The 144,179-nt window shown below is 43.3% G+C and overlaps 1 protein-coding gene across 1 annotated transcript; it reads right to left on the bottom strand.

Annotated features, from left to right (window-relative positions):
• Window positions 1–74,071: 74,071 nt before the first annotated feature.
• STAC3 (SH3 and cysteine rich domain 3) lies at window positions 74,072–143,329 on the bottom strand. The gene is made up of 11 exons (XM_075265752.1): window positions 143,178–143,329; window positions 110,343–110,613; window positions 107,529–107,626; window positions 103,571–103,652; window positions 96,758–96,855; window positions 86,531–86,594; window positions 86,073–86,122; window positions 82,340–82,431; window positions 80,347–80,398; window positions 77,833–77,973; window positions 74,072–76,218 (listed from the first exon to the last, which is right to left on the bottom strand). Exons 2-11 carry the CDS (start codon window positions 110,593–110,595, stop codon window positions 76,120–76,122), a joined length of 1,029 nt encoding a protein of 342 aa, XP_075121853.1. The 5' UTR covers window positions 110,596–110,613; window positions 143,178–143,329; the 3' UTR covers window positions 74,072–76,119.
• Window positions 143,330–144,179: the final 850 nt, after the last annotated feature.

Genomic DNA, 144,179 nt, shown 5'->3' with positions numbered 1-144,179 from the left:
TCTTCTCAGAGCCCCTAATCAATTTCGAGAGGCAAATTGTGCAGACAACACTATATCTGTCCTCGGCGCATTCCTTGAAAAAACTCCACACCTTCGAGAAACGTGCCCTCGAGGTGGGAGTTTTTCGGGGCTGGGTACGAACTGGAACATCTTGGGAGATTCCGGGTGTGGCCTGGCTTCGCCTAAGCTGCTGACCTCTGCCTCTGCCTCTAGCTACCCTTTTTGGTGCTGCACCTGCCTCAACATCCACACTACTTTCCCCGCTTGACATCCCCCCTGTCCAGGTCGGGTCAGTGTCCTCATCATCCACCACTTCCTCTTCCAACTCCTGTCTCATCTCCTCCTCCCGCACAATGCGCCGGTCAACTGGATGCCCTGACGGCAACTGCGTCACATCATCGTCGATGAGGGTGGGTTGCTGGTCATCCACCACCAAATCGAACGGAGATGGAGGAGACTCTAGTGTTTGAGCATCTGGACACAGATGCTCCTCTGTTAGGTTCGTGGAATCGTGACGTGGAGAGGCAGGTTGAGGGACAATGAAAGGAGCGGAGAACAGCTCTGGGGAGCAGGGACAGTTTGGGTTATTGTTCTGTAAAGCTTCGGAATTTTGGGAGGAAGGAAGACAAGACTGTTGGGTAATAGGAGGAGAGGAGGCAGAGTCTGACTGGCTGCTGGACAATGTGCTGTAAGCGTACTCTGACAGCCATTGCAAGACCTGTTCCTGGTTCTCGGGCCTACTAAGGTTTGTACCCTGCAGTTTAGTTAATGTGGCAAGCAACCCTGGCACTGTGGAGTGGCGCAATGCTTGCTGCCCCACAGGAGTAGGCACGGGACGCCCTGTGGCTTCACTGCTACCTTGCTCCCCAGAACCATTCCCCCGACCTCGCCCACGGCCTCGTCCACGTCCCTTTCCGGGAGCCTTGCGCATTTTGAATTCCTAGTTAGAAATTGGCACTGTATACCAGTAGTAAAAATTGTGGGTGCACGTAACCCCAATATATTCTTTGAATTACCAGTCAGAAACTGGCACTATATGGCAGTAGCAAGAAATGAGGGTATTTATAACCCCAATATATTCTTTGAATTCCCAGTCAGACAATGGCACTGTATACCAGTAGTAAAAATTGTGGGTGCACGTAACCCCAATATATTCTTTGAATTCCCAGTCAGACACTGGCACTATATGGCAGTAGCAAGAAATGAGGGTATTTGTATTCCCAATATATTCTTTGAATTCCCAGTCAGACAATGGCACTGTATACCAGTAGTAAAAATTGTGGGTGCACGTAACCCCAATATATTCTTTGAATTCCCAGTCAGACACTGGCACTATATGGCAGTAGCAAGAAATGAGGGTATTTGTATTCCCAATATATTCTTTGAATTCCCAGTCAGACAATGGCACTGTATACCAGTAGTAAAAATTGTGGGTGCACGTAACCCCAATATATTCTTTGAATTACCAGTCAGAAACTGGCACTATATGGCAGTAGCAAGAAATGAGGGTATTTATAACCCCAATATATTCTTTGAATTCCCAGTCAGACAATGGCACTGTATACCAGTAGTAAAAATTGTGGGTGCACGTAACCCCAATATATTCTTTGAATTCCCAGTCAGACACTGGCACTATATGGCAGTAGCAAGAAATGAGGGTATTTGTATTCCCAATATATTCTTTGAATTCCCAGTCAGACAATGGCACTGTATACCAGTAGTAAAAATTGTGGGTGCACGTAACCCCAATATATTCTTTGAATTCCCAGTCAGACACTGGCACTATATGGCAGTAGCAAGAAATGAGGGTATTTGTATTCCCAATATATTCTTTGAATTCCCAGTCAGACAATGGCACTGTATACCAGTAGTAAAAATTGTGGGTGCACGTAACCCCAATATATTCTTTGAATTCCCAGTCAGACACTGGCACTATATGGCAGTAGCAAGAAATGAGGGTATTTGTATTCCCAATATATTCTTTGAATTCCCAGTCAGACAATGGCACTGTATACCAGTAGTAAAAATTGTGGGTGCACGTAACCCCAATATATTCTTTGAATTACCAGTCAGAAACTGGCACTATATGGCAGTAGCAAGAAATGAGGGTATTTATAACCCCAATATATTCTTTGAATTCCCAGTCAGACAATGGCACTGTATACCAGTAGTAAAAATTGTGGGTGCACGTAACCCCAATATATTCTTTGAATTCCCAGTCAGACACTGGCACTATATGGCAGTAGCAAGAAATGAGGGTATTTGTATTCCCAATATATTCTTTGAATTCCCAGTCAGACAATGGCACTGTATACCAGTAGTAAAAATTGTGGGTGCACGTAACCCCAATATATTCTTTGAATTCCCAGTCAGACACTGGCACTATATGGCAGTAGCAAGAAATGAGGGTATTTGTATTCCCAATATATTCTTTGAATTCCCAGTCAGACAATGGCACTGTATACCAGTAGTAAAAATTGTGGGTGCACGTAACCCCAATATATTCTTTGATTTCCCAGTCAGACACTGGCACTATATGGCAGTAGCAAGAAATGAGGGTATTTGTATTCCCAATATATTCTTTGAATTCCCAGTCAGACAATGGCACTGTATACCAGTAGTAAAAATTGTGGGTGCACGTAACCCCAATATATTCTTTGAATTCCCAGTCAGACACTGGCACTATATGGCAGTAGCAAGAAATGAGGATATTTGTATTCCCAATATATTCTTTGAATTCCCAGTCAGACAATGGCACTGTATACCAGTAGTAAAAATTGTGGGTGCACGTAACCCCAATATATTCTTTGAATTACCAGTCAGAAACTGGCACTATATGGCAGTAGCAAGAAATGAGGGTATTTATAACCCCAATATATTCTTTGAATTCCCAGTCAGACAATGGCACTGTATACCAGTAGTAAAAATTGTGGGTGCACGTAACCCCAATATATTCTTTGAATTACCAGTCAGAAACTGGCACTATATGGCAGTAGCAAGAAATGAGGGTATTTATAACCCCAATATATTCTTTGAATTCCCAGTCAGACAATGGCACTGTATACCAGTAGTAAAAATTGTGGGTGCACGTAACCCCAATATATTCTTTGAATTCCCAGTCAGACACTGGCACTATATGGCAGTAGCAAGAAATGAGGGTATTTGTATTCCCAATATATTCTTTGAATTCCCAGTCAGACAATGGCACTGTATACCAGTAGTAAAAATTGTGGGTGCACGTAACCCCAATATATTCTTTGAATTCCCAGTCAGACACTGGCACTATATGGCAGTAGCAAGAAATGAGGGTATTTGTATTCCCAATATATTCTTTGAATTCCCAGTCAGACAATGGCACTGTATACCAGTAGTAAAAATTGTGGGTGCACGTAACCCCAATATATTCTTTGAATTACCAGTCAGACACTGGCACTATATGGCAGTAGCAAGAAATGAGGGTATTTGTATTCCCAATATATTCTTTGAATTCCCAGTCAGACAATGGCACTGTATACCAGTAGTAAAAATTGTGGGTGCACGTAACCCCAATATATTCTTTGAATTCCCAGTCAGACACTGGCACTATATGGCAGTAGCAAGAAATGAGGGTATTTGTATTCCCAATATATTCTTTGAATTCCCAGTCAGACAATGGCACTGTATACCAGTAGTAAAAATTGTGGGTGCACGTAACCCCAATATATTCTTTGAATTCCCAGTCAGACACTGGCACTATATGGCAGTAGCAAGAAATGAGGGTATTTGTATTCCCAATATATTCTTTGAATTCCCAGTCAGACAATGGCACTGTATACCAGTAGTAAAAATTGTGGGTGCACGTAACCCCAATATATTCTTTGAATTACCAGTCAGAAACTGGCACTATATGGCAGTAGCAAGAAATGAGGGTATTTATAACCCCAATATATTCTTTGAATTCCCAGTCAGACAATGGCACTGTATACCAGTAGTAAAAATTGTGGGTGCACGTAACCCCAATATATTCTTTGAATTCCCAGTCAGACACTGGCACTATATGGTAGTAGCAAGAAATGAGGGTATTTGTATTCCCAATATACTCTTTGAATTCCCAGTCAGACAATGGCACTGTATACCAGTAGTAAAAATTGTGGGTGTATATAGCCCCAATTCTATTGCTAGGGGACTTGCAGGGTATTTCTGGGGTGAAGGTGGGGGGGCACACCGTTGGAACGGGTATCGGGGTATATATCGGGTATACGGGAATACACTGACAGTGTATTCCATTCAGGATCCTGGGAAAGCTGGGTTGCGGCGATTGAGCCCGTCAGTGCCACGTTACACTGACAAGCTTCTCCCTGGAATTTAGCTCTTACAAGAGCTGTTGGTTGTCTTCTCCTTCCTATCCTAGCCTGTCCCTGCCTACCCAGAATCTAAGCCCTAGCTAGCTGGACGGAAACCTCCGTCCTCGGTGAATTGCAAGCTCAGAATGACGCGAACCTGGGCGGCGCTGTTCTTTTAAATTAGAGGTCACATGTTTTCGGCAGCCAATGGGTTTTGCCTACTTTTCTCAACGTCACCGGTGTCGTAGTTCCTGTCCCACCTACCCTGCGCTGTTATTGGAGCAAAAAAGGCGCCAGGGAAGGTGGGAGGGGAATCGAGTAATGGCGCACTTTACCACGTGGTGTTCGATTCGATTCGAACATGCCGAACAGCCTAATATCCGATCGAACATGAGTTCGATAGAACACTGTTCGCTCATCTCTATTTACTACTTCTATTAAGAGTTGCATGTTGCAGTTATGTGATGATTTATCACTTTGTCTTCACATTCACTCAGGCATTTGTTGTTCACTCTTTTTTTATATATATGTGGGGTTTTATATTTACTGCTTTGGTATGTTTGGCACCCCAGCCTGATTCAGTACATTCTTATATGCCACATTCCTACCTGCTCATTTTTTGTGGACACCTCAGCTCCTCCATTAATTGTTATTTATGTCTATATGTTTGTATTTTTAGATTAATAAAATTTATATATTTTTGATAATTACGTCTGGTCTGGGTTTTTTGTTTTTTATCCTAGTTTGCCCTGGCTGTTTTGTTACTTAGTGTTTGATTATCTTTTTATTATACTTTATTAAAGAAAATGCTTCTTTTTCCATGTTTATTTCCCTACTCCCCTTTCCCCTGCCCCTGCACTGATCACTGTTTCTGAATACTCAGTTCAAATCTTTGTTTTTCCAACAAAATTATAGTGTCTTATTGATGTGATATTACAGGGTTATTGTCTTACTGATCAGTCTATATGTAATTCTTGTACATCTATAGGAGGTTCACTCTGTAGCTTTGTCTGTATTTCTGTATACTATGCTGGTCAATCTATATTGATTAGTAGATAAGAATTTCTTCAAATTCCTGTACCATAAATGATCATGTTGAATACGTCAGCCCCTCACACTCCCCAAAGGTAGTATAAAAACTGTAAGGGGCTATTGTTTGGTAGTCTCGGCATTGCATTGCATTGCATCTACTTAAGGGCCCTTTCACGCTATTGATACGCTGCCTGATTCTGAACGTTAAAACACGGTCAGAATAAGCACGTATAAAGCAGATCCCATTCATTTCAATGGGGAGCCGGCATACGAGCGCTCCCCATTGAAATGAATGGGCTGCTTTTTACTCTACGAGCGCTCCCATTGAAGTGAATGGGAAGGGGCCCGGCGCTCGGCTCAGTCCGAGCCGTACACGTGAGCACTTCCCATTCACTTCAATGGGAGCGCTCGTAGAGTAAAAAGCAGCCCATTCATTTCAATGGGGAACGCTCGAATGCTGGCTCCCATTGAAATGAATGGGATCTGCTTTATACGCGCTGATTCTGAACGTGTTTTAATGTTCAGAATCAGGCAGCGTATCAGTAGTGTGAAGGAGCCCTTAAGTAGATGCAATGCACCTCTAGAAGTCATAGAATGATGGGTATATATCAGTGCATTATATAATTGCCTACAATCTTTACTCTTCCAGCTGTAGTCCACTGAACTTTTTGAGAAGGGAAAGGGGAAGATGAGCTGACAGAGAGATAAATATATGTAGCAATAACCTCTGGTGAGTGTTTTATTCCATCAGAGAGCTTGATAATGTTTTAACTGATCATTCCGTATTATGGTGAAGTAAAACTTTCACTAGAAGCTGCAGTCACATCTCATTATTGGTAAGCTCATCCGCCCCTCCCCTGTCTATAGACTTCAGTGTGCTCCAGCTGTAAGTTGTGCATGGAGTACTGATTTCAATAGTGATGATAATAATAATAATAATAATAATTCAGAAACAGTGATCAGTGGGAAGGAAAGGGGGAAAGGGGGAAAGGATGTGGGGGGGGGGGAAACCATTTTTCTTTAATAAAATATCTCAAAAGCTTCTATTTTCAACTTCACTATTGATTTACAACAACATAGAATTACAATCCAGCACAACTCTTTTGAAACATGGAAGAATTTATCAAGACCTGCACTTCAGAACTCTGATGCCAAGAGGTCACAAAAACCAATTTGTATATATAGCAGAAGAATTGTCACAATCTCACTCCAGTAGAAAGTAAAGTATCATCTCAGAACACAAGTGTTAGACTTAAAGATGTGCCAGATTTCTTGAAGTCAGTCTGTTACCAAAAAACAGCAAACCAACTGAGCCCCACAGGTAGGTTAGGGTCACCTGAATGAAATAGTGTTTTCCCTTTGTGAATCGGCATCTCCATTGCTGAGAAATTGCGTTTTTTGTACAATCAGATTGGTCACAGCTGTTTATTACATCACACAAGTTGGGCGTGGTTTGGCCTTTATATATGCGGGCGGGAAAAGCCAATGGCGCCATTGCCATATTATTTTCAGCCCGTGAGGCTGCTGCTTTTTTGTTTTACTCCATTTCCCCTGAAGAATCAGCAATATCATGCTGGGGAAACATGTAGGGAGAAGAATAGCAGTATGATAGGAGATAGCCTACACAATTTACCGAGACACTACCAATCTAGTAGCACAGAATGGGGATATTAGTGGTCAGGGACTGAGTGTGTAAGAGCGCATGTTGTAGTGTTTGCTGCAATATCTAAGTGGGGGTAATTCTTATAGGGATAAGCGGCATCAGTACTTAGGGATACTAAGGAGAGCTACCCTATACTTTATTTATAGGGATGGGCTAAGCTAATCTTTAGCACCTAAGTCTTCTGCTAGTTGTTATCTCAAACCCACTATATCTATAGGAGAGGATCTGCTCTGTCTGATCTGTCTCTGTATAAGGGCAGCTTCAATATGAGACACATAGGAGAGCTACCCTACAATTCATTTATAGGGATGGACTAAGACAATCTTTAGCACCTAGGTCTTTTTTTTAGGTGCTATTTTAAATCCTCTATATCCATAAGGGAGAATCTAGAGATTCTGTATAAGGGCAACTTTAATATGAGACACTTTCAGTCCTTGTCAATGGGGGTTATTTGAGACTGATAGATGAATTTATTTTCTTTTTTCTATCATTCACCTGTAATTACCCTTAGGGGTTGGCTGTAAACACAACCTGTTTCAAAATTAGTGAGTAGAATAACATGGTCTAAGCGGCATCTCATATGTGTATTTTTGCTTTTGTCTGTTATTTGGTTTTTATATTTTGTTGTTGTTTTTTTTTTTTGTTTTGTTTTTATGTAGATTGTGAGCCCTATATAGGGATCACAATGTACATTTTTTATTTTTTTCATTTTTTTTTTTAAGTATGTCTTTGTAGAATGGGAAGAAATCCATGCAAACACAGGGAGAACATACAAACTCCTTGCAGATGTTGTTCCTGGCGGGATTTGAAGCCAGGACTCCAGTGCTGCAAGGCTGCAGTGCTATCCACTGAGCCACTATGTTGCCCCTGTGTGGTTTTTATATTTTAGTGAATAAAAGTTATATTTTAGTTTCATCTATTTGAGACTTATCTAATAAGTAAAATTTATATGAGACTAGCCTCTGCCCGCGACTTTCGTCTGCGGGTTGTTGGCGTCGATAATCGCAGATCAGATAATATGCAAATGTGTATACAAACTGAGTGTGTGTTTACACAGAGAGATAACAGCCCTGGCTTTCTCAGAAGCTGAGATAAGAGCAGTCTAATATAGTATGTGAACTTAAATTCATAAGTCATGAAGCCATGTCATTTACCGAAATAAAAAGTAGCCTATATTTTAATCGAGGTTACAAACTATCTGTGTGCCAAATTTCATTCAAATCCGTTGAGCCGCTTTTGCGTGATTCAGGAACAAACATCCAAACACACAAATATAATATTAGTAGTATAGGATATTGTAAGGATTGGAGTCAGGGTCAGGCAGTGCAAAGTGACACAGCTGGAAAGCAACACTGTGCAGCTAATGACAAAAGGGGTCATAGGCCCTGCGGCTATGGCTATGCTGTAGTGTCTGAGATGAGGCAGACCAATGCACTTCCTAATTGAAGTGCGCCTACCACGACTCCTACGCTTCTATCCCGGCGGCTAGGATAAGGGAAGAGGAGGCCCTGAAAGTGCTAGGGACTGGAGTCACGGGGTCACACCTAAACAGAAAGCACAGTGTAAATGCAATGCAAAACAAAAGACTAAACAGCATGGAACCAGGGAGGACCACAAGTCCCAGCAAGACACAGAAGAGAAGGCGAGGTCAGATGAGCAAGAGGTCGAGCCAGGAGATATAATAAAGGTACCAAATCAAAAGACAAGGGATAGTCAAAATACAAGCCAGGTATAAAAACCAAGAAACAGATTGAATACAAACAGACAGGGAATCAGACTGAGCAGGGGAACCAGGAAACACAAAGTGAATGGCTGGCAAGGATCCATGCCTGGGTGGGGTTTAAATAGCAGCAGAGAACACACCTGATGGCTAATGGCATGGAGACTGAGAGCAAGGAAAAGATGAACCCTTAATGACCTAAGCACACCCAATAGAACTTCTAACACGTCTCCCAGGGAGACGCCACGCAGCAAGGAGTCCACGGCGAATCCTGACAGTACCCCCCCTTTAAGGAGGGGCCTCCGGACCCTCAAGAGGACCCCCTGGCTTAGTAGGGCAGGAACGGAAAAACTTCTCCACCAATCTAGGAGCGTCAAGGTCTCTGGTTGCCACCCAAATGCGCTCCTATGGTCCATACCCCTTCCAATGTATGAGGAACTGAAGGGAATTCTGCACTCTGCGTGAATCAATGACCCGCTCCACCTCATACTCTAGTTCCCCCTGAACGATCACAGGTTCGGGTGGGGAACGAGTGACCATTGCCGGAACATACTTTTTGAGTAGAGACTTATGAAAAACTGGGTGAATATGGAGGGACCTAGGAAGTGATAATTTGAATGACACAGGGTTGATTATTTCAGAAATGGGATATGGACCAATAAAACGCGGGGAAAACTTAGAAGATGGAACACGAAGTTGGAGATTTTTTGTGGATAACCAGACCTTGTCACCCACCACAAAGTCAGGTCCAGGGCGGTGCTTTCTGTTGGCAAGATTGACTTGATTAGTCTGGGCTTTTCTCAGCGATGCCAGGCTTTCAACACATACAGTACAGAGAGATTTAGCAACGTCCTCTACTGAGGAAAAGGCGAATTCATTGCCTGTTCCTGAGGAGAATCTGGGGTGAAAACCGTAGTTAATGTGGAAAGGAGACGACCGAGTCGAGGAGTTGACATGATTATTTAGTGCAAATTCAGCCATGGGCAAATATTCACTCCATTTATCTTGGCAATCAGACACAAAGCACCTCAAATACTGTTCCAAAGATTGATTCAATCTCTCTGTTTGACCGTTAGTCTCTGGGTGAAAGGCTGAGGAAAAAGAAAGAGAGACTCTCAACCTGTTACAAAAGGCTTTCCAAAACCTGGACACTAACTGTACGCCCCTGTCCGACACCACATTTGAAGGAATACCATGCAGACGTAAAATGTGACGGTTAAACAACCAGGCCAACAATTTAGCTGAAGGCAATTTTTTCAAGGCAATAAAGTGGGACATCTTAGAAAAAACGATCTACTACAACCCAAATTACCGATTTCCCTTTAGAGGAAGGGAGATCGGTAATAAAATCCATGGAGATGTGTGACCAGGGTCTATTGGGTAGCGGGAGCGGATGTAAAAGACCCGCTGGAAGTTGATGGGGCACCATAGATCTGGCACAGGTCTCGCAAGAATGAACAAAATTTTTTACATCCTGTTGCCAAGATGGCCACCAATACGTACGTGATAACAGATTCCCAGTACCAGTAATGCCTGGATGACCTGCCAGAACAGAGGAGTGGATCTCCTCTAAGAGCTCCAAGTGGAGGTGACTAGGGACAAACAATTTACCTGGTGGTAGCGCACTAGGGGCAGCATCCTGAGTGTTGAGAATACGGGTTTCAAGATCCGAGATCAAAACTGCCACTACCACCCCAGGAGCAAGTATATTTTCAGGTTCCCCATCAGAACTACCACTAAGACCAAAACTTCTAGACAAGGCATCTGCCTTAGTATTCTTTGAGCCGGGACGGTAGGTAATTACAAAGTGGAACCTAGTGAAAAATAGAGCCCACCTGGCTTGACGGGGATTTAATCTTTTCGCCTTGTCTAAATATAATAAGTTTTTGTGGTCAGTTAGTACAGTAATTTTATGTCTGGCCCCCTACAGGAAGTGTCTCCACTCTTCAAAGGCCCACTTAATCGCCAGAAGCTCTCTATTGCCAATATCATAATTGGCTTCGGTAGTGGAGAACCTCCTGGAAAAATAGGCGATAGGTTGGAGGTTGGTAAATGGGTCAGTGCCCTGAGACAGGACCGCTCCTACACCTACTTCTGAAGCATCAACCTCTACAATAAAGGGCATTTCAGGATCAGGATGGACCAGGACTGGGGCAGAAGTAAAAAGTTGTTTTAAGGTGGCGAACGCTACCTCCGTCTCTGGTGTCCAGGAGGCAGGATCCGCCCCCTTTTTGGTCAAATCGGTGAGAGGTTTAACAATAGAAGAAAAATCTCTGATAAATTTTCAGTAATAGTTGGCGAAACCTAGAAACCTTTGAACTTCTTTTAAGGCAGTAGGTTTCTCCCATTCAAGTACTGCAGATACCTTTCTGGGATCCATACCAATGGTACCAGGAGTAAGGATGTATCCCAAAAAACCTATCTCCTGGACTCCAAATTTACACTTGGATAACTTAGCACAGAGGTGGTTTTGACGTAGCCTAAGAAGAACCTCTTTTACATGTTGCTGATGTGACTCCCAGTCCGTTGAGAATATGAGGATGTCATCTAAATAAATTACTAGATATCTACCTAACAGATCCCTAAAAATGTCATTCACAAAAGGTTGAAATACCGCCAGAGCATTGCTCAAACCAAAAGGCATAACTAGGTATTCAAAATGACCTTCAGGGGTATTAAATGTGGTTTTCCACTCATCCCCGTCTCTTATCCGAATCAAGTTGTAAGCTCCGCGGAGGTCAATTTTAGAAAACCATCGAGCCCCCACCACCTGGTTAAAAAGATCCGGGATGAGTGGCAGAGGATGTTGGTCTTTGACCGTAATCTTATTTAATTCCCTGTAGTCAATACAAGGTCGGAGGCCACCATCTTTTTTTTCAACGAAGAAAAACCCCGCCCCCACAGGAGAAACTGAAGGTCGGATATGTCCTTTAGATAGGCTCTCTTTAATGTACTGGCGCATAGACTCGCGCTCTGGAGCTGAAAGGTTAAAACTGCGACCTTTGGGTAGTTTAGCTCCAGGAACCAAATCAATTGCGCAGTCATAAGGTCGATGTGGAGGCAAGGCCTCCGCACTGAGCTCGTCAAAGACGTCTTTGAAGTCAGTAATAAATTCCGGAATTTTGATATCGTTTTTGAAAGTACAAACAGTATTAATATGAGAAGTACAGGAATCTCCCCATCTAACCAACTCCGAAGTTCCCCAATCAAACACTGGATTATGTACACGCAACCAGGGTAAACCAAGAATAACGTCTGCAGCCAGTTTTTTCATAACAAAAAATGACACTTTTTCAACATGTAAACTGCCGACAAAATACTGCACCTCAGCAGTACAGCTAAGATTTTCCAAAGGGGTTAGATCTGCTCCAGATACCTGAAATGGGTATTTCAAGGGAATTAATTCAATTCCTAGAGCTTGCGCCACAACTTCATGGATGAAGTTCATGGCGGCACCTGAATCCACCATGGCCTGACATGCAAAAGTTTTGTTACCATTAACAAGAATAGCAGGGAGTAAACATTTCTCAATATTATTAGGAGGTACCTGTGTGCCTGAGTGACCCTCCCGGAAATCACTCAAGCATTGGCATTGGCATTGGTGGTGGTTTAGGTCTGGTTGGACAGTTTCTCAGGATACAGTCCTATGAAAAAGTTTGGGCACCCCTATTAATCTTAATCATTTTTAGTTCTAAATATTTTGGTGTTTGCAACAGCCATTTCAGTTTGATATATCTAATAACTGATGGACACAGTAATATTTCAGGATTGAAATGAGGTTTATTGTACTAACAGAAAATGCGCAATATGCATTAAACCAAAATTTGACCGGTGCAAAAATATGGGCACCTCAACAGAAAAGTGACATTAATATTTAGTACATCCTCCTTTTGCAAAGATAACAGCCTCTAGTCGCTTCCTGTAGCTTTTAACCCCTTCCCGCCGATGGCACTTTTTGACTTCCTGACCAAGCTCGATTTTTCAAAACTGACATGTGTCACTTTATGTGGCAATAACTTTGGAACGCTTTAACTTACCAAAGTGATTTTAAGATTGTTTTTTCGTAACACATTGTACTTCATGTTAGTGGTAAATTTTGGTTGATATGTTTTGTGTTTAATTATAAAAAAATTGGAAATTTGGTGGAAATTTTGAAAAATATGCATTTTATAAAGTTTGAAATGATGTACATTACATACAGATAGTCAGACCGCCAAAATTATATCATAAATCTCATGTCCCAGATCTCTGCTTTATGTCGGCATCAAACTTTAGTCACCCTTTTAATTTTTACGGACATTATAAGATTTACAAGTGAAACAACAATATTCAAAATTTTCAAGAAATTTCCAAAACCCATTTTTTAAAGGGCCTAATCCAGTTATGAAGGGGTTTTGAAAGACCCTTGTATTAAAGCCCCCCATAAATCACCCCATTTTCAAAACTGCACCCCTTAAATAAGCCAAAACAACATATACCTAGTAATTTAACCCTATAAGTGCTTAACAGGAATTAATACAAAATGGAGGTGAAATTTTCAAATTTGAATTTATTTTACTAATATTTTCGTTTAGCCCTAGAATTTGCACATTCACAAGGGGTTAAAGGAGAAACCGCATCCCACAATTTGTTAGGCAAGTTCTCCCGACTACCATAGTACCCCACTTGTGGGTGTAAACTAATATATGGACGCACAGCGAGCCGCAGGAGGGAAGGCGCGCCAAGGAGCTTTTAGAGGGCAGATCTGGCTGGGATCAGTTTCAGGCACCATGTCGCATTTACAAAGCCCTTGAGGAGTCAAAACAGTGGAAACCTCTAGAAAGTGACCCCATTTTGAAAACCGCACCCCTCAAAGTATTTATCAAGTGATGTAGTGAGCATTAGTAACCCCGAAGTGAATGTGTAAGCTGTGCGGAGTAAATTGGGTACACCAAATCCCATTCTATTTTCCCACCAGCTCCTATGACGCGGATGGGGAAGAGGGGCATTCTGGGGGGTCAGCGCTGGTGTATGCTCTCTCATAAGCTCTAAATATGGGGTGTCCCCTGAAAACGCTCGCACCGCTTACACATTTCCTTCTAGTCGCAGCCACTTATGTCCTAATGATTTGGCGACTTTTGGGGTTTTTGTCTTCACATTGTACAAGGTAGATTTTTATTTTTATTTTCTGGCAATGTGGCCATATGAGGGCTTGGTGTTTGCGGTATTAGATGTACTTTTCAATGTCACCATTTTGGGGCGTGTAACTTATTGACTACATTTTATTAACTCTTTCTGGGTGGGATGTAAAAGGAAACATCAATTCTGGCATTGCTTTTTAGCATTTTTTTTTTTCCCGTGCAGCGTACAGCATAAGTAACATGTTACCTTTATTCTGCGGGTCGGTACGGTTACGGCGATACCTCATTTATATGATTTTTTAATGCGTTGCTATTTGTGCAGAATAGAATTCAATTCAGGGGAAAAAATCTATTGTTTTTGCATCGCCATCTTCTGAAAGGCATAACGTTTTTATTTTTCGCTAGACAGAGCTGGTTGAGGGCTTATTTTTTGCGGGAAGACCTCTTCTTTTTATTGGTACCATTTTGGTTTTCATCTGATCATTTGATTACTTTTTATTGAACATTTTGTAAGGGAAAGGTGGTGAATAATCATTATTTTGTGCGATTGTCTACGTTTTTTTTTTACGACATTCGCCGTTCGGGTTAAATAATGTTTTAATTTTATTGTTCAGGTTATTACGGACGCGGCGATACCAAATATGTAATGTTTTTTTCTATTTTTCTTTATTTTACATAATAAAACATTTTATATGGGGATAAAGGGATTTTTGGGGCTTTATTTATTTATAATTTATTTTAAACTTATTTAAACTTTTTTATTTTGACTTTTTTTTCACTTTTTTTTTCTGTCCCCATGGGGGATTGAAGCAGTGATCGGCTGATCACTGCTTCAATAGATATACGCTGCAATACACGTGTTACACGTGTATTGCAGAGTATAGGAAGCTGTCAGCCTGTGTAGACGCACAGGCTGACGGCTTCATTTACGGCAGGATCGGCCAGGCGCGAGGACGGGGTAAGTGAAGGGGCAGACCCGGGGTCACTGATCAGACCCCGGGCTGCCCCCTACGAACACCGGCACCCCCCGAAACCGGCGCGGGGGGTGCCGATCGGCACCATATGACGTTGTAACCCAGGAGGTGCCGGTGGTCATGTTGATCACCGGCATCTCAGGGGTTAACACCCGCGATCGGACCCGGTTCCGACCGCGGGTGTTACGGGGCATTGTCAGCCGTGTATTACGGCTGACACCCGCTGTGCATGGTGCGCACACAGTTTCTGTGTGCGCACCATGCATCCGCAGTAATAGTACGGCGGTTTGCGGGAAGCCCTTCCCTGCAGCGCCGTACTATTACGGCGAATGTCGGGAAGGGGTTAATCAGTTCCTGGATCCTGGATGAAGGTATTTTGGACCATTTCTTTCTACAAAACAATTCAAGTTCAGTTAAGTTAGATGGTCGCCGAACATGGACAGCCCGCTCTCAAATGATCTGAAAACAAAGATTGTTCAACATAGTTGTTCAGGGGAAGGATACAAAACGTTGTCTCAGAGATTTAACCTGTCAGTTTCCACTGTGAGGAACATAGTAAGGAAATGGAAGACCACAGGGACAGTTCTTGTTAAGCCCAGAAGTGGCAGGCCAAGAAAAATATCAGAAAGGCAGAGAAGAAGAATGGTGAGAACTAGAGATGAGCGAACACTAAAATGTTCGAGGTTCGAAATTCGATTCGAACAGCCGCTCAATGTTCGTGTGTTCGAACGGGTTTCGAACCCCATTATAGTCTATGGGGAACAGATACTCGTTAAGGGGGAAACCCAAATCCGTGTCTGGAGGGTCACCAAGTCCACTATGACACCCCAGGAAATGATGCCAACACCTCTGGAATGACACTGGGACAGCAGGGGAAGCATGTCTGGGGGCATCTAACACACCAAAGACCCTCTATTACCCCAACATCACAGCCTAACAACTACACACTTTACACACTCAATACCACCTCTCTGACAGTAGGAAAACACCTTGAAACATGTGTATTTGGCACTTGCAGTGAGGAGAGCTTGTCACCAGCAGTGAATTTGGCCCTTGTAGTAAGTTGAGGTTGGCACCAACATTTGTTTTGAAAATCAGGGTGGATTGAGCCTCTAACCAGCAGAGTTTGGGCAAATTCATGGTGGAGGGAGCCTCTAAAAACCCCAGTTTGGACCAATTCATGGTGGAGGGAGCCTCTAACCAGCCCAGTTTGGGCAAATTCATGGTGGAGGGAGCCTCTAAAAAACCCAGTTTGGACCAATTCATGGTGGAGGGAGCCTCTAACCAGCCCAGTTTGGGCAAATTCATGGTGGAGGGAGCCTCTAACCAGCCCAGTTTGGACCAATTAATGGTGGAGGGAGCCTCTAACCAGCCCAGTTTGGACCAATTAATGGTGGAGGGAGCCTCTAACCACCCCAGTTTGGACCAATTCATGGTGGAGGGAGCCTCTAACCAGCCCAGTTTGGACCAATTCATGGTGGAGGGAGCCTCTAAAAAACCCAGTTTGGACCAATTCATGGTGGAGGGAGCCTCTAAACAGCCCAGTTTGGGCAAATTCATGGTGGAGGGAGCCTCTAAAAAACCCAGTTTGGACCAATTCATGGTGGAGGGAGCCTCTAACCAGCCCAGTTTGGACCAATTAATGGTGGAGGGAGCCTCTAAACAGCCAAGTTTGGACCAATTCATGGTGGAGGGAGCCTCTAAAAAACCCAGTTTGGACCAATTCATGGTGGAGGGAGCCTCTAAACAGCCCAGTTTGGGCAAATTCATGGTGGAGGGAGCCTCTAAAAAACCCAGTTTGGACCAATTCATGGTGGAGGGAGCCTCTAACCAGCCCAGTTTGGACCAATTAATGGTGGAGGGAGCCTCTAAACAGCCAAGTTTGGACCAATTCATGGTGGAGGGAGCCTCTAAAAACCCCAGTTTGGACCAATTCATGGTGGAGGGAGCCTCTAACCAGCCCAGTTTGGACCAATTAATGGTGGAGGGAGCCTCTAACCACCCCAGTTTGGACCAATTCATGGTGGAGGGAGCCTCTAAAAACCCCAGTTTGGACCAATTCATGGTGGAGGGAGCCTCTAACCAGCCCAGTTTGGGCAAATTCATGGTGGAGGGAGCCTCTAAACAGCCCAGTTTGGGCAAATTCATGGTGGAGGGAGCCTCTAACCAGCCCAGTTTGGACCAATTAATGGTGGAGGGAGCCTCTAACCAGCCCAGTTTGGACCAATTAATGGTGGAGGGAGCCTCTAACCACCCCAGTTTGGACCAATTCATGGTGGAGGGAGCCTCTAAAAACCCCAGTTTGGACCAATTCATGGTGGAGGGAGCCTCTAAAAACCCCAGTTTGGACCAATTCATGGTGGAGGGAGCCTCTAACCAGCCCAGTTTGGGCAAATTCATGGTGGAGGGAGCCTCTAAACAGCCCAGTTTGGACCAATTAATGGTGGAGGGAGCCTCTAACCAGCCCAGTTTGGACCAATTAATGGTGGAGGGAGCCTCTAACCACCCCAGTTTGGACCAATTCATGGTGGAGGGAGCCTCTAACCAGCCCAGTTTGGGCAAATTCATGGTGGAGGGAGCCTCTAACCAGCCCAGTTTGGACCAATTAATGGTGGAGGGAGCCTCTAACCAGCCCAGTTTGGACCAATTAATGGTGGAGGGAGCCTCTAACCACCCCAGTTTGGACCAATTCATGGTGGAGGGAGCCTCTAACCAGCCCAGTTTGGACCAATTCATGGTGGAGGGAGCCTCTAAAAAACCCAGTTTGGACCAATTCATGGTGGAGGGAGCCTCTAAACAGCCCAGTTTGGGCAAATTCATGGTGGAGGGAGCCTCTAAAAAACCCAGTTTGGACCAATTCATGGTGGAGGGAGCCTCTAACCAGCCCAGTTTGGACCAATTAATGGTGGAGGGAGCCTCTAAACAGCCAAGTTTGGACCAATTCATGGTGGAGGGAGCCTCTAAAAACCCCAGTTTGGACCAATTCATGGTGGAGGGAGCCTCTAACCAGCCCAGTTTGGACCAATTAATGGTGGAGGGAGCCTCTAACCAGCCCAGTTTGGACCAATTAATGTTGGAGGGAGCCTCTAACCACCCCAGTTTGGACCAATTCATGGTGGAGGGAGCCTCTAAACAGCCAAGTTTGGACCAATTCATGGTGAAGGGAGCCTCTAAAAACCCGTTTGGACCAATTCATGGTGGAGGGAGCCTCTAACCAGCCCAGTTTGGGCAAATTCATGGTGGAGGGAGCCTCTAAACAGCCCAGTTTGGGCAAATTCATGGTGGAGGGAGCCTCTAACCAGCCCAGTTTGGACCAATTAATGGTGGAGGGAGCCTCTAACCAGCCCAGTTTGGACCAATTCATGGTGGAGGGAGCCTCTAAACAGCCAAGTTTTGGGAAATTCATAGAGGAGGGAGCCTCTAACCAGCCCAGTTTGGACCAATTCATGGTGGAGGGAGCCTCTAAAAAACCCAGTTTGGACCAATTCATGGTGGAGGGAGCCTCTAAACAGCCCAGTTTGGGCAAATTCATGGTGGAGGGAGCCTCTAACCAGCCCAGTTTGGGCAAATTCATGGTGGAGGGAGCCTCTAACCAGCCCAGTTTGGACCAATTAATGGTGGAGGGAGCCTCTAACCAGCCCAGTTTGGACCAATTAATGGTGGAGGGAGCCTCTAACCAGCCCAGTTTGGACCAATTAATGGTGGAGGGAGCCTCTAACCACCCCAGTTTGGACCAATTCATGGTGGAGGGAGCCTCTAACCAGCCCAGTTTGGGCAAATTCATGGTGGAGGGAGCCTCTAACCAGCCCAGTTTGGACCAATTAATGGTGGAGGGAGCCTCTAACCAGCCCAGTTTGGACCAATTAATGGTGGAGGGAGCCTCTAACCACCCCAATGTGGACCAATTCATGGTGGAGGGAGCCTCTAAACAGCCAAGTTTGGACCAATTCATGGTGAAGGGAGCCTCTAAAAACCCGTTTGGACCAATTCATGGTGGAGGGAGCCTCTAACCAGCCCAGTTTGGGCAAATTCATGGTGGAGGGAGCCTCTAAACAGCCCAGTTTGGGCAAATTCATGGTGGAGGGAGCCTCTAACCAGGCCAGTTTGGACCAATTAATGGTGGAGGGAGCCTCTAACCAGCCCAGTTTGGACCAATTCATGGTGGAGGGAGCCTCTAACCAGCCTAGTTTGGACCAATTAATGGTGGAGGGAGCCTCTAAACAGCCAAGTTTTGGGAAATTCATGGTGGAGGGAGCCTCTAACCAACCCAGTTTGGACCAATTAATGGTGGAGGGAGCCTCTAACCAGCCCAGTTTGGACCAATTCATGGTGGAGGGAGCCTCTAAACAGCCCAGTTTGGGCAAATTCATGGTGGAAGGAGCCTCTAACCAGCAGAGTTGTGGGAAAGCAGGGTGGAGGGAGCCTCTAACCAGCAGAGTTGGTGGAAATCAGGGTGGAGGGAGCCTCTAACCAGCAGAGTTGGGGGAAATCATGTTGGAGGGAGCCTAGTATTAGCAGAATTGTGCAACGCTTATGGTGGATGAGTATGAGGATGCGGAGGAATTGGAGAGGTTGAGTACAGACATGGAGTTTCATGTTGGGGTGCTTTACACAGGTGGGCACAAAAATGACGGCTCTACCCAGTGGTGGTTCATTTTTATCAAAGTGAGCCGGTCGGCACTCTCAGCTGACAGACGGGTGCGCTTGTCAGTGATGATGCCACCGGCTGCACTGAACACCCTCTCAGATAGGACGCTGGCGGCAGGACAGGACAGCACCTCCAAGGCATATAGGGCAAGTTCAAGCCACAGGTCCAACTTCGACACCCAATACGTGTAGGGCGCAGAGGGGTCGGAGAGGACAGGGCTGTGGTCGGAAAGGTATTCCCGCAACATGCGCCTATACTTCTCACGCCTGGTGACACTAGGACCCTCCGTGGCGGCACTTTGGCGAGGGGGTGCCATCAAGGTGTCCCAGACCTTAGACAGTGTGCCCTTCGTTTGTGTGGACCGGTGAGAACTTGGTTGCCTACTGGAGGAACTGCCCTCCCTGCCGCCACTGTCACATGCTGGAAACATCTCCATCATATTCTGCACCAATTGCCTGTGGCAAGCATTGATGCGATTGGCCCTCCCCTCTACCGGAATAAAAGACGAGATGTTGTTTTTATACCGGGGGTCAAGGATAGCAAAGATCCAGTACTGGTTGTCCTCCATGATTTTGACAATACGCTTGTCGGTTGTAAAGCACCCTAACATGAACTCAGCCATGTCTGCCACAGTGTTAGTTGGCATGACTCCTCTGGCCCCACCGGAAAGTTCAATCTCCATTTCCTCCTCATCCTCCATGTCTACCCAACCGCGCTGCAACAATGGGACGATTCGAAGTTGCCCGGAAGCCTCCTGTATCACCATCACATCATCGGACAACTCTTCTTCCTCCTCCTCCTCCTCCTCCTCCTCCTCCTCCATTAAACGCAGTGAAGCGGACAGATGTGTGGACCTACTCTCCAGCTGTGACGGATCGGATGCTATCCCTAACTCCTCTGTGTGATCTGAGTTATCCCTGATGTCAATCAGGGATTCTCTCAGAACACACAAGAGCGGGATTGTAAGGCTCACCATCGCATCCTCAGAGCTCACCCTCCTTGTGGACTCCTCAAAGACCCGTAGGATGTCACAAAGGTCTCTCATCCATGGCCACTCATGGATGTGAAACTGAGGCAGCTGACTTTGTGGCACCCTAGGGTTTTGTAGCTGGTATTCCATCAAAGGTCTCTGCTGCTCAACCACTCTATTCAACATCTGAAACGTTGAGTTCCAGCGTGTGGGGACGTCGCACAAAAGCCGGTGTTGTGGCACATGCAGGCGTTGCTGGAGAGATTTTAAGCTAGCAGCGGCTACTGTCGACTTGCGAAAGTGGGCGCACATGCGCCGCACTTTCACCAGTAGCTCTGGAACATTGGGGTAGCTCTTTAGGAAACGTTGCACCACTAGGTTGAAGACGTGGGCCAGGCATGGAACATGTTGGAGTCCGGCAAGCTCCAGAGCTGCTACCAGGTTCCGGCCGTTATCACAAACGACCATGCCTGGGCCCAGGTGCAGCGGCTCAAACCATATTGCCGTCTCATCGAGGAGGGCATCCCTCACCTCGGAGGCAGTGTGCTGTCTGTCCCCCAAGCTGATCAGCTTCAGCACAGCCTGCTGACGTCTACCAACGCCAGTGCTGCAACGTTTCCAACTCGTAGCTGGGGTCAATCTAACAGCGGAGGAGGAGGCGGTGGCGGAGGAGGAGGCGGTGGCGGAGGAGGAGGCGGTAGAGGAGGAGGAGGAGGGGGGTGTTCTTCTCGTGTCCCTGCCAGGAATGTTAGGCGGGGAGACGAGGTACACCGGGCCAGTTTGGGAAGCAGTCCCAGCCTCAACTACATTCACCCAGTGTGCCGTCAGTGAAATGTAGCGTCCCTGTCCGCATGCACTTGTCCACGCGTCGGTGGTCAAGTGGACCTTTGTGCAAAGCGCGGAACTAAGGGCCCGCCTGATGTTGAGTGACACGTGCTGGTGCAAGGCGGGGACGGCACACCGGGAGAAGTAGTGACGGCTAGGGACGGCATAGCGAGGTGCCGCAGTTGCCATCAGGTCCAGGAAGGCGGGAGTTTCAACAAGCCGGAACGCCAACATCTCCTGGGCCAGCAGTTTAGCGATGTTGGCGTTCAAGGCTTGCGCGTGTGGGTGGTTAGCAGTGTATTTCTGCCGCCGCTCCAATGTCTGAGAGATGGTGGGTTGTTGTAAAGAAACGCCTGATGGTGCCTTTGATGGTGCAGGAGAAGGAGATAAGACAGGACCAGGGGAGGATGAGGTAGAAGTCAACAAAGTGGCGGAGGCAGATGAAGTGGTGTCCTGGCTCGTCCTCTGGAGTGCATCGCCAGCACAGTCAGCAGTGGCAGTGGCAGAGGCAGAGGCAGAGGCAGTGGCAGTGGCGTGAACAGCAGGCGGCCTTTGTCCTGCCGTTGCTGCCTGCCACTGATTCCAGTGCTTGGATTCCAAATGACGGCGCATTGAAGTGGTGGACAGGTTGCTCTTCTCAGAGCCCCTAATCAATTTCGAGAGGCAAATTGTGCAGACAACACTATATCTGTCCTCGGCGCATTCCTTGAAAAAACTCCACACCTTCGAGAAACGTGCCCTCGAGGTGGGAGTTTTTCGGGGCTGGGTACGAACTGGAACATCTTGGGAGATTCCGGGTGTGGCCTGGCTTCGCCTAAGCTGCTGACCTCTGCCTCTGCCTCTAGCTACCCTTTTTGGTGCTGCACCTGCCTCAACATCCACACTACTTTCCCCGCTTGACATCCCCCCTGTCCAGGTCGGGTCAGTGTCCTCATCATCCACCACTTCCTCTTCCAACTCCTGTCTCATCTCCTCCTCCCGCACAATGCGCCAGTCAACTGGATGCCCTGACGGCAACTGCGTCACATCATCGTCGATGAGGGTGGGTTGCTGGTCATCCACCACCAAATCGAACGGAGATGGAGGAGACTCTAGTGTTTGAGCATCTGGACACAGATGCTCCTCTGTTAGGTTCGTGGAATCGTGACGTGGAGAGGCAGGTTGAGGGACAATGAAAGGAGCGGAGAACAGCTCTGGGGAGCAGGGACAGTTTGGGTTATTGTTCTGTAAAGCTTCGGAATTTTGGGAGGAAGGAAGACAAGACTGTTGGGTAATAGGAGGAGAGGAGGCAGAGTCTGACTGGCTGCTGGACAATGTGCTGTAAGCGTTCTCTGACAGCCATTGCAAGACCTGTTCCTGGTTCTCGGGCCTACTAAGGTTTGTACCCTGCAGTTTAGTTAATGTGGCAAGCAACCCTGGCACTGTGGAGTGGCGCAATGCTTGCTGCCCCACAGGAGTAGGCACGGGACGCCCTGTGGCTTCACTGCTACCTTGCTCCCCAGAACCATTCCCCCGACCTCGCCCACGGCCTCGTCCACGTCCCTTTCCGGGAGCCTTGCGCATTTTGAATTCCTAGTTAGAAATTGGCACTGTATACCAGTAGTAAAAATTGTGGGTGCACGTAACCCCAATATATTCTTTGAATTCCCAGTCAGACACTGGCACTATATGGCAGTAGCAAGAAATGAGGGTATTTGTATTCCCAATATACTCTTTGAATTCCCAGTCAGACAATGGCACTGTATACCAGTATTAAAAATTGTGGGTGCACGTAACCCCAATATATTCTTTGAATTCCCAGTCAGACACTGGCACTATATGGCAGTAGCAAGAAATGAGGGTATTTGTATTCCCAATATATTCTTTGAATTCCCAGTCAGACAATGGCACTGTATACCAGTAGTAAAAATTGTGGGTGCACGTAACCCCAATATATTCTTTGAATTCCCAGTCAGACACTGGCACTATATGGCAGTAGCAAGAAATGAGGGTATTTGTATTCCCAATATATTCTTTGAATTCCCAGTCAGACAATGGCACTGTATACCAGTAGTAAAAATTGTGGGTGCACGTAACCCCAATATATTCTTTGAATTCCCAGTCAGACACTGGCACTATATGGCAGTAGCAAGAAATGAGGGTATTTGTATTCCCAATATATTCTTTGAATTCCCAGTCAGACAATGGCACTGTATACCAGTAGTAAAAATTGTGGGTGCACGTAACCCCAATATATTCTTTGAATTCCCAGTCAGACACTGGCACTATATGGCAGTAGCAAGAAATGAGGGTATTTGTATTCCCAATATATTCTTTGAATTCCCAGTCAGACAATGGCACTGTATACCAGTAGTAAAAATTGTGGGTGCACGTAACCCCAATATATTCTTTGAATTCCCAGTCAGACACTGGCACTATATGGCAGTAGCAAGAAATGAGGGTATTTGTATTCCCAATATATTCTTTGAATTCCCAGTCAGACAATGGCACTGTATACCAGTAGTAAAAATTGTGGGTGCACGTAACCCCAATATATTCTTTGAATTCCCAGTCAGACACTGGCACTATATGGCAGTAGCAAGAAATGAGGGTATTTGTATTCCCAATATATTCTTTGAATTCCCAGTCAGACAATGGCACTGTATACCAGTAGTAAAAATTGTGGGTGCACGTAACCCCAATATATTCTTTGAATTCCCAGTCAGACACTGGCACTATATGGCAGTAGCAAGAAATGAGGGTATTTGTATTCCCAATATATTCTTTGAATTCCCAGTCAGACAATGGCACTGTATACCAGTAGTAAAAATTGTGGGTGCACGTAACCCCAATATATTCTTTGAATTCCCAGTCAGACACTGGCACTATATGGCAGTAGCAAGAAATGAGGGTATTTGTATTCCCAATATATTCTTTGAATTCCCAGTCAGACAATGGCACTGTATACCAGTAGTAAAAATTGTGGGTGCACGTAACCCCAATATATTCTTTGAATTACCAGTCAGACACTGGCACTATATGGCAGTAGCAAGAAATGAGGGTATTTGTATTCCCAATATATTCTTTGAATTCCCAGTCAGACAATGGCACTGTATACCAGTAGTAAAAATTGTGGGTGCACGTAACCCCAATATATTCTTTGAATTCCCAGTCAGACACTGGCACTATATGGCAGTAGCAAGAAATGAGGGTATTTGTATTCCCAATATATTCTTTGAATTCCCAGTCAGACAATGGCACTGTATACCAGTAGTAAAAATTGTGGGTGCACGTAACCCCAATATATTCTTTGAATTCCCAGTCAGACACTGGCACTATATGGCAGTAGCAAGAAATGAGGGTATTTGTATTCCCAATATATTCTTTGAATTCCCAGTCAGACAATGGCACTGTATACCAGTAGTAAAAATTGTGGGTGCACGTAACCCCAATATATTCTTTGAATTCCCAGTCAGACACTGGCACTATATGGCAGTAGCAAGAAATGAGGGTATTTGTATTCCCAATATATTCTTTGAATTCCCAGTCAGACAATGGCACTGTATACCAGTAGTAAAAATTGTGGGTGCACGTAACCCCAATATATTCTTTGAATTACCAGTCAGACACTGGCACTATATGGCAGTAGCAAGAAATGAGGGTATTTGTATTCCCAATATATTCTTTGAATTCCCAGTCAGACAATGGCACTGTATACCAGTAGTAAAAATTGTGGGTGCACGTAACCCCAATATATTCTTTGAATTCCCAGTCAGACACTGGCACTATATGGCAGTAGCAAGAAATGAGGGTATTTGTATTCCCAATATATTCTTTGAATTCCCAGTCAGACAATGGCACTGTATACCAGTAGTAAAAATTGTGGGTGCACGTAACCCCAATATATTCTTTGAATTCCCAGTCAGACACTGGCACTATATGGCAGTAGCAAGAAATGAGGGTATTTGTATTCCCAATATATTCTTTGAATTCCCAGTCAGACAATGGCACTGTATACCAGTAGTAAAAATTGTGGGTGCACGTAACCCCAATATATTCTTTGAATTACCAGTCAGAAACTGGCACTATATGGCAGTAGCAAGAAATGAGGGTATTTGTATTCCCAATATATTCTTTGAATTCCCAGTCAGACAATGGCACTGTATACCAGTAGTAAAAATTGTGGGTGTATATAGCCCCAATTCTATTGCTAGGGGACTTGCAGGGTATTTCTGGGGTGAAGGTGGGGGGGCACACCGTTGGAACGGGTATCGGGGTATATATCGGGTATACGGGAATACACTGACAGTGTATTCCATTCAGGATCCTGGGAAAGCTGGGTTGCGGCGATTGAGCCCGTCAGTGCCACGTTACACTGACAAGCTTCTCCCTGGAATTTAGCTCTTACAAGAGCTGTTGGTTGTCTTCTCCTTCCTATCCTAGCCTGTCCCTGCCTACCCAGAATCTAAGCCCTAGCTAGCTGGACGGAAACCTCCGTCCTCGGTGAATTGCAAGCTCAGAATGACGCGAAGCTGGGCGTCGCTGTTCTTTTAAATTAGAGGTCACATGTTTTCGGCAGCCAATGGGTTTTGCCTACTTTTTTCAACGTCACCGGTGTCGTAGTTCCTGTCCCACCTACCCTGCGCTGTTATTGGAGCAAAAAAGGCGCCAGGGAAGGTGGGAGGGGAATCGAGTAATGGCGCACTTTACCACGCGGTGTTCGATTCGATTCGAACATGCCGAACAGCCTAATATCCGATCGAACATGAGTTCGATAGAACACTGTTCGCTCATCTCTAGTGAGAACAGTCAAGGACAATCCACAGACCACCTCCAAAGAGCTGCAGCATCATCTTGCTGCAGATGGTGTCACTGTGCATCGGTCAACTATACAGCGCACTTTGCACAAATAGAAGCTGTATGGGAGAGTGATGAGAAAGAAGCCGTTTCTGCACGTACGCCACAAATAGAGTTGCCTGAGGTATGAAAAAGCACATTTGGACAAGGCAGCTTCATTTTGGAAACAAAAATTGAGTTGTTTGGTTATAAAAAAAGGCGTTGTGCATGGCGTCCAAAAAGAAACAGCATTCCAAGAAAAACACATGCTACCCACTGTAAAATTTGGTGGAGGTTCCATCATGCTTTGGGGCTGTGTGGCCAATGCCGGCATCGGGAATCTTGTTAAAGTTGAGGGTCGCATGGATTCCACTCAGTATCAGCAGATTCTTGAGAATAATGTTCAAGAATCAGTGACGAAGTTGAAGTTACGCCGGGGATGGATATTTCAGCAAGACAATGATCCAAAACACTGCTCCAAATCAACTCAGGCATTCATGCAGAGGAACAATTACAATGTTCTGGAATGGCCATTCCAGTCCCCAGATCTGAATATCATTGAACATCTGTGGGATGATTTGAAGCGGGCTGTCCATGCTCGGCGACCATCAAACTTAACTGAACTTGAATTGTTTGTCCAAAATACCTTTATCCAGGATCCAGGAACTGATTAAAAGCTACAGGAAGCGACTAGAGGCTGTTATCTTTGCAAAAGGAGGATGTACTAATTATTAATGTCACTTTTCTGTTGAGGTGCCCATACTTTTGCACCGGTCAAATTTTGGTTTAATGCATATTGCGCATTTTCTGTTAGTACAATAAACCTCATTTCAATCCTGAAATATTACTGTGTCCATCAGTTATTAGATATATCAAACTGAAATGGCTGTTGCAAATACCAAAATATTTAGAACTAAAAATGATTAAGATTAATAGGGGTGCCCAAACTTTTTCATAGGACTGTATGTCCAGGTTTGCCGCAATACAGACACAGAGCGTTTTCTAGGCGATACTTTCTCCTGGAGGCAGTTGTGGACCCCAATATCATTGGTTCTTCTTCAGGTATAGAACTAGAGGTAGGAACAGCAGAAGGAGGTACAGGTTCCGAAAGGACAGACCAGGATTTAGCTGAGGACCCAGGTTTGCTTAATTTCTCTCTACGCCTTTCCCTAAGCCTCCTATCAATAGAAATAGCCAAGGACATAAAGTCTCCTAGATTTTCAGGGACTGGATGACTTACTAGAGCATCTTTTACAGAATCAGATAAGCCTTGTCTAAAAAGGGTTAACAAAGGTCTGTCTGTCCACCCTGACTGAGAGCTCCACTGACGAAACTCCGTACAATAATCTTCGGCAGTTCTAACTCCCTGCTGAATAGACAACAGATGGGACTCGGCCAAGGCAACTCTATTAGGGTCATCATAAATCTGATCTAATGTTTGAAAAAACTTATTTAACGAATTCCATTCAGGAGCTCCAGCAGGTAGAGCCAAGGCCCAGTCTTGTGGTGACCCTCGTAGAAGGGACACCACCAGCGCCACCTGCTCTGCTTCAGAAGAAAGGAAATTAAAACGAAAAAATAAATGGCAAGATTCCCAAAATGTTCGGAATCTGTCTGGTTTACCGTCAAAACGGTCAGGCAAGAGCATTTTAGGATCCTGACGGGTATTCAATATGGGAAAAACTGGCGTTTGAATAGAAGAACCTGCGAGACTTGGTTAATTAACCCAGCCATGCCCTGCACCTGCCTTGACAGTTCGTCCAAGCGGTCAGTTACGGAGTGTTCGGCATCCATACTAAACCGCCGGGCGGCCTGTCTAGGGAAAGGGCCAGCCATTATGTAAGCATTGGAGTCAGGGTCAGGCAGTGCAAAGTGACACAGCTGGAAAGCAACACTGTGCAGCTAATGACAAAAGGGGTCGTAGGCCCTGCGGCTATGACTATGCTGTAGTGTCTGAGATGAGGCAGACCAATGCACTTCCTAATTGAAGTGCGCCTACCACGACTCCTACGCTTCTATCCCGGCGGCTAGGATAAGGGAAGAGGAGGCCTTGAAAGTGCTAGGGACTGGAGTCACGGGGTCACACCTAAACAGAAAGCACAGTGTAAATGCAATGCAAAACAAAAGACTAAACAGCATGGAACCAGGGAGGACCACAAGTCCCAGCAAGACACAGAAGAGAAGGCGAGGTCAGATGAGCAAGAGGTCGAGCCAGGAGATATAATAAAGGTACCAACTCAAAAGACAAGGGATAGTCAAAATACAAGCCGGGTATAAAAACCAAGAAACAGATTGAATACAAACAGACAGGGAATCAGACTGAGCAGGGGGACCAGGAAACACAAGTGAATGGCTGGCAAGGATCCATGCCTGGGTGGGGTTTAAATAGCAGCAGAGAACACACCTGATGGCTAATGGCATGGAGACTGAAAGCAAAGAAAAGATGAACCCTTAATGACCTAAGCACACCCAATAGAACTCCTAACACGTCTCCCAGGGAGACGCCACGCAGCAAGGAGACCACGGCGACTCCGTATCCTGACAGATATTAGTAGGATAAGCTATTTTGGTAGACAGAAATTTAAATGATTAAATGGTGAGAGTATTGTTTATTATTCTTAAAGTTATCAGGTGGCAAAGACCCCAGAGCAGCTGAACAAGTTGACACTTATACATTGGTTCTGTACTATAGTGCCTTTTTTCACATCAGTGCATCATGGACTAAACTCTGTTTTAAACTTCTCTACAACTTTAACTCTGAACTGTCTGGTGAGTTCCTTGGTCTTCATGAAGCTGCTTGTTCAGTACTGTGCTCTAACAAACCATTGAGGCCTTCACAGAACAGGTGCATTTATACTGAGACTAAATTACACATAGCTGAACTCTATTAACTAATTAAGTGACATCTGAAGGCAATTGTAGCAGGGTTCACATCTCCAGTGTAGCAGTGCTGCTACACTGGGGCATAGGAACGCATTGACCAGCGTTGATTTGCTGAATGCCATACAGAGTACAGCATTCAGCCAATCAACACTGGTTCTTCCGGAGGAGACAGAGTCTAAGATCGGTCCACAGCAGTCTCCATTCTGGTCCGATCTTAGACTCCGCCTCCTCACAGACGAGCCTCCTGCAGAACCAGCGTTAATTGGCCGAATGCTGTACTCTGTATGGCATTCGGCCAATCAATGCTGGTCAATGCATTCCTATGGGAAAAAGTCAGCTCGCGCATATCTCAAGCTGACAGGGATCCCGACCAGATAGAGACCCAAAGAGCTGTGTGAGTAACATTCCCCCCTAAATAAAGGTAATCCCTAGCTAACCCTGCCTGTACATCTATCCCTGTCTCACAGTCACATAGTTCACAGTCTCATATGAACCGGATATTAAATCCACTATTCGTATAAAGTGGAGGTCACCTGATTTCGGCAGCCAATTACTTTTTCTGATTTTTTTTTCAATGCCTCCGTTGTCGTAGTTCCTGTCCCACCTCCCCTGCGCAGTTATTGGTGCAAAAAAAGTGCCAGGGAAGGCGGGAGGGGAATCGAATTTTTAGTGAGTTTGCCACAAGGTGTTCAACTCGAATCGAACATCTCGAACAGCCTGATATCCCATCGAACATGTACTTGATCGAACGCTGTTCGCTCATCTCTAATAGTTTTGCAAACCACTGTGTGATGTTTGTGAACCAGTCCTACTGACACTCCTGCAGCATCCCATCATGGCAGAACGTATACATATGAATTATTTTGTCATATTTATCTCACATTTATTATTTACTCTGTATCTGTACATTTACCATACAGTGCTAAACCCTATTCTTTGTTGTGATATGATGGCTTGAAGTTCTAGGCCCAAAGCCTGAGATGAATAATTGACAGATTCTGATATCAATGTTGTCATAGAAACTTGTGTGGATCCAGATTAATAAATATATTTATGCCCCCCACATAAACAGGAAGGAAATAGATTTCCTTGTATTTGGTGACTTTTATCCACACAAAGCCTCTGTGAGCAGCCCCATACCTGACAGAATTCAGAAGGGAACGTTATCTTATTCCCTCAGTAGTGCAGCTCAGACTCTGGGCCTGCATATTCAAGGGTTGATATCTCAGCCTAGAAGAAAGGCAAAATAAAAGTTTTTTTTAGCATTTAAGATAAGATAAGATAAGATATTCCTTTAATAGTCCCACAATGGGGAAATTTCAGTGATACAGTTTCATAGATGGTACAGTAGTATATAACAAGAGAGAAAACACATACAGCTCATGGCAGATAGAGAAAATCCTAGGAATCATAGCAACTAAAAAGGAAAGAAACACAGACACACTGCAGGATCATTTAGTTCTCTGTGCAGATTGATGTTAATAATAACAATAATAATAATAATAATACAGCCGACTGTGGTTGTAGGACACGAGGAGGGGTCACAGCATGTGTATATAACAAGCAAAAATTTTTGCAGAGGTGGGGGACATAGTCAGCTATCATGATAACATGTGGTAGTTCTTGGAAGGTAGTGAGATCTCCTGCTCACAGCTGATAGTTCGGTATCTTGCATCAGCACTATTGTCCTTTTAACCACAAAAAAATGCCCCAAATGTCCTTCATCACAAGCCCTCCTCCTCCTTTCTTCTTACCACTGTGTTCTACTTCCCCAAAGAAGTCTGAAGCCATCCAGGTATACATGGTGCTGTTCTCTTGCCATGCTTCCATAACTCCTGGGGTAGGTGGGTGATGGTAGGTTCCCAGGCTGTAGCAGAGTCCCACGTGTCCATAGTAGAAGAAAGAAATACCAGTCAGCTGTAGCATCTTCACGCATCAGCAATAGATGCCAAAAATCATCTCCTTGAAGAAGTAGTCCACACTTCCATGTAGGTTTTCCTCAAGCCGCATGGTGTCCATGGGGGGATGGTAACAGCCACATGTGCACACACAGGAAACCAGCTGAACCAGGTCTTGTCATTGTCCATGCTTTACAATGGAAACAAAAGGAACAAAATACTCCACAGGCTCTTCCATTCGATTTATAGTTGCTAATTCATAGTGCTAGATTGCTTGGTTACCGGATTCTTGAAGATACAGAGAAAAAAGAGTGAAAAAGGAAAGAAAGTTTGCTCCCAGCTTGGAGCACTGCATCAAGGCAGCCAGCCTCTCAGGGGGCGGTGCCAGAACATATAATATGTACATTAATATGTACATTAATGTACATTACAGAGTTTTTTGTTCTGGTGTTTCCTATAAAGCCCCCATAGCAGAAGTTCCTGGGCCCCAACCAAGTGTGTGCCATTTAGAATAGAGAATATACCAAAGCTTACAAGTGTAAGGCCATATTGCGTTGAACCATTATGGGTCATACAATTTTAATCCTTTACATACCATAAGTGACAGACACGATGGCAACCTACAAAGAATCAACTATGGACATATAAAATATCCAAAAATATATATATACCAATTTCATTAAATATCGGAAAAATACATATACAGCAATTCATATTAAAAAGGGATGAGTACAGCAATGCAAAAGAGCAATGTCTGTTACCAGGAAAACATATAATGCCCAGCGAGTTGTAAACTACATGTATGGTACCCGTATATTTTAATCGAGGTTACAAACTATCTGTGTGCCGAATTTCATTCAAATCCGTTCAGCCACTTTTGCGTGATTGAGGAACAAACATCCAAACACACAAACATAGATATTAGTAGGATATCATGCAGACATGAAAGTAGATTGTGAACTACGTTTCTGTCCGCATTATCCCTGCGGAGATCTGGCAGCAAGCACACGGACCCCATTATAGTCTATGGGGTCCGTGTGCTTTCACTGCACACCGCTTGCCGTTGCATTTGGTATTCCGTTTGGAGGGGGGGGAGTCCTCATGGGACTCCCCGGACGGAATACCAATGCAGATGTGAACGAGGCCTTCTAATGGCAACATACACACCTTCATTCACAGAGACGTACCCTATTTTGGTTAAGGTTACCAACTACGATGCTTTTTTAAGGAGTGTGAATAGCACAGACAGCACATGGATGCCATTGGCATGAGGTCCGTTTTTTGAAAGAGCACAGACATTGTGAGGTATAGAGAATAAAAAAAAAAAGTTGATCCATTATTCACAGACATAAATAATATATCAACCACAGGCAGCACACCGTCAGCAAATGAGAAGGGCGGGGTGCTTTCCGTGATTATCACAGCACTCTCATGTCTGCAAAATACGGATGTGTGAATAAGGCCTTAGAGTTAATGTTTAAGCCACCCATTAAATAGCAGCAGGTCTGATCTCTGGATGAACATTTCACGCATGTATATGTCCGCATTTATCAAAACTTGTTCTATTATTCAAAATATATATATATTATCCAATTTTAGACATATCAACCATGTACATTGTACGACCCAAAAATAAGCCAGGTCATGTGACCTCTGTGCTCTATACAGACATCACACGTTCTGCGAAATGCAGACATGTGAATAAATCCATATACCGCAAGACATAGTAAAGTGTTAAGTGACTGTTTGTAGCTCTCAGAAAACTATTAATACGTCCAGTCCTTCCGAGTTGCAGCACTCATTGTGTTAAAGTGAAGATGATACAAAGTGAGAGAGCAGGTTTGAGAGAGCAGATGAAAATGCAGCTTCTGACAGAAAATTGCCTTGGAGACTGGAAGAATGAAAAGAAAAACACGGATTCTATTCCTGCTCATTATACCGCAGAGTGCGGTCACTTTCTTGGGCCTATTTATTAGTTGATGGAAAACATGTTTAGGCACAGTCGCTAAAGGAGGGGAAGAAACGAGGGATGTCAGGCTGGCTCCTTATTGCAATTTCTTCCTGAGCTTACTTCCCTTTCATGTCAATGAATAATGACGTATAACCAGATAGGACCACTGCAGTTCCAAATAAATTCATGGAAAGACAAATGTTTGGGGAAATCAAGCAAGAGGTTGAGAGATGTAGAAGAAAGGGTTAGGCAATCTTAACTCTTTCAGGATCAGAGAGGAAGGTTTGGACTTCAATACTTAGCATTTTGCATCCATCAATTACAAACCATTTTGATGTGTTTTTTCTATCCTTTGGGGTTATAAGGCTGATGAACTATCTGACCTATTAGGTACAGACTCAATTTTACACATCATTTACTTTCAGGAAGGTAGCCAGTTCACAATCTAGTCATTAGCCCCCTAGTCCATAGATACATGTGGCATGTTCCATTAATGTCACTACTTCAAGTGGATAAAGAGGTAAATTTACATTTATTTTACTGTAAAGAACATTTGGCCACAAAAAAAAGATTTATAAGATATTTCTTTATGTTCATTTTCTACTATATTTATCTGTTGTCTTTGAGGAAACTTAGCAAAACACAAGGAGGGCATGCAATTGACAAAGTGTGAAAAAGTTACGGGTGGGGTGCAAAAATTACTACAAAGTAAAATGTTTTTTTAAAAAAAAATAAATAAAAATGGTTAATTTTTGTCAGTTAGCAAAATTTCAATAGGTTCATACTAGCACTGTGGTCGCTGTTGCACGGGTCTGCCAGGGGGGCCCAAACAACAGAGAGCCAGACAACTGAAACATTGGTAATAGGGCCACACGGTGGCTCAGTGGTTAGCACTGCAGCCTTGCAGCGCTGGAGTCCTGGTGTTCAAATCCCGCCAAGGGCAAAAAACCATCTGCAAGGAGTTTGTATGTTCTCCCCGTGTTTGCATGAATTTCCATCCCATATTCCAAAAAAAGACATACTGATAGGGAAAAATGTACATTGTGAGCTCTATGTGGGGCTCACAATCTACATTAAAAAAAAAAAAAAAAACCATTGGTAATACACAGACATCGGAGCACCCCTTTGACTATAATGGGGTCTGCCAGGTTCCAAAATTGAAAGCAGTGGAAGAAATGTCCACCATGCAGGACTCTTCTCTTCACCAATTATCAGTAGTTTCTGTGGAGTCTCCAATGGAGGGGTGAGTGGAGGTCTTAGCTGTCACCTCCAACAGAAGAGACATTTCGGACTTGAGCTGGGTAAGCTTGATTCTAACTTTTAGGAACTTTACATTTTCTAGGACTTATTACAAAGGGGATTGGAAAAGGTCATCACTTGTATGACTGCTATTACAGTACATCTCCCTAGGTCACTCGTCTCACCTCTCATTCACCCAAACAGTTTCCAGGCCTAAGATATCCGCAGGAAAGGTTATTACACAGTTCATCCTTTTCTCATGTCTAACCAAACTCATCCCCAGATATCTTATGATTTGTATCCACACAGTGATCTCCTCACTTTTTCATCAGAAGATGATGACGGGTAAACACAATTCCTGCCCTTCCATCCATATGAACAGAACTATGTGACCTTGACACGACTTTGAGCACGGAGCGTGCGGCACGCAGATGGATGGCAGATTGCTTTGTTTAAGTACAATTGCTTTTCTTTTCAGGAGGAGGCTGCTGGCTAAAAGAAAAAAAAAAAAAGAATAAAGAAAATCAAATGGCTAATACAGTGCTGCGTACAGCGAGCCTGAGCCTGGGGGTTGGAAGATACAATTACCAATGTGACAAAGACACGATACAGAGAAGATGGAGAAGCTCTTAGTACTTTAAAGACCTTCCAAAATAGGCCACTTCATAATTGTCCCATGAAAGCATGGATTTGTGGCCAATCCTGTGTTTATCACTGATTTCCTTTTCAGACTAGTAGGTAAACGTGGGCCATGGAGATGCAAAGGCGAAGATACACAGGACAAAGAGGGCTATAGAGCTAAACAATGGATCGAGGCAAAAGGAGCAAAACAAAATAAACACCTAATATGAAGGTAGGGATTATTCACGGTGACATGAAACATTGGAGGCAATGAGTACAATGGCACAAGCCAGAAAGGGCATGCGGAAGAGGAAGACAAGATCTAAAATAGCAAAGCGTATAAAGACTATGATATTAGCCTTAGTGTGAATTGTACAGTTGTAGCTATGTATTCTAAATGGGAGCATTACATTTATTATACATGTATCAGATGAAAGAGAGGGGGTTTTGTTATTTGGGACATCGTTCACTATGTGATTTTACATGCAGGGAAACCTACTCCGTTAACCTAAAGCATACGAGACAAAGAAGTAAAGTTTAGAAATTATATATATTCGACAGTAAGTGTATGAAGTCTACTCTGCACAGTTCTGCTGTTTTCCTCCAGACCTGTCAATTTCTTCAATCCTGGTGTATTAAACTTCGTATCTCATTGGCCTGTGTTTTGACATTTTGGTGTATTTCTAAAATTATACATTGTATGATTGCATCAGAATATTCCCTGGCTCTCTTCCCATCTTACTCATAACTATGTCAGTCATTGTATAAGTGCCCTTCCATTGTCATATCACTTCTGCCTCCTACTGGGTACAGTCAGACATAGAACAGTTGCCATACGGGAAAGTGCCCATAGCCAAGGACTGTATGGAAATGTCATAAAAGGAGATGTCCCACAAAGAGTACTGGTAATAGTCAGTGGTGTAACTAAAGTCTTGTGGGCCCAAGTGCAATAATTTGTCCGGGCCCCCTACCTCATCCCTACAGAGAATTCTTGATAGTGATGGTTACAGGTGCTAAGGAGTTTAATCCACCTTGCTGTGGTTAGGGTCATCTGGGGGTCTCCTTGGTTTATGGAACAGATGGAAGCTGCAATCTTAATACTGATGCCAGTGCTTATGGGCCCCCTAAAGCTCCTGGTCTCCAGTACACCCTCTGCACCCCTCAAGTTACGCCCCTGGTAATAGTTATATTCAGTACATAATTATTAACAGTTTTTACACTTACAACTGAACCATACTTCTATCCCCAGATAGTTCAGGAATATTGTTAGAATAGCACCCCCTACTGTTTATGTGAATATCTGTTACTGAGTCCACCTTAGGTGGACACACAGCTCCCTCTTGCGCTGCTCTGCTTCATTGAGTATACAGAGACATCCCTGGTGCAAGGTGTTGACAGCTCTTGAAGCTGCAGCGTCTTCTCTACTTGTTAGAGGTGATACTGAGTATCTGCAGTTGTAGTGTAATCTCTCTGTTACCACTTGCTCGGTATCTCCACTGGCAACCATAGAAGGCTCTGGAACTCTGTAGACTTTCTGCTTCCATTATCACCATACAGACAACGCCAGCATTTCCATAGATATAATTAACATGCTGCGATATGCAACATGCAACTGTTTTTGAAATTACAGCATTTCCGTTGCAGATATTTTTCTGCAATGTGTAGATGGAAGTATCCAGAATCCCAACTACTTTGCAAGTCCCTTAAAATGCTACAGTTCTTGGTGCAGCCAAATCGCGGCATTTATGCTACATGGGTCCCCGGCCTAACAGAGAAATTTAATATGTAATTGTGAGACAATGGTTAATTGTTATATACAGTCCTATGAAAAAGTTTGGGCACCCCTATTAATCTTAATCATTTTTTGTTCTAAATATTTTGGTGTTGCAACAGCCATTTCAGTTTGATATATCTAATAACTGATGGACACAGTAATATTTCAGGATTGAAATGAGGTTTATTGTACTAACAGAAAATGTGCAATATGCATTAAACCAAAATTTGACCGATGCAAAAGTATGGACACCCTTATCATTTTATTGATTTGAATTCCCCTAACTACTTTTTACTGACTTACTGAAGCACAAAATTGGTTTTGTAACCTCAGTGAGCTTTGAACTTCATAGTCAGATGTATCCAATCATAAGAAAAGGTATTTAAGGTGGCCAATTGCAAGTTGATCTCCTATTTGAATCTCCTCTGAAGAGTGGCATCATGGGCTACTCAAAACAACTCTCAAATGATCTGAAAACAAAGATTGTTCAACATAGTTGTTCAGCGGAAGGATACAAAAAGTTGTCTCAGAGATTTAACCTGTCAGTTTCCACTGTGAGGAACATAGTAAGGAAATGGAAGACCACAGGGACAGTTCTTGTTAAGCCCAGAAGTGGCAGGCCAAGAAAAATATCAGAAAGGCAGAGAAGAAGAATGGTGAGAACAGTCAAGGACAATCCACAGACCACCTCCAAAGAACTGCAGCATCATCTTGCTGCAGATGGTGTCACTGTGCATCGGTCAACTATACAGCGCACTTTGCACAAATAGAAGCTGTATGGGAGAGTGATGAGAAAGAAGCCGTTTCTGCACGTACGCCACAAATAGAGTTGCCTGAGGTATGAAAAAGCACATTTGGACAAGGCAGCTTCATTTTGGAAACAAAAATTGAGTTGTTTGGTTATAAAAAAAGGCGTTATGCATGGCGTCCAAAAAGAAACAGCATTCCAAGAAAAACACATGCTACCCACTGTAAAATTTGGTGGAGGTTCCATCATGCTTTGGGGCTGTGTGGCCAATGCCGGCATCGGGAATCTTGTTAAAGTTGAGAGTCGCATGGATTCCACTCAGTATCAGCAGATTCTTGAGAATAATGTTCAAGAATCAGTGACGAAGTTGAAGTTACGCCGGGGATGGATATTTCAGCAAGACAATGATCCAAAACACCGCTCCAAATCCTCAGGCATTCATGCAGAGGAACAATTACAATGTTCTGGAATGGCCATCCCAGTCCCCAGACCTGAATATCATTGAACATCTGTGGGATGATTTGAAGCGGGCTGTCCATGCTCAGCAACCATCTAACTTAACTGAACTTGAATTGTTTGTCCAAAATACCTTTATCCAGGATCCAGGAACTGATTAAAAGCTACAGGAAGCGACTAGAGGCTGTTATCTTTGCAAAAGGAGGATCTACTAAATATTAATGTCACTTTTCTGTTGAGGTGCCCATACTTTTGCACCGGTCAAATTTTGGTTTAATGCATATTGCACATTTTCTGTTAGTACAATAAACCTCATTTCAATCCTGAAATATTACTGTGTCCATCAGTTATTAGATATATCAAACTGAAATGGCTGTTATAAACACCAAAATATTTAGAACTAAAAATGATTAAGATTAATAGGGGTGCCCAAACTTTTTCATAGGACTGTATTCACAATGTATTTCTGGAGTTAAATACCAATTACAGATTTGATATATCTACAGCATAAAAACAAATTCCATTGCAGTAGGTATTGCTAGTCACTAAAAATATTCACTATATAGCAACAGATCTAGCTTGCAAATGTAAATCACTTATTAACTAAATACTCTTATGTAAATTCGGTGCTTGACTGAGATCCTGTATCAGTCATATAGTCACCTTAGGGTAAGTTCACACAGGGTCTTTCGGTCCGGAACCTGAGGCGGAGGCCGCCTCAGGTTAAGGACCATAATACGGGTAGCCGCAACTGGATGCCGGTGCAATGCAAAATAAATGGGCCTAGTTGGGAGGAAGTGTCTTCAGTCGGATGTCGCAAGGTGGATCTGCCTAAAAGAATGAGCATATCACTTCTTTTGCCAAGAGCCGGTACAAATGGCTCCTGGAAAAAAGAACTGTGCGGCTCCCATTGATTTCAATAGGAGTTGTCTTTTTGGTCAGAATTTTGAGGCCGTATCCGCCGTGTGAACTTACCCTTACTGTCACAGCACTTGTAGAACTTCTCCTCCTTTCTCTGGCGACTTGTTACAGGTTCCCGTCTTACATCTTGCATTCAGAGGAGTTAGTAAACCAAGCCCATTTGCTTTACTTTTTCATATTCTATTGCTGTATATTTTTTAGTAGCTAGAAAACCCATTTAAGACTGTAAGTAATGCAGAACAGTAAAATGGCCATATCGTTGCTCTGCAGTTCTTGCGCATAATAATATAATCTACAGTAAATTAGCGCATTATTATTATTAATCTATCATAACAACCCAGATAACATTACAATGCTGAACATGGCAGATTACAGTGAGGAGGTTATAGAGAAACATTATCCACATTTGAAGAAAATAGGTAGAAAATTTGCAAGATTAGAGGGGTGCTAAAAGATCAGCCACAGTAATAATACTGGATAGGCAGAAAATAGCATCTGATAGGGAGCAGGAAATTACAAAAACCTGTTTCTGATGACAGTATTAAGAACAGATATAGATGGTTAGAAAAGAACAAAGAGCAAAATAGTTATTATGTATTAGATACAGTATACAATAATGTGCACATTTCATTGCTTGCAAGTGGCCCTTGTGGTAAACTCAGCTGCCACAAGTTACCTCCATCAATAAAATGAACTGTGAATTGCAAAATATGGATATCAAAATATGGATATCATATATGGTTCTTATCTGTGTTGGAGACTCCGCTGCAGATTCTGCCTCCTATCCTGCAAGGAGGACTTTTCTCTCTGCAGGTTTCATTATACAACCGGCAGAAACTAAATAAAGTTTAAGGCTAAGGCCCCATGGGATGATCCGCAGTGCTAGAGCGTTGTGGGAAAAAACCGCAGCAGCAACGCATCGCGTTTCTTCCCACAACGCTTTAAACAGAAAGTTTGCCTGCGTTTCCATAGATATAATTGACATGCTGTGACTTCCAAAACTGCCGGTTTCCGTATTGAAGTTTTTACCGCAAAGTGGGTATGGGATTTGTTAGAAACTCATCCACTTTGTAGTTACAGTAAAACGCTGCGATACTGTTACTGTAAATCGTGGCATCTCCGACCCATGGGGCCCTGGCCTTAGGGTCCATTCACACAGAGTATTTTGGCAAGGAAAAAATCCGCTTCAGGAATTAGGAAATCTTTTTTTGAAGCTGTATTTGGAGTGTTATTTGAGGCTTTTTTAGTTTTTGAGTTTTTTTTCCTCCAGCACAGTGTATGGACCTTGAAAAAAGAAAAAGCTAGCGGTTTTTCCACATGGTTTTTGCCAATTTCACACCCAATTCAGCGCCAAAATTCGCAACATGGATTTTCCGCCTCCCATTGACTGCATTGGTTTTTGCAGGCGGAATCCGTCTGAAGGAAGCTTTTTTTCCGCTAGCGGAAAAATTCTGCGAGTGGAGAAATAAAGAGAGCGGAACTCATACTGTAGAACTCTATGGGGAGGTATTTTCCACGTGGATTCTGACACGGATTCAGCGTCAAAATCAGCGCCCAAAAACTCTGTGTGAATGGACTCTTATACTTCATTCTGTTTAGTCTATGATGCATAAGGACGCAAGCCCCGGCCCATGTGACATTGGAGATTTCACCAAGTAGGCCTGGAAGCCTGTTGGAGAGAGGAGCATTAGGTAACTGGATTTTTTAGGTTCACTTGGTGACAATTTTTATACCGGAATGCTGACAGTTATTTTGTCATTATGCCAGAACTGAGTTAACCACTGCCTACAGGGAAACTGCTGGCGTCTCTATAAGTATAATTGACATGCTGAAATTTCATATTTTTCCGTTATGTGTGGATGGGATTTACTAAAATCCCATCCACCATGCAGTGAATGTAAAACCACGGCATTTACTCCACGTGGTGCCCTGACCTTAAGGGCGTTCATATGCTCTTTAACTCTTTTGTGGCATAAAAGATTTCGGAACCCTCAGGTGCAACTTCTACTTGTTCTACCTGAGCACCCCTATATGTACACCCCTGGTGGCAAATTAATGGTTGTGTTAGCTGTAAGGAATATATTATAGTACCATCTATAACTCATATATGCTCCAGTCTCATCCATTGTGCTAATACTAGCCATACAGCTCACATAATAGTCAGAATGCCAATACTAAACCAAAATACAGGAGATACATTTTACCTGAAATATTGCCCAAATACCAAACATACTTTACTAATTTATTTCTATATTGTCAGCATAGTACATATAAACAAATCAGTTTAGCTCATTTTTATATGCATACACACATTTTATATCCATACACATTGTATACTGGTATTGAACCAGTGCCTATTAGAGATGAGTGAACACTGTTCGGATCAGCCGATCCGAACAGCACGCTCCCATAGAAATGAATGGAAGCACCTTTGCCGGCGGCCGGCCGCTTAACTCCCCGCGTGCCGGCCGCTTCCATTCATTTCTATGGCAGCGTGCTAGGAGCGTGCTGTTCCGAACAGTACTCGCTCATCTCTAGTGCCTATTATTTTATTTGAATTTTTCAATATATAGGTTAAATGTTTTTCCCTGATGAAGGCTACTATTCAGCATGGATTTTTTTTTAGTAAATTTCTTTGTCATTTCTGAGTGTGTTTTTTCTATGATTTAAGGATCAGGAGGGAAAAAAGTTCAAAATGATTGAACTGTAAGAAATCTGGGGAATGGAATAAGAGCAGAGCATAGCTTGAATGTCGCTGAGACTCTGTGTACAGATATTCACTCATGATAAGGGACACAGGTCTGTGATAAATATTTTAGCAGATGGGTGAGGAGGTGACAAGCCCGCTTTCGCCTGCCGCTTTGTCAGCCTTTGATCAAACGTAGACTGCTCAGATCAATTCCTCTAGAAGAAGAAAAGTTAAAAGCAAGGCAGCCCATATAGAGAATAATATCAGGATAACAATGGCTACTATTCTTAAGCATTATTAAAAACTAGACCAAAAGCAGACAAAAATGTGGTTGCTATGGGATTTGCATATATTACAGTATTCCAGTGAGCACACGTGGAATTATTTTAATTGGAAAATTAGAATTTTGGTACTGACAGTACACTCATTTTACTGGGAAACTTCCCAAATAGGGGCCCCCTAGGGGTGTAGAAGAAGCCCTTCTGCCTGAAGTCTAAGGGCCGCAATGCCACATAAGAAGACACAATTTATAAGTGGTATATAGGGGTCCACAAGCCTGAGGCTACCCCTCTGTACAGCTGGTGCAACAGCACTTCTTCAGTTACACAATATATCACAATATATGTCAGGAAATAATAAATTATTGCACACTTTCTTTTTTAAAAAAATGTAGACTGAGCTCCACAATCTATATTTTTCCCTATCAGTATGTGGGAGGAAATCTACGCAAACACAGGGAGAACATAAAAACTCCTTGCAGATGCTGTCCTTGGCAGGATTCAAACCCAGGTCCCCGATGCTGCAGGGCTATAGCCCTAACCACTGAGCCACCATGTTGCCCCTAATTATTGCACATTTTCAATTAGTTCCTTAGTGAGAATGAATAAATGAAATGCATCTAAAACTATGTCCCAACCAAATTCCATATGAACACACATAACATGTTAGTTAGGGCTTATTCACACCTCCGCATTTTGCAGACATACGTATGATGTTTGTGATAATCTCAGACAGTAAATGATCCTGTTAATTTTAGGGTGTTTGTTATCTGTGATTTATCGGTTTTTCACATCCGTTCACTTTAAAAAAAAAATTCCTAAACTTTTTTATGTCTCTAGGTTCATAAAAATGGACAGCACACCGGTGGCCTCCATGTGGTATTCACAGACCCATAGACTTCAAGGGAGCTCAATGGTCCACGAAATGGACGAAAATAGAAAATGTCTCAATGGAAAATAAAGAGACATCTTAATGTGCCCATCAAAATCACTGGATGCATGTACACAATGCGAACAAGCCATTAGAAATTAGTGACTGGGATTCCTAAAAATCTTTTGGCTATGGCCACACATAGTGAAAATGCTGCTAAATGTCCACCGAAAATGGATGACTTTTGCTGTGGCTGTCATGAAGATTGCAACTGTCAAACTTAGAAAATCTGCAGCAATATTTGGCAAAACCTGCAGCACAAGTTCACATGGAGTTTTTTGGTCAGGATTTTGAGGCTGTATTCCCTCAAAACCCTGACCAAAAAGACGGCTCCCATTGAAATCAATGGGAGCTGCTCAGGAGGAGTTTTTTTCGGGAGCTGTTTCTTACAGCTCCTGGAAAAAAGAAGCGAGATGCTCATTCTTCAGGCCGAGTCTCCTCACGATTCAGCCTAAAGACATTCGCTTTTCTGGACTAGGCCCATTCATTGGGCCTAATCCGGAGCAGAGTGCGCGGCTGGATGTCAGTGCAGTGCACCGGCTTTCAGTCACGGCTACCTAGTTTTTGGATCGAAACCTGAGGCGGCCTCCGCCTCAGGTTGCGATCCAGAAAACCCTGTGTGAAATTAAACTTACACAGCACGTGGATGGAATTTACATCCCATCATCCACTGTGCTAAAAATGTAAATCGCTGTGGTTTAGTGACCATCATATTCACAGCACAGAAATTACACTACATGTCCACAGCCTAAGGCTGCCAATACACATCAAACTTTAGACTGCTATAGTGGCAAATTTTGAGTATCCCGCATATCATTGTTCATACATAAACTTATGAATGTTCATCCCATAAAGTCGACCATTGACTAAAATTAGTCACAACCAAAACAGGTTGTATTGGACTTTTTGGGCCATCTTTTGGCTGTAAACATTTAGATATGGGCTTTACTGACAGTCCTGTGGCCAATTTGTATATTTTGGCCATCTATTTTTAGCAATATGGGCTGGTCTAATGTGAATGACCAGCTTAAAGGGGTTGTCCAGGATTTGGACAAACCATAGAGGGGCAAAAATCATATGTGAGCGATGTCACCAGTGCTTCTCCAGCAATCGTTACCACTGATTGCTCTCTCTCTAACTTTCTTCCCTCAGAGGCTACAATGGTCTCTCAGTATATGGTCCTATCTGTTCCACTGTCACAACTAGAACTAACACCTCACTGACCTCTGGAGACCTCTGATTTCCACCCCTAGCTCATGGTCAGTGATTGGCTCAGACTTATCAATGTCCTTTTAAATGAAAGGGGTGCCAGACCACAGTAGAAGACTATAGAAAAGGGGGAACACAACAATGGGGAAGCTGAAAAAAACAAAACAAAAACACATGAAAACACGTAAAGCTATTTATACAAGCACATTGCCACAGAAATAATATAAAACATAATAAAACTTTCAGCCTGCTCCTGGTTTTGGCTTACAATTACTGCAAAGCACTGACATGTGAATAAGGCCTAGAGTATATTCACATGCAGATTTGTTGCAGATATTTCTTCAACGGTAAATCTATTCCGCACATTATGGATGAGGTTGTTTAGTAGCAGGCACATGGATTTCTGCACATATTATGGGAGAGTCTCAAAAATGTTTACAATTAGAGATGGGCGAACCTCACAAAAATGTGTTCAATGAATATTCGTGAGGTTCAGAACACTAGTTCGTTTGGGCCAAACCTGTTCGGCATGAACCAGAAGTGCAGTTATTATACTCTGGGGTCTGAAGAGTAGAGGCCCAGTGAAGTGATTAAAGGGGTTGTCCCATCACAAGGATCCTATCTATACTGCTTGTTAATGTGGATGTAAGACTTTTCCTAAATACATTGCTTCAGCAAAACTGCTTTGTTTGTCCACTATCTTACTTTAATTTAATTTTTTGTGGCCACAGCCCTGACCTAGCTGCTCCTGAGTCAAGTGATGTATCTGCTGCTCTCAGGGGGGAGGGAGGAGGGGCTAAGTGCAGGGAGCCAGCCTGTGTATCTAGCTAATCCTGTGTCTACACCATGTGACCTAGGTCCCTGCTATCAGATAGGGGAGAGGAGCTGCTTTCATTTCTTCTGTTCTCCCAGTTATCAGGCTAGCTAATTCAATTGTGTTCATTATGGCAGAGACAGGCAGTCTCTGTATGTAACACAGAATGGAGTTGCTGCTGCCTGTACTTCATAGTCCAATGTGGGCGGGCGGAGCTACACACGAATTTGGGGGCGGAGCTAAACGGCAGGTTGCCTGTGAAACCCCGCCCACCAAATGATGCAAGAAACCAGGAAGAAAGAAGATTTTACAAGAGTGAAGACTAGTGAGTATGTGAGGTGGGAATACCCCTTTAAGTATAATGGACTCCTATATTCCCCTTGCCTGGCCTCTCTGGGGCATCCTCACAGCTTCCAGTGGTCCCTACTCATCATCTTCCGGCCCCTAACTGATGTCATACACCCCAGAGGTCACTGCTGTATTCAGCCCACATTGGTGACCACATGGTGCATGGCATCAGCCAGAGGCTGGAAGAGGATGCCAGGGGACTGCCGGAGATCATACAGATGCCCAAGATTAGTGACACAAGTCAAGTATAGGTGTTATGTTTACTCACCTTCCCTGGATTTCTACATAGGGGTCTGAAGAGACTCTAGAGTAAAACAGTGAACCCCAAAAGTTTCTAAATTGGTTCACTCATCCCTATTTACAACAAATCTGCCTCATGTGAAGAAACTGGCCCTGAAGAGCAGGAGGATTATACCGCTGGCTTAAGATGTGAGTCTGGAATACATAAAGTTGTATGTGGAAGGAGGGGGAACAAAGCATCATGTTGACAAAGTAAAAATCTGTAGTACAAAAAGTACAATTTTATGGATTTCAATTTCATTGTCACTGAACCGTTGCAGCCTGATAACAGTTAATCCAATTAAGAGGAGATAGTTGCTCATTTACAAAAGTAAATTGCATTTACAGGCCAGACAAAGGGCAATGGTTTCAGTGTAATTTTACTCTTTACTGCAAAGTGAAAAATAATCCAAGTCTATTTTATGGCACCCATTGCCTTACAAATATAGTAAACATTGCCTAAACTGTCTCCAAGTTCCAGAATCAAGGATAAAAGTGAGTGCAACAAAGCAGAAATGCACTGACTAGGAAAATAGTATATACACATATCATTATCCTATTCATCAAACTGTATAGTCAGACAGAACTTTTTCTTGTTTAGAGTCAATGAGGCAGATTTACTGATACTAAGATTAAGGCCTAATTCAGACAAAGTACACTCACAAGGTCATTTATAGAACACTTTGGTGCAGATTTCTCAGTCCCTCTACACTAGAAAACTTGCATAAAGGCATGATATTTAGCACACTTGTGCACTAGGCCCCTTGCGCCAAATGTGGCGGATGTGGGTGGGCCCAGATGGGGGACACCTCCACCCAACATATTCATTATAACTCATACTCTAGCGTGAATTATAATGGAAATCTAAGCTAGTTCCTATCTGGCGTAGATTTCCATTCTGATGGTGGGACATGTGGGTTATTTATGAATTGTTCACAGTCTAGGAAGGCTCTGGAGTGATTAAGGAATGGGCCAGGGACTGAGTGGCGGGCTAAAGCACATAGTTTATTTTTGAATAAGGGGGAAGATGAGGTAATGTGAGCAACGTCAATGAAAGAAGGGGGAGTGATATATATATATATATATATATATATATATATATATATATATATATATATATATTGTTTGTTTTGTTTTTCTCTTTTTCTATGCAGGTGTCACAGCTGAGTGGGAGGCCATGCCCTAAATTTTTGTGAAGAGAGGAGATCCTACATGCCCGCTGCTTCAATGGAGCATTCAGGTAAGAGCTGTCAGGGAAATAGAAGAAGAGGATCATGGGCATGGCTATGTTTTATCATGTGTTATGTTTGATATATGTGAAGTTTAATAAAGCTGGGGCCAACCCCACACTTTACCCACAAGTCAGTTTTATGCCTTTTGGAGAAAGTTTTTTTTTTTTTTTGTTTTTTTTTTTTTAATGTAGATTGTGAGCCCCATATAGGGATCACGATGTACATTTTTTTTTTTTCATTTAAGTATGGGTTTTTTTTTTATGTAGAATGGGAGGAAATCCACACAAACACGGGGAGAACATACCCTGTTTCCCCGAAAATAAGACATCCCCCAAAAGTAAGGCATGGGGGAGGTTTTGTTAAATTGCCTAATATAAGGCACCCCCCGAAAATAAGACATCCCCAAAAACACTGCAGCCGGCAGAACACTGTGCACGATGTTCCGTGTGCACAGGTATGCCGGCTGCTGCCTCTGCTGTGATACCACTGTTCCTGCTGCTATAAGATGAGCTGGGAAAGCATTGTATGCTGCGGGGAGTCCACTCTCCCAGCTCCTCCCACAGCAGCCGGAACAGAGGTATCACAGCAGAGGAGGCAGCCAGCTTTCCTGTGCACACGGAGCACAGCGTTCAGCCGGCTGCAATGCCCACTAAGTGAGACTCTCCGGCACAACCGCTTGAAGCCTCGCTAATCTCTGCTAAGCCCCGCCAACCACTTCCACCACCGTGACCAACAGCAGCACCAGCGCTGCTATGAAGATGGGGAAGGTAACTAGCATACCTCCTCCCCCACCACCACCACCTCTTGCACCACCTACAACCGGCAGTTATGCCGGCACTCCGTTAAGGAAGCGCCGGCATGACTGACGATTGTCCCCGGCTCCAGCCGCTCCATAAGACATCCCCCGAAAATAAGACAGGTCATATATTTCGGAAGAGAATTTAATATAAGACACTGTCTTATTTTCGGGGAAACAGGGTACAAACTCCTTGCAGATGTCGTTCCTGACAGGATTCGAACCCAGGACTCCAGCGCTGCAAGGCTAACCACTGAGCCACCGTGTTGCCCCTTGAGAAAGTCACCCCCTCCCCTCTTTTTGGTATATAAAAAAGGTAATGTCCTCTGAGCACTTAATAAATCATTACTTCCCTGCACCAGTCGGGGTCTTTATTAAACTGGCATCCGATACGCCCTTCTTAATAAATCCTCCTTATTTATTACAATGTTCACATGTCCATTTTTTGATGGTCCGTTTTGACTAATTAACCAAAAATACCACGTTCCATGTTCATGGACCTATCAATAGACTCAAGTCTACGGAGAAGATTTATTAAAATAGTCTAAAAGCAAAGCCGTCTTAGTTTCCCATAGCAACCAATCTCACTACAGCTTTCATTTGTCAGAATCCATAAGGAGAGCTGCGCTGTGACCACTTGCTATTGGCAACTAAGACAGTTGTGTTCTCAGACCTTCGTAATAAATCCACCTCTCTAAGAGATCTGTGAAAATGGGTCCCAGATAGATGCGAAACAATTGTGAAAAAAGGACCGGCGGAAGTTGACGCAATGTGTTTTTCTAAAATGGGACAGGAATAGCCAGAATTTCCTTCTCTTTGCTGGTACTGTAAAATCTGCATTTCTTTCTGCTGCATTTCCTCAACATGGCACTTTAGCCTTAAGGTCCCATATACATCATATGTTTATTGGCAGATACTCTAATGTGTATTGAGATGGACTGACTCTCACCAATGGCAGCTGTCACAATAGAGAAGAATTGGTTACCTTGATTTTCAATGTGCCCAATGTTCTGTTCTCATGGGGAATAAGCTGCCACTAGTGTGTATGCATTCTTGCGTGTACTTTGGTGTACCTTTGTAAGGTGGTGTAGATGCCACGCTAAGCTATTTCCCCAGTGTGGGATTTGCTTAGGATGAGAGCAAGAAGAATTAAGCCAGGAGTGAGCTGTGTGTGTAGTGGTAGTGTATGCGCATGACTAAGGAAGTTTGGCGCTTTCAGTTGGCACATCATTGTCACATTACACTGCTATATTGTGCACTGTATGTCTTGCATTGACCTATGCATTATGTTATATTTGGTATGGACAGTGTTTGTGTGTGTGATGTTGCTTTATAAGGTGCAATTCATTCTCCAGTCAGTTGAACTGGTGGTTTTGGTGGATTGTATTGCATTGGTGACTCCTTAGAGGCAGAACAAGGTTGGGGCCATGAGTTGCATGGTCTGACAAGTTGTTTATTGCTCCTCCATTGTGTGACTCACTGACATCAGACATTGCCAAGCTAACCAAGGCAGGATGTGTCTTGATATTTAAGAGCTCCTTGCTGTACTTTGGAGACATGGCTTGAAGAAGTAGGATAACTTGCTGCTGGAGGCCAGTTTGTGGAAGTCAACAGATGGTCTTAAAGAAGCCAAGTTGATAGCTTGTGGGAGGATAAAGGGACACAACCTTAAAGAAATGAACAGTAGCAGTGAATTGGATCATGTACACGTGTTAGACAGGAGTACATCCTCTATGGTGATTGGTGATGCATCATCTTTGACAGCGGAAGTGTGTTCTTCATTGGCATGACCTGGAAACCTGCAGTTACTTTACCACTTCACTGAGTTTGGCACACCTTCTGCATGACCTGCTGTGCTACAAATATCGATCACAGTAAAGAGGAAATCACGCTGAGAAGCCAGGTGTCACGTGTGTCTTTCCTGTGACAGTAGAAGACTCCAGGTGACTTGCAGGGGATGATGTCTAGTGGCAGAACCAGGCGGGACAGTCATTATAGTAACCTGTTGGTCACAGCAGAGTGCGGAGTTGGCCACGTTGAGCAATCACATTACCACCATCCTGGTGCCAGCGATTGCCCATTGCCACCTGTAACAACTCTATTTATTAGCAAGAGAAGCTGGAATAAATGTCCAAGGAAAAATGGCGGAGAGACATAGGGGATAAGTAAGGTGTCTCTGTCTGCAAGTGGCACATGTGTGAAACACTCTGTGTGTCTGTGCAAAAGCAGTCTGGGATGTGGCGACAACTGGTTGTGGGAGATTGTACAGAACCAGAGCAGCTTCTGAACTTGTCTGGTGGCCACATATCCAGGTAGTGAGGTTCAGAGGGAGACTAGATAAGAAGATAGAAAATAGTGCTATATGTTAAGGGATGCTAGGCCCCTTCATTCCTCAGGAGTCTGCATTGTACCTCAAGGGCTTACCCTACCTTACTCAATTTGTCAAAAAGGGAAGTGCAAGTGGTATAGGGCCATATATATGAACCATGTAAGTCTATCCAAAATCTCGAGAACTGAAGTTTTACAACCGCTGTGACTATAGGGTGAGCCACTCCGGCTCTTTCCATTCACTTCAATAAGAGTTCTGAAATTGCAGATCAAATGATGGGGATAATAGATATGTTCCTAAATAATATGATGGATTTGCTGATATTTTATTCATTTTTTGATAATGGTTATGTATCAGTTTCTCTGCAGGATCTTGGATTACATGTTTTGCATTACACTGCAAATATGTTGGAAGAAATAAAAATATTCTTGTCTGGCTGCCAAGTTCTGTTGTAAAAAAAATGTAAATGAGAATTGGGGATTATTCAGACTACTGTCCATTCAAACTGAACTCAAGCATGTCAGCCGAAACCTACAGCAAATAAATGAATACAATATAAAGACTTATATATATAACCCTTTCCTAACATAAAGCAGTAAAACCAGTTAACCTTTGCCTGAATACTGTTGCATACAAACTCTGCCTGTCCTAACCTCAGCTTGTCCATTGACCATGCCTGTGTCTATCCCTTCAGTGCGTATTTCTTTACTCACATGGTTAATTGCTTCTAAATTGAGACTCCTAATGATATCGACCTGGTGATTCCCTGAAGGCCAGATCCTTGCATAGTAAAAATTAAGGAACTACTTAGACAATGCCCCTAACAACCCCAAGTCAGATTAGTCATTGACACAGTAGATACATACCTGTTGCATTACAGTTTGTACAGGCCATGGACTCCACTGACATCCCCAGATTTGGGTCTATACAAGGAGCTTACTAGTCACCAAAGCCACCAGGATCAATTTCACCACTATATAGTTCTACCCAAATTCCAGGGCTGCTCCTGCACTAACCCCACCATCTCTGCTAATCCTGCTTTGAGCTCCAAACTCAATAGTTTCCTATGGACTGTGCCAAGATAGTCTTTATTGTGTCTATACCTTCCAAAGAAGTTTTGCAAGAATTTGTATCCACTTTCCTTGAGGCACCAGGCTAGATCTCTTTCGTGGAACTCGCTCTCTATACCTCCAACGCGGCACTACGACTATTGCCATTATGCCATTCAGTTCTGCACTCTTGCCTCTGAACTAGTCTGGAACAGTGGGCCCCTTCACACGGCGTAAGCGCTCGGCTCATTCCGAGCCGTACACACGAGCACTTCTAAACACTTCCCATTCACTTCAATGGGAGCGCGCGTAAAGCTGGCTTTACGAGCGCTCCCATTGAAGTGAATGGAAAGTGTTTAGAAGCGCTCGCGTGTACGGCTTGGAATGAGCCGAGTGCTTACGCCGTGTGAAGGAGCCCTGAAGACCTGGCTTCAGCTTTGTGGTAGGGCTTGTAACACTAAATCTAAAATGAACTGACAGGTTCTGATTTTCCACTACCCTTGATTGGGATTGCAAAACCAGACTTATGTTTTCAAGAGTGCCTTAGAGAATCAGTCCAAAAAAATTCCTCATCTGGCACTATCTATTCAAGGATTGATACAGCTTTGAGTCTCCAAAGTTTCCATGCAGGTTCATAGATTAAAATTGTCTCTAATGAACTATGCACTGATAACAAGCTAGATGGTTCCTCTCCTCTTGAGTCCAGAGGACACGATGTCTACAGTTTCCATAAAGAATTTCACATTTTTATTCATCTGACTACAGAACAGTTTTCCTTTTTGCCTCAGCCCATTTAAAATTTTTTTTTTTTTTTTTCATGATACAGCTTTAACTTGTAGTTGTGGTTTGTACGTTGAACTGTATTAACAGACAATGATTTTTGGAAATATTCTTCAGTAGAGATGAGCGAACAGTGTTCTATCGAACTCATGTTCGATCGGATATTAGGCTGTTCGGCATGTTCGAATCGAACACCGCGTGGTAAAGTGCGCCATTACTCGATTCCCCTCCCACCTTCCCTGGCGCCTTTTTTGCTCCAATAACAGCGCAGGGTAGGTGGGACAGGAACTACGACACCGGTGACGTTGAAAAAAGTAGGCAAAACCCATTGGCTGCCGAAAACATGTGACCTCTAATTTAAAAGAACAGCGACGCCCAGGTTCGCGTCATTCTGAGCTTGCAATTCACCGGGGAAGGAGGTTTCCGTCCAGTTAGCTAGGGCTTAGATTCTGGGTAGGCAGGGACAGGCTAGGATAGGAAGGAGAAGACAACCAACAGCTCTTATAAGAGCTAAATTCCAGGAAGAAGCTTGTCAGTGTAACGTGGCACTGACGGGCTCAATCGCCGCAACCCAGCTTTCCCAGGATCCTGAATGGAATACACTGTCAGTGTATTCCCGTATACCCGATATATACCCCCGATACCCGTTCCAACGGTGTGCCCCCCCACCTTCACCCCAGAAATACCCTGCAAGTCCCCTAGCAATAGAATTGGGGCTATATACACCCACTATTTTTGCTACTGCCATATAGTGCCATTGTCTCACTGGGAATTCAAAGAATATATTGGGCTTACATATAACTTCAATTCCAGGGAGAAGCTTGTCAGTGTAACGTGGCACTGACGGGCTCAATCGCCGCAACCCAGCTTTCCCAGGATCCTGAATGGAATACACTGACAGTGTATTCCCGTATACCCGATATATACCCCCGATACCCGTTCCAACGGTGTGCCCCCCCACCTTCACCCCAGAAATACACTGCAAGTCCCCTAGCAATAGAATTGGGGCTATATACACCCACTATTTTTGCTACTGCCATATAGTGCCATTGTCTGACTGGGAATTCAAAGAATATATTGGGGTTACGTGCACCCACAATTTTTGCTACTGGTATATAGTGCCATTGTCTGACTGGGAATTCAAAGAATATATTGGGGTTATAAATACCCTCATTTCTTGCTACTGGTATATAGTGCCATTGTCTGACTGGGAATTCAAAGAATATATTGGGGTTACAAATACCCTCATTTCTTGCTACTGCCATATAGTGCCAGTTTCTGACTGGTAATTCAAAGAATATATTGGGGTTATAAATACCCTCATTTCTTGCTACTGGTATATAGTGCCATTGTCTGACTGGGAATTCAAAGAATATATTGGGGTTACAAATACCCTCATTTCTTGCTACTGGTATATAGTGCCATTGTCTGACTGGGAATTCAAAGAATATATTGGGGTTACAAATACCCTCATTTCTTGCTACTGCCATATAGTGCCAGTTTCTGACTGGTAATTCAAAGAATATATTGGGGTTACGTGCACCCACAATTTTTGCTACTGGTATATAGTGCCATTGTCTGACTGGGAATTCAAAGAATATATTGGGGTTACGTGCACCCACAATTTTTGCTACTGGTATATAGTGCCATTGTCTGACTGGGAATTCAAAGAATATATTGGGGTTACGTGCACCCACAATTTTTGCTACTGGTATATAGTGCCATTGTCTGACTGGGAATTCAAAGAATATATTGGGGTTACGTGCACCCACAATTTTTGCTACTGGTATATAGTGCCAATTTCTAACTGGGAATTCAAAATGCGCAAGGCTCCCGGAAAGGGACGTGGACGAGGCCGTGGGCGAGGTCGGGGGAATGGTTCTGGGGAGCAAGGTAGCAGTGAAGCCACAGGGCGTCCCGTGCCTACTCCTGTGGGGCAGCAAGCATTGCGCCACTCCACAGTGCCAGGGTTGCTTGCCACATTAACTAAACTGCAGGGTACAAACCTTAGTAGGCCCGAGAACCAGGAACAGGTCTTGCAATGGCTGTCAGAGAACGCTTACAGCACATTGTCCAGCAGCCAGTCAGACTCTGCCTCCTCTCCTCCTATTACCCAACAGTCTTGTCCTCCTTCCTCCCAAAATTCCCAAGCTTCACAGAACAATAACCCCAACTGTCCCTGCTCCCCAGAGCTGTTCTCCGCTCCTTTCATTGTCCCTCAACCTGCCTCTCCACGTCACGATTCCACGAACCTAACAGAGGAGCATCTGTGTCCAGATGCTCAAACACTAGAGTCTCCTCCATCTCCGTTCGATTTGGTGGTGGATGACCAGCAACCCACCCTCATCGACGATGATGTGACGCAGTTGCCGTCAGGGCATCCAGTTGACCGGCGCATTGTGCGGGAGGAGGAGATGAGACAGGAGTTGGAAGAGGAAGTGGTGGATGATGAGGACACTGACCCGACCTGAACAGGGGGGATGTCAAGCGGGGAAAGTAGTGTGGATGTTGAGGCAGGTGCAGCACCAAAAAGGGTAGCTAGAGGCAGAGGCAGAGGTCAGCAGCTTAGGCGAAGCCAGGCCACACCCGGAATCTCCCAAGATTTTCCAGTTCGTACCCAGCCCTGAAAAACTCCCACCTCGAGGGCACGTTTCTCGAAGGTGTGGAGTTTTTTCAAGGAATGCGCCGAGGACAGATATAGTGTTGTCTGCACAATTTGCCTCTCGAAATTGATTAGGGGCTCTGAGAAGAGCAACCTGTCCACCACTTCAATGCGCCGTCATTTGGAATTCAAGCACTGGAATCAGTGGCAGGCAGCAACGGCAGGACAAAGGCCGCCTGCCGTTCACGCCACTGCCTCTGCCACTGCCTCTGCCTCTGCCACTGCCACTGCTGACTGTGCTGGCGATGCACTCCAGAGGACGAGCCAGGACACCACTTCATCTGCCTCCGCCACTTTGTTGACTTCTCCCTCATCCTCCCCTGTTCCTGTCTTATCTCCTTCTCCTGCACCATCAAAGGCACCATCAGGCGCTTCTTTACAACAACCCACCATCTCTCAGACATTGGAGCGGCGGCAGAAATACACTGCTAACCACCCACACGCGCAAGCCTTGAACGCCAACATCGCTAAACTGCTGGCCCAGGAGATGTTGGCGTTCCGGCTTGTTGAAACTCCCGCCTTCCTGGACCTGATGGCAACTGCGGCACCTCGCTATGCCGTCCCTAGCCGTCACTACTTCTCCCGGTGTGCCGTCCCCGCCTTGCACCAGCACGTGTCACTCAACATCAGGCGGGCCCTTAGTTCCGCGCTTTGCACAAAGGTCCACTTGACCACCGACGCGTGGACAAGTGCATGCGGACAGGGACGCTACATTTCACTGACGGCACACTGGGTGAATGTAGTTGAGGCTGGGACTGCTTCCCAAACTGGCCCGGTGTACCTCGTCTCCCCGCCTAACATTCCTGGCAGGGACACGAGAAGAACACCCCCCTCCTCCTCCTCCTCTACCGCCTCCTCCGCCACCGCCTCCTCCTCCGCCACCGCCTCCTCCTCCGCTGTTAGATTGACCCCAGCTACGAGTTGGAAACGTTGCAGCACTGGCGTTGGTAGACGTCAGCAGGCTGTGCTGAAGCTGATCAGCTTGGGGGACAGACAGCACACTGCCTCCGAGGTGAGGGATGCCCTCCTCGATGAGACGGCAATATGGTTTGAGCCGCTGCACCTGGGCCCAGGCATGGTCGTTTGTGATAACGGCCGGAACCTGGTAGCAGCTCTGGAGCTTGCCGGACTCCAACATGTTCCATGCCTGGCCCACGTCTTCAACCTAGTGGTGCAACGTTTCCTAAAGAGCTACCCCAATGTTCCAGAGCTACTGGTGAAAGTGCGGCGCATGTGCGCCCACTTTCGCAAGTCGACAGTAGCCGCTGCTAGCTTAAAATCTCTCCAGCAATGCCTGCATGTGCCACAACACCGGCTTTTGTGCGACGTCCCCACACGCTGGAACTCAACGTTTCAGATGTTGAATAGAGTGGTTGAGCAGCAGAGACCTTTGATGGAATACCAGCTACAAAACCCTAGGGTGCCACAAAGTCAGCTGCCTCAGTTTCACATCCATGAGTGGCCATGGATGAGAGACCTTTGTGACATCCTACGGGTGTTTGAGGAGTCCACAAGGAGGGTGAGCTCTGAGGATGCGATGGTGAGCCTTACAATCCCGCTCTTGTGTGTTCTGAGAGAATCCCTGATTGACATCAGGGATAACTCAGATCACACAGAGGAGTTAGGGATAGCATCCGATCCGTCACAGCTGGAGAGTAGGTCCACACATCTGTCCGCTTCACTGCGTTTAATGGAGGAGGAGGAGGAAGAAGAGTTGTCCGATGATGTGATGGTGATACAGGAGGCTTCCGGGCAACTTCGAATCGTCCCATTGTTGCAGCGCGGATGGGTAGACATGGAGGATGAGGAGGAAATGGAGATTGAACTTTCCGGTGGGGCCAGAGGAGTCATGCCAACTAACACTGTGGCAGACATGGCTGAGTTCATGTTGGGGTGCTTTACAACCGACAAGCGTATTGTCAAAATCATGGAGGACAACCAGTACTGGATCTTTGCTATCCTTGACCCCCGGTATAAAAACAACATCTCGTCTTTTATTCTGGTAGAGGGGAGGGCCAATCGCATCAATGCTTGCCACAGGCAATTGGTGCAGAATATGATGGAGATGTTTCCAGCATGTGACGTTGGCGGCAGGGAGGGCAGTTCCTCCAGTAGGCAACCAAGTTCTCACCGGTCCACACAAACGAGGGGCACACTGTCTAAGGTCTGGGACACCTTGATGGCACCCCCTCGCCAAAGTGCCGCCACGGAGGGTCCTAGTGTCTCCAGGCGTGAGAAGTATAGGCGCATGTTGCGGGAATACCTTTCCGACCACAACCCTGTCCTCTCCGACCCCTCTGCGCCCTACACGTATTGGGTGTCGAAGTTGGACCTGTGGCTTGAACTTGCCCTATATGCCTTGGAGGTGCTGTCCTGTCCTGCCGCCAGCGTCCTATCTGAGAGGGTGTTCAGTGCAGCCGGTGGCATCATCACTGACAAGCGCACCCGTCTGTCAGCTGAGAGTGCCGACCGGCTCACTTTGATAAAAATGAACCACCACTGGATAGAGCCTTCATTTTTGTGCCCACCTGTGTAAAGCACCCCAACATGAAACTCCATGTCTGTACTCAACCTCTCCAATTCCTCCGCATCCTCATACTCATCCACCATAAGCGTTGCACAATTCTGCTAATACTAGGCTCCCTCCACCCTGATTTCCCCCAACTCTGCTGGTTAGAGGCTCCCTCCACCCTGATTTCCACCAACTCTGCTGGTTAGAGGCTCCCTCCACCCTGCTTTCCCACAACTCTGCTGGTTAGAGGCTCCCTCCACCCTGCTTTCCCACAACTCTGCTGGTTAGAGGCTCCCTCCACCCTGCTTTCCCACAACTCTGCTGGTTAGAGGCTCCCTCCACCCTGATTTCCACCAACTCTGCTGGTTAGAGGCTCCCTCCACCCTGCTTTCCCACAACTCTGCTGGTTAGAGGCTCCCTCCACCCCGATTTCCACCAACTCTGCTGGTTAGAGGCTCCCTCCACCATGAATTGGTCCAAACTGGGGTTTTTAGAGGCTCCCTCCACCATGAATTGGTCCAAACTGGGCTGTTTATAGGCTCCCTCCACCATGAATTGGTCCAAACTGGGGTTTTTAGAGGCTCCCTCCACCATGAATTGGTCCAAACTGGGGTTTTTAGAGGCTCCCTCCACCATGAATTGGTCCAAACTGGGGTTTTTAGAGGCTCCCACCACCATGAATTTGCCCAAACTGGGCTGTTTAGAGGCTCCCTCCACCCTGATTTCCACCAACTCTGCTGGTTAGAGGCTCCCTCCACCATGAATTGGTCCAAACTGGGCTGTTTAGAGGCTCCCTCCACCATGAATTGGTCCAAACTGAGGTTTTTAGAGGCTCCCTCCACCATGAATTTGCCCAAACTGGGCTGTTTAGAGGCTCCCTCCACCATGAATTTGCCCAAACTGGGCTGTTTAGAGGCTCCCTCCACCATGAATTGGTCCAAACTGGGGTTTTTAGAGGCTCCCTCCACCATGAATTGGTCCAAACTGGGGTTTTTAGAGGCTCCCTCCACCATGAATTGGTCCAAACTGGGGTTTTTAGAGGCTCCCTCCACCATGAATTGGTCCAAACTGGGGTTTTTAGAGGCTCCCTCCACCATGAATTTGCCCAAACTGGGCTGTTTAGAGGCTCCCTCCACCATGAATTTGCCCAAACTGGGCTGTTTAGAGGCTCCCTCCACCATGAATTGGTCCAAACTGGGGTTTTTAGAGGCTCCCTCCACCATGAATTGGTCCAAACTGGGGGTTTTTAGAGGCTCCCTCCACCATGAATTTGCCCAAACTGGGCTGTTTAGAGGCTCCCTCCATCATGAATTGGTCCAAACTGGGGTTTTTAGAGGCTCCCTCCACCATGAATTGGTCCAAACTGGGGTTTTTAGAGGCTCCCTCCACCATGAATTGGTCCAAACTGGGGTTTTTAGAGGCTCCCTCCACCATGAATTGGTCCAAACTGGGCTGTTTATAGGCTCCCTCCACCATGAATTGGTCCAAACTGGGGTTTTTAGAGGCTCCCTCCACCATGAATTGGTCCAAACTGGGGTTTTTAGAGGCTCCCTCCACCATGAATTGGTCCAAACTGGGGTTTTTAGAGGCTCCCTCCACCATGAATTTGCCCAAACTGGGCTGTTTAGAGGCTCCCTCCACCATGAATTTGCCCAAACTGGGCTGTTTAGAGGCTCCCTCCACCATGAATTGGTCCAAACTGGGGTTTTTAGAGGCTCCCTCCACCATGAATTGGTCCAAACTGGGGGTTTTTAGAGGCTCCCTCCACCATGAATTTGCCCAAACTGGGCTGTTTAGAGGCTCCCGCCATCATGAATTGGTCCAAACTGGGGTTTTTAGAGGCTCCCTCCACCATGAATTGGTCCAAACTGGGGTTCTTAGAGGCTCCCTCCACCATGAATTGGTCCAAACTGGGGTTTTTAGAGGCTCCCTCCACCATGAATTGGTCCAAACTGGGCTGTTTATAGGCTCCCTCCACCATGAATTGGTCCAAACTGGGGTTTTTAGAGGCTCCCTCCACCATGAATTGGTCCAAACTGGGGTTTTTAGAGGCTCCCTCCACCATGAATTGGTCCAAACTGGGGTTTTTAGAGGCTCCCACCACCATGAATTTGCCCAAACTGGGCTGTTTAGAGGCTCCCTCCACCCTGATTTCCACCAACTCTGCTGGTTAGAGGCTCCCTCCACCATGAATTGGTCCAAACTGGGCTGTTTAGAGGCTCCCTCCACCATGAATTGGTCCAAACTGAGGTTTTTAGAGGCTCCCTCCACCATGAATTTGCCCAAACTGGGCTGTTTAGAGGCTCCCTCCACCATGAATTTGCCCAAACTGGGCTGTTTAGAGGCTCCCTCCACCATGAATTGGTCCAAACTGGGGTTTTTAGAGGCTCCCTCCACCATGAATTGGTCCAAACTGGGGTTTTTAGAGGCTCCCTCCACCATGAATTGGTCCAAACTGGGGTTTTTAGAGGCTCCCTCCACCATGAATTGGTCCAAACTGGGGTTTTTAGAGGCTCCCTCCACCATGAATTTGCCCAAACTGGGCTGTTTAGAGGCTCCCTCCACCATGAATTTGCCCAAACTGGGCTGTTTAGAGGCTCCCTCCACCATGAATTGGTCCAAACTGGGGTTTTTAGAGGCTCCCTCCACCATGAATTGGTCCAAACTGGGGGTTTTTAGAGGCTCCCTCCACCATGAATTTGCCCAAACTGGGCTGTTTAGAGGCTCCCTCCATCATGAATTGGTCCAAACTGGGGTTTTTAGAGGCTCCCTCCACCATGAATTGGTCCAAACTGGGGTTTTTAGAGGCTCCCTCCACCATGAATTGGTCCAAACTGGGGTTTTTAGAGGCTCCCTCCACCATGAATTGGTCCAAACTGGGCTGTTTATAGGCTCCCTCCACCATGAATTGGTCCAAACTGGGGTTTTTAGAGGCTCCCTCCACCATGAATTGGTCCAAACTGGGGTTTTTAGAGGCTCCCTCCACCATGAATTGGTCCAAACTGGGGTTTTTAGAGGCTCCCTCCACCATGAATTTGCCCAAACTGGGCTGTTTAGAGGCTCCCTCCACCATGAATTTGCCCAAACTGGGCTGTTTAGAGGCTCCCTCCACCATGAATTGGTCCAAACTGGGGTTTTTAGAGGCTCCCTCCACCATGAATTGGTCCAAACTGGGGTTTTTTAGAGGCTCCCTCCACCATGAATTTGCCCAAACTGGGCTGTTTAGAGGCTCCCGCCATCATGAATTGGTCCAAACTGGGGTTTTTAGAGGCTCCCTCCACCATGAATTGGTCCAAACTGGGGTTCTTAGAGGCTCCCTCCACCATGAATTGGTCCAAACTGGGGTTTTTAGAGGCTCCCTCCACCATGAATTGGTCCAAACTGGGCTGGTTAGAGGCTCCCTCCACCCTGATTTCCACCAACTCTGCTGGTTAGAGGCTCCCTCCACCATGAATTGGTCCAAACTGGGCTGTTTAGAGGCTCCCTCCACCATGAATTGGTCCAAACTGGGGTTTTTAGAGGCTCCCTCCACCATGAATTGGTCCAAACTGGGGTTTTTAGAGGCTCCCTCCACCATGAATTTGCCCAAACTGGGCTGTTTAGAGGCTCCCTCCACCATGAATTTGCCCAAACTGGGCTGTTTAGAGGCTCCCTCCACCATGAATTGGTCCAAACTGGGGTTTTTAGAGGCTCCCTCCACCATGAATTGGTCCAAACTGGGGTTTTTAGAGGCTCCCTCCACCATGAATTGGTCCAAACTGGGGTTTTTAGAGGCTCCCTCCACCATGAATTGGTCCAAACTGGGGTTTTTAGAGGCTCCCTCCACCATGAATTTGCCCAAACTGGGCTGTTTAGAGGCTCCCTCCACCATGAATTTGCCCAAACTGGGCTGTTTAGAGGCTCCCTCCACCATGAATTGGTCCAAACTGGGGTTTTTAGAGGCTCCCTCCACCATGAATTGGTCCAAACTGGGGTTTTTAGAGGCTCCCTCCACCATGAATTTGCCCAAACTCTGCTGGTTAGAGGCTCAATCCACCCTGATTTTCAAAACAAATGTTGGTGCCAACCTCAACTTACTACAAGGGCCAAATTCACTGCTGGTGACAAGCTCTCCTCACTGCAAGTGCCAAATACACATGTTTCAAGGTGTTTTCCTACTGTCAGAGAGGTGGTATTGAGTGTGTAAAGTGTGTAGTTGTTAGGCTGTGATGTTGGGGTAATAGAGGGTCTTTGGTGTGTTAGATGCCCCCAGACATGCTTCCCCTGCTGTCCCAGTGTCATTCCAGAGGTGTTGGCATCATTTCCTGGGGTGTCATAGTGGACTTGGTGACCCTCCAGACACGGATTTGGGTTTCCCCCTTAACGAGTATCTGTTCCCCATAGACTATAATGGGGTTCGAAACCCGTTCGAACACACGAACATTGAGCGGCTGTTCGAATCGAATTTCGAACCTCGAACATTTTAGTGTTCGCTCATCTCTATTCTTCAGCCTATGCAGTGATTTGTATTATTGAGTCATGCCTGTTTTCAATGTACTGTAGTGCTATCTGAGGGCTTGTATCACAAGCATCCAATATTGACTGTCAACCTTGTGCCTTGTACACACAGATTTCTCCAGATTCTTTGAATCTTTTGATGATCTTATGCACTATAGATGGTGATATATTCAAAGTCTTTTCAATTTTACGTTGAGAATTTCTTTTTGTAAAAACTGTTTTTTTACAAATTGATGAACTGCTGACCATCTTTACTTCTGAGAGACTCTGCCTCTTTAACATGCTCTATTTTTACACAGTCATGTGACTTAGTTGAAAATGAATCCTCCAGCTCTGTTTCATTAGTAACACTTACTTTTCCAGCCATTTGTTAGCCCTGTGCCAACTTCCAATATGAACCTTTTTCGAGTGAACCTTTTACACTTGTTTTTGTATCCAATGCTAGCTTCAGTTAAAAATAAAAGAACATAAAAAATGCATCAAAGTACAAAATGTGAACTGGGCCTAACATGCACTGCCAACACCCATTATGTCCATTTAGAAGTTTCACATGGAATGCAAAATTCTTGGTTAATGGAAACTGAAGTCATTGTAAATATCTAAGTTTAAGCATGGAAAGATTATCAAAGTCGTTCTCCAATTAAAACACACAGGGTAAAATTTACACCAAAATTAATTCATAAAAGTCTTAAGAGAAAACGCTTGGAAGATTTGCTTTTTGATGTTTCTTTGGACTAATTTTAAGCAGAGACTTTGATAAATGACAATTTCATATCCTTATAGCCTTATGTTAAGTCTCTTCTTGTGTTAACTGAAAATATATCTGATTGATTTTATGGTAGAAAACGTAGAAAAAAAAGAATTAAGATTCCAGAAACACATTGAACATTTCAAACAAGACGTCTTAAGAGGCAGCGGTGAGAATAACTATGATAACAGATATCACATAATTTGTGCTTCATTTATATAAAAGAACACCTGTCACTTCAAGTCCTTGAGTTGTTGTCTTATATCAAGATTGATAAAAATTCACTTAGTTGTTTCGTAGTTATATTTGTTGCCGGGACAATTAGTTTTTAGGTGGTGCCGTCTCTCTTTGTGGAGCTGGCATAAGAAGTCTTACAGGTAATGATCCCTGGGGAAAGGTATGCCAATAAGCTTAAATGGGTCCTATCATTAAGACACAATTTTTTGTGACTAACACGTAGGAGTAGCCTTAGGAAAGGCTATTCTTCTACCTTTAGATGTCTTCTCCACGCCTCATTTCGGTATAAATCCCGGTTTTCATCGGTATGCAAATGAGTTCTCTTGCAACACTGGGGGCGGGCCCCAGCGCTCAAACAGCACTGGGGGCGTCCCCAATGCTGCGATTGAACTCTCCAGTGCCGCCTCCATCTTCTTCAGGAACGGGCTCTGGTGATCAAACTTCTAGGCCTCGGGCAGAGCTGACTGCGCATGCCCACAGGCCACAAGAAAATGGCCACTTATTTACTGTGTAAGCGGCCATTTTTCTTGTGGCCGCAGGCATGCGCAGTCTGCGGGCATGCGAGGCCTAGAAGTTTGATCATCAGCGCTGGAAGAAGACTTGTGAAGAGCCCATTCCTGAAGAAGATGGAGGCGGCGCTGGAGAACTCTCTCGCAGCATTGGGGACACCCACAGTGCTGTTTGAGCGCTGGGGCCTGCCCCAGTGCTGCAAGAGAACTCATTTGCATACCGACGAAAACCGGGATTTATACCAAACGGTGGCGCGGAGAAGACATCTAAAGGTAGGGGAAAGATAGCCTTTCTTAAGGCTATTCCTATGTGTTAAAGGGGTCCATGGTAATGTGATATACAGTCCATGGTCATGTGATCGACATACAGGTGAACAGCTTGTTGCAGTCACAGTACAGTAATCAGACATCTGCCTGGTAACAAGTTGTGCATCTGTGTGTATATCACATGATCATGGACTGATTTTTATCCACTAGAACTAAACAATGAATGACAGCAAGCAGAGATCTAGAAAACGCAACGAAGTGATACAGAAAGTATTTTGGAGAATTGTATATCTTTTCATTATACAAACAATAAAATTTGTCTCTCAATATTGTTCTAAAACTGTTTAGAAATAAAAAGTTAACACAAATAAATATATATATATATATATATATATATATATATATAGTGTGTGTGTGTATATATATATATATATATATATATATATATACACACACATATACATTAAATATATAAAAATAGAGTTTCGTAATTTGATCATTTGCACAAACTTTTAAATATATCAGAAGGAAAAGTAATTTACACAGGAGAAAATCAATATTTAGTCAATTTACTGAATCTTGATGCCAGATATTTATGGAAATGTGTTAAGAACAGAATCAGGAGTGGAAAAGACAGGACAAGGAGTAGTGGAGTCAATAATCGATGAGGTCTAGAACAGTGAGTGGATAGGAGGGGATATTAAACCAGATTATCAGGTGATATTTATGGCTTGCAAACACTAACCAGTAGCCATTTACACTAGTTTATGTTTAAAGACTTTTTTTTTTTTTTTTGTAAAGGCGTTATACAGCATTACAAAAACACAGCTGCCCTCCTCCAGAAACAGTGCCACACCTATCCTCAGGCTGCATTTGTTATTCCAACTCCTTTAGGCTAAAGCCCCACGGGCCGTAATCGCAGCACTAAAGCGCTGTGTAAAGAACCGTGGCGTGAACGCATTGCGGTTCTTTTCGAAGTGCTTTTAAGAGAAAGTTCACAGAGTTTTCCTCTGCAGACTTTCTCTTAACATTATATCTACAGGAAAGCCGCTGGCGTTTCCGTAGATATAATTGACATGCTGCAATTTGCAAAGCCGCAACAGCTTTGCAAATCGCAGCGTGTCCGCACTGCGTTTTTTTCTGCAAAATGGGCATGGGATTCGCATAAATCCCATCCCCTTTGCTTGCACTGTAAAACGCTGCAATTTTTCCCACAGCGTCTCTGCTGGAGGCAAAATGCGGCATTTACGTCCCGTGGGGCCCCGGCCTCAAAGTGGATTGGGCTGAGCTGAAATACCACTCACAACCTGTAAGCAAGTGTGGCACTGTTTTAGGGGAAAAAGCAGCCAGTCTAAGGCTTCATGCACATGACTATAGTTTTATATAGTGTAGTTATATCACTGATGCAAATCTCTATCCAAAACTGTAATGTGTGAGTAAGGCCGTAAACCACCATACATGTAGTTTTTGCCCAGCAGCCAGACCACAATGGTTTCAAGACTGCAGTGATGCAATAGCCCGATTTCACATCATCTAAGGCAGGGGTGCCCAATACGTCAATCGCGATCTACTGGTCAATCGCAAAGGACGTATGCAGTGGCGTAACTAGGAATGGCAGGGCCCCGTGGCGAACTTTTGACATGGGGCCCCCCCGACACCGAAGATCTCGACCGAGTCCCTCCTACGCATTCCTGCGCGCTCTATTATGTTCCATAGTGGCCCCTGCACACAGTATTATACCTAATAGTGGCCCCTGCACACAGTATTATACCCAATAGTGGCCCCTACAGGACTAAATACTGTCACGTCACCCGCTGACCGCTATACCAGGACAAATTGTGGATAAAAAATCTGGTCATGTGCATTACAATTTAGTAACTCCGTGTGCCTCATATTAATAGCAGTTAACCCCATCATCTCCCTCACATTAACCCCTGTGTACCTCACATAAGAGTTACTGATATGTGAGAGACATGGAGGTAATAATAAAGTATCTTCATTATTATTACCCCCATATGTCTCACATATCAGTAACTCTTATGGTGAGGCACACAGGGGTTAATGTGAGGGACATGATAGGGTTAACTGCTATTAATATGAGGCACATGGAATTACTAAAACACAAGTAATCACCCCATATGCCTGACATTAATAAGTAACCCCAGTACGTACCTGTGTAGCTTTAGTTTCACTTTCCTTCTTCCTTTCTTCCTCCAGTGCAGGACGGCAGGAGCTCGGCAGGGATAAGCCCCGCCTCCTCCTCTCATTGGTGGGCAGAGGACAGCAGAGAAAGGGAGGGGGGAGAGAGGGAGAGGGGGAGCATCCTGAAGCGCTGAGAGGAGCCAGAGCTGCAGCTCCTGTGTCTCAGCCGTTGCTGCAGCTTCGGGGCCCCCTGTTGGTGGAAAGTATTCCACCAACAGGGGGCCCCGATCATTATACTCGGGGGTCCGAAAAGACCTCCGAGAATAATGATAGCAGCGGTAGCAGCTGTCACCGGGCCCCTAATGTCCCGGACCCTGTGGCAGCTGCTACCACTGCTATGGTGGTAGTTACGCCACTGGACGTATGGGATGCAGCCAGGGATCCCTGGTGTCTGCTTGTTCACAGTGCAGGCTGAGAGTCGACTCTCAGCCTGCGCTGTGAACAAGCCCTCCAGACACTTGTAGCTCCGGGGGATGACGCGCTCCCCGCTCTTAGGGATGGAGGGAGTCGGGGTGCTGCTTGTTCACAGCGCAGGCTGAGAGTCATCTCTGGACACTGGCAGGTGGGGCTGCCGGGGAACCCTGGGCGGCCACAGAACGCCGCTGTCTCCTGCTCTCACGCTCCGCCCGACCCCGCTCACATGCCCCACCCACAGACACGCCCCACCCACAGGCCCATCCTGCCCCCGCCCACAAGAAGTGGGTAGTAGATCTTTTGCTTTGGTCAGTTTATAAAGTAGCTCACATGCTGAAAAAGTGTGAGCACCCCTGATCTAAGGGCTCATTCACACAGGGCAAGAGGGGGCAGATTTTGGTGCTGAATCCACGTCAGAATCCGCCCCCTTACAATAGAGATCTATGTAGACCGCTAGCTTACTTTTTTCCGTGAACAGCATGTTTCCGATCACGGCAAAAAGAAGCGAGCTGCCCTTTCTTCAGACGGATTCTGCGGCTGATTCAGCCCCGGCGTCCGCCTCTCGACAGCACCCTCTGGACTAGGCCCATTCATTTGGGCCTACTCCGAAGTGGGAAGCCACGACAGTCATGGTAGGCACATATTGGCCCTATTCTGATGCGGCTTCCCACGTCAAAATCAGGACCAAAAAACGCCGTACCCCGTGTGGACTAGCCCTAATCCTCCGTAATAAGTAAGGGACAGAGGATCTTCCAAACATAATATGAACAGGGGTTACTGCTATTCTGTGTATATAATCCACAATATGCACAGATATTTACCACTCCTACAAATTGCAGTCACATCCCAACAGTATGGAGGAGACATGATGCACAATGTCTGGTGCTTGCTTGGACCACTTTCTATGTCCTCCTCTTCCTCTCCTGTTCATGGAAGGTGAGACAGATTGGAATGAGGACTCTAAGACCCTTAGGCCTTAGGCTTGGTTCACACTTGTGTAGGGCTCTCTGTCATTCGGGTCTACTGAGGGATCTGAACAATGGAGAGCCCGTCTGCTAAAACAGCAGTTACCTGCAACCGTAGACTTTAACACAGATATGAAGACAGTCTTATTCACATGACATTACAAAATGGCTGTGTAACATCCATTAATCCTCTCACATTTTTGTCTATTTTTATGGCCTGACAAAGCTAATACAAGTCTATGGGGTTTATAATGTCTGTCAATGATCTTGTTGCTCAAAAGAACAGATAAAAGAATCGTGCATAATTTTTGTGCTGCTTTCTCTTTACTAATAATAAATCTGAACTCAATAAAGACCCCGATAGGTGCGAGGTACAGCTGGTTTAGGTATAGGCTCCCATTTGCCAGAATGGGAATCTACATTGGTTAGGAACTGGTGCAGATTTCCACTATAACTCACGCCAGGAAACCGTCATGAGTTACAATGAATATATTGAGCCAAAGCAGCTCTACCCCCTGCAGCAGTGACATGACCCTGTGTCTAGATATCATTGCTAGATCAGGAAGTGTAGAGAGGCAAGAAGAGGCAATTTTATTTGGCTGGAAAATGGTTTACAGAAGAAATACCTGATTCGTTGGACCAAATGGCGACTTTATGGAAAAGTTGATATAATTGGTGCAGGCAGTTTCAGCATTTCATGGTTTAGGTTTATTACAGATGTCTTTAGCTCACATTTGTTTAAGAACTAAAATTTTTCCTTAAATTATATTACATTAAAATAATACAATCTCAACACATGATAGCAAAATCACATACATGCTGCAATGCACAACACAACCACTGGGTGGCCACACATATACTGACAAAACATATCACTTTATGACACGAAATCGCACACTCAGGTAGTCTTAAAAACTGGTCATCTCCTGACTCATATCTGAACATGTCCAGTCAAGAGGAAATAAGGATCTGTAGCCTTATATGTGCTCTTGTTATGCAATAATTTTCACAGTTCATGCTTCTACATTAGAATAAATGTAATATTTTTCTATTGATGCTCATAGATTGCAAGCTCTTGCGAGCATGGCCCTTGATTCCATTGTGTGCACTGACTATCTCTCTGTAATATATATATATTGTCTGTACTTGAACCCTGCAAATTGTATAGTGCTGCAGAATATGTTGGCGCTATATAAATAAAATGTAGTATTATTGATAAAAACATGAATGTTGGAAAACACATCTGTACAGTTCATACACCCTAAGAATGGACTAATGTGCTGAGCAGTGTCTTGGGAAAGGGTTAAGAGTCTGACCAGGTTGTAGGATCTATGGCAGTTTGATTAAAAAGCTGACAAGAAAAGCAGCTGCTGCTGGTATTAATGTGCTTTGAGAGAGCAGATGGCCTGCCTATTTATCAATAACAGCCGCACTATCATTTGGAGACAAAACGCAAGGTAAAGTTTTCCCCATTGCACTCATCTAGGTTTGTATAACATTACATATTTGGATGTTGCAGCACCGCCATCTAGTGGCTACCCTGCCAATTGTTCTGTCTTTCTCCAGGTATTGTTATTTCTACTTGATTAAATAATTTTTAATGTTGACTTCTGTGGTTTATTTGTTTTATCCTTCGCTCATTCATACATCAATCCAAACTCCGGCTACTGGAACGGATTAGGTAGTGGGTATAAAATATCATGACAGAGTTACATCACAAGTAGTAAGTACTACATGACATTGGCAGAATGTTTATTCAAGACAATGTAAGACAATCTGCCAGACCATCATGACTATGGTATTAAGTGGCTGCAACACAAGCACCTACAAAACTTTAAAAATGCAAAAAATTGTCATATTGTGACACCCAGAATGTGTTTATATCTCTATGCAAAGAACTGAGCAAGTTTCACAATTTTTGGGATGCTAAACACCGAGAAGATGTTGGTTCGGCTATATTGGATAAGTATTTTTATATGTTTAGAGCTGTCATTTTTGGATGTGTGGATTCCTTGTGATTATGATTGTTTTGGTTTATAAATTTAAAGATAAATTTTTAAATATTTTAGACTCTTTTAGATTTCAATGCTATGAGGTCTAATAAACAGTATAATGTACTGGAAAAAACACACCCAATTCTATTACAGTGTATACAGAAGTATAGTAATGACTGTTGTGAGACCCTTTAATACAGTAGGCTCATGTGTGATATGGAAATAGTTTACAATACCCAAATTTCAGTGGGGGGATGGCAATAGTAGGCATCATGATGGTGCCCCCATCCCGCCAATCCAGCAGGTGCCTCAGTTAATAGACATCTGAAAGGTTACTCTGATATTGTCTGTGATAAAACAGTCCCGCTGCAGCAGTTTAAGCAATTGCAGACGTTCAGCTAGATCTGAATCTGAGATGACAAGTTCCTTGAGCATTAACCTATGTATAATTCCATTTTATGATAATTCTGACATAGCCAGGTCATACCTACAGCCAGGTCATCCTATGCAATGTGCAGCCATTAGAAACAGGACTGGAATACATAAATGATGCCAAATGTTTGTCCTTAGCAAGAAATTTCCAGAAAAATGTTTGAAATAAAAATAGGCGATGAAGTAAGACCCACGGACATTGTGTACTTAGTCAATTGATAAAAACACACTAGTGATTAGATAGAGCACATTAGATGCTAAGATTTCTAAATGTTGCATCATTTGGAGTTGGCAAGTGTCCTGGACTTGCCTGTATTGTGTATTAGTAGAGAAAACAGCTGTCTTTCTAATTAAAGTGAGTAATGAGCCGTCCTGAAGAAAACATGTACAGAAATGAATGGGGGGCAGTAATGTGAGTGGAGATAGAGGGGTCAGCATGGGGGAGCAAGTTACATTATACACATAGATGCACTTGACGATACTAGATTTTATTAGCAGAATAATAAGAAAAACATTACAAAATAAAGAGGTACATGATAAGCGCAGGCTGGGGCCGAACAAGCTGGAATACACACTGATGCCCAAGGAAAACGTGAAAAAGCACCCACACAGCACCATTACAAGGACCTGATCACATGGTGTGGATACACTGTGGATTTTCCATATGGAATGGCGAGTATATTACAGTCCACGCTCTGCATAACATCCACACTCTGCATTAAAAAAAAACACCAAATTTGACCCTCAGTGTGGATTTTAAAGGGAATCTGTCAGCAGTAAATTTGTTATAAGCTTTAGCCTAGTAACTTGTAGAAATGAGTCTACACTTTCCAAATATGCCTCTTTCAGCAATGGAGACCCATTTTCATGTAAATCACTAGGTCATTCCTTTGCAAATTAGGGGATGCCTTCGTTTGTCTCAGCACCAGATTCCTGATCAAGGCGTATTTCTCCCATTTCGATTGGAATAAAACAGAAAACAGGGGTTCCAAGACCAAATAACAAATATGTTTGGAAACTGCAGAATCACCTCTACAAGGAACCGGGATTAGGTTTTCTTATAACCAGTGGTTAAATTGGGCCGGAACTCATAAATGTGTCAGAACGTGGAACATAAAAAGCACAGTTACTTACCTCCTCTGGTTTCGGCAGGCTTCGGGCATACTTGGTAATGTCCCAGACGTCACATGAGCCAGGGGTTGCGTCCTTATGCGTTAAGACGCAAGCCCCTGCTCACTTGACGTTTGGGGTTCCCGTACATCATTGAAAATGGCCAAAATCTGCTGGGAGTGCAATGGAGCCAGGGAGAGGTAAGTAATATTGTTTTTTGTATCCTCACTGGGTCTCCGATTATTATACTCTGGGGTCTGGCGTCAGTCGATCAGAGTCTTCGGCGGGGGGAGAGCGTTCCCCCTAAAATAATTTCCCAATTTAAGCACTGCCTACAACCAATTTACTGCTGACAGACTTCCTGCAAACCTGCGGCACTTCAATTCTTTGTCTTTTCTTTCTAGTACGTGTGGACGTATCCTAAACGTTTTAGCCCTAGTCCTCCATAATATTCTCACCTATGATAGTAATGATCCATAAGATTTGTCCCAACTGTTGACCAAAGATGTAACCATCAAAGACATCCATATTCTTTTCATAAATAAGACGGATTGCTGTCAAATGGGGCAGAAGGAATCTGCTACTACCATCTTAGTGCCAGATACACAGGGCAACTTCAGAGATCTTGTGGAGTCCGTGCATTGTGGATCAGGGCTATTTTGGTGGCACAAGAAGTACCAGCATAATTTTAGGCAGGTGATTTTATAGAAGATCTGTCACAAGGTCATCACTTGCAAACTATGGGGCAGATTTATTATGGCTTGTGTAGCTGTTTTCTGGTGTACAAGGCATGTAAAGTTACAAATTTTTGCGCAAATAGGCAGATTGTGGAAAAAATTGCTACTTTTTTTTTAACTACTGTGTCACTTTCACCACTTCCCTGAATAATAGGCGTGGCAAGGGCAGACAGAGGACAGGGCAAATGATTTATCATTATTTATGCCAGAAATATGATGTAAATGGTGTGGGAAATGTATGCAAGCTCATTTCCCCTCAAGCGCAAAGCCTGGCGGAGGGGGCGAGTCACTTATGAGGAGACATGCATCTTATCATAAATGAGGCCTACACTCCACTGACTCTGGGGCTATGAAGACTGACATTATGAATCTGTCCTCAAAATGTCTCCATTGTATCGTGCTGTCACACTGATTCCAGCACCATTTTTTTGGTTCCTTGACTTCCTTATTCCTGAAACATGGCAGCTAGGCCAGCTAGGCCCTCTATCAGGCATAGTAGTGAGGCCTGGACTGAAGTCCTCACCCAGCATGACCCTGTGATATAGGATTGCTCTTGCAAAATCATGTTGGGCCTGGCTGGTCTGAAGCTGCCTTGTGCTCATCAGACAGTGTCAGACTCTGTGTCTGGCTCCACCTCAGGCAAGGGGGACAGGAACCAAAAAAAACAGCGCTGGAAACTGTGGGACAACAATCTTACATAGGATTTATAGCTTGCAAACAGGTTACAAACTAGTGACAGGTCCTCCGTCATGTTACAGCTGATTGGTGAACATTATCAGGTTTTATTTTAGCAAAACTTCAGACACATGGCATAAGATACAATGCTAATTGTAGTATAGACCCCAGGTTCTTAACCTACTGTACTAATACCCTAAGGGGTACTTACATAGTCCTCCTCCTAGGCTTATAACACCTTGTATGAGCAAAGCTCTAGATTTATTCTAGTAGGGGGGCTCTCGACACATCGAACACTGTAGTAGACAGTATGCAGAGACGCTTTTATACGCACACTGTTGGTCACAGTTATTTGTGCCAGGCAATAAATCACCCCAGTTCTGCACCTGAATCTTTTATTTGTGTAGCTGTAGCAAACATCACTCATTTTTTCCAATGGAAAAAATCCATCTCATGTCCAGGGTAGAACATATTACAAGTTTAGTTGACACCGAGGGACTCGAGTGCAGCCAGAAGATGACGCAGATCATTTCTTTTCTAATGACTCCACACATAGCATAACATTAAAAACCTCAGCTGTCAATAGGAGCCAAAAAGTATGTGAAGATTATCGCGTCTCTTTACTCCTCCCATTAGCAGAGGAAGTGTCCAGTTTACTCATTGGGGAGGCTTGAATCTCCGCCTGGTAACTAAAGGGGATTTGGAAAAGTGTTCAGTCTATAGTCATCGGAGAGTGGAATTTAGCAGTTTTAGGCACAAGTGGTTTTATTGAGGTCGTGTTGTGAGCGGTTACTGGCAATAGACTTGGAACAGCTGGGAAAGTCACAAGGGCATGTGCTTATTTTGGACTTAGCTTAATAACTGATCGGTTTTCGGCACTCAAAGAATGTTCTATAAATACCGGAGCGCTTTAATTATCAAAATGGCCATTCAACACCGGTGTCTTTATCTCCAGCCAGAGCACAGGGGCTTTATAGGAGAATAGGAACTCATTTATTAGGGACCATAGGCACAGAACACAGTGAAATGATGGGCAAAAAAATAATAGTCTTTTATTAGGAGATACATAACAAGTAAAATGACAACAATGTTCATATTGCCACTGAAAAGTCTGCCAATGTTTTACATGGTATATGAATAAGAGGGCTTATTGGCATAAGATAGTGTAATGACAGAATGGTATATTGGCTCTTTTTACTTATTCAGGCTGTGTTCCCAAATGCAGGATATTTGTACGTGTGAACCCATCCTAGTTACTTTTAGAGGACAGCTCTGTAATATGAAATCCAATGGAGTATGCTTTTATGTAAATCAAATGTGAGGTATATAGACATACGGTAGGGCCTCATAGACTTCTATGAGTGTGGAGTATTAGCACTACACAACACTAAGGTTGCATGGAGTCATAACGTGATAATATGCATGAAGCCTAAAATTTAAATGGAGTCTATCAACAGTAAATTGGTTATAAACCTATTCACTGTACCTTATACAGGGGAGTCTACAGTTTCCAAATATGCCTCTGTTATTCAGCTTCAGAGCCCCATTCTCATGTAAATCGCTGTTTTATTCATATGCAAGCGCTGAAGAACTATTGGTGTTGCAGTGGTCACAGCTGCATCTGGACCAAGAAGCCAATGAGGCCCAAGGGTCACTCTCAATACATTAGGGCTGGATAAACTCTTTCATCCTGCCCTATGGAAAGCTGGAGGGAGAAGATTGAAGATACACAGCTCTCCACTGTGAGAAAGGAGACAGATAACCCTTTTATAGCAAAAATATATATTTATACCAGTTGGTCAGCAGAATATAGTCAGAGGGGGCTGTGGCACAAAGGTGGGCACGATTACATTGTTTGGGGCACTGACAGAGGATGGGAATGATAGGAAGCTTGAATGCACACAGACATGTTGGTCTGGGCCCAGGTAATGAAGGAAATGTATATACTATTAAAATATATGAATAAAATGCGACTGATAGCTGTAAGGATACATTACATAGGGGGATCCAAGCTGAGCTTTTACACCAGGGCCAATAAGCCTTTAGTATGCAAGTGAGAGGAAAAGTGCTTTGGGGGCATGTCTTAGCTTGCCTGTGCTTTGGTCTCATCTGTAAATTCCCAAGCACTTTTTCTTTCATTTACATATGAATAAGTTGTGAACTTGCATGAGAATGGGGCTTCACAGCTACACAACAGAGGTATATTTGGAAATTTTAGAATCATTACTACAAGGAACCCAGAGTAGGTTTATAAACAATTTACTGCTGACAGACTCCCTTAAAATGTATGTAACTTTAAACAAACTTTGCATAAATCAATAATACAGTGTGTATAGCACTATTTTTGCCCATTCTATGACTTCTGAGAATTTGATGCATAACTATGTCTCTTCACTTAGAAACAGACCCTGGATCATAAATTAAATATATAGAAAAGCACTGACCTGTACTTATGTGAATAACGTACTTTGGTTGTGATAACCAGCTCCTTTTTAGCTCCAGCACCACATTAAACCTGTATTTCTGATGCTGTCTCCCTCTCACTGCTCACTCCTCCATCCCCTCTCCATAGACTTTGATAGACGTCTAATCTGAGTCATGTGACCTGCAGTCCATCTTCAGATGGATATAGCAGAGGTTTTCAGAGTGAAAGTCAATTTAGAAAACATAGGGGAAGCAAGGGAACAGCCCAACTGAAAGGGGAAGAAACCCATAAGATATAGTACAAAGTTTCTTATATTCACATTTACTGTTTATTTATCCCAAGGTTGTTGAAAAGATAGAGACCATTTCAAATTTTGGGCACTTAAACATAAATTTATTTTTATTCATAGGAAAAATAAATTATCAAAATGTTATTAAAGGGGATATCAATCACAATATAAAATGTAAGTACTGTTGGTATATTTTCAGATGGGATGTACATACTTTTTTATTTTATGAATTTTATGTTGTTCAATTTACATGGGCTCCCAAAATCTTTTGTGCCCCAATACACATTATGAGAGAGATATGCCCTTCCACTATGTGCATCACCACTAAAAACAGACATGACCAACAACTCAATACACAATCCACTTCCTTTGTCCATATAGTATCCACCCATACTATCCCATCTTCCTTTATCAAAATTTGAACCTTGTCCCACCCATTGGCCCCATTATTACCCACCCTCTGGCCTTTCCATACCATCATCATTCCTTGTCATGTCTGTTTAAGTATGATACAATTGTGCAACCAGGGTCCATAACATGATGTTGCTATCCTTATTGTTAGTATGTTATTTTGAGACCCATAAAAACTAATGTTATTTTTTGATTTTATGTTCACAGTAGAAAAACAAAATTAACTTGTTATATCCTAATTATCTAAGAGGGCCTAAAACAAGTCTGTGTAGCCTGGAGAGGCAGGATATTGTATAGTAGATATTTCTTGCGAGCACATGTCCTAGAACCATACTAATGTGTAAAGTGGACCTTATGTAAAACAAAAATCTTAATAGTTATTAAATAGATCTATCATTTTATAAAAAGTAGTGCTGAGCAATTTCTGGCACATGTGGTATTGCTAGTATGTGTATCACTGTACTCAAGCCACTTGACATTCAGGAACAGCTGGGGTTCCGTATAATACAAGGTGTATCCTGTCCCTAGTGTAACCATTTGATATCACTAATGTGTTGATGTCAATCAATTTCCATTGTAAAGAGCAATACATTTATACAATTCAACAACAACACTATTAATAAATAACCAAAAACATACAACTCTAAACTATGTAACTATCATGGGAATTTTGGTTGTAGATTCGCAAATTCAAGTGTCGCATTTATGACATGAATGCTTTCTACTAGGTGTTTAGGAGACTTATGTAAAAAGCATTGGTATTTCTTCATATGAATTGTTTATGACCCCTTACCTATCAGGATACACTTGGATTAATAACATGCAATTATTTAAGAATTTTCAGGCCCTTAAACTTTTAGAACTGTTCCAAGATTAGCAAACAGAAACTGCTGTAATGGCCAACGGTCAGCCCATCCCTACATGAGAGTTACTTGCTTCAAAATAGTAAAACAACTAGAAAAACACCTGATATATAATATAGCAGGAACTAAAAAAAAAAAAAAGTCAAGAAATATCAAAATGAATAAAGGGAGAAAACCAATGGCTTTAAGATAATGCAAACTATTCATGATATTTACTATTATTCCGCCCTGTATGTTTTAAAGTGTATAGGAACAGAAAAAAAAAACACATGAAGAGTACCTAAGTTTTGTACCATTTCTAGTTTGTAAATTTGTGTTATTTAGAAGGTACTTACATGGGAAACAGATATTAGAAAATATCCATATTTCGTAATTCATGGTGCGAAAGCAGGGACAGGACACTTACATTTTACATGCCTCAGATTTTTGTATGTATATTTCTAAAGACGTCATGGGAAATAAAGAAAAATGTAATATATTGATAGGGTCAATACTATTTCCTTTACTTTTTAGAAAACTTATAAAATCCACTCAATATTTCTCCTGTTGACCCAATGGAGATACCAATTATTATACATTATTTTTACAGTGTTTGACTTATAACATGTAAACACCTCCGCACCCCAAACCCAGTCAACTCTGTAAGTTTGGATTAGTTGAGACCTAGGTGATACCATTCCTACTCCAGGCAGAGCTAAAAGAATGTTCAACATCCAGATAGTATAGTATAGCTGTGAGCCCTGTTTCCCTGTAAGGAAAAATTGTCTCAAATGCTCAGAGGTGGATGCGATCACTATGTCAATCATTATGTCATGTTCCACTTCTTTCAGTCTGTCAGCTCTCTCTTCTCGCTTCCTCATATCTCTTGCAGAAAGTCTACAGGAAAGAGTCCCACCTTTCGTCCAGTCAAGACTTTGATGTAACCATTCACTTCTTCTCCTTTCTGTACCACAATCTAGATCAAGGAAACAGCAGATGATCAAACACTGTGCAAGGCTAAACTAAAAAATAAATCCAAATATTGCCCAGAAATTAGAAATGTTGCCCAAGATTAGAAGAAATAAAAACAATCATCCCCCCCCCCCCCCAGAAACAGTAGCAATCTTATCCTTGGGCTATATCTTGCATTGCAGCTCAATCCCATTCAAGTCAGTTTTTGCAAACTGAAATATCAGCTACAGACCACGGAAGAAAGTGGAGCTATTACTGGAAAAATAACAGACATTTGTTTCTAATTCTTGACAAACCCATTAATCATAACCCATATGTATAGACACTCTTATAGACACTCTTATAGACACCCATAAGTATAGACTCTATTTTTCCAGTGTTGATCCTTATTTTTCAAGACCTCTGCAATTTGCCCTGACCAGCGCCGCACCTCCCATGAGGCGACCTGAAGCGAGCGCTTCAGGCGGCGCTATGCCAGGGCCCCAGGGAGGGCGGCATTTTTTCTTACCTAACAAGCTGTCCTGGACTGGCTTAGCACGGAGCGGTGGATTGGGGAGGCCACTGGAGCAGCGTTACTCCGGCAGCCTCCCCTCACGCTCAGGCAGAGAGCAGGTCTTCTCCGTGCCTGCTCTCTGCCGGCGAACGGTGCTAAACCCCGCCCCCTTCGCTAAGCCGTGCCCCCTCCGCTCCGCCACGCCCCCTCCTCCCGGGGGAGGGGGGGCGGCTTTCTGTCGTTTGCTTCGGGCGGCGAAAGGGGCAGGTTCACCCCTGGCCCTGACATGCTGGATATCAGATTCTGGGACAAATCTGAACGGATGGCAATCCATAGCTAGGCTTTTCTTCACTCAAGGCTTTCTTTTTGGCGTCTCCTCCCTTTGCCTTTCCCCTTCTAACAGGATCTTAACCTCATTCAGTGCTTGGAGTTTATGGCAATTTTTGTTTGTGATAATCTCCACAGATTATAATAAATTACAAGGACATATTAGACAAGAATGGCTTGTCATCAGTTAGGATTTGGCCCAGAAGCTGATACCCGGCACGCTAGAGCGAATTGTAGAAGTTTTGAAAAATTAGGGTTCGCGGGATGCAGGGATCCCCGGTGTCTGTTTGTTCACAGTGCAGGCTGAGAGTCATCTCCGGACACTGGCAGGCGGGGCTGCCGCAGCTCCAGCCTGATAGTGTCCAGAGATAACTCTCAGCCTGCGCTGAGAAGAAGCAGACAGTGGGGATCCCTGGGCAGCCACAGAACGCCGCTGTCTCCTGCTGTCACAATCCGCCTGGCCCGCCCACATGCCAAGCTCCGCCCACAGACACACCCACCCTGCCCAGAAGCCCACCCACAGGTTTGCCCCGGCCACGCCCACAAGCCTGCCCCGGCCACGCCCAGGTAGATCTTTTGCCTTGGTCAGCTAATAAAGTAGCTCACACACTGGAAAAGTATGAGCACCCCTGCAGTAGAGTGATGTGCAGTAAGCCACCAGTGAGAAGGCAGAGGATGTCTCTCACATAGCCGGGTCTGTTTGTCTGTTTTTGTTGTATAAACCCATACAAATCTGTCTAGCCTTGTAAAAATGAATACATGTATACCATCATAATAAATTCTAAATTATATTCTTACCTGATCTTTTTTTAGTGTGATCTGTCCAATTTCTTTATTTCCCACAAAAGATCTGGTTACTCTGTATACTCTCTCACCAGCTCGTACACGAATGATGAAGTTAGCTGGAAAGTAGCCTATCGCCTTGTCACCCACTTTACCCTAAGATGGGAAAAATAAAGATTAAGTTCTGTTCTAATTCATCCATACAAAATATTAGTATATTCTCAAATTTAAATGAATGTGTAATGAACATTTTGGCGATGGAGTCACAAATTTTCATGGGAAAAAAAGGCATTACATTCATGTGAGCCGGACCTATCCGCACATATATAGGTTATGTTCACTTGTATCACATGGTGCATTCCCCTTGTGAATTGAATTCTCCATTGCTGAAATATCACCATTTATAACAATATGCTTATCAGTGTTGACACTTACATCACTGGAACAATGGCAACAATACCATTGTTCCAAAGGGCTCATTTGCATATTGACAAAAACATCTGTGGGACTGGGTGGATATTTTGGGTTTTGTTGACAGACTCCCTTTAACGGAGCATTAATCATAAAGAAAACAATGCTTCTACATATCATGTAAGATGGACACCACCATTCATACAGACTGCGCACTGTTGTAAAGACTCTACTAGCCTCTGCATATATAAAGATACAGTGTTTCAGCAATATATCTATAAGAGCCATAAAAGAGCTGCTATAAAGGCGCATGAGCTCCCTATTGTGCCACTTCATGCCTCTGGTTTCACACTAAGGGGACCACACATGCTCAGTGTGAGTGTACATGAACCCTTTAAGGACTATAGAATTGATTGCTGTGGCCCTACTTACCAAGCACAGTGCCGTACACTGTTTAGTGTCTGTACTTGGTATGGCTTTCATATGATTGGGACTGAGCTGTAACATGGCAATGTAACCAATGGGCATGATGTCACTGCCTGAGAAGAGGAAGTGCAGCTCAATATCACAGTCCTGGATAATCCCTTTAAGGTCTGCACAAGCAGAGGAACCATTGATCACAAAGATCTAAGTAATGATTCCTTCTTCTTGCATAGAATTTTTATGTTGAGCTGTGTTTTATATCAATCTTCTAGGTTTTGATGGCTTGATACATTTTGAAACTAATTAGCATTTTTATTAGTTTAATGTACATATTCCCTGTAGGTGAAATGTAGCTATTACACTGGTGCCATATTTCATAACCCTAGTCAGATGTGCCAAGTTATTGCTAGCTACATCGAAACTGAAATAGGAGTAAATAAAAGATAGAAAATGAAATGCCAATTAACTTCTATATGTAAACTCCTAGCACACCACCATTAAGTAAATGTATAAAAAAATTTCATATAACTATATGTGTGTGTAAATATAAATATATATCAGATGTATATAATCAGTCTAATTCTCTACTTGCTAATGTCACAAAGTATTACTTCAATTACATTGGATCAGTTTGTGACACTTAGGGTGCATTCACACGGTGTAACGTGCCGCGTGATGTGGCACGTGTACGCCGCGTGACCCTTTGCATGCCATACACGCTCCCATTCATTTCAATGGGAGCGGGGATCGTATGCGCCGCGCTAGTTTGCGGCCGTGCATTTATTCACGGCAGCAAACTAGTGCGGCGCATACGATCCCCGCTCCCATTGAAATGAATGGGAGCGTGTACGGCATGCAAAGGGTCACGCGGCGTACACGTGCCACATCATGCGGCACGTTACACCGTGTGAATGCACCCTTAGGCTGCTTTCACACAGAGTAACGTGCTGCTCATTCTGACACGTAAACACGTGTCAGAGTGAGCGCTGTAAAACAGAATCCCATTGACTTCAATGGGTTTTAGCTTAGTGTTAAAGTTTTAGTTTATGCTGGACAACCCCTTTAAATGAAACAGAATTTGGGTATTTATACATTCAGATGACTGAGGTGCAAAATACATGTTAAAAATGTCAATTTTTCTCTGCCATGTAAGAAAACTAAGTGATGGCTCTCCGATTTGTTCAGTAAAAAGTGTTTTTTAACAATTCGTTATACGCTGCAACGTTAACATTCCAGGAACTTGTCCCTTCATCAGGCATTGGTCCAGAGAGGGGTAGGCTGAAAGTGTGATGTCATACGGTTCTTCCCAGACTACCGTCTCAGAGTGCCTTCACATAATTTTCTTACATGGCTTCTATTTGGGAGTTGGTTAGTTGCCCAGTGAACATGAACCTGGACTAATTCTGGTCATTTGGAGTTGAGTGCCGTCCTGTACCCCATTTCTGCAAATTTTCACAGCTGTCTTGCACCAGAGGGGCACTAGTTTTCCAGTTTTTCATTGAATACAATGCTGCCATGTGACGTTCATTAAAAAAACGGACGTCATATTACCATTATTCACTGTTGTGTGAATGAGGCTTTACTCTTCCTATACAGCTTAGATTACTTCTATATGTAGCTAAGGCTGTGTTCACACCCGCACATTATGTACAGTAAGTGTATAATCTTGCTATCATAAATGGATTGTCCACGTACCCTCCACCACTCTTCATTGGAGTCATCAACGACTGTGATCCTATCTCCAGCTCTGCAAAAAAAATACATATTAGTGTCATTGATGTTACTATATATGCATGCCAGTTAAGACTCCGCTGCAATGTCCTCGTGAAAATCAGCAGAGGATAGCGTCCTGCACGGAGGATTTTTTCTTCCGCCAGTTACAGTTTTTAAAGGACGAACCCCAACATAGTCAATGGGGTCCATGTTATTGCTATTTTAGCAGTCCATCTCTCTGTTGTTGCTTCAACGGACTAGAGAACAACAGTGTGAAATTGGCATAAGTTGATTTTACATACAGTCCTATGAAAAAGTTTGGGAACCCCTATTAATCTTAATCAATTTTAGTTCTAAATATTTTGGTGTTTGCAACAGCCATTTCAGTTTGATATATCTAATAACTGATGGACACAGTAATATTTCAGGATTGAAATGAGGTTTATTGTACTAACAGAAAATGCGCAATATGCATTAAACCAAAATTTGACCGGTGCAAAAATATGGGCACCTCAACAGAAAAGTGACATTAATATTTAGTACATCCTCCTTTTGCAAAGATAACAGCCTCTAGTCGCTTCCTGTAGCTTTTAATCAGTTCCTGGATCCTGGATGAAGGTATTTTGGACCATTTCTTTCTACAAAACAATTCAAGTTCAGTTAAGTTTGATGGTCGCCGAGCATGGACAGCCCGCTCTCAAATGATCTGAAAACAAAGATTGTTCAACATAGTTGTTCAGGGGAAGGATACAAAATGTTGTCTCAGAGATTTAACCTGTCAGTTTCCACTGTGAGGAATATAGTAAGGAAATGGAAGACCACAGGGACAGTTCTTGTTAAGCCCAGAAGTGGCAGGCCAAGAAAAATATCAGAAAGGCAGAGAAGAAGAATGGTGAGAACAGTCAAGGACAATCCACAGACCACCTCCAAAGAGCTGCAGCATCATCTTGCTGCAGATGGTGTCACTGTGCATCGGTCAACTATACAGCGCACTTTGCACAAATAGAAGCTGTATGGGAGAGTGATGAGAAAAAAGCCGTTTCTGCACGTACGCCACAAATAGAGTTGCCTGAGGTATGAAAAAGCACATTTGGACAAGGCAGCTTCATTTTGGAAACAAAAATTGAGTTGTTTGGTTATAACAAAAGGCGTTATGCATGGCGTCCAAAAAGAAACAGCATTCCAAGAAAAACACATGCTACCCACTGTAAAATTTGGTGGAGGTTCCATCATGCTTTGGGGCTGTGTGGCCAATGCCGGCATCGGGAATCTTGTTAAAGTTGAGGGTCGCATGGATTCCACTCAGTATCAGCAGATTCTTGAGAATAATGTTCAAGAATCAGTGACGAAGTTGAAGTTACGCCGGGGATGGATATTTCAGCAAGACAATGATCCAAAACACCGCTCCAAATCAACTCAGGCATTCATGCAGAGGAACAATTACAATGTTCTGGAATGGTCATCCCAGTCCCCAGACCTGAATATCATTGAACATCTGTGGGATGATTTGAAGCGGGCTGTCCATGCTCGGCGACCATCTAACTTAACTGAACTTGAATTGTTTGTCCAAAATACCTTTATCCAGGATCCAGGAACTGATTAAAAGCTACAGGAAGCGACTAGAGGCTGTTATCTTTGCAAAAGGAGGATCTACTAAATATTAATGTCACTTTTCTGTTGAGGTGCCCATACTTTTGCACCAGTCAAATTTTGGTTTAATGCATATTGCACATTTTCTGTTAGTACAATAAACCTCATTTCAATCCTGAAATATTACTGTGTCCATCAGTTATTAGATATATCAAACTGAAATGGCTGTTGCAAATACCAAAATATTTAGAACTAAAAATGATTAAGATTAATAGGGGTGCCCAAACTTTTTCATAGGACTGTAAATGTTATCTATAAAACATCTTGAATCGGTAAATTATATAGCTAAGAAAATGTCAAGGAAATGACAAAAACTAATACTTACTGGAAATCCAGGTCATCCTTCTCCAGTGCTTTGAAACGATAAAGAGCAACAAAATAGTGAGACTGCATGAAGCCAGGTTGTGTCTTCTTATTCTGATATGGGCAGAAATGTAGCAGATAATACAAATCAGTGACAAGAATGAGCTGAATGTCCGTAATCTAGGCAGACCCATCCATACACTCAGGGCCGGCGTCAGCGCACGGCATAGTCGGGCAAGTGCCGGGGCCCACAGAGCCTCTGGGGGCCCCCCGGCACTTGCCTGTCACAATTTCAGCTCATCGGCGTCCGTCCGCCGATGAGCTGAAATACATACGCGATGCAGGAGCTGTGAGATCAGCTCCTGCTTTAAAGCTCCGGCCCGGCTTGCGTGTGTAGGCGCGATGACGTCATCACATCACGCTTACACACGCAAGCCGGGCCGTAGCTAAGCAGGAGCTGATCTCACAGCTCCTGCATCGCGTATGTGACTGGAGAGAGGAGCGTCGGGGGAACGATGGAAGGTGAGTGATAGAAGGTGAGTTTAAGTGTTTGTTTTGTATTACATATTAAGGTGAAACATAATGAAGGGGGCCCATGAAACTGGGGGGCAAATGAAGGGGAGGGGGGGAACGGCATGACACTGGGGCAGATGGAGGGGGGGAGAACAGCATGACACTTGGGCAGATGGAGGGGGTGGGGAGAGAACGGCATGGAACTGGGGACAGAGATGGAGGGGGCCCAATGAAACTGAGGGGGCAAATGAAGGGGAGGGGGGGGAACGGCATGACACTGGGGCAGAGACGGGGGACATGAAACTGTGGGCAGATGAAGGGGGAGAACGTGATGAAACTGGGGACAGAGATGAAGGGGGGACATGAAACTGGGGGCAGAGGAAGGGTGTATATGAAACTGGGGGAGAGATGGGGGGGGCATATAATTTACAGGTGACTGTAGGAGGATTATACTGTGTGGGAGCACATAATAAATGAATGAGAATGGGTGGAATTAACATAAAAGTGGGTGGAGCCAAATTTGCAGCGGCGCGCAGAGCACGCCGCACATTTTGCCCCTCTTTCTACTCTTTAAAAGATTGGAAGGTATGGCGTTGGTGACGCCACACTCCTGCATGACGTCACTTGCTTTATCTGCAACGCACAGTGTCTCGAGTCCCCCACCTCCTTTACAAGAGGGCCCACTGAGGCTCTGTCGCCCAAGGGCCCATAAAAACCTGGAGCCGGCCCTGCATACACTACAAGAGAGATAAGAGCTAAGGAGGTGGCCAGTCCATGCAAGTTATTGCAGCTCAAGCTGAGGAAACCCAAGATTGTTTAAAGTGGTATTTCCATGTACATAATCATATCTATATTTGTAGATATTTAAGTGACGATATCCCCCTAACCCTGTCTAAGCCTCTCACCTCTACCAGGTTAGTCTTCTCTACACCGGGCTGACGAGATGCAATAACATCGAAACGGCCGTCCTTGGTTGAGAGACTATACCTGGTAATAATCCCAGCATCATTGCAAAACAAAGGCCTCTTGGAAGGTCGAGCATGATGTTAAAGGGAGCAGCCTTAATTGGGCTATATCACTGAGATTCTGTTTTCCTAATTACATCAGGGAAGACAGGCTTGCACATTCCAGTGAGCGCCCTCTATTGGTTTGCAACACTGAGGCACTGGCATCCTAATTACATCATGGAAGACAGATTTGCATATTCTTCCCATAGATATTTAAAAGTTAAACATTTTTGCAAATATAAGTAGTAGAAAAATTCTGCAGAGTTTTAAATATTTTTTCTAACTTTCTTAGTGGTGACGTCTGTTGTCTTGATCGGTTGCCAATGGATACGACCACAAATGCAGAAACTTTCTGTGGTACTTGTCAGGAACCCAGCCATGGTTTTCTCATTGTAGCTGGGATATCAGGCAGGGACACTACATGTATGAGAAGATATCCCGGCCACAATAAGGACATCATGGCAGATTTTTTGCCCTTAGAAAGTTCTTGCATTCATGGTTATATCCATTGGCAAGTGATGAAGAGAACAAGACTATGACCACAAGATATTTATAGAAAATCTTTACAACTCTGCAAAATATATTTAATGACTTATATTGCAAAAATGTTTATTTTAATTATCTACACATTTAAAAATAGTTACGTACATGGGAATACCCCTTTAAGAGCATTTTGATAAAATATAAGAATGCAGGGTGTAAAGTGCTAAAAGATCTTTTTACTTGCTTTATTGAGATATGTCTTCCCTAAAACTGATCTCTTTCCTGAAAACAGAAAATGTATACAGCACTGTTCTACTCTAAATTTCATGATAGAACAAAAACTATCGCCACATAACACCATAAAGACCAATAAAAGGGATATATTTATTACTTAATTTCACTTTTATATAGGAGCTAAAATCATCATTACTAGATCTGCGTAGGTGTGGTACACGGGACCCCTGCAGATCAGCTGCTCCAGGACAGCATGGCTCCCATCAGTGCCTTAAGCTGTCGCTTAGTTTGTAATATAAACGTTCTAAAATAGCACACTCAACATGTGAATAGTCATGTGGAGGGTCTCACAAGCCGGCTCCAGCAGCACCTAGCACAGCATACAGTGTTGCCAGTTGCACTGCATACAGTGCATGTGCTAGATCCAGCTGGATCCAGCTTACAAGCCAGGGCTACATAATCACTGTTTAGATCAGGTGCACCTACTAGTGATGGGAATTTCAGCTATATTCAGGGAGCTCGATTATTTGGCTACGCTTACTGAAAAGAGACAAAAGAGTCGACTCTTTTAGTGAGCGTACCTCCAGTCAGCCTCTATTTAAAGTGTACCTCCAATTATAAACAACTTTTCATAAATAAATAGTTACAAGTTATTATATGTGACATCTCTTACTAAAGAAATATGTTTTCTTCTCCACTTTTCAGGCTGCTATTTTCTACGTATTAGTTTATGAAGAAGGGAGGGGATAGAAAAGACACTCAAATTAATTGCTGCCTCTTCACTTTGCTATTCTACAATATTATGTTGTAGATAAGAGGCTACTAGTGCACAGAATTAGGAAACTACACATCAGGAGAATATTACTCCACTCCTCCCTTCTCCATAGAACTTGATGTGCAAGGTGAATATAATATAAACAGGCAGTCATATTAAAGATAAGGAACAGGAAAACAGCTTAAAAAGTGGAGAAGGAAACAGATCTCCTTAATAAGATAAATTACAACATTTCACATTCTAACATGTAGTATTGATTCATGAAAAGATGTTTAGAATGGAGGTATGCTTTAATGTTTTTTTCTGTGCTTTGTAGACAGTCACAGAATGAAAACTGGAGTAACAATCTATATAGAAAAAAAAAGGTCTCGGCTGTCAGACAGGAGCCAGCTCTCATTGTTCACGTGAATGAGTAGGCTCATAGCGCTGCCTTCTTCGTGAACATGACATCACTGCCACCATGACATTTCACAGGCAGCGCACTAGTTTAGAACTTTATTTTTGGTTTGATGCTGATCATTTAGACAGTGACATCTTTACTAAACGATTAGCATCCTGTATGACCCTTATTTACGCAGTTTAGTGGCTTCTTATGAGATGACAGGTTCCCTTTAGAATTGCTATGCACAAGTTCCTTCTCGTATTGTTCTAAGCGATTACAATGCATGCTCTTTTACATTTGGTCTTACATTTGCTATTCACCTCTTAGAAGAAGGTTGCACGTATTGAAAAACAGCAATTACCTTTGTGTCTTGTGCATTTTTATCTCCTTTCTTGTCACCATCAGGAGAATCTAGGATTAAACAAGACAACAGTGGTGGGAATGACACTTGTACAGAACGTTTCATTTCGAGACCTCAAAGCTCTTTTCCGAAACAATTAAAACCTGGGATTTGCAATTATGATTACTCATTTATAATTGGTGCTCATTATCTCCCTGGAGAGGATAAAAGGCTGAATTGACCTTCTGTGGAATCATAAGTCTGACCTTCACGTCAGGGAAGATATTACTGAGAGCAACCATTACTGACTATACTGTTCTTTTGACATATAACTCTCTGTTGGCTCTAAGGTGAGTTTTTAGATAATAACATTCCAAAAATATTTCAGAAACGATTGGAAACTGTGGGTTATGGTAAATTTACAGGCTCTGTAGCCTATTAGATGTCCACCATCAAAGATCACAAGGAAAGACACTCACCTCCTTCTTGTTTGCCTTCCTCTTGTTTTGGGGGCTCTGGTTCCTCATCAATCATAGCAGCAGGCTGGGGGAGGGGACAACACCGTCATGTGTACACGGAAAGATAAGACAAGGGCAATTTTAATCAGAATATTTTGCTTTTATCCCTACACTTCATAGCATATAACAGCACAATTATCATATCAGTGCGGCGCTCATTTTCCAGTTAAGCACTGTACTCATTTGCACAGGAATGAAAGTCGGAAAAAGACCTTGGAAAAGTTTCCTAGGAGAGTTTGTGAAAAAAAATGCAGATAAAGCAGAAATTCTCCACAAGGTAATGACACAGGCAAAACGGACCAAAATGCAGTGTGAGGTAGACATAATTTAAGTAATATAGTAAAATCAAAGTGGCAAAATTTCTACATAGGGGTGTAGCTTAGGAAAGGGGAGCAGGGGTGCATGTTATACAGATGTTGCTTTCCAGGTATTGTGGAAAAAAGCCACCATGCAATGACCAGGGTGAATGGGTACAGGCCTAGGGCAGCATACTGAATTAGTTGCCTTCACAGAGGCAGGTTCAGTCCATAAAGACCAGATGTTGGCCATATTTGCCCAACCCTGACGGTAGTGTAATGTCCCGGTACTGCTCGCCCAATTCCCTCTAATCGTCCTTGCAGACCGAGATGATATGGACATTTGCACATAAGGTAAAAAGATTCCTCCCCCGTCATTCCTTCTATATTTCACCACAGCATGTGCCATCTTGTGGATGTTTTTGTGAACTACACCTGCCCATACTTTGTCATTGTAATTTGAGCTGGCACTGTAAAGGGAGTGTCCATTATAATTAGGTGACCTCCAGGACCACTCAAGGGAGCTTGGCTGGCCTGGAGGCGGAGCTGAGTGACCGCTCACTCTAGAGAGGGGGTTGGTAACTTTTTGGTCTTTTGTCTTCGGTGTGGAGCTGAGCACATGGGAAGCTGCAAAAATGGCAGCTAAGTCTCCGGGAAATTGTAACAGAGACGTCTTTTCCTCTGTACCCAAGCTTCTTCTCAGAGAATACTTTCTTCTGAATCTCCAAGCAGACATGCCTTTTCCTCTGCCTCCAAGATGTTCCTCAGGGAGTGTTTTCCTCTGAAGCTCCACTTCTCTACGAGTAGGCCGTCCTGTATCCATACATCTGGGAACTCCACACGTATTTTGCTATGCAAGTAAGTCTTTGGGACAAATCTATATTTAAAGGAGCCCATAGCTAGTTCGACGGAAATTGAGGGTCGCCCGCTGTCGATAACTTGTATCTCCTCTTCTATATACGTGTACCCAGCTTTGTTGAGGTCTAACCCCCTGGATACAGGCCATCCCTACAAGTATATACAAGTTTAACTTCCCAAGCTACTACGAGTTAACCAAGTCCAAGGTATGCTTGCTCAAAGCTCCATCACCTGATTAAGTGGACACTGTCTATAAAGATCGCTGTATTGTATGTGAAGAATCACTCTGTCATCTGTATATTTGTTTCAACTCGTCCTGCTAGTAAAAAGAGCAACGATTACCCCCGAAGCCTGGTTGTCTGTTGTTATTGTCAGATATCACGTGGGGGCGGGTAATCGGGGACATCAAAAAGGGAGATTTTGTGCACTTTCGGGACCCAGGGACCCCCCTTTAAAGCCGGCCACATCGGATATATATTACCCGTGATACCAGCCCTGGCCCTCCTGAGTGTTGCAACCCTTTCCTTTTTGTGAAGTCAAGAACAGTATTGTGCCTCTGTGCCTGCCTAAAAAAACTGTATGTTGCTTCTGGAGAACAACTGCTACCAGACTAACCGAAATTATCCAGTACTCTCTACAAAGTGGGGGTGAAAGCATTGTCTCTCTGTGACTGCCTAAAAAAAACTGTATGTTGCTTTTGGAGAACTATTGCTCCCAGACTAACCGCAATCACCAGTACTCTCTACAAAGTGGGGGTGAAAGCATTGTCTCTCTGTGCCTGCCTCAAAGACTGTATGTTATCTCTGTAGAACTACTGCTCCCAGCATAACCGAAATCACCAGTGCTTTCTACAAAGTGGGGGTGGAAGCCTTATTGAGACTGTGTTGTTGTATGCCATGCTGTGTGACTGTACATTCCACCATTTTGGATTGCCTAACTACTGGAGTAAACTCCACCCACCAAACTTCCCCCACGTGCCAAAACTGGGTGTCGCCATCTTTACTAAAGCACTGAATCCAAATCCATCTCAGACTGTAAAGGCTCCTACTCCTGCCACTATGCCCTCTACCACCGATGTTCTTGCTCAGGTAGTGGAATCTCTTTGCCAAGCCCTAACGGAATTAAAGGGCCAGTGTTCCTGCGCAAGTAGAAGACCAAGTGCTGAGGCGATCAGAGCAAAGCACCAAGGGAACTCTGCAAGCTCGCTATAGAGACTGAGCAACCATATCCTTTCATGTATATATACTTTGCCTCTTTCATATACCTATGTTCTTATTAATTAGTTAGTTTGCAACCGTTTAAGCCTCCGTACCTGGGTAATCCCAAGCATTTTGTTATGTTCTTGTTTTGCATTACCTATTTCTCTACAGCCTATGGACTACTGAGGACTGTATTTTGCCACATAGTGCCTACCCTGAGCCTTTCCATGGACAATGCCCTATTGCTGAAAGAGACTCTACCCACCTATTGGCATTATGTTTCTACTGTTTACTATGTTTTGGTTTTGCATATAATCACGGGGTATCGTTCTTTTACATAAGTCATGTCACATGGTTGGTTGCCATTATTCTGTTTATTGTTTATCAGGTATCCAACCCTACTACCTGTGCGCATCCCATCTCTCTAGGTTCCTCCGTGCTAGTTAGTCGCCGAGGACGGCTCTTTTCTTATTGGGGGTGTATGTAATGTCCCGGTACTGCTCGTCCAATTCCCTCTAATCGTCCTTGCAGACCGAGATGATATGGACATTTGCACATAAGGTAAAAAGATTCCTCCCCCGTCATTCCTTCTATATTTCACCAGAGCATGTGCCATCTTGTGGATGTTTTTGTAAACTACACCTGCCCATACTTTGTCATTGTAATTTGAGCTGGCACTGTAAAGGGAGTGTCCATTATAATTAGGTGACCTCCAGGACCACTCAAGGGAGCTTGGCTGGCCTGGAGGCGGAGCTGAGTGACCGCCCACTCTAGAGAGGGGGTTGGTAACTTTTTGGTCTTTTGTCTTCGGTGTGGAGCTGAGCACATGGGAAGCTGCAAAAATGGCAGCTAAGTCTCCGGGAAATTGTAACAGAGACGTCTTTTCCTCTGTACCCAAGCTTCTTCTCAGAGAATACTTTCTTCTGAATCTCCAAGCAGACATGCCTTTTCCTCTGCCTCCAAGATGTTCCTCAGGGAGTGTTTTCCTCTGAAGCTCCACTTCTCTACGAGTAGGCCGTCCTGTATCCATACATCTGGGAACTCCACACGTATTTTGCTATGCAAGTAAGTCTTTGGGACAAATCTATATTTAAAGGAGCCCATAGCTAGTTCGACGGAAATTGAGGGTCGCCCGCTGTCGATAACTTGTATCTCCTCTTCTATATACGTGTACCCAGCTTTGTTGAGGTCTAACCCCCTGGATACAGGCCATCCCTACAAGTATATATAAGTTTAACTTCCCAAGCTACTACGAGTTAACCAAGTCCAAGGTATGCTTGCTCAAAGCTCCATCACCTGATTAAGTGGACACTGTCTATAAAGATCGCTGTATTGTATGTGAAGAATCACTCTGTCATCTGTATATTTGTTTCAACTCGTCCTGCTAGTAAAAAGAGCAACGATTACCCCCGAAGCCTGGTTGTCTATTGTTATTGTCAGATATCACGTGGGGGCGGGTAATCGGGGACATCAAAAAGGGAGATTTTGTGCACTTTCGGGACCCAGGGACCCCCTTTAAAGCCGGCCACATCGGATATATATTACCCGTGATACCAGCCCTGGCCCTCCTGAGTGTTGCAACCCTTTCCTTTTTGTGAAGTCAAGAACAGTATTGTGCCTCTGTGCCTGCCTAAAAAAAACTGTATGTTGCTTCTGGAGAACAACTGCTACCAGACTAACCGAAATTATCCAGTACTCTCTACAAAGTGGGGGTGAAAGCATTGTCTCTCTGTGACTGCCTAAAAAAAACTGTATGTTGCTTTTGGAGAACTATTGCTCCCAGACTAACCGCAATCACCAGTACTCTCTACAAAGTGGGGGTGAAAGCATTGTCTCTCTGTGCCTGCCTCAAAGACTGTATGTTATCTCTGTAGAACTACTGCTCCCAGCATAACCGAAATCACCAGTGCTTTCTACAAAGTGGGGGTGGAAGCCTTATTGAGACTGTGTTGTTGTATGCCATGCTGTGTGACTGTACATTCCACCATTTTGGATTGCCTAACTACTGGAGTAAACTCCACCCACCAAACTTCCCCCACGTGCCAAAACTGGGTGTCGCCATCTTTACTAAAGCACTGAATCCAAATCCATCTCAGACTGTAAAGGCTCCTACTCCTGCCACTATGCCCTCTACCACCGATGTTCTTGCTCAGGTAGTGGAATCTCTTTGCCAAGCCCTAACGGAATTAAAGGGCCAGTGTTCCTGCGCAAGTAGAAGACCAAGTGCTGAGGCGATCAGAGCAAAGCACCAAGGGAACTCTGCAAGCTCGCTATAGAGACTGAGCAACCATATCCTTTCATGTATATATACTTTGCCTCTTTCATATACCTATGTTCTTATTAATTAGTTAGTTTGCAACCGTTTAAGCCTCCGTACCTGGGTAATCCCAAGCATTTTGTTATGTTCTTGTTTTGCATTACCTATTTCTCTACAGCCTATGGACTACTGAGGACTGTATTTTGCCACATAGTGCCTACCCTGAGCCTTTCCATGGACAATGCCCTATTGCTGAAAGAGACTCTACCCACCTATTGGCATTATGTTTCTACTGTTTACTATGTTTTGGTTTTGCATATAATCACGGGGTATCGTTCTTTTACATAAGTCATGTCACATGGTTGGTTGCCATTATTCTGTTTATTGTTTATCAGGTATCCAACCCTACTACCTGTGCGCATCCCATCTCTCTAGGTTCCTCCGTGCTAGTTAGTCGCCGAGGACGGCTCTTTTCTTATTGGGGGTGTATGTAATGTCCCGGTACTGCTCGTCCAATTCCCTCTAATCGTCCTTGCAGACCGAGATGATATGGACATTTGCACATAAGGTAAAAAGATTCCTCCCCCGTCATTCCTTCTATATTTCACCAGAGCATGTGCCATCTTGTGGATGTTTTTGTAAACTACACCTGCCCATACTTTGTCATTGTAATTTGAGCTGGCACTGTAAAGGGAGTGTCCATTATAATTAGGTGACCTCCAGGACCACTCAAGGGAGCTTGGCTGGCCTGGAGGCGGAGCTGAGTGACCGCCCACTCTAGAGAGGGGGTTGGTAACTTTTTGGTCTTTTGTCTTCGGTGTGGAGCTGAGCACATGGGAAGCTGCAAAAATGGCAGCTAAGTCTCCGGGAAATTGTAACAGAGACGTCTTTTCCTCTGTACCCAAGCTTCTTCTCAGAGAATACTTTCTTCTGAATCTCCAAGCAGACATGCCTTTTCCTCTGCCTCCAAGATGTTCCTCAGGGAGTGTTTTCCTCTGAAGCTCCACTTCTCTACGAGTAGGCCGTCCTGTATCCATACATCTGGGAACTCCACACGTATTTTGCTATGCAAGTAAGTCTTTGGGACAAATCTATATTTAAAGGAGCCCATAGCTAGTTCGACGGAAATTGAGGGTCGCCCGCCGTCGATAACTTGTATCTCCTCTTCTATATACGTGTACCCAGCTTTGTTGAGGTCTAACCCCCTGGATACAGGCCATCCCTACAAGTATATATAAGTTTAACTTCCCAAGCTACTACGAGTTAACCAAGTCCAAGGTATGCTTGCTCAAAGCTCCATCACCTGATTAAGTGGACACTGTCTATAAAGATCGCTGTATTGTATGTGAAGAATCACTCTGTCATCTGTATATTTGTTTCAACTCGTCCTGCTAGTAAAAAGAGCAACGATTACCCCCGAAGCCTGGTTGTCTATTGTTATTGTCAGATATCACGTGGGGGCGGGTAATCGGGGACATCAAAAAGGGAGATTTTGTGCACTTTCGGGACCCAGGGACCCCCTTTAAAGCCGGCCACATCGGATATATATTACCCGTGATACCAGCCCTGGCCCTCCTGAGTGTTGCAACCCTTTCCTTTTTGTGAAGTCAAGAACAGTATTGTGCCTCTGTGCCTGCCTAAAAAAACTGTATGTTGCTTCTGGAGAACAACTGCTACCAGACTAACCGAAATTATCCAGTACTCTCTACAAAGTGGGGGTGAAAGCATTGTCTCTCTGTGACTGCCTAAAAAAAACTGTATGTTGCTTTTGGAGAACTATTGCTCCCAGACTAACCGCAATCACCAGTACTCTCTACAAAGTGGGGGTGAAAGCATTGTCTCTCTGTGCCTGCCTCAAAGACTGTATGTTATCTCTGTAGAACTACTGCTCCCAGCATAACCGAAATCACCAGTGCTTTCTACAAAGTGGGGGTGGAAGCCTTATTGAGACTGTGTTGTTGTATGCCATGCTGTGTGACTGTACATTCCACCATTTTGGATTGCCTAACTACTGGAGTAAACTCCACCCACCAAACTTCCCCCACGTGCCAAAACTGGGTGTCGCCATCTTTACTAAAGCACTGAATCCAAATCCATCTCAGACTGTAAAGGCTCCTACTCCTGCCACTATGCCCTCTACCACCGATGTTCTTGCTCAGGTAGTAGAATCTCTTTGCCAAGCCCTAACGGAATTAAAGGGCCAGTGTTCCTGCGCAAGTAGAAGACCAAGTGCTGAGGCGATCAGAGCAAAGCACCAAGGGAACTCTGCAAGCTCGCTATAGAGACTGAGCAACCATATCCTTTCATGTATATATACTTTGCCTCTTTCATATACCTATGTTCTTATTAATTAGTTAGTTTGCAACCGTTTAAGCCTCCGTACCTGGGTAATCCCAAGCATTTTGTTATGTTCTTGTTTTGCATTACCTATTTCTCTACAGCCTATGGACTACTGAGGACTGTATTTTGCCACATAGTGCCTACCCTGAGCCTTTCCATGGACAATGCCCTATTGCTGAAAGAGACTCTACCCACCTATTGGCATTATGTTTCTACTGTTTACTATGTTTTGGTTTTGCATATAATCACGGGGTATCGTTCTTTTACATAAGTCATGTCACATTGTTGGTTGCCATTATTCTGTTTATTGTTTATCAGGTATCCAACCCTACTACCTGTGCGCATCCCATCTCTCTAGGTTCCTCCGTGCTAGTTAGTCGCCGAGGACGGCTCTTTTCTTATTGGGGGTGTATGTAATGTCCCGGTACTGCTCGTCCAATTCCCTCTAATCGTCCTTGCAGACCGAGATGATATGGACATTTGCACATAAGGTAAAAAGATTCCTCCCCCGTCATTCCTTCTATATTTCACCAGAGCATGTGCCATCTTGTGGATGTTTTTGTAAACTACACCTGCCCATACTTTGTCATTGTAATTTGAGCTGGCACTGTAAAGGGAGTGTCCATTATAATTAGGTGACCTCCAGGACCACTCAAGGGAGCTTGGCTGGCCTGGAGGCGGAGCTGAGTGACCGCCCACTCTAGAGAGGGGGTTGGTAACTTTTTGGTCTTTTGTCTTCGGTGTGGAGCTGAGCACATGGGAAGCTGCAAAAATGGCAGCTAAGTCTCCGGGAAATTGTAACAGAGACGTCTTTTCCTCTGTACCCAAGCTTCTTCTCAGAGAATACTTTCTTCTGAATCTCCAAGCAGACATGCCTTTTCCTCTGCCTCCAAGATGTTCCTCAGGGAGTGTTTTCCTCTGAAGCTCCACTTCTCTACGAGTAGGCCGTCCTGTATCCATACATCTGGGAACTCCACACGTATTTTGCTATGCAAGTAAGTCTTTGGGACAAATCTATATTTAAAGGAGCCCATAGCTAGTTCGACGGAAATTGAGGGTCGCCCGCCGTCGATAACTTGTATCTCCTCTTCTATATACGTGTACCCAGCTTTGTTGAGGTCTAACCCCCTGGATACAGGCCATCCCTACAAGTATATACAAGTTTAACTTCCCAAGCTACTACGAGTTAACCAAGTCCAAGGTATGCTTGCTCAAAGCTCCATCACCTGATTAAGTGGACACTGTCTATAAAGATCGCTGTATTGTATGTGAAGAATCACTCCGTCATCTGTATATTTGTTTCAACTCGTCCTGCTAGTAAAAAGAGCAACGATTACCCCCGAAGCCTGGTTGTCTGTTGTTATTGTCAGATATCACGTGGGGGCGGGTAATCGAGGACATCAAAAAGGGAGATTTTGTGCACTTTCGGGACCCAGGGACCCCCCTTTAAAGCCGGCCACATCGGATATATATTACCCGTGATACCAGCCCTGGCCCTCCTGAGTGTTGCAGTAGTATTATAGTCATCTATGATATTAGGGTTGCCTATTTCCCCTTGGCTCTACTTCCCTGTGTTTCAGTACAGGACAGTAGAGTTGTGAGAAGACAGAGGCTCATAGCTTCATGTATGACTATGGCACTGAAGTCCTGGTCCTAGCTCAGTGTTCGTAGGGACAAATACATTGAACCTCCATTTTATATCTCACAAACTGAATCCACCTGTGTGAAGGCGGCCTGAAGGAATACCACAGTATAGGCATATCTCATGTTTTTCACACAAACATATCTGTCAAGATGCTAAACACATATCCACAAAAGAGCTTTCAAAGATCATACAGACAGCATGCATTAAAAGGGCATGGACAGTTTTTCAAATAACTACTATTGTTTCTATGATGAAATGTAAAACAATTTTCCAATATGACTTCTATATAAATTCTTTATTGGTTTGGAGATCTCTGATTTCTGTTGTTTTTTATTTACAGTCCATGATCATGTGATATACAGTTCATGGCCATGTGACATATAGTCTGTGGTCATGCGATGGACACGCAGATGCACAGCTTGTTACACTCATAGCACCGTAATCAAATATCTCCCTGGTAATGAGCTGTGCACCGGTGTGTCCATCACCTGACTATGGAGTGTTCATCACATGACCATGGAGTATCCATCACCTGACCATGGAGTGTCCATCACATGACTATGGAGTATCAATCACATGACCATGAAGTGTCCATCACATGACCATGGAGTGTACATCACCTGACTATGGAGTATCCATCACCTGACTATGGAATATCCATCACCTGACTAGGGAGTTTTCATCACCTGACCATGGAGTGTCCATCACATGACCATGGAGTGTCCATCACCTGACTATGGAGTATCCATCACCTGACCATGGAGTGTTCATCACATAACCATGGAGTATCCATCACCTGACTATGGAGTGTCCATCACATGACCATGAAGTGTCCATCACATGACCATGGAGTGCCCATCACATGACCATGGAGTGCCCATCACATGACCATGGAATGATTTTTATCTACTGAATGTATACAATGGTTACCAGCAAGAAGAGATCTAGAAAACCATGAGGAGCTGTTACAGGAGGTACATTGGAAAATTATATAACTTTTCATTATAGAAACAATACTATTTATTTGCTGAAACTGGACAACCCCTTTAAGCCATCAGTATTGTATTTGTATTATAGAACTATGATCTTAATACTGGACTGGGCTATCAGCTACAGAGCAAAAGGAAACACATTGAATGGAGTCTTTAAAATGACAATGATATACAAATGCAATACTGATGGACAGAAGGATATAATACAGATGAAAATTACGCTTTAGTGGCTCTGGATGACAGTATGCTATATGCTAGAAACCAAATACAATTTGCTGCAGATTACAATGGTTTTTGATGTTTTGCCATAATATGCTTTGGGCACAAGACTCTGCCTGCTAAACACCATCAATCCTAATTTATATTGTTTATTGTGGATATTTACGTCATTTCTTCTGGGCAGAAAAAACACAATTAAAATGATGTTATTTATATTTCTATAAATGTATGCTAATAAGACATAAGTCATACATTACAACACAGCTCATAATGTTAGATAAGTATGTATGTTACAAGATGTGTTTGCTCATTTTTTACTGAAACATTAAACCTTTACAAACCCATTGACCACCACTCTACAACATACGTGCAGTTTACTCACATTTTTCTTGTCGTCTTTATCTTTTTTTCGTTCTTTATTTGCCATAATGACTCCAGTCCTCAAAGTATCAAACACAGGATCTGTGCGATTGGCAGCAGCTGTAATGGAGTGTAATGTAAGTATACGGTATATTCACAGTGCCATAACTGCTCAGCCACCCAATGCCTCATTCAACATATGGCTAGCCCAGGTTTGTTCATGGCTAACCAACTTTTAGTTTTCTATATCCATATCCTTGTAATCACTGATCTAATCATCTATTCCATAGCTCAGTGTGGTTGAGACATGGAGCAATTGAGATGTGCCACAATAATATATACTAAATACAACAGGGCAAACAAACAAGGTAGATATCCCAAAGATATGCCAAATAAGGTGATATTACCAAACAATGAATATACTAAAAAATTACAACATTTTATTGGAAAATAATATCACATACACAAAAAGACATAGAGACATAAGGGAAAGGAACACATCCAAATGAATACGTATGTATTCATATAAATATGCAAATCTATTCTCCAGGATGTAATTAGGAGAACAGTGCACTCTGTAGGCTGCCCTCTAGAGGGCAGCCTCCTTAACATCATGCATGACTCAGTTAATAAGTCTACTATCATGATGCGGATTTAATTGTCAAATTAGTATTTCTATTCCAAAAGGAACAGATTCCCAGCTATGGACAGCGCTGTTTCGGTCTTTTGGACCTCCTCAGCATAGTGCAGGGATACTGATTTGGCAGAGTGAGAGACTATAGACCAGGGTCAGGGGATAATCGTACACATCAGGGAAAGTGTGTGCCTAAAAACATATGCAAATATTCCTGGAGAATAGATTTGCATATTTTTTACCCAGAATCCCTAGCGGAGCAGGAATGACTTGTAAGTCTCCATACGCCTATGTAGTCACACACTCTCCCTGATGTGTACTAGTAAATATTGTAAATTAAGGGGTAAAGAAAGGGGAACATATGAATGTTGCTCTTTTACACTTTATATACAAAAGCAATCACAGTATTATCAATACAACCATTCAAAAATGTTCATAGTATCAATACATAGAGTACCATAAAGTGTGATGTTGTGAAAGACCTTATAAATATATGAAAAAGTATGGGACAGTTCATACGGGGCAATGGGGCGGCGTGTTTTGGTCCTGATTTTGGCGCAAGAAGCCGCGTCAGAATAGGGGGCGGATTATGACGTGGATTCAGCGCCAAAATCAGCCCCCTCTTGCCCCGTGTGAATGAGGCCTATAACATCAAAGTGTCCTACCATGCGTTATACGAGCTCCAATGTGCGTTTCACCACCTTTCTTCCCTGATGAAGCCAAAGATGGTGAAACACGCGTCAGGGCACGTATAATGGATCAGAATAATGGAGAGGCAGCACTAGCGTTATAGCTATTGATAGAAATTTTTTACTCACTATAATAGAACCCGCATCTAGAACTGTATTTGCCTCTATTGCGATAATTGTGTTGCGGTATGTAGCGGTAATTTTTCTTTTATATCAGGTATTAATCTTTAACCAAAACCTTTGAGTTTATTATATAATTGTTATTCCTCCTCCGCTATAAAATGAACCAATACAATTCCACACATGTATAAAGCTGTTCCAGTTCTACAATTCACTTACAATAAGCCACAGGACATTTCTCAGCAAACAGAATGTTCTAATTAATAAAGCAATGAAATGAAGGTATTGGAATAACTCGCTGCAACGAAGACTCGCGAACAATTACAAGAAATCTTCAACAATGCAACTTTCCACTTCTTTCAGTTCTGGATAACCTTCTATGTGCAAAGTCCCACTGATAGCATTTCTGTAAAGTGCATCTCTGGATGTTAGACAATGCTGCATTACCTGTGTGAATATTCTTTTATTATTAGAATACCAATGTATATACAAAAAGTAGACGAGACGATACATTTCATGATTCTAGCTTGTCTGAATGTTGGCGAATATCATGTTATACAAAGCATGAACCCTCTTACCTCAGGATTAAAATACCTGTCTATACACTGTCTACCAATAAGTATTTGGACACCCAGTAAAGTTTGGCGGAGGTGGAGTTATGGTCTGTTTATGGGTATTTCTCCTGGTATGGATTGGGACCCTTGGTAAACTCAACGCCGACGCCTATTGCACTATTTTAGATAACAGTGTGCTTCCTACGTTATGGCAATTCTATGGGTCGGACCAATGTTACTTCCAGGATGACAACGCCAGCTATCATGTAGCGAGGTCTACCATGGTTTGGTACAATGACAATCAGGTTAACCGATTGGACTGGCCTGTCCAGAGCCTAGAATTGAACCCCATCGAGCACCTCTAGGACGAGTTGGATCGCCGAACTAAGGGGTGCAGCAGCCATATAAAATCGGTGAAAGAACTGTCTTCTCCAAGCCGAATGGAATAAAATACTGCTAGTCATCATACAAGGACTTTTGGAAAGCGTGCCCCAGAGGGTTGAGGCTGTAATTGCCATTCGTGCCACTGGGACCACAGGTGTCCAAATACTTATTGGTAGACAGTGTATATCCTACTAGGGCATATGTACTCCATGGGGGAATGGGATGTGTTCTTCACTAAGCATCCGAGAAGTAAGACTCCATTTTAAAAAGTGTCCTTGCAAAGTTCTTTTTAAAATATATACTAAGGTTAAAGGAGTTGTCCACCCATGGCAAACTCTCATTGGCAATTCAACAATTGCTGCATCTAGAATGCAAAGACCCATTGTATGATATTGTACTTGGTCCAAAAAAGTTGATCAGAGCAACCCCATATCTTTGCATTGGCTCGCCAGTCTGGCTAAAGACCCTGAAGAAGGGCAAGCCCTTTCTATGATGTAGTATGCCAGAGATATGTTTAGTTATCTATGTTTGTTCAACACATATTAATATATCATAGGGTAATTTCACAAAAACTCTACACAAAGTTTTCAACTGCAAGGAAATAAAAATGACACACTACAAAAATTTTATTTTTCGTTTTTTGGCTTTTTTTTTTTAAATTCAGCATTAAGGGTTGTGTTTTTCAGGTAATTCATGTAATGCATTAAGTGTTTTTTTTGTTGTTTTTTTTTTTTTTTTGCAGATTTTCAGCTTCCATCATTACTCCATGTCCATCAGACATTGTGGGAGAATTAATGGGTTTTATTTGGAACAAACAGCAACTGTCTATAATTTCATCAAGATGGTAGATGCAACAGATAACAGAGACATAAATATAAGACAGAACATAAAAACTGGAGGAGCTACTAGACATTAACAAACACTAATAGGAAAGCGCCATCTGCTTTACATACAGTGAAAGCTTGACATTTAATGAGTAGTATTTCTATCATATGATCTTTAATGGAAAAAACACACAAAATTTATAAAAACACACTATGTTGTGGTAGAAAAAGAAGAGAAAAAAACAGACACAATATTTCATTTAACAAAATTGTCACATTTAAGCCCAAGCACCAGAAATGCTATAAAAGCGTTGCCCAGGAATTACAGCACTTAGGCATGAGGCCGGGAAGGCGAAAGATAAAAAAAAATTATACTCACCTGACGTACTTTCCGCATGTGACCATTGGTCTCAGCGGCCTAAGGAAAGGAACCAGTGATGTGTATGAGTGACGTCACTGGTTGCTTTCCTGTGACTGCTGAGGTGGTCAGTGGTCACGTGCAGCGAGGACTTCCAACGCTACAGGTGATTATATTTTTGTTTAATCTTCCCTTGCCTCCTGCCCAAGTACTGTCATTTCTGGGCAGTCCCTTTAACAATGCCCAATTTGGGATGGGGCTTACATAAACCCCACTTCTTTAAGAACCCAGATTCCAGTATTGTCCAGAAAAATCAGGACCGTTGGAATGTATGCCTGTCACCTCAGTGTTAGTCTGAAGACTCCCTTGCTTTAGGACATCATACATACCTCCCAACCGTCCCAATTTCGCGGAACATTCACGATTTTGGTGACGTGTCCCGCAGTCCCGGTTGGAGAGAGGTATGTCCCGATTTCAATTCAGATCTGCATCTGGAGGACGTGTGGCCCATTTAATGACAGCGGTACAATCATTCACTATAAAGCGACACTGATCCCTATCTGTTGTGATTTAGGGAGACCTGTAAGGTCTATTACTTTAAAGGGGCTCTATCAGCAAAATCATGCTGCTAGAGCCCCACATATGCGTGAATAGCCTTTAAAAAGGCTATTCAGGCACCGTAAAAGTTATATTAAACAACCCCTCCGTTTTAAAATAATAACCTAAAAAAGAATGTGCTCTACTTATGGATCGTGCACGATGGGCGGGCATTCAGGGTGTGTCTTCATCTTCTTCCACGCCTCTTCTTCCTCCGATGTCCCCCGGTCCCGTCTTCCTCCAGCGCTCGCGAACGGACAGTAATAGCCTGGGCACATGTGCAGTAGCTGTAGTAGAAGCCACATACTACTGCGCCCAGGCCGTTTTTTTATATTGTGGGGGGCTAATAATATCTTATGAAAAATTGTGTATAGAGGTGGGGGCTGAGATTGTTCTATCTGTCCATAGATGAGCAATTTGGAGACTTGCCAGACTGGTTATGTAAATACTATGCTCTGTGTATTGGGTGATGCTATCTTACAAAGGATGGGGACAGATCGTCTGGAACCAGGGGCGTTGTTAGGAAAGGATCAAAGCCCAAAGACCCTTTTTAAGATAAAGGGACAAGAGAAGGGTAATTAAGCTAATTGTCTCCAACAAGGATGTCTATTGTCTTTAGAATACCATGAGATAGACATCTAGGGTGTGTATTTGAGACATGTGCTGATGGCTGCCATTTTGATTGATACCATGCAGCCACCATGTGGTTACTGACTCCATTTCAGAGTAGAGCTAGCCCTCAGGGGGGTGTGACCTCTCTCCAGTTTCTTATCCAATAGATATGCATCAGGGCTATTGTTACAAACTTCTCCACCAATGGATGTATGCTAATTATACTAGCCAATCCTGTTCTGTCTATGCCATGTGATATATATTGTTGTGCTAGCCACCATTAAAGCAGAATCCATTTTGATACACTACCATCTGTGTCTTGTGGTTCTCCAGGTCAAAGATGGCGGTAGCCGATCTTGGCCTGTTAATTAATTTTCCTTTACAGACAGCATATCTCTGGGGTATTATGATTCCCCCGACAATATCAGTGTCCGCGAGCGAGCGCCGGAGGAGGACGGGACCGGAGGACATCGGAGGAAGAAGAGGCGTGGAAGAAGATGAAGGCACACCCTGAATGCCCGCCCAGGGTGCACGATCCGTAAGTAGAGCACATTCTTTTTTAGGGTATTATTTTAAAACGGGGAGGTAGTTTAATATAACATTTACGGTGCCTGAATAGCCTTTTTAAAGGCTATACACGCATATGTGGGGCTCTATCAGCATGATTTTGCTGATAGAGCCCCTTTAAGGAATGGTCTGTATGAACACCAGGGTCAGGAGTGCAAGGCATTTGAGACCACCTTTGGTTACTGCACCCTCTCCATGTTTGTTACTTAAAAGTGGTTTTTAACCATGGCACTAAATACACTATGTATCTGACTGATATCAATAAAGGTTAAGTTTTACATTTATTATTTCCTTTTGATGTTGTTCCATGAATTGACCCTTTAGACAGGGAGGTGCCTTTTTGCTTAACTATGAATTGCATGAAATGTGGCGTCATTTTCTGCAGACCAGCATGTTCTCTATACTAGGCATTAAAAAAAAAAAAGTTTTATATAGGATCCAAATTTACAGCCTGTTCAGTTTCCATCTGTGATACCACAAAAAAACTTACATTGAAGACACATTATACCCCATGAAATAGATGTTTCAAAACATAGTCCCATCCCATGCTAGTATAGCTGCAGAACCCTGCTAGGAATTAGCCATGGGAAGAATATGCAAATCTGTCTTCCATGATGTAATTAGGAAGTCAGGTGCCTTAGTGTTGCAAACCAATTCACTTATAGTGTAATGGTGCCACCTAGTGGTTTATAGGTAAAGAACAGGGATTCATTTTTAAATCCATTTGTTTTGTGGGGGTTTTATATTGCTGATATTACTAAAAATGTAATTGTGAATTTTGGAAACCTGTTTGAATTGGTAGCCCCCAAAAGGGGGTTGGCCCAAGTTTTAATGTTATCCCCTATCCACAGAGTAGAGGAAAGATACTGATCAGTGGGAGTCCATCGACTGTGACCCTCACCGATCACGAGAACAGGGGTCAAGTGGATTGGCAATCAATCCCTTTAATTGTCTCATTTATACAGGTATGGCAGTTCTATGAATAAATGTCTGCACATGCTACAGAGACATCATTCATATGTATGGGATAACAAAACTTCCACCTGCAAATATGTCCTAAGATATTTACCAACAAATTAAATCCATGTATTACTTCTATCCTATATAGCGTTACAGCCAAAGAAATGTAACATACAATATCTGTAAATCTTGTTCATACAAACAACTATCATGTCAAGTTCAATAGCGACCATGGAATGAAATTTATAACAACACACAAAGTGACAACAGGGACACAGAAAACAAAGGTAACCTTAAACATGTCACCCATCTGCGATAGTAGTCTCATTGACAAATAATAGCTAATATAGTCACATCTACACAATTTATATTCTATTGACATGGATTCAGTACAGACAGTTCTGAAGGTGCACATAGTATAGGTGTTTATATAATTCCTCAAACCAATGTTAAATTGCTGTCTATAACTTTTCTCATTCATGTAATTGGTAGATATTTACTATGCTATAAGACTCAGTGATAGTGATATAACTCACAGAAAGGCAGCAGCTCCTTCACACAGGCGTATTGCTGGTTACTGTACAGGGGGGAGCTGTATGCCCGGCGGAAACCAGGGGGCTGAAAGACAAAGCAACATGTACAATTATATTGTTTTATTCATCTACATATTATGCTATTAATTCTCTGTAGTCGACATTTCTGAAGGTTTGTTCTGTTATTTAGTACATACTGTAAAGCTTTGCCCTTTAACAATATAATACTCTACAATGTAATATACAGGGTGGGCCATAAGAATGGATACACCAAGGTGGGCCATAAGTGTGGACACCCAGATATGGATACACCCAAGGTCTCCGGATCTCACTCCCTTGGAGTTCTATCTCTGGGGCCCATTTGAAGGCTATGGTGTACTCCATGAAGATCCAGGATGTGGGGCATCTGAAACAATGGATACAGGATACAATGATAATGAATAAAGCTACGTTAAAATGTTATATGTGTCTGATTTGTAGGAGAATGGGGAACAGGGAGACTGGAGAACATGGAGACTGGAGAACATGGAGCCTGGAGAACAAGGAGACTGGAAAACATGGAGCTGGAGAACAGGAGAGTGGAAAACATGAAAACTGGGGAACAGGGAGACTGGAAAACATGGAGAATGGAGAACATGGAGCCTGGAGAACAAGAGACCGGAGAACATGGAAACTGAAGAACAGGAAGACCGGAGAACAGGGAGACCAGAAAACATGGAGACTGGAGAACAGGGAGACTGGAGAACAGGGAGACTGGAGAACAGGGGGACTTGAGAACAGGGAGACTGGAGAACAGGGAGACTGGAGAACAGGGAGACTGGAGAACAGGGGGACTTGAGAACATGTTCATCATTTTCACCCCACCCCGTATGGCCCCTCCACCTGACCCATCTATCAAAGTAAACAGAACCCCACTTTCCCCTGTCCCACATGCACGATGTCTTGGGGTTACACTGGACTCCGACCTATCCTTCAAGTCACATGTTCCAACCCTCAACACCTCCTGCCGCCTCCAACTCAAGAACACCCATCGAATCCGCTCCTTCTTCACCCCTGAAACTACCAAGATGCTAGTCCATGCCCTCATAATCTCCCGCTTAGACTACGGAAACACCCTTCTCCATGGACTCCCAGCAAACACCCTCGCCCCCCTCCAGTCCACCTTAAACTGCGCTGCTTGCTTAATTCACCTCTCCCCCCGGTCTTCATCAGCTGCTCCCCTCTGCCAGTCCCTCCACTGGCTACCTATTGTCCAGCGAATTGAGTTCAAGCTACTAACACTAACATACAAAGCCATCCACAACCTGTCCCCTCCATATATCTCTGAACTAATCTCCCGCTACCTGCCCACACGTAACCTCAGATTCTCCAATGACCTCCTACTCCGCTCTGCTCTCATCCGCTCCTCACACAACCGTCTCCAAGAGTTCTCCTGTGCATCCCCCATATTCTGGAACTCCTTACCAAGACACATAAGACTGACCCCCACAATCACAGGATTCAAGAAGGCCCTGAAGACTCATCTATTCAGGAAGGCCTACAACCTCCAATAACACTATCACCTCACTGACAACTGTACAGTCTCCCCCTCTCCTTCTGTCTCTACCCCCTTCCTTCATAGATTGTAAGCCCTCGCAGGCAGGGCCCTCTTCCCCACTGTGCCAGTCGGTCACTGTTAGTTTTATATCTGCCTGTATATTTTGTGTACTGTATGTAACCCCCAAATGTAAAGCCCCACAGAAATAATGGTGCTATATAAATAAACAATAATAATAATAAAATAATAATAATAATAACATGGAGCCTGGAGGAGAGGAGACCAGAGAACATGGAAACTGGAGAACAGGAGACTGGAGAACAGGAGACTGGAGAACAGGGAGACTGGGGTCTTGTCTACCGATGCTTGAATGACACATCTGTCAAACACACACAGTGTCACTCAGTTCAAAGTCTATAAAACTTCTGAGGACAGTCGAGTATAACACTTGGCTCTCTTGTTTATCTCTGACTGTTCCATAGTTTGAGTATATTCCTCAAAAAAAAAACACCTAAACATACCTGTATGATCACAAGTCAAATAAACTTCAGGGATACTAATTGGTCCAGTTAGGAAGCAGAAGTGCTTTGGTGCAAATGAAAGTGAAAACTGTCATATAGGTAAACAAACCAACAACAGGACAGATATCTGCCCCTTTGTATGCGAAGGGAAAGGAGAGGCACTCGCAGGGTCCTACCAAATGACCTCCAGAAGATTACTGGTGTGCATGCTTCTCACCAACCTGTCAGAACCCGACTCCATTCCAATGACATAATTAAGTACCCAACTTCCTTACTGAGAGATGTGCCCATAGCCCAGCAAAGCTACTCGACTTGCATTTTTCAGATAACACCATAGCCGCCATTGATGCTGGTTTCTCTTCAGAAATAAGGGCAGGTTCTCACCGAGCACATGTGACAGATGTGAAAGAATCTGGATAAGTTATAGTAAACTTACAGTGTATGCAACATCATCCAGCATGACGAGTTTGAAGGTAGATGAGTGTTGGTTTGGGGAGGCATATTCTTGGAGGATAGCACAGACCTCCAACAGTACCCTTTGATGAAGAAGACACTGATGCCATTGACTGTTCCTCCCATTTGATAGAATTGACTTGAATTGATAACTTCTGAGATATTAAGATATCCAATGCTGCCAAGGTATCCAATGCTGCCAAGTACTGTCACAGACTGTCCAGGAGCCTGCTGATGCCCTGATCCAGGTCTGGAAGGAGATCCCACAGGATCCCGTCTGCTGTCTTATCAGGAGTGTGTCCAGACTTTGGCAGGAGTGCAAATAGGCACATGGGGCCATACATACTACTGGTTGTTGTGATGAATGTCACACAAATTGAATCTCCAAGTCATTACACGTTTTTAACTGGAATCCAGCCATCAATTGGATAATGTCTTTAGCTTCCATTGACCATATGGATACGTCATTTTGATCTCTATCTGTTTTGTTCATTAAGATCCAATGGGTGATTCAAGCGGTCACGTAATTTTTTTTATACATATATAGATGGATATACAGGATTTTCTAACGTTGCCTAAAAATTAGACAGTCAAGCAGTCCTAAACTGTTCCAAGGACTGATGCTGGATGATAAATCTGGTGCGTCTTTATACTGTATAGTCTATCTCATCGGCACAAGTTTGTTGGCTTTAGTTTGCTCCACTGACTATAAGTAAGGCAAAGGTTATAAATATATTGTTCCTCAATGGAGAGATCATTGCTTATACTTGTTATTATCTAATTGTGACTCAATGGAATTTTATAGACATATGCTAATGGATGGGTTCACTTTTTTACTCTTACGACAAGCCATTAAAGTAGATGTTATACAAAGCATCAAAAAGACTCAGAGTCTGTATCACTTATCTGAGCTACAAACACTTCAAATTAACCATAAAAGAACACTCTCTGAGGCTAAAGTCACAGGGTCAATATTTCAAGAGGAATATTCGAACTAGCCAGTTGAAAACCACCTGCAATATACAGAAGCCGCATAGAGGATGAGATTTCTACATTTTTCAGGCAGAAACCGGGCAGAAATCTATAGGGTCACAGGGTTTCCTTAGGTAACTGCCTTGTAAGCGGATTGGGTTTCCATTTTTCTGGGGGCCCCAAGTGAATCTAAAGAGCGGAAACTCCGGCGCAAGTATGAAGCTAGAGTCACATGTCGATTATTGCTTCAGTTTCACCCACAACTTTCTTTTTTTTTTTTTTTTTGCAGTGCAATACTGAAAGTTGCAGAAGACCTGCAGCAATCCCTGCAAGTAAGCTGCAGCACAAACACTTGTCTTATACCATGGCTGCTTTCATAGAAATGCTGAATTTGGGACTTTCTTAGCATATCCATCTAGTGTGGCCTAAACAGGTTTGTTACAAGAACATGAAATTGTCAAAAACTTATAAAACTTACTATTTTCCCAAAACATTTCTGGAACTCCACATAGGACTGACAATGATGGTGAATGTTCGTCTTGCAGTTTTTGCATCTCAGTCCAAATTTGTTGTTTACTGTAAGCACAATACAAGCACATGATACAATATAGTTATAGTTGTGTTTCTGTTCTATATGATTTCTACTTTCTAGCTGCATATGGTAGGGTTTACTACATATACTACGCGTTTCTTCTAAAATAACAGCTGCATTTATGGAATACTGTACATTACAATACTGCAAAAATGTTCTATATTCTGATTGTTCATCCCAGAAGTCGATGAGTAAACGCATGCTCAGACAGAATTACTCAGCGGCTCCAGTGCATCTGCCATACCAATGAGTAATGGAGGTGGATCTGGCATTACATTACCTCTGCTACGACCAACAGAAATAGGAGACAAAGGTTTTACCATTGCAGGCATTGCTATGCTGAACCAATGAAAATAGTATCTTATGAGAAAGATAGCCATGAGCATCATGCCCGCCCCAATAAAATGAGTGGGACTGAGCTACAACATGGCAATGTGATCAACCCCTTTAACACAAAAAAAAACAATGACACTCAGATATGCAAAGTCAGGTATGCAGCATAAAGGCATTCTTTTTGCTATAGATCAATAATGTGTCTAAAAATAACTGTGTCACCATTTTGGCATAAAATAAGATGAAAAACCAGATGCCACCACATAAGTAAATCTGCCTCAATATGATTTAGGTGCTCGATTTCATACAGATCCATTTTAGGACTAGCAGCAGCAACATGCAAACCTGGTTAGATGCCGGGGCTTACAGCTCAAGCCAAGAGGGGGTTAGACATGAGGCCTACTTTGACTGTGTTGCAGGAGGGTTCGCATGCATCTGGAGCCATTGTAATAACTGGAACTCTAAACAGGGAATTATTCATACAAAGGAGAACCAGCTGTACAATATGATGTGCCCAATATCTTATTGTAACAGAAGCACAAAAACAGATCAGTAGAGATTTCCATTTGTAACCGCACCAAAAACATAGCAATCCCTTGTCTGGGATTTTGGCTTAACACATTTCATTTATCTAATTAATATATATATATATATATATATATATATATATATATATATATATATATGAGCTGAAATCTATGAACACCTTAAGGGCTTTGAACTCATTTGACATGGAAATTTTTTTTTTTTTTACATATGATTTTGTTGGAAAATGATGCTTCAAGCTGTATCATTTCATGCATTTTCAGACTCCCTGATAGCACATACAATGTGTTTCTAATGTCATACTCTTTTTGTGTATTGGTTTTGCCAGTAATGCAGGCTCAATATGGCGTCTTGTCATTTAGGAAACTGCTGCCTTCACTATCTTATGCACAGCTTCATTATTGTTCTGCTCTCTCCTTCCACAACCACAGTGTTCTCTTAGATGTAGCCTATGTAATATTTTGCCTCTACTCCAGATTTCTCCACCTTCTGTCTGTATGATTCTCCCCCCCAGCACAAAATCTTAGGATAGGCCATTAATATCTGATCAGTGATCAGTTGTTTGAAGTGACTGCAGTGTTTAATGGAGTGTCTGCTGTCTCTTCACTGAATACCATGGACAGTGTGTAGGGTTTATGCTTGGTATTGGAAGTCAGCTCCCTTCACTTAAAGGGGTCCTATCATTGGATACCCTTTTCTCCTGACTAAAACATAGGAATAGCCTTAAGAAAGGATATTCTTCTCCTACCATTAGATGTCTTCTTCGCGCCGCCATTCGGTAGAAATCCTGGTTTTCTTTGGTATGCAAATGAGTTCTCTCGCAGCACTGGGGGCGTCCCCAATGCTGCGAGATAACTCTCCAGTGGCGCCTCTATCTTCTTCTGGAACGCCGTCTCGCTGCGTCTTCTTCTGTCCTGGGTTTCAATCTTCATTCTCTTGTGCCCGTTGGCATGCGCAGTCAGCTCTGCCCGAGGCCTAGAAGATTGAAACCCAGGACGGGAAAAGATGCAGGGAGAGGGTGTTCCAGAAGAAGATGGAGGCGTCACTGGAGAGTTCTCTTGCAGCATTTGGGGTGCCCCCAGTGCTGTTTGAGCGCTGGGGACCGCCCCAGTGCTGCGAGAGAACTCATTTGCATACCGGAGAAAACCCAGATTTCTAACGAACGGCCGTGCAGAGAAGACATCTAAAGGTAGGAGAAGAATAGCCTTTCTTAAGGCTATTCCTACGTTTTAGTCAGAAAAAAAGGGTATCCAATGATAGCTTTTTTTTAACTGTTGCAACTCATAAGTAGCACGGCCTCTTAAAACAGCTCATCAGCAGGAGTCCTGGGTGTCAGACCCCCACTGATCTGATATTGATGACCTATGCTAAGGATATGAAATCAAGGTTTTTGTGAAAACACTGTGTGGCCAGGGTCCCACGTGGTGTAACATGTGGCATCTTACAGTCCCTTCAAAGTGGATAGGGTTCTAGATAATCCCATCCACACACTGCGGAAAAATTAGGCACAACAAAATCGTTGTTGTTTTGGAAATCGTAGCATGTCATTTATACCTACAGAAATGACATTAGTTTCCCTATAGATATAAAGGGAGCCTCTGCGGACTTTCTGTGAAAAGCACTGCAGGAAAACCCACAATGCGTTGCCACCGCGTTTTTTCCTGCAGCGCTTTTTCATTGTGGCCCGCTACCTGGAGTCTTAGACTTAAAGAAGATATATGGAACATTTTGTGCTGAGTTTGTTACTTTCCCTTTTCTTCCAGCTGTGAAGGGCTCTAAATATAAGACTGTAAAACTGGAAAATTCTTAAAGATAACTTACAAACAATCATTCTAGCGCACACGTCACAGAACTTAGGTTTCTTCAGGTAGTGATCCTTGAATTTATGAGGCTTGTCATTTACAGGTTGAGGAGGCTCTGGAGGGGGCTCCTCCTTTTCTTCTTCTTCTTCCTCTTCTTCTGACTCATATATATAATAAATAATAGGACCCGAGTTTGGGATCTCACCATTTGGCTGATTTTCTGGACTTGGGGTTTGGGGTTCACTTTCTTCCTTCTTCTTTTTTTTGAACATTTTCCTTAATTTTTGAACCTGAAAGGAAATTTTAGATAACATATTTAAGACAAGATATGTTGCACAATGGAGAAATAAATGGAGTGATGTATCTGGCACCTCTAGTTTGGGCTAAAATTTTTCAATGTGCTAAACACGGGGGTATGGCTTAGATGCACCACGATGCAACAAAAGTGTGTTAATATGAAGTCAAAAAATTAGGATTTAAAGCAAATTCAGTAAAAGGTAGACTAGACAGCCTAAAGATATACCAGATTATGTCATCCAGCATCAGTTACTGTGATAAATCTGCCGTATTTTGAGACTGGCTGTATAGGTTTGTACTTACTATTATACCTAGGATATTGTATTAAACCGTAACTGATGGAGGGACTTGTCTGCAGATAGGTGGCCTTTCCTTTTGGAAGATACTTCTTTCTTTGACTCATATCACAAATTCTAAGCTTTTTCTTAAGAAGGTAGTTCCATGTCTGACTTACTAAAAGTATTGCTAAAGGAGAACTATGAGTAATTTACTTTTATTCTCCCTAAATTCCCCAGGGGAGCAAGCATGGCCATTACGTCTCCACTCATTTGAGAAGGTGGTCTCCTAACAAAGTCCTTACACATAGTTACCCTGTATAGGTTCTCATGCAACAGCTATTTCTCCATACAAATGTACACTTGGCGCAGCACATAGAGGGAACAAAAGGATCAGACTTCAACATCTCTGATCTTTCCTTCCTGACCCTATACATACAGCATACCTCCCAACTTTTAAAGAACCGAAAGAGGGACAAAATGTGTGGCGCGCGTAGCGCGCCGCGGCAAATTTAGCCCTGCCCACTTTTGTGTTGACTCCGCCCACTCGTTAATTTTTCATGTGCCCGCACACAGTATAATCCTCCTACAGTCACCCGTAAATTATATGTCCCCCCTCTATCTCTCCCCCAGTTTCATATACACCCTTCATCTGCCTCCAGTTTCATGTCCCTCTTCCATCTCTGCCCCCAGATTCATGTCCTCTCCATCTCTGCCCCCAGATTCATGTCCCCCATCTCTGCCCCCAGATTCATGTCCCCTCCATCTCTGCCCCCAGATTCATGTCCCCACATCTCTGCCCCCAGATTCATGTCCCCCATCTCTGCCCCCAGATTCATGTCCCCAATCTCTGCCCTCAGATTCATGTCCCTCCATCTCTGCCCCCAGATTCATGTCCCCCATCTCTGCCCCCAGATTCATGTCCCCCATCTCTGCCCTCAGATTCATGTCCCCCATCTCTGCCCTCAGATTCATGTCCTCTCCATCTCTGCCCCCAGATTCATGTCCCCCATCTCTTCCCCCAGTTACATGTCCACTCCATCTCTGCCCCCAGATTCATGTCCCCCATCTCTGCCCTCAGATTCATGTCCTCTCCATCTCTGCCCCCAGATTCATGTCCCTCCATATCTGCCCCCAGATTCATGTCCCCACATCTCTGCCCCCAGATTCATGTCCACTCCATCTCTGCCCCCAGATTCATGTCCCTCCATATCTGCCCCCAGATTCATGTCCCACATCTCTGCCCCCAGTTTCATGTCTCTCCATCTCTGCCCCAAGTGTCATGCCGTCCTCTCCATCTCTGCCCCCAGATTCATGTCCTCTCCATCTCTGCCCCCAGTGTCATGCCGTCCTCTCCATCTCTGCCCCCAGATTCACGTTCCACCTCCACATTAAACTTACCTTCTCCTCCGCTCCCTCGCCGCTCTCTGCCCGCCTCTCTCCCTGATATATGCGGCTGAAGCAGCTCGCGTGCTCGCTTCGCCGCTGCGTCTCTCTCTCGCTGACACATGCGGCTGAAGCGAGGAGCTGACCTGTGTCAGCTCCTCGCTTCGCCGCTGCCGCCGGCTCCTGGCTTGTACATCGCGTCTACAAGCCAGGAGCCGGCGGCAGCAGAAGCGAGGAGCTGACACAGGTCAGCTCCTCGCTTCAGCCGCATGTGTCAGCGAGAGAGAGACGCAGCGGCGAAGCGAGCACGCGAGCAGCTTCAGCCGTATGTGTCCTCTGGACGCAGATCTGAGTTGAAATCGGGACATACCTCCCTCCAACCGGGACCGCGGTACATGTCACCCAAATCGTGACTGTCCCGCGGAAATCGGGACGGTTGGGAGGTATGCATACAGTGGGGCAAAAAAGTATTTAGTCAGTCACCAATAGTGCAAGTTCCACCACTTAAAAAGATGAGAGGCGTCTGTAATTTACATCATAGGTAGACCTCAACTATGAGAGACAAAATGAGAAAACAAATCCAGAAAATCACATTGTCTGATTTTGTAAGAATTTATTTGCAAATTATGGTGGAAAATAAGTATTTGGTCAGTAACAAAATTTCATCTCAATACTTTGTTATATATCCTTTATTGGCAATGACAGAGGTCAAACGTTTTCTGTAAGTCTTCACAAGGTTGGCACACACTGTTGTTGGTATGTTGGCTCATTCCTCCATGCAGATCTCCTCTAGAGCAGTGATGTTTTGGGGCTGTCGCTTGGCAACACGGACTTTCAACTCCCTCCAAAGGTTTTCTATAGGGTTGAGATCTGGAGACTGGCTAGGCCACTCCAGGACCTTGAAATGCTTCTTACAAAGCCACTCCTTCATTGCCCTGGCGGTGTGCTTTGGATCATTGTCATGTTGAAAGACCCAGCCACGTTTCATCTTCAATGCCCTTGCTGATGAAAGGAGGTTTGCACTCAAAATCTCACGATACATGGCCCCATTCATTCTTTCATGTACCCGGATCAGTCGTACTGGCCCCTTTGCAGAGAAACAGCCCCAAAGCATGATGTTTCCACCCCCATGCTTTACAGTAGGTATGGTGTTTGATGGATGCAACTCAGTATTCTTTTTCCTCCAAACACGTAAAGTGGTGTTTCTACCAAACAGTTCCAGTTTGGTTTCATCAGACCATAGGACATTCTCCCAATACTCTTCTGGATCATCCAAATGCTCTCTAGCAAACTTCATACGGGCCCGGACATGTACTGGCTTAAGCAGTGGGACACATCTGGCACTGCAGGATCTGAGTCCCTGGCGGCGTAGTGTGTTACTGATGGTAGGCTTTGTTACATTGGTCCCAGCTCTCTGCAGTTCATTCACTAGGTCCCCCCGCGTTGTTCTGGGATTTTTGCTCACCGTTCTTGTGATCATTTTGACCCCACGGGGTGAGATTTTGCGTGGAGCCCCAGAGCGAGGGAGATTATCAGTGGTCTTGTATGTCATCCATTTTCTAATTATTGCTCCCACAGTTGATTTCTTCAATCCAAGCTGGTTGCCTATTGCAGATTCAGTCTTCCCAGCCTGGTGCAGGGCTACAATTTTGTTTCTGGTGTCCTTTGACAGCTCTTTGGTCTTCACCATAGTGGAGTTTGGAGTCTGACTGTTTGAGGGTGTGCACAGGTGTCTTTTTATACTGATAACAAGTTTAAACAGGTGCCATTACTACAGGTAATGAGTGGAGGAAAGAGGAGACTCTTAAAGAAGAAGTTACAGGTCTGTGAGAGCCAGAAATCTTGATTGCTTTTAGGTGACCAAATACTTATTTTCCACCATAATTTGCAAATAAATTCTTACAAAATCAGACAATGTGATTTTCTGGATTTGTTTTCTCATGTTGTCTCTCATAGATGAGGTCTACCTATGATGTAAATTACAGACGCCTCTCATCTTTGTAAGTGGTGGAACTTGCACTATTGGTGACTGACTAAATACTTTTTTGCCCCACTGTATAAGCTGACTTTTATCCTGTATATGTATGGAGGACATTATATCTGACTCAAAGAGAAAGGAAGTTGACGACACAAATAAAGGTTCTCCTAAGAAGGTCCAAATTAAGGACAATGTAGAATATGTGAACATTCACCCCATCACTTTTAACAGAACATACGCAATGATCCACTAAGTTTCCTTCTGAAGGATTAAATACCCACCTCATTGTAAGAGATGGATGGTTACGACACCCGGGAATTTAAGAGATTTTGGATGCACAGTATGTTTTTGTTGGATAACCCGGTGGACACCCGGTGTGTCCCCATCTCTTTGATGGAGGGAGAAGTAGCCTGGAGATCAGTAGTTATGTCAGCCATGTATTGGCACAACATCTCCAGCAAAACTCCTAGTTTTTAGAGATGAGCGAACAATCCTATTAATATTATAAATGTGAAAGTTTGTGGGTTTCTGAGTTTGGATGTTCGGATGTTTGTTCCTCAATCACGGAAAAACCGCTCCACCGATTTGGCTGAAATTTTCCACAAACATAGTTAATACACCCGATTAAACAATAGGCTACTTTTCGTCACAATAGCGCACATACGTTTGTGCCAGAACCCCCACAAAACCCAAACTCACACCACCATCTCTGCAATCTCACACACTTTGGACCATAGCAAGCCACAAAATTCCTATTGCCCTCTTCAGCCTCGCCCCTAACCCCACACAATCACATATACATATACTTTACCACTTTGCCCCTCACCTTACCGATACTCCAGGAGGCTCTCTTTAACGCTCCGGAGCAGCCATGTTTGCCGACCCCCACCGCTCTGACAATCCGCGACACCGCCCACCCATGTCAATACCCCTAGGCGGTCTAATAAATGAAAAAAAAAAGTTTAAAAAAAGTAAAAAAATATATAAATAAATAAATAAATAAATAAAAAGGATTAAAAATTCAAATCACCCCCTTTCCCTAGAACACATATAAAAGTAGTTAAAAACTGTGAAACACATACATGTTAGGTATCCCCACGTCGGAAATCGCCCGCTCTACAAAGCTATACAAACATTTTTCCTGTTCGGTAAACGCCGTAGCGGGAAAAATGGTCAAAAGTGCCAAACCGCCATTTTTTCACTGTTTTGATTCTGCTAAAAAATTTGAATAAAAAGTGATCAAAACAATAACATTTCCCGAAAATGGTAGAACTACAAAGTACACCCGGTCCCACAAAAAAAGACGCCCTATACATCCCCGTACACGCACGTATAAAAAAGTTACGGCTGTCGGAATATGGCGACTTTTCAAAAAATAATTTTTTTCAACAGTTTTGGAGTTTTTTTAAGGGGTCAAAATGTAAATAAAACCATATAAATTTGGTATCCCCGGAATCGTAACGAAACACAGAATACAGGGGACATGTCATTTTGGTTGCACAGTGAACGCCGTAAAACCAAAGCCCGTAAGAAAGTCGCAGAAATGCATTTTTTCTTCAAATCCACCCCATTCTGAATTTTTTCCCTGCTTCCCAGTACATTATATAGAATAAATAATGGTGGCATCATGAAGAAAAATTAGTCCCAGGAAAAATTAAGACCTCATATGGCTCTGGGAGCGGAGAAATAAAAAAGTTATGGGGTTTAGAAGGAGGGGAGTCAAAAATGAAAATCAAAAAATGCCATCGGCGGGAAGGGTTAACTTCAAATACTTCTGTCCCAAAGTCACTATGTAAAGTTTCTCACAACACCGTATATATAGCAGCTCAAATACAAATTAACTTCAACACAAAAGTCTGACGTATTCTCAGAATTATAGCAAAAACAAGATACAAAGTTACATTTCATATCCCATACCTTATACACACTACGAAAACCTTACCCACGCCTGTATATACCCACTGCTACAATCACCGCAGATGAAGTCGCGGGTACCAGCTAGTAATAAGAATAATGTGAGAATTGTCTCTGTCTGTGATCTGAGTCTTTTGTGTCCACAGTAGTGAAATATTTTCAACTAGCAATGCAAAAATGGAATATTTGAGGGTTTCCAGAGTCAGATACATGTAATGTATATGTGCCCGCACATCAAAATGAATAGATATTCTTAAATCAATTATACTGCATTGTACTGTGAGTGTAAGGAACATCATAAAGATTTGTTTGCATTTAGACATGAAATAGTCCAATGTAAATCAATTGTCTTTAGATTATAAAACAAGAAAAGCCCAAGGGGGTGAATATTTTGTGAATACTTGTCTCTGGGGTATACATCCAAGTTTAAATCATACTGAACAAGAGAACCTGGTGGACACTTAAAGGGGTTGTGTTATTAAGAAAGCAGCTAAGGGATAAGATAAAGGTCAGATTGCTGGCCTTCAGTAATGAGAAGAACGGGGGACCTAAGGGCTATGGGGCTCTGGGCACTGCTGGGAATTGTAGTCCTGGCTGCCCTATAGTGTTAAGGTGTGCGCCGTTCACACAAGTGCACCATTCACAAGGAACCCCCCAGTGATTTGACACTTACCCCCTATCCTGTGAATAATACAACCATTCTAAAACCTATAAGGCTTTATATATAGTCATGCTAGTTCTTATTGCCAGTTAGTTATCTGATGTTATACTGTTCTCTCTTACATTGTAATGTTTTTAAAAATATACTTTGTTTAATATCAATTAATTCAGTACTTTTTGTAATACGACCACATCTACCATTACAGGTACAACACTAAAAAGAAGAATTACAATTGAGCAAATAATAAAAATGGTGCTTTGGCAAACATGGGCCATGCTAGAGATGAAAGGAGCTCCAAAAATGTTATGTAGCCTCAATGACATTCAACTCAATACAACTTTTATAGTAAGTAAGGACTTAACGTATGTTAGCACTTGATTCACAATAGACGGAAATGAGCAATTAGAAGCGTCATAATATTCACCTATAATATACCAGAAAATGTCTTCCCCACATGTAAGTGTTGTTATTTTTGCATCATGTGCATGGGAACATAGGGCGGTTACAACAAATCTGTCGTATGTGACCTTATCCTTAAAAGTGTTTGCCAATACTTTACCAATTCAATATCCAACCTCTGACGTTCTGCCTTAATCCGACACAATCTTATCTGCTTCTCTCTTGAGAAGTCTGGACCTAGAGCCTTCCAGCTTAGCACACATCTATAAACCCATTGATATCATCCCATTTGTGACATCTCTAAGTTACTACACCTTTTAAGAGAAGTCGAAATAAAACACCAAATGTCAAAATGTGGACACAAAAGGAAAAAATTACCTTCTGCATGACGACAACTTTGTTTTTCCTTCTTGGTTGTACTTTGCATAGCAATTGTGTTCATCCACCATGCCCCATCCCAAGCTGACAGAGAAGAAGGGGACCCAGATACCAAACAAGGTGCTGCGAGGATTGCTCTATTGAGTAACTGGTGAGGGTGGGGAGAGCATATTACATAATTGTTGACATTGTTCTAATTTAACCGCTGCAATGACTATCTATAGATGGCTGGCGTTGTATGGCAAGCAGCTGATCGCTTAATGCTTCTAGGCGGAAATTATTTGGCTTTGACCAGTCACCCTGCTGCAAATAACAGAATGAGATGACCGGAGAGAAATAGTTTTACAGGATATGTCCGCCCTTGGGAGCGTTTTACAATTTCTGTATACAATTCAGCTTTATAGAAAGTTAAGTATCTTTATAAATACAGGCTTTGCTTATTCTGCACAGATCCTCAGTTATCACCTGTATAACAGTTCAGAACTTGTATTAGGACAAATGCCATGTTTCTGCCAGGCTCTGTACAGTAATATAATACTATAAATGCCCTACTGCTAAGCTTAGGGATGTGTCTGATGGACAGTTTGTTGACTGTTCCCAATGACAACCAGCAGAACTGTCAGCGCAGATCTAAGATGTATTATAGGATGTATCGGAGATATTACAATGTATTTAGTAAAAGGAATTGTCATTTAAATGAATGTATATGGGATGTATTATATTATATTAAAGCATTTTGTTTGCTTTTATTTAAAAACTGTAAGTAATGTGTCTTCTTAGCAATCTCTAAGGGCTCGTTCACATCTGCGCCCAGGTGTCCGTTCTGCAGGTTTCCGTTTCCTGCCTAAAACAGAGGCAGGAGACGGAAACCTACAGGACTCTTTCATACCCATTCATTTGAATGGGTGAGAAAGCTGTCCGGCCGTGAGCGTCGGTGAGCGTTTTATGCTCTCCGCCGCGAAACCGGGTTTTATAGTCCGGACACAGAGTCGGACATGCGGTACTTTGTGTCCGGATAAAAAAAATCCGGTTTCGCGGCGGAGAGCATAAAACGCTCACCGGCGCACACGGCCGGACCCGGTCTGTGCTTTCCGTCTTCTGGCATGCAGAAGACGGAAACCACAGAACGGAAAGTAGAACGCAGGTGTGAACCTAGCGTCACTGGGTATTGCTTAGGAAAGACCATACTCAGTATGTACATGCTGGATACAGATAGCATTACATGCAGAACTTGCTTTCTCAGCCCATCTCTCCTCTTTCTAATATATATATATATATATATATATATATATATATATATATATATATATATATATGTTACTTCTAATCTAATGTTTATATAGCTGGGATCACAGCTCCGCTCCCTCTCCATTCCCAGATAGTCAGAGGGATGTGCCAGGAAGGGATAGGGAAGTGGAATACCTGGCGATTAGCACTAGCAGTACGAGGTTGGAATAAACAGTGGAAAAAAACATTACATAAAAAGGGGGCAGCATGGTGGCTCAGTGGTTAGCAGCCTTGCAGAGCTGGAGTCCTAGGTTCGAATCCCGCCAGGAACGACATCTGCAAGGAGTTTGTATGTTCTCCCCGTGTTTGCATGGATTTCCTCCCATTGTACAAAAAACATACTTAAATGGGAAACATAAAGTACATTGTGATCCCTATATGGGGCTTACAATCTACATTTAAAAAAAAAAAAAAAATTACATAAAACGTCCCTTATAACTAGATATACAAACAAGGAAGCTGAGGCTGAGAAAACTATCCATATACAGGGTGTACAGGATGAAGACAGATTCCCCCTAGCAACGCTCAATTCTTGTTAAGGAGAAACTCTGCATTTTTCTTAATTAAGTATATTATATTTTATACAGGGTGGCCATAACATAACCTCAAGTGTTTGGAGTCGTGTGCAGGCTGACCCAATGGACGGAATTGCCTGAAAATTTGTATGTGTGCTAATCAAGGCATGGGGAAACGGATGGCATGAAAAAAAAGAAAAAAAAAATAATAATACGAAAACTCCCCACCAGGGGATAATGTGGCGCTGTACAGTGAGCCCAAAACCCGTCTGTCAATACTTGGGGATGTCCCATTTGGACCACCGACTAGCATGACTGTTGAATGTGGCCGCCATCATGCATGGTGAGCATGGTCATCCTATGCAGAACGTGCTCGACGCTTGCGTGTAAGATCTCTGGTGAGATACTGCGCACTTCCAACGTGATGCGGTCTTTGAGGTCAGGCAGGGTTTCGACATTCCCCCGATAAACACGCTCCTTCAAGTGTCCCTGCAACCAGAAATCACAAGGAGTGAGATCCGGAGAGCGCGGTGGCCACGCTGTAGGGAATGAGCGGCTCAAAATCCTGTCATCAGGAAAAAGGGCACGAAGAGCGTTCTTCACAGGATTTGCGATGTGAGGAGGGGCTCCATCCTGCATGAAGGTGATCGTCTGCAGACACTGCCGCTGTTGGAGTTGGGAACGACCACTGTTTCCAGCATTTTCCGGTACCTCGCTGCTGTGACGGAACAGGTGGCAACCCCAGTTGGGCCCAAATCTTCGAAAAAGAACGGTCCGATCATGAACGATGAGGTGAACCCACACCAAATGGTCACCTTGGGCGAATGCAGCGGAACCCCCTCGAGTGCACGCGGGTTTTCAGTGGCCCATATGTGACAGTTTTGTGTGTTTACCATTCCTTTCAGGTAAAAATGCGCTTCGTCGCTCCACAGGATATTCCATAGCCAATTGGTATCCACTTCCACTGTCCAGAAACATTAATGCAAATGTCATGCGGGTGTCATTGTCACAAGGAAGTAGTTGGTGATGATTTTTAGGGGGTTTTTTTTTTCCGTTTCCCCATGCCTTGATTAGCACACATACAAATTTTCAGGCAATTCCGTCCATTGGGTCAGCATGCACACGACTGCAAACACCTGAGGCTATGTTATGGCCACCCTGTATACACCCCCTACACGTTATTAAAAGAAATAAAAATAAAATGAGAGTCGCACTTTCATTTACCACTTCATGAATGATCCATTTTCCATAGTTCATGACCAGACACATTTTTTTGTTATTTTTTTATTTTTTTTTTAATATCCAAGAACATGTAAAGGAGGGGAAACGCATCTGTTTTTCACGTTTTTTCATGTTTCTTTGATAGTAAAAAGTGCTACTAAAAAAATGTAAATAGTTTTTGTAGTCCATTACAGTAAAGTTTCATGTAGGTGATACATGGTTTTCATGTAGAGAGCACTGGAGCAGTTTGCTCATGAGGAGGAGTAGGCCAAAATACCTGCTGCGAGGTGCAGAAGTCTCATTGACAGTTACAGGAATCGTGTGATTGTAGCAATTGCCTCAAAAGGTTGTGCAACAAAATATTAAGTTATGGAACCATCATTCCTGTCCCGCCTGTTTCATGAGGTTTATTTATTTTTTTTAATTCTGTTGAAGTGAAAAGCAATGTCTGACATTCGTTTGTTCATTTTCATAGAATTATTTATTATTACTTTTGTCAGGTTCAGGTTATTTCTGTGACCATTGTGGGGTTTTCTTTCATTAAACGAAGGGGACCAACAATTTTGTCCATATGTATTTATATATATTGTGGTAAAGTGTATGGTAAAGTGGTGGTCGGGGTGTATATCCCACCTGGTTTCCTCAGCCAGGCACAGTAGCGGAAATCCAGAAGAATATATGTTGGTTTAGCAGAACATAGTCTGCTCGGGCTCTTTATTTCAGTTACTTGGGCTGGATTTTCCAGACTAGAGGACAGGTTGGCAGTGGGAGCCATCTAATCCACCCCAGGTTTTTCCCTAGTCCCAGGAGTTCGCAGGTGAGGTTTCCTGAAATTCATTACTGGTAATGAAGCCTGAAAAGGTCTGAGGGTATATTCACACAGAGGAAAATGATGAGGAATTTGGTGTGAAAAAGGAACCCATTGAAGTGAATGGGAGGCTTTTTACCAGCGCTGAAATTTCACACCAAATTCTTCACCATTTTCCTCCATGTGAATGCACCCTGACAGGTTTGCAGCCTGAGAGAGAGCGGTTATGCAGTTTGCTTCTATGTTTGGTGTCAGGTATGAGGCCTGCACTGGGATAGGGATGCATCCTGCTGTATAGTTACACCTGGACAGATTTATTTTTGTTTGCATGCTGTTTTGTGCTGAAGCACGCAATGTCATAGTCTTTGTGTATTTATACTACTTAAGTTGGCCATCCATCTTTAGACTATTGCCACTCAGAATGGCAGATTTTGGCTGGTAGTTGGTCTAAAAATACTGCAAATGACCCTTCATGCCAGCCAACTTCTGTCTACCAAAAATACATTAGCTATGTTGGGAATTTTTGGCTAGTGTTCGGCTGAAAATGAAAGTGTGTAGCATGTTTGGCTATTTTTGGCCTTTCACCAGCCAATTTGTACAGACTCTCTGCATGTTTATTAAACTAAACTGCTCCCCCCCCTCCCTCCGTACCCCCATTGACCAGTTTAGTTCTTAATGGTGATGGTGTGATTGTTCCTATAAACAATCCCAGTATCAATTGTAGCCCCATCATGGCCATCATAAGATGAATGTCTTTGTCAAACATTAGGAAGAAATCTGAGAATATTTATGGTCACCTTGGAAGAAACACACTTCACGGACAACCATTATCATCACTTTGAAGAGGAGTAAGGCTTCCGAACTCTTAATAAATAAGTTCACATCTACTTAACCCAAACACCACCATAAGATATGGAGGTCAGTATGTGTGCTAGTGGTTTCTGTTGTATGATAGATGTGGTGAAGCAAGTGTGAATATAGCCTTAATGGATTTATCCATCAGCATTAAGTTATTTTGTAGTAGGCAAATATCTAAAATGCAAAAAATGGATAAAAATTTCAGCATTCCATATATATAAAATATAACCTTTACTTCACATTAGGCTAAAAAATTCATCCAACTGTCGAGGATCCAAGACAAAATAAAACCAGTTGCATAGCTTACGCGTTTTGGGAAACCACAATCAGTCCCTTACTCATAGCTTGAATGCTACACCAATGTGTCAGATCCCCGTGACACAGATCTAGAGTCTCCACTTTTGCTGTCATTCTGACATCCCCCTTCTCTGTTGACATGCTTGAAGGGTGATGGCTTTCCTACTTTCGATCTATTAGCTAAACCAGTCTCCAGCCATAGATTTTTCCACAAACATTATACTTTGTTGGGTAAAGATCTACTGTTTTAAATGGAGATGAAAATGTGAAGAAAATACAGAAATTCGAAAATGGTGATTTCCAGTAGAACTGATTGTACATTTAGAGGACATTTTCTTCTGAGCACATGCTTCACATTACATTGGGCTATCTATTATCATACGTATGGCTTCATATTGTATGCTGGAAAGCTAAAATCTGACTTGGGCCCTGATTCAGATTATCTTCCACTGAGCTCCACCAGCCACAGTCGCAGGTCTACTTTTATTTTTTTTTGTTTACGCTAAAAGTTGGAGTCATGACCGCCAATGCACATGGAATATTAAAAATGTACCCGCCTTGCTGCTTGGTCAAGGTTTAGACACATTTTCTAAAATGTTGAAAAATTCTCTCCTAATCTCACTCCACCAGGTGGGTGGCCCCAAAATTGGAGAAAGTCTACATATATTTAAAGATGTGACAAACTGATCATGAATCGCATAAATGTAAATGATGGCAACAATGGGAGGAGTCATCAGGACCAGCGTATTGTATGCTGGTCTTGATAATCCTTGCATCAGTAGAAGATTTATTGCAAGGTGTTGGCACATCAGGCACATAGTCCACGGGGCCATGGTCATGTGATAAGCACACACAGGTGCACAGCTCGTTACCAGGCAGATGTCTGATTACTGTGCTGTGACTATAACGAGCTGTGCACCTGTGTGATCACCACATGACCATGGACCGTAAATCACATGACCATGGACTGTATATCACATGACCATGGACTGTATATCACATGATCATGGACTGATTTGTAGAAGTAACATAATGAATAACAGCGACCAGAGACCTAGAAAACTGTGAGAAATTGATACAGAAAATATATTGGAGAATTGTAGAACTTTTCATTATACAAGCAATAACATTTGTCTCTCAATATTTGTCTGAAACTGGACAATCCCTTTAAGTGGTCTGATTATCAGCTGAATTGCCAGTGTGAGGTTAGTTTTATACATTGCACATGCAATGTATACAGATGCACCCAGGATGCTGCCAAACATAATGAGTGTAGCTGAAAGCAATTCAGGGACACACTGTAAAAGAGCAGCTGCCCCCTCACTATGTCAGGACAAGACATGTACCTCCCATGCTATGATGCTGCCCCCTTGCTTATGGGAAGACATGTTGCAGTCATGCGTGTATTTACAGGTTCATGTTCATTGTACCTCCACTGAAGACCGCTTCTAAGAAACTTACCCTTGGCCATTATATACTGCTTTTCTGTACACACTCATTCCTTTTAAGGGCCCGTGCACATGGAGTAAAACACGCGGGGGGTTTTTTGCATGTTTTTTTACACGTGTAAAAAATGTCATTGAAGTCAAGGGGACTCTGATTTTATTATGCAAAAATGAGCACGCGTTTACTCCGTGTGCACGGGCCCTAACACCACCAAGTGGTAAAAACGGACCATCTGTTAATTTATTCATTAATTAGTATATTGGGCTCTGATAAGGTAGGCCAATTGTGGGAGAACATGGATTAATAGATAAAAAAAAGAGCTGTTATTATAATAATGTGTATAATGAAGCTATAGTTACTCTGGGGTTAACAGTAAAAATATCCAGTGACTAAACAGTCACTTAAGCTCAATCATGTGGACACCCGAATTGACCGTATGGATATATGATATGATGATACAAATTCACAAGGACTTATGTATTAAACCAGAGGCAGAAGTTACAGTGAAGTTTTTAAAACTAGAGAACCAGCCAATGTCGGACTGGCCCACCAGAGTATCAAAGGATCCTCTGATGGACTGAGGCGCTAACACATTGATTCCATAGAAGGCACCCATTCTTATAGGCCACTTTGGTCTATTTCCTAGAGGTTGTTGGAGGGTGGGCCCTAGGAAACCTATTCTGACACTGACAGCAACCATAAATGTTCTAAACAAACCTGCTAGAAAAGTGGACAAAATTGAAAGCTGCTGTTTAACTGTTCTAAAAGATTAATTTAGGCTGAACATATGTAACAAATCCCTGCAGGAAATAGAAGAAGTAGTAGCAATAATCGGTTGTTGTCAGTGGTGGCTTTAGACTGTTAGAGTAGTTCTTTACCCATGTACTCATGGTATATTACTTTATGTCTGTAATGGTCAGATGGCCATTTTGTCTTTTAGTATCCGTGTCTAACCCACACTCAACCTTTTGTGCTGTTGAGATTACCAACAGCATGGGACAATAAGTTAGTCATCCAGATTGTGGTCAACAAGATATACAATTGTGGCAGATGTGCCATTGTTGTTGTTCTGCGGTTTTTCTCAGAAATAAGGAAGATAGCTGTCAACGTTTATCATTTTCAGTCCAATTAGCAGAGCAATGATGGATACCAGATTTAGGGAAAAAGTCCCCAGATTTCTTTAGTCTCATACTAAAAGAATGTATTTTTGGCCAGGTTATGCATGACGCCTGACCAGTCACATGTATTACTATTTTAGGCTGTCCGTACATGATTGGACAATTTAGGATTGTTGGCAATAACCATATTGGTGGAATTTTGATCTAATCTGATTGGCTAATTTCTGATATACTTTTGTATTGGTTAATTCTCAATGATAATACTTACTATAAAATAAACTGATTCTGGGCAGAACTTTGCAGAGCTCTGTCCAGACGCACAGAAATCTAACTCATGTGTGTCTGTCTTTAATATCTGATTATATGGTCTACCTGGTCGGTCCTGGGGTAAGGTAAATGACAACTCTAACAACTTGGTGGAGAATGCGGGCATAATGCCAATTAACCCTTTTATGGACTGGGTGTTGGGGGGGTGTGCTTTTCTGTCAGAGGAACGCATATATCCAACCTCTCCAGCTCACCTCCTGGACTGGTACAGAGCTGAGGGGGTCTGCAGGGTACCTGATGCTGGTGGTAGTCTTACCCCTGGTGCACCTCTGCAGTCTGCAGCTTCTTTGGCCCAGAAGGTATTTGGAAGAGCCCTTGGTGGTGACTGCAGGAATGGGCTCAGGAGACACAGACTGCAGGTGAAGACAGGTTCAGGCTGAGGCCAGACTTTGTGGAAATGTAGTTTTTACTGTTGCAGATTGTGCTGCATTTTTTTGAGCCAAAGTCAAGAGTGACTTGAATTGGAATGGGAGATATAAAGGAAGCTCTTAGACATTTCCCTTTTGTTAAATCCGTTCCTGACTTTGGGTAAAAAGAAACGCATCAAAATCTGCAACAAAAAAAAACAGCTTTTCTGCAACGTGGAGTCCGAGCCTCAAACTTCAATGATGAAAATGGCAACCTAACAACTTCCAATAAAAGATGTTGGTGGAGATCGTAGTGGTAGTTCCACCAGGAATGTGAGGGTGATGGTTTCACAACAGTTGAATCTCAGAATCAAGAATGTTGGGCTAGTTCTCTCTCTCACTTTCTTTCCTTTGAACTCCCAGAATGGCCCTGTGGAGTGTCTACACTCCAAGGCTATAGAGGACCTCAAACTCTCCTCAGGTGGAACTTGTCTTTCTCCACTGCATTCCTTAGGCTGGCCGCAATAAATTCTCCCTGTTTCAGGGCTGCAGCAATACACACAGGGGTTCTCTCCATCTCTTATGATCCTCTTCCATATACACCTCTCCTCACTGGAAGCCAGAAAGACTCATAGTCTCCTTCCACTCCCCCAGCCATACACTGACTAAGCTAAACCATTAGCTCACAAAATTTCCCCCAACCTCAGTAAAACAGCCCTTAAAGGGAAAGTTACACAACATTTACATATAAAAGAGCACAACCTATAAAAGTCACGCATTACACAGTAAATGCAAGTGATGCAGCACAGCACTTATCCAAGGGGATGCTGCCATTATGAGCAATAAAATCAAAATAAAAAAATACTCCTCCCTGGTCCTTCATTTCCAGCATCAGAAACTCCATGTTTCTGTTTACAGGGCCCCAATTGACATCAGAAGTGATGCTCTACTGGTGTCACTGGTGACTGCTGCAACCAATCAGAGGCCTCAGCTGTGACCTCTTCTCAACCTGCATGTCACTGCTAAGTCCAATTAGTAGAGAAGTCACTGCTGAGGCCTCTGATTGACTGCTGCAATCATTTGACACAAACAGGACACCACTGTTAATAACAGCGGTGGAAGGAGGCAGGGATCCACAGAAGCAAGGAAACTGAGAATCTGAGAGGGGTGCGTAATTATTTTTTTTGTCCCTATGTTCAAGAAAAAAAAGTATGACAACCCCTTTAAGAGTACATGCCAGGAGATGTGAATGGACAAACAATGCCAAAATAATAAAAAGAACGAGTCCATAAAACCTGTACACTACATCGAGCTAAATATAAGTCCTAAATAAGAATATAGGGCTACTTAAAGAATGAATAGACATGACTTTATGTTGATATAAAAAAAACAAAAAAAAAAACAAATATTGTAATCTTAACCTCAGAGAGAAAACCTGGTGAGGGCAGACTTTTATAGCTTGTCTTTTACAACAAAGGATGCAGAAGTAACACAGTGATGTACAATGAATGTAGTAACTATAAGAGTCACTTCAACTCACTTATGGACATTACATTTCGCTTTAATTTTGTACACATTTTATCGAAGGTATGCTCCAGCCATATACAACTGGATGGCTATAGTTGGGATAAGGATAGGGTTGGAATGTGATATTTGTCATAAGGCCGTATTAAAGAGTGAAGTGATGTGTAAAGTGTCACAATAGTTGCTCAGGAACTGAGATTGAAGGTATGCTCAATAGTATGGAGGATGGTAGAATTGCTGAAGACTGATGACTCTCAGGTATGGGTCTATTACTAGAATACGGTCCTTGCATAAAACCTATTGGGCGTAGTGTAACTGATTCAGCAACTGTAACACCTAGCATGCTACCGAGATACCCCTCCAAGCCTGATGAGAGGTATAATTCACACGCTGTGATGCACGCAATAATTTTTTTGAAAATGTAGCATGTCCGCTGCAGATTTTCTTCTGTATTGTGTGGATGGGATTAGCCAGAATCCCATCCACTTTGCAGGTAAAGTAAAAAGCACCTTTTTTTTTCTTTTGCTGCGCAGTCTCCGCCACGGCCAAAACACTGTGTTTTCACAATGTGCAGCCTGCCTTAAAGGGGTATTCCCACGTCGCATACTCACCAGTCTTCACTGCTGTAAAATCTCCTTTCTTCCTGGTTTCTTGCATCATTTGGTGGGCGGGGTTTCACATGCAACCTGCCATTTAGCTCCTCCCCCAAATTAGTGTGTAGCTCCGCCCACCCATATTGGACTATGAAGTACAGGCAGCAGCTGTGTAACTGTGTTACATACAGAGACTGCCTGTCTCTGCCATAATGAACACAATTGAATTAGCTAGCCTGATAACTGGGAGAAAGGAAGATGTTCAGAAATGAAAGCAGCTCCTCTCCTCTATCTGAGTGCAGGTAGCTAGGTCACGTGGTGCAGACACAGGAATAGCTAGATACACAGGCTCGCTCCCGTGCACTTAGCCCCTCCTCCCTCCCCCCTGAGAGCAGCAGATACATCACTTGACTTTTGAGCAGATAAGTCAAGGGCTGTGTCAACAATGAAGTGAATAAATTAAGATAGTGGACAAACAAAGCAGTTTTGCTGAAGCAGTGTATTTAGGAAAAGTCTTACATCCACATTAACCAGCAATATAGATAGGATCCTTGTGATGGGACAACCCCTTTAAGGAGTGCTTTTTACATTTCCATTGACTAAGATCATGGGACTGGGAGCCAGCTCTCTACTGTCACTGCAAAACAAGCTTACTCTTTAGGTAAGGAGTGCTAACTAAGGGTGCATTCAGACTACGTAACGCCGGGCGTGTATGAGAGCCGTACACGCCGGCATTACGGCAGACTGCCGAACACTTCCCATTCACTTCAATGGGAGCGCTCGTAACAGCGGCGTTTACGAGCGCTCCCATTGAAGTGAATGGGAAGTGTTCGGCAGTCTGCCGTAATGCCGGCGTGTACGGCTCTCATACACGCCCGGCATTACGTAGTCTGAATGCACCCTAAGGGAATTTTCACTTGGCAATAATAATACTATTTTTGCCAGAGCAAAAATCGGAGGCTAAGGCTGAGGTTGCTGTCGCGGTCAGCATGAATACAGTGCGGTCATACCCTAAAGAGTCAAATCTTTAAAGCATAAAAGAATGACGACAACCTAATGCCCGGCTCATCCTATATAAGACCTGCCAGTAAGAGTTAACAGCTATTCCTGTAGTGACAGTTTTACTGCATTCAGTGCAGAGCAGTCTCACATATCAACTACAACTGATCTACCCAGCAAGTAGCAAGTCACACCATTAGTAGTTTTATGTTATCTGACAAAAGCCTTCCTACAGAAATATACACTCACCGGCCACTTTATTAGGTACACCTGTCCAACTGCTCGTTAACACTTAATTTCTAATCAGCCAATCACATGGCGGCAACTCAGTGCATTTAGGCATGTAGACATGGTCAAGACAATCTCCTGCAGTTCAAACCGAGCATCAGTATGGGGAAGAAAGGTGATTTGAGTGCCTTTGAACGTGGCATGGTTGTTGGTGCCAGAAGGGCTGGTCTGAGTATTTCAGAAACTGCTGATCTACTGGGATTTTCACGCACAACCATCTCTAGGGTTTATAGAGAATGGTCCGAAAAAGAAAAAACATCCAGTGAGCAGCAGTTCTGTGGGTGGAAATGCGTTGTTGATGCCAGAGGTCAGAGGAGAATGGCCAGACTGGTTCGAGCTGATAGAAAGGCAACAGTGACTCAAATAGCCACCCGTTACAACCAAGGTAGCCAGAAGAGCATCTCTGAACGCACAGTACGTCAAACTTTGAGGCAGATGGGCTACAGCAGCAGAAGACCACACCGGGTGCCACTCCTTTCAGCTAAGAACAGGAAACTGAGGCTACAATTTGCACAAGCTCATCGAAATTGGACAATTGAAGATTGGAAAAACGTTGCCTGGTCTGATGAGTCTCGATTTCTGCTGCGACATTCGGATGGTAGGGTCAGAATTTGGCGTCAACAACATGAAAGCATGCATCCATCCTGCCTTGTATCAACGGTTCAGGCTGGTGGTGGTGGTGTCATGCTGTGGGGAATATTTTCTTGGCACTCTTTGGGCCCCTTGGTACCAATTGAGCATCGTTGCAACGCCAAAGCCTACCTGAGTATTGTTGCTGACCATGTCCATCCCTTTATGACCACAATGTACCCAACATCTGATGGCTACTTTCAGCAGGATAATGCGCCATGTCATAAAGCTGGAATCATCTCAGACTGGTTTCTTGAACATGACAATGAGTTCACTGTACTCCAATGGCCTCCACAGTCACCAGATCTCAATCCAATAGAGCATCTTTGGGATGTGGTGGAACGGGAGATTCGCATCATGGATGTACAGCCGACAAATCTGCGGCAACTGTGTGAGGCCATCATGTCAATATGGACCAAAATCTCTGAGGAATGCTTCCAGCACCTTGTTGAATCTATGCCACGAAGAATTGAGGCAGTTCTGAAGGCAAAAGGGGGTCCAACCCGTTACTAGCGTGGTGTACCTAATACAGTGGCCGGTGAGTGTAGTTAACATGGATTAAAGACTAAACAAAAAAAACTGTCCCCCTTCTGTCAGTTCAGTGTTGGTGTCTTTCATGATCTATTACCGGATATTTCTGGTTCCCATATTATAATAAACCTTCTGCAGGTGCTAAACTTTACACCCCAGCCACAAGGACACAATGGAAAGAAACTTGTCTGCACACAGATCCTTTCTATATTACATTTACTTTCAGGCATCCATTTATTTCATGGCTGTGGGTCCATTGAAAAAAAATAGAGACCTTCTCTATCGTTGGTTCATTTGAAAGCCATTAACCTCCATTGTATTCTAAGAGTCCATGAAAAATGGATCTCCAATAAACAAAAGACGTCTAAGACGGAAATATGATCTGACTGCATTCCTAAATCTAGAAGAAATGTCGTATATGTATATATTCTCAGGAATAAGGCCTAAGTATGTGCCTTCTAACATCAACTTGCTTCAATGAAGATGTAGGTGTAAAGGGAATATAGATAGAAACAACATTGGACATGTCTTGCAAATTTGTTTTCATTGGATGAAAAGAGTCAACAGCAGTCCACATAATGCTCAAATCAGATACCTAAGGGTTGCTTCACATCTAGAGATGAGTGAACACCGTTCGATCGAATATCAGGCCGTTCGAGGTATTCGTTCCCAATCGAATACCACGTGGCATACGCAGTAAAAATTCATATCCCCTCTCACCTTCCCTGGCACGTTTTTTGCACCAATAACTGTGCAGAGGAGGTGGGACGGGAACTACGACAACGGAGGCAGTGAAAAAAATTGAAAAAAAACATTCACTGCCCAAAACATGTGACCTCCCATTCATAAGAACGGCCGCCGCCATATTCGTGTCATTTCGCGGTGAGAGATAGGGAGAGAGACATATCTGCTGAGGGCTAGATAGGCATTAGCTTCAGATAGGCAGGGAAAAACCGAAGAAGAACAACAGCTCTTCTCAGAGCTATACACTGCAGGGACAGGAGACCAGCTTTCCACGGACGGTGGAAAACAGGGATACAGAACAGTTACATAAGAAAGGATAAAATGGGGGAGGGGAAAACTTATGGTTCAACTTGCAATCAATAAAAAACTATTTTTGACTCACGTTCCTGAAGACAGTATGTGCACAGACGCTTTCCACAACTTGAAAACATGTATCCAGAAGATTTGAGGTATAAAAAATCCAGCATTACCTTCTTCAATAAAAATTAACTTTTAATGAAAATTCAATTTAAAATCCAAGGTTCTTTTTCAACAAGCATTATGTGTTAATAAGTTGGTGCATTGAGCCACATAGTGAATGACTACCGTGTTTCCCCGAAAATAGGACGTACCCCGAAAGTAAGGCATGGCAGACATTTTGCTGCCTTGCCTAAAATAAGGCGCTCCCCCGAAAGTAAGACGTAGTGAATAGAAATGAATGGAAGTAGCCGGCAAGCGGGGGGTTAATCGGCGTGCCGGGCGCTTCCATTCATTTCTATGGGAGCGTGTGTGGGCACCGACCGGAGGCATTAGCGCTGGATGTCTGCTGACACCAGCAGACACCAGGCGGCTATGGCGAGCGCCCGCCATAGCCGCCTGGTGTCTGCTGGTGTCAGCAGACATCCAGCGCTAATGCCTCCGGTCGGTGCCCACACCGACCGTGGGCATTAACCCTTCTGGCGCCGGTGATCGCCGGCACCTGGAGCATGCTCCAGAGCCGACATCACATTGGCATGACAGCCAGGAGCCTTGTAAAGGCTCCCCGGCCTGTCTGCAGTGCTTTTCTTTTGCAGGCTGCTCTATGCAGCCTGCAAAAGAAATGACGATTTTTTTGCAATGCAATGCAATTGCAAAGGTCTGATCACTAATGCATTGCATTGCATTAGTGATCAGACCTTTGCAAATGCAATCGTTCCTTCCTCAGTGTCTACTGTGCCTACTGCTCTGCGGCAGCAAGCATGGCGCTTCCCCACAGTCTTCGGCTTGATGGTCACATTAAGTAGGGTGCAGAGTACAACCATAACCAGGCCCGAGCACCAGGAAGAGGTGTTACAATGGATGGCAGACAATGCTTCCGGCACATTCTCCACCAGCCAGTCAGCCTCTACCTCAACTCCTCCTCCTACCTAACAGTCTTACTTCCTCACATGCCCAATCTTCCCAGCAAACTAATCCCACCTTTCTCACCTCCCAGGAGCTGTTTTCGGGTCCATTCACTGTCCCACTACGTCCTGAACCACCAGAGGTAACAGATGAGTTGCTGTGTCCTGATGCACAAACACTGGAGCATCCGTTATCTCCTGTTGTTGTTGACCAGCAATCGGCCCTCAGTGACGACGATGACGAGCCTGTTGCCATCGTCGGTGTGCAAGAGGAGGAGGAATTGGAAGAGGAGGTGGTGGACGACGAGGACACTGACCCGACCTGGACAGGGGGGATGTCAATCGAGGAGAGCAGTGTAGATGTGGAGGGAAGTGCAGCACCAAAGAGGGTGGCTATAGGCAGAGGCATGTCCAGAGGCAGAGGACAGCTGCTTCACTAAAGCCAGGCCACAGCCAGCAGGGCCCAAAATGTTCCGTCTTGTAGCCAGCCTAGAAAAACTCCCACATTGAGGCCACGGTCTTCGGTGGTGTGGAATTTTTTTAATGTATGTGCGGCGGACAAATATACTGCGGTTTGCACACTCTGCAACTACAAACTGAGTAGGGGCTCTGAAAAGAGCAACTTTACGACCACTGGCATGCACCCTCATTTGGAAGGCAAGCACTGGGCTCAGTGGCAGAGAGCAAACGCAGGACAATCGTCATCCGACGTTGCCGCCACTGCCTCTCCCACTGTTGCCAGTGCTGGCGCTGCAGTCCAAACCAGCAGCCAGGAAACTTCCACATCTGCCTCCACCACTTTGGAGACTTCTCCTTCATCCTCCCCTTTTCCTGCCTCAGCTCCTTCTCCTGCCTTAGCTCCTTCTCATGTACCATACAATTGGGGAGTAAAGAAGGTTTCTAGGTATTTTCCCACTTTTATAGAGGTTTTTTTGGAGTGTGGAAAGTGTGTAGTTGATAGGCTGTGATAGTGGGGTAAAACTGTGACTTGGGATTGTTAGATGCCCCCAGGCATGCTTCCCCTGCTGTCCCAGTTGCATTGCAGAGGTATTGGCATCATTTGCTGAGGTGTCATAGTGGACTTGGTGACCCTCCTGAGTCGAATGGTGGGTTTCCCTGAAACAAAGCATTTTTCCCCATAGACTATAATGGGGTTCGATATTTGATCGAATAGTCGAATATTGAGCGGCTATTCGAAACGAGTAACGAATATCGAATATTTTAGCGTTTGCTCATCTCTATTCACATCTGCTTTTGTATTCTGACCGGTTAGAGTCCGCATGGAGACCCCCCCCCCCCCCCCCCCCCCCTGAACGGATAGCAATTGCAAGTGCTGTGCTGTAAAAGCACACGGACCCCATAGACTGCTGGCACAAATTCGTGCGGGCATTGCGCGGCAAGCACACGGACCCCATTATAGTCTATGTGTCCGTGTGCTTTTACAGAACAGTGCTTGCAATTGTGTTTGTATTCCGTTCGGAGGGTCTCCATGCAGACTCTAACCGGACGGAATACAAAAGCAGATGTGAACAGAGCATTTGGCAGGGTTCACACTACCATTGGATTCCTTTATGAAGGTATCTGTTTAAAAAAATAAAACAAAAAAAACAGACACCTATCATAACGGACATTAATGGACGCTAACTGATGTTAATGTGTCCATTTTTTTTAACTGATCCATTTCATGGATCAGTAAAAAAATGGACACATTATTATCAGTTAGTTATCAGTTGGTGTCAGTTAGGGTCCATATTTTATATTGTTTTCTTGTTTTTGTTTTTTTTGCTGTTTATGCTTTCTGAGCATGCGCAGGAAATAAACGGACACATAAAAACAGACAGTAACTGATGGCTATCAGATACTGTCCGTTACCCATAGACTTCAATGTTAAAAAAAATAACGGACACTTCCTGCATGTAGGATTTTTTGCCCGTTTGAAAAAATGGAAATGGGTGTAAACCGACACTAAAGGACACAAGATAAAATCCCATTGAAATGAATGGAAATTTCAGTCGGACCAGCTAGTGTCTGTTGCTAAAATCTTGTAATGGACAATAGCCACGGACACTGCTGATGGAATCTAATGGTAGTGTGAGCGCCCCCTTATTCTGCAAGTTAGTAATGACCTCACACACAAACTAAACTCATTGGTGGAAAAGAGGAAATTGCTCCTAGCGCCACCTTTTGGAAAACAGCTCCCTATAGATCAATGCCTGGTTTGCAAAAAAACCTAAAAGCATAATCTGGAAATAATAGCCAAGGCAGATAAACTCCTCCCATGGGACCCTCCTCCTTTTGGAAGGGTTTTTCTGGCTTGGCTATTATTCCCAGATTATGCTTTTAGGTTTCTTTGAAAACCAAGCATTAATCTCTAAGGAGCTACCTTCTAAAAGGCAGTGCTAGGAGCAAGCCATTATATTTCCCTGCATATTGCTACCTAAAATCTGTATATTGTCTATAACTGGACTACAGGTGGGATGGTGAAGTATAGTACAGGAAAGCTGAGGCTTGGAGGAGTCACAGTTATATCTTGAGCATTTTCTGACATAGAAAAGTGATTCTGGTGTCATATGAAATAGGAGATTCTCAGCTTACACCAAGATCACAGTTCTGCATATATTATTTCTGTAGATATCACTAGATGCAAACACAAATCGGGTTTGCGTATAAATATTCCAACCCCAACTGTGCTCTCAACTAGAACGTTCTTTGAAATTTTAGTTATGCTTTAAAGAAATTGCATTGAAAGTTGTTAACAATATTCATAGCACAGTATTCATGTGGTTGCGTATAATGGATTGATATGAGTAGAATAGTGTCCCCTTCTGACAACTGCCTTGCAGAACTTGCACCTCTGGGAAGGAGACTGGCATAGTTTACATATATCTAGATATAAAATAACTATATTCAAATTTTATGCAAATATCACATAACATGAAGGCCCATAGATGATGATGTAAAGCAGCTAGTAGCTTCTCTACATCAGATCCCTCATTTTAATGTGACATAAATGTCAAATATTTAAATACAAAATCTTTCATTAGAAGAATAATCTGTTCAGAGTTATGCTCGCAACGTACCAAATACACAGCCACGTACACAATGGAAGAAGTCCAGTATAAATCATATACTAGAGGTGAAAATCAGACACAGATATCATTAACTCCACACACCGCTCCCACTCAGGATTATAGGGACAGACTATTTTGGATGACTGTGTAACAAGAGACTCAGAGATATTAAAAACCATGTTTGATGACTGATAACAGCTGTAGCAGGTCTGCACCATTTACACTGTGATATTAACCCATTAAAGGTCCACAAGACAGATTAACAATTTAAAAACAGTCAATATATTTTAAACTCAGTGTAGCACAGAGCAATTATTGTGTAGCAATTATTACAAAACTATGTAATAAAGAGAATGTGTGTGTATATATATCTTCTCTTATATGCATAAAAATTAGTTTCAGTCTGTTCTTTATGTGCCACCAAACGACTGGAGCGATCCTCACCAAATTTGGTACACAGGTACATCAGGTGTCCGGGAAGGTTTTAGACAGGGTCTTAGCTCTCTAGGACATTCTGTTCCTGAGATACAGGAAGTATCTGCAAGTCTTTCACTCATATTCCAACTGCCATACACATGGTCGCATTTCCCTTATCAGCCAATAGAAGCTTGCATTCGCTTAGTCTCTACATGCTCTCCACACACAGCTTTACTCCAGGTTTCCATAACGATCCAGCCATTTTTCTTCACTGCTGTAGTTCAGCTTTCGGCTGTGTTCACACAGAGGGATTTGCAATGGACTTAGTGGCAGATTTTGCCCCTAAATCTGAAGCAGAATCCTGATATCCGCATTCCATTGTATTCAATGTGAGTCAGAGATCGCAGCAGGACACAGAATCTTTCCACGGCTCGAGACTCCCTCCTGATTAGGCCCATTCATCCGGGCATAATCGGGAGCAGGATGCCACAAGGAAATGCTGATGCACTGCATCGGCATCCCATCACGGCTACACTGCTGCAAAAATGCCGGCGGCGGAAAATGAAGAGGAATTCCCCTTCATTTTCCACTGTGAACATTTCCTTAAAGACAAAGGGTGCTGTGGATGACACTGTTACACAAGGTCACATACACACATCTTTACTTTAGGTTTACAACCGATAGCAGGTTTTTCACTGATATCCAAACTGAAATACACATGATCACATGACGTTTATGGACCAATGAAAACTTGCAGGTTCTTCAGTCTTCACTTGCACACAGCTTTACACCATGTTTCCATAGCAACCAACCTATTCATATGGGGCCACTACACAAACAAAAAATTAAATATACCCGTACGAAGCTAATTTAATGTACTATGTTACTCACCTATCATATTTGATTGCCAAGTGATAACTAATTACTTTGTATTAATTCATATCACAATGTCTACCGTAGATGAACAGTGTCAATGACTGCATGCAACAAGAGAACACTGCAGGTGTTAATCCCCTCTGAGAAAAAGAAGGATCAGACTACAGAGCCCAGTTAATATTGATAGGGAAATGAATACAATAATTCTCAAAATGCAGCTTTATGGATGTCCTAAAATCACAAATTTTTAGACAAACCTTTCTAAATTATAAGCTTCTATTCAGAAAAACAAAGTGCAGAACACATTAAAATGGGACATTTTTCATGGGTGTTTCAGAGATATATAATAAATGGGATTCTATTAAAGGATCCATGAAACTGTTGAAATAGGGAAAAAAAGATTTCCTATTTTTTGATGGTCTGTTTAAATGTACTATCAAAAAATTGGTCATGTGAATAGCCCCATTAACATTAATTGATTTTAATGCAGTTGTGCAACAGCTATTGAAAAATGACCATCCCACATCGCTGTAAATTTCCCAGGAACATACAAATGTAGCAGACAATACATGAACATTTGTTGCGCCATGTTTGTGCTATGGCATGTTCCAAATGGTTAACAACTGCCCTATCTGTCTATGGCTATTTTGATCTGTAAAATAGCAGAGGCCAATCATAAAAGTTCTGGATTCGCAGAAATCCAAGACTTTTGTGAAATTTATAGTTAATTTGATTTGTGCTAAATGAATTTGCTCATCTGCAATTATGATCTGCCATGTCTTTACTTTACACAGTGGTCGCCATGTAACACTTCCTCCTCGCTCATACTGCATGGGTGATTATGGGCTGCCAGGTGTCTGCACGCTTTCAGATAAACAGTGGGAGCCCCAACATTGGAGCACTTTGTCATCTGATTATTAGGGGAAAATTCTAACAAAATATAATCGCACAAAATGAACAAACCCTTTAAAAAAATCTCTCAATCTTTCCTTTATATGGATGAATAGAGTCTGTCACAAGAACCCAGAATGATAGATAGATAGATAGATAGATAGATAGATAGATAGATAGATAGATAGATTAGGGTCACCTGCATCAAAATATATTTTGTCCTTATGAAGTGGTGGCTGCATTGTCAAGACTTGGAAATGAGCTCTTTAGAGCAATAAAGGTGACGCCACCTATTTCTTTGGAGCAATGATGACCCCTCTTGTTGCTCCATAGAGCTCATTTGCATATTGAAAAAAACCCAAAGGCGGCAGATTCACTTTAAAGTTCATGACTTGATTTAAAAGAATTGTCCCACAACTGGATCAACAATCCAAAGGATAGGTAAAACAGGGCCCCACTGTTAAGACATCACATGTTTCTTTCAAACTACTGCCTACTACTACTTAGCACAATAGTGTTACTTGTTAGAAGCCATTCATTTCTATAGGAGCGTGCTATTCGAAATGGCTGTTTTGAATAGTGTTCACTCATCTCTATTACTTGTAGTATTATCCATTATTCCATTGAACTAAAAACTACTCTGAATTTCCAAGACTACTCTCACCAGAACTATATATGATTGTAAAATAATGGCAGCAATAACAGCTGGTTTGGCAATGCTGAAATTGAGATAAGCACATTCTACCTTCTACTGTAAAAATTTGTGAAGGGAACTTGCATTTCAATGTAATATACACTATATAGATGAAGTATTGGGACACCTATACTTTACACCTACACAAGCTTTTGACACCCCCATTCTAAATCCATAGGCATTAATATGGAGTTGGTTCCCCTTTTGTAGCTGAAACACTTTCCACTCCTCTGAGGCGGCTTTATACAAAATTTTGTAATGGGTCTGTGGGGATTTTTGACCATTTACCCAGAGCAACATTTGTGAGGTGAGACACTGATAATGGATGAGAGGACGTGCTTTACAATCTCTATTCTAGTTCATTCCCAAGGTGTTCAGTGGGGTTGAGGTCAGGGCTCCGTATGGGCCTCAAGTTCTCACCCAGCCAAGCCTTTATGGAGCTTGCATTGTACACTGGGGCACAGTTAGGTTGGAACAGGAAAGGACCTTCCCCAAACTGTTCTCACAAAGTTGAGAACAGTTGTCCAAAATGTCTGGGTTTGTTGAAACAGTTACACGTTACTTCACTGGATTGAAGATGCCTAAAAAAAACCCGAACCTCATAGCATTATTGTTCTTCCACCAAATTTTATAGTTGGCACAATGCAGTCTGGCAGGCAACATTCTCCAGGCATTTGCCAAATCCAGACTCGTCCATCAGAGGGCCTACTAGAGAAGCATGTTTGGTCATTCCACAGAGCATGCCCACTGCTCCAGAGTCCAGGGGCAGCATTATGCGTTACACCACTCCATCTGATGCTTGGTGATGTAAGACAGCCGCTTGACCAAGGAAACCCTTGTTATGACGCTCTCATTAAACAAGTGTTGTGCTGATATTAATGCCAGAGGTTTGGGTCAACATCCCGGATCACCCCCGATCAGCTGCTTGAACAGTGATTATGGCCTCTTCCCCAAATCCCAGCGCGGCACCATATATTGCTTAGGGTCTCTGCTAAGCATTACATATTTGCCCCATTTATTGGGAGGGGAATAAGCTGCAAACAGGTCACATGCAGAATGAACGTGACATCATTGTCCCTCGGAGTAGTGACACTAAGCAAAGTTCAGCAGCTCTTTGTATCAGATCCCACAAAAATATTGACTGGACTGTAAGTAAAATTTGAGAACATAAACCACAACTTCGTGGGTAGAGAGGATAAAAAACAAAACAAAAAACAAACTGGGAAAAGATAGATCTTTTCAAAATCTTGGAATGCAATGCTTTACCCGTGTGGGGTATGAGGGACTTGGTAAATGTTGTGGCTTAAGCAAGGGTCACAAACGTCTGGGTGCCGGGTCGTTGGGATAACTGACCGTAAGTCAATGAGATACATGGTAGAGCATATAGCTATATATGCTCTACCCTGCATCTCTAAGCTACAACTTCAACCTACTTGTCTGAAATGATGGATATTCCTGTCTGGGCTGTTAGGTTACATTCACATATTTGCTGTGGATTTTCTGCACCAAAATCTGCATGCTACAGGTAAAGTCAATTTCTATGCAGAAAAGAAAAACATTGGGTATAGACGATGGAAAAAAAAATCTTAGTGACTTAAATACTACAGTATGATGTGTGCCTTAGGACTCTTGCACATGCATGCATTAAACCTATGTCATACAGAATTGTAATAGGGCTGCCATAGGGACGGGAGTTCTCCTGTTTCTCCATATGGCTCCAATTTCAGTAAGAGGCTTTTCTGGGGAAGAAATGTGGCATGTGTATATACAGAAGTATTTTCCACTAGAACATTTCTGCTAGCAAAGAATACTGCCAAACATTCAGGGTATGACCGCGCCTGTACAGCTCTGTACTAATGGACCATACAGATTCCCAGCAGTATAGCCTTGTGCGGAGGGTCACACAGGTAATGCGCCCGTCCTGATTATATTCCAGAACAACATTCAGCACCTCCTCAGGATTTACTAATCTGATAATCACTAAATTGGTCTCACAAAATGGATCTGTGGGATAGAAGACATGACAAATCCTAAACCCTCACATACGCATATTTTCTATTGTCCAGCATATACTATAACTGGACCATTAGGACACAGCAGGGTTGTGGTCGTGTTCAGACACCACTTATACTATATGTTTACATCATGTCTCAACATGTCGCCCCAGACTAAATGTTACAAGGGTACCACGAACCTTTATGCAAACTCCACAAGACTAAGTTTTAGGGTATGTTCACATGGCGGAATTTACATTCCACGTGTGAACATTACGTGCGGCTAGTCGCATCATGACATTCCGCTCCGAATTAAGCCCAAATGAATGAGCCTAATCGAGAGGGAGTCTCGCGCCGCGGAATCTGCATTTAACAAGGGTCATCTCACTTCTTTTTTTCGCTACTAGCTAGTGGAAAAAAAGAAACGAATGGCTCCCGTTGAAGTCAATGAATCCGCCTAAAAATCCACTGCCAAAAAACTCTTGTGAACTGACCCCAAGATGGGTCATTGCTTTTGTACAAGTTCAAAATGAAAAGAGCATTATGGGGTATATTAGGTCAGTACAAGTAATGCCAATCTATAGTATTCTGGATAATCTGTAGTAATCTGTCCTAAAGGCTGTATTAGGCCAAGACCCCATGTTGCAAAAATGCAGCTTTTATTTATTTATTTGCAGATTTAGTTGTGTTTTTTTGAGCCAGAGCCAAGAATGTCTACAAGAGGAATGGGAAATATCTAGGAAGTTCTTATACTTCTATCTTTTGCTAAATCGACACTTGGCTTTGGCTCCCATGTTTGCTTAAGGTGAATCTTTAGCCTTACACTGCCAAATTTTGGCCCACATATAGGGAGATAAATAAAAAACACATCAATTGGTATCTTTGCATAAGAATTGCATAGATTCCTTGCTTTTCATAAAATATATTTTTTTTAGTTATTATGACATAAAAAAAAAATCCTTTATTCTAATACATTCATCCATATGAATACAGACAGAGTCTGCTTCCAAGTCTATAAATGGACCTTCTGTGAATTCCTGGCATGGCTGGCATACTCAATGCTCATGTTATTTCAGACCGCTCTACAATAATACATGAGGAGTTATTTATAAGAACTGGAGGCCATCTTTCAGTCTGTAGCTGAGCGATCCTGCTAGTTTTAGGATTTAGACACACTCAGATTTTGCTGCCTTTTTTTTTTTATTATTTCATTTAGTTATTTTTTTTGGGGAAGGTTTTGCACCAATTGTGTCTCCATGCCTTACTGAGATTTGATACTGGGGTTTACAGCTGCATTTTTTATAGCATTTCTACAAAAAAAAAAAAATATATATATATATTAAGACGCAGCAGCCGAATGATACTAGTTATTTTATAGGAATAAGATTTTGACCATATTTTTTGTCTGATCCTGTTAGAATCTGAAAAGGAATCTGGACATACTCTATTGGGTGCCACATTAGAGGGATTTCCTCCTAGAAACATCATTCTTGTGAAGAACACCTTGGTAATACAATGCCATAACATTTGGTGTCCCTCCATGTAGTCTTGTCCGCTGTTAATAGATTTCCTTCCCTCTCATAAAAGCAATACACTAATGCAAAGTAGCTGATGTGGTAGATCAGAAACGTGATCACAGGCTACGACCAACCAGCAGCTCCAGACTGTCGCACCCTCTTAATGGGCGGGGCTAAGATTAAATCGTGCCACGATTCCACGTCACTCATTGCATGTGACAGACGGTACAAAAAAGCTTTGGTCCAGAACCCAAACATCAATTGTTTATCTGCAACTTGCATATAGTATTATTATTGTCTTAAATAGTTTCTGCTTTTCCTTGTCTACTTACTAATAATTTCTCCATACAGTTATCCCCCACCACATTTCCAAAACTAGAGATGGAATGAATACCCCAAAACCTCTCGCCCTATATGATTTAAATCTAGAATGATGGACATTCACCATAGTTCAATGCCTTTAAGGCTTCTTTAATTAAGGAACCTCTAGACGAAGCAGCACATTCCAAGGCGCCAGTCACTCCACCAGATGGGTATATGACGGCATTTACAGTAAACTAAGATCATATATGTAGATAGATAAAGTGTGAATGTGTGAGTATATATATATATATATATATATACATACACACACATTATATATATATATATTTACATACATATATTCAAATAGCTCTCCTGCAAATGTCAGTCCATTGGAAGCCAACTTCCCCCACATTCAATAAGGCAGAAACCAATTGATGCTGTGTATCTCTATGGATATCCATGTATTGAACAGGTTAAATTTGACCTGTGTGTCCCTTACTTTCCGCACGAGGCAATATAAATAGGACTAGTCCATAAACGCATTAGGCTGTGTTCACATTGCTGTCCAAAGCTCCGGAACCTAGTCAGATTTTACAGGATAAATATACCAGTATACACTGCTATCCTGATTATAAGTCAGTGGGGTCGGTCCATTATAAGTGGCACAGTGTGAATATAGTCAAATATCGGTAAATGATTTAGATCAAATCAATGGGAAGCATTGGTAGCTATGAGAGTGTTCTATCCAGTCTACAAGGTATCCAAAAAGACATACGGTATATTACATATATAAATATATACTCTCACACACAGTGGTAATGAACACTGAAGACTATGGAAAGAAACAAGTGTAAAGCCCAGGGTCTGTGTAGACTGTAACACACACTACTCGCCCAATCTTCTTACCTGAGATTCCCAGGTATAAATCCACTAAATAATGTTATCTTCAGAAGAACACAGCCAAAGATCTGGGACAGAGATCACTAGTTCACTCCCCAATGATAGCCAAACGATAAAGTGCTCCTTGAATGAGGAGGAGTGACAAGTGTAGAGGTGACAGGACAGCTGAGATGTTAAGGCTGACACAGAGAAATCGGAGCCTTCAGAAGCTACCAGTAATATGGTTGCTGTAGGCCCAAGCAAGAATTACTTTAGTGGAGGAGACGGCTAGAAAGTGCTCCATGTCACGCGTGAAGATCATTTCACTGCAATGGGTGACTAAGAATTAGGACAATCAATGATCCCCTAAAAACCATCTGCATAAAAAAGTTTTATTCTGGTGGTTTCAGGATACATTCCATACATTGCTGCGGAAGCCTAGATGGATTCCACAAATGACTGTGGGCATTCTGTCTTCTGAGGTGACATTCTGCTCAGCATGGGGAAATGAAGTGTTCCTTGTGTCTCCTCTTACATCACGGGCTCGTAAACAGGTCACTTACAATTCACAGGCAAGTATAAGAAATGCAGTATACTAGAGGATGTATAGTATATAGGTGGAGCAAGCAAAAGTCACAACTTGATAGGTCAATTTCTTCCTCTCTTATAGGTTAAGGCCCCAAGAAAAAAAAGCGTTGCGGAAAAAAACACGGCATCAACAGATCCCGGTTCTTCCCGCAGCACTTTAGACAGAAAGTTTGCAGAGTTTTCCTCCATGCACTGTTACAATTATAACTATGGGGAATTCGCCAGCGTTTCCATAGGTATAATAGACATGCTGTGATTTCCAAAACTGCGTTGGTTTTGGAAATCGCAACGTGTCCACATCATGGTTTTTACTGCAAAGTGGGCATGGGATTCACTAACATCCCATCCAATTTACCCTTACTGTAAAACACTGCGTTTTTTTCCCACAGTGGAAATCACAGCACTTCCGTCCTGTGGGGCCCGGCCTTAAAGTAGCCTAAA

This window comes from Leptodactylus fuscus, chromosome 2, assembly GCF_031893055.1.
Source record: "Leptodactylus fuscus isolate aLepFus1 chromosome 2, aLepFus1.hap2, whole genome shotgun sequence".
Classification (NCBI taxonomy): domain Eukaryota; kingdom Metazoa; phylum Chordata; class Amphibia; order Anura; family Leptodactylidae; genus Leptodactylus; species Leptodactylus fuscus.
The sequence above is the reverse complement of the archived record's forward strand: the minus strand, read 5'-3'. Positions and strand labels throughout refer to the sequence as shown.

What these genes read in the sequence shown, in the direction of transcription:
- STAC3 (XM_075265752.1), bottom strand. Translation starts at nt 110,595, where the DNA reads ATGTTCAAAAAAAAGAAGAAGGAAGAAAGTGAACCCCAAACCCCAAGT. An exon ending in GGAAGGCAAACAAGAAGGAG is followed by an intron (nt 86,123 to 86,530) that starts GTGAGTGTCTTT and finishes GTTTAATCCTAG; the next exon opens with ATTCTCCTGATGGTGACAAG. An exon ending in TCACACTAAAAAAAGATCAG is followed by an intron (nt 76,219 to 77,832) that starts GTAAGAATATAA and finishes TCCTTGATCTAG; the next exon opens with ATTGTGGTACAGAAAGGAGA.